A 119,953-nucleotide genomic window follows, 5' to 3' on the forward strand; every position below is an offset into this window, starting at 1 on the left:
ACTCTCTCCTGGCCGGACTCCCGGCCTCTGCGACTAAACCATTGCAGCGTATCCAGAACGCTGCAGCACGCCTTATCTTCAATCTACCCAAATTCTCCCATGTGACCCCCCTCCTCCGTGACCTCCACTGGCTTCCTGTTGCAGCACGCATCCAATTCAAGACGATGACACTGGCCTTCAGGGCCATCAATGGAACGGCACCCATCTACCTTCAAACACTGGTCAAACCTCATGCCCCGAAGCGAGCAGTTCGCTCCTCTACTTCAGCTGGCCGGCTGGTACCACCATCGCTGAAATCAATCAAATGTCGCTTAGCAAAGTCCAGACTCTTCTCTGTTCTGGCGCCTCAGTGGTGGAACGAACTCCCGACCAAACACCCTTACCTATAGCACTTTGATCATAGCACTATTGTTCTATACTACTACTTTACTCAGATGAGGATCTAACACTCTATTTTTAGCTCTTACTTGATTGGCAATGATGTGTTGTGGTTTCTTTGTTTCTTTTTTTTTGACAAATGTACTTATTGTAAGTCGCTTTGGACAAAACCGTCTGCTAAATGACCTAAATGTAAATGTAATCAATATGCTTGTAAACAATCACTTTAATATATAATTGTACTTGTAATCACTTATTTATCATGCACATAATGCTAATTGGAATATTAAATGGTTAAAACATGTATCAGGCACTAGCATTCCTGATCTAGGAGGAATACAATGGAGTAAGAGTCATTTTAAGGACCTGGCGGCCACCATTTTGAAAATGGGGCCTTGCTGGGTATCACACTTTGGTAAACTTTTAGTATGTACATCTGATACTACTATAATCCACTGAGAAACCTTTTGTTAGAATGTTTTTGGGGTCAAGTCATAGTTGCACCTGACTAATGTAGCTCTTTATAATGTGCACAAAGTAGAAAACGGTCTATAATGTAATGTGAATACATGTGTGTACATAAATGCAGAATGCTAAACTTCAGGAAAGTAGTCTGGAACACTTTGTTATCAAGTGTATTGTTACTTATTTATTATACACACAAACTAACACACACACGCACACACACACATATATATATATATATATATATATATATATATATATATATATGTAAAAATGTTGAAAAGGAGAAACAAAACCTTACCTACTCTTAAAGCTATGGTCTACGATTTGAAAGGTTTGAAAAAAGCACCCCCCCCCCCCCCCACACACACCCCTCCGAGCTTGTATCGTTCTCAACTTGGAGCCTCCCACGAAGCACAAATTACCGCGATAATTAAAAACATTTTATGTGAGAAATAAGCTATGCAGTTGCTGAATCTGTCCCCTCGACAACGGTCAATTTAAAAGATTTTCGAGAGTTTGCGGGCGGCGGCACCGTCTCGAAACTCATGCAACGCGAAGGCATTGCACGGCTTCTTACATAGACAATGAATGGGAACATTGCCTCCGGGTAAAGGTAAACTCAGACAGGACGCCGTTTAGTTTCCCGGTGTGTCCGGGACTTCCACAACATGTAGGGTAAGCAGTAATAGTGTTTATTATGGCCATGAATGATGACACATTATCGGTGTAAATGCAGCGGGTGTCGGATTTCTCTCTCACCCCGACTGCAGTAAGTCCCCGATCCCAAACTGCTCGGCGATCGCTCGCCACAATCAATCAAGACTTACACTGTTTGTAATGTCTGTGGAATTCAAATCAAATACTTCGGAAATACAACGAGTTTGCGAAGCCACATTTCGCGATACTATTTACCCCCAGTTCTCTTGTTGGAAGCCCAAGGATAAACCGGAGAACTCTTCAGTTCACAGATATATTTATTCAGGTCACAGGTAAAGTATGGCAGCGCTGGGCTCGGAATGGCAGTGCTCCCACAGGATCTCGGTCGGAGTGAACCCCGTTTGCGGGAGCTGGTTACATTTTATCTTCTTGGGCTGGGACTGCCTCGTACAGAGGTTGAACTTGCACGCAACCATGTCTTACTGGTCAGTTGTTTCTGACGTGAACTTATAGAAATGTAATATGAAACATGTGAGTGTTGTCCTTGAGGCGTGTATCTATTCTAGCAAACTTAACTGTCAGAACAAAGAGGGCCTTGAAGATCCAACGGGTTCCTGCTTATCAGGTTAACATGTCACACTAATGTACTAATGAGCACAACAAGTGATTTATATGAGTTCAGTGAAAAAGTACAAGTCTAAAGTTAACAAAGTGAAAGCCAATTCTAACAATACCATCCAGAGTTGAGAGAAAAAAAGGGACCCGTTCCTGATGGCAGCCAGAGGACAATTGAACAGGCAGTGGTACAGCTGCCACCGAGCTCGAAGAGGGCAAAACGGATTACTAAATCCATTGCTAGATTAATTGCAATGGATTTAAGGCCATACGTTGTGTGAGGGTTTTCGGGGGGATGGTGCATACGCTTGAGCCGAGGTACAAAATACCTTCTCGGCGATACTTCACCGACACAGCAATACCAACGATGTACAGTGAAACCAAATCAACGTTTTGGACACTTTGATGGAAGCGGGTAGGGTAGCTATCACATGCGATGCATTGACATCAGTTGCCACAGTGTCCTACGTTACCGTAACCGCGCATTTCATCAACAATGAGTGGCAGCTTGTGTCAGTTGTGCTCAACAAGAGCAATGTATGACAGTCACACAAATGCGGCTGACTTACTGAAGAGGGTAGCAGATGAATGGCATCTGAATGACAAAGACTTAGTTTTAGTCACAGACAATGCTGCTAACATGGTCGTTGCTGCCGAAATTGGAGGACTTGTGCATGTGAGATGTTACGCCCACACCTTAAACCGGGCTTGTCAGTGATAATTCAAGTTGCCTTCTGTGTCCATGCTCCTGGCTAGGATTAGACAAATTGTTTGATTTTTCCACCGGAGCACCGTTGGCGCATACCAGCTAGAAGAAAAGCAGAAGCTGCTGGGTCTGCTGAGCTACAAACTCATAACACATCAGCACCAGGTGGAACAGTGCATACGAGATGGTGGATCATTTTTTGGAACAGCAGCCTGCTATCTGCACCGCTTTACTCTCACTCAGGTGAGGAAATGAGAATCTGATATATGTACTCTCAATGAGACAGATGTCTCCAATGCAGAGGATTTAGTGAAGGCCCTCAAGCCAATGAAAGATGCTACTACACTCATATCAGAGGAGAGTAGCCCCACTGTGTGTTTAATCGCCAACTGCAAGCTCAACTCTGCCAGGAAACGACGGACAACATTGCAGAGTCATTGATTAACCGCAAGATAAAGAAGGCCATCAATGAGGACCTCAGCAAAAGGTACACCTCTGACCAGAGAAGAACACTTCATTCTTCTGCTCTAGACGCAAGATTTAAGGGGCAGCCTTTCGTTTCTGAGGATAAAGTGGAGACCTTTGGAAGAGTTGTTGCTGAAGCTGCATCACTTGAGGTAAATGTTATTTTATTGTATTTAACATTATTGTAAGATTTTAGGCTCATTGACTTACTTTGTTAAATTGATACATTTGACAGCAGAACACACTATTAATGCATAATACAACACAATATTGAACAGATACATAGCCTAATCTATGGTTTTATTTGTTTTATTTATTTATTTATTTTTTTATTTCTTATGTGGTTAGGATTGGAGATATTGACATTATATGGCAATGTAAAATGAGGCTACTGTCGTGATCTGTTCTTATTGTTTTTACCTACAGCAACAGGTGCGTGGAAGAAGATGAAAACCAACACAACACAGGGGACACCTACCCACAGAGGAGCAGAACCAAAACTACTCCCCTCACAAGAGAGGAGCGACATCCTCTTTGCAATGCCCCTCTCACCTACCTTTGCTGGTGCCAGATTTCAGCAGCCCATCTCTGCCTATGCTAAGCTGAGGAGGAGGTTAGCAAGTTCTGTGGTGCTCCACCAATACCCCTCCTTGAGGAAACTCAAAGCTGGTGGAGAAAAAATGAGGTGATGTATCCCCTGCTTTCCAAGTTGGGCAAGCGATACTTCTGTATTCCAGCCAGTGTCTCTACAGAAAGAGTCTTCTCTACTGCAAGGGATATTGTGACTGCCCAACGGAGCACACTCACACCAGAGCATGTCGACCAGCTCCTGTTCTTACACAAGAACTTGCATATTTCATGAGCAATGAGGATCCACGGAAATGTACATCAAAAATTGAGATGAATCGATAATCGGTTTAGAGTCAAATCATTGACCTCTGAATCGGAATCGTATCGTGAGATGCTAAGAGATTCCCACCCCTACTATTTACGCCTGGACAACATAGTGGGGAAACATACAGAGTCTCCCCACTCCAGATGAGAAAACACTCACGTCCAGATCACTGGACTGACCTGGATGGATTTTGAGGCCTCTTTATGGCCTCAAAACATGCCCGATTAGGAGATTTATGCCTAAATTGAAGCCTCAACAACATCTCCACGCATCTCCGGATGTGTGGAGGACACAGACCTTGAAAGACACCAGACTTTGAGGCACCACAAACACGGCTGGAGACTGATTTAACACCTTTGTTTTACAGAGAGCCCTGATCAGGTTAAAATATTACAACCTCCTTCTTACTCTCAGGACCCTTCCCAAGGATATGAAGTTTGTTTAGAATCTATTAGGGCGTCTGCTGTGTGTCAAATAATCCCGCGCTTAAATCACACTTGTAGATAAGGGGGCCAGATGTTATTCTCTTGAGTTAACAGCAGAAATTACCTTAAGCCAGTCAAGACCACTTTTGGAGCAAAGCTAAGAAAGTGCTCATTGATACTTCAAAATACAGTCCAGATTTGTTATCATTACGCAACACATGATAATTATGACAGTCTGTTTAAATCCTGGAAGTACGAAGTTCAGAAACTGTGATTCATCCACAAAAGTAGTAGTGGCCTGAGGTAAAATGAATCATCGCCCAGTCACCTCGAGATATCAGAAGAGAAACCAATAGATATCGAATTCCGATGTATACCAGTATACAAAAATGTGTAAACCAATTATGTTGAACTATAGTGATTTCAGTGTATTGTGTATTCCAAATCAATGAGAAAATGTTAATAGTAAACGATGTCGGATGTACTTTCGGTTTCACTGTAAATGTGCTATGTTACGTGATGATGATTCAAATGTATAGTTTTAGGATTGCATTTTTTTCAAAGTCCCAGTCGGCAAGTCTGGCAGATCGAGGGCACTCTGTCAGATTTTGAATGTTAACAACTCTTACGCTCCTCCCCCACGACCACAGAGCTCCTTCCCCTTCTTTCTTTTTTTCCTTATTTTCTACCGGTGTTTTAATTTCCTTGGTTGTTTGGACCTCCTCGTTTCGTTTTTTAACCGAGGAATTGGAAGATTGTTGCTACGTGCCTCCGCCTCCCCCCCGTGATAGTGGTACAACCCGAGGGAAGAGGGGCTCTCTGTGTGCACGAACACTGATTTTTTGCAAAACAAACAACAGCATCTACGTGCACGTAGAGGCACGCGTTTTTTGTAAAAACGGATGATATATGTTGTTCTATCGGAGCACAGCGTCAGCTTTGGTGAATATGATCAAAATAATGATGCCGACTGGGACTTTAATAGTTTAATCATATAGATTTCGGACCATAACCCGAGAGGGTCTGCCTTGGACACGCCCCTTCCGGGCAGCATAAAACGGCGTGTTACAGGCTCTCGCTCTCTTTCCCCAGCTTCATCTTCTTCCCTTTTTTTTGTTCCAAACTTTTACTACTTTACTACTCTATTAGCTAGTTCCGTTCATTGTTAGATTCTTCATTTTTGCAATTTTAGTCTTTTACTTTTTACACGCAATAATTTTTTTCAAAACTATCAATCAACCGACGGCAGCAAGATTTAGCATATTGATCGGTACTATTATACTAGTCACCCACAGATGGGACTCATGGAAAAGACAGCTCATCAACTGAGATGGATTTCAGCGAGACGACACCCGATACGAAGCTAACGCAGATCGGCGCTAACGCAGATCGGCGCTAACGCAGATCGGTGCTAACGGTTCAAACCAACCCTCGGGCCCCAGCATGGAGAATCCCTTCGTGTCTACGTAATCGGCAGAAGAGGGACCGCTTGGAGTTTCACTTGAGCTGAGAAGATTCGTCTTAAAGTAAGACCGAATCCGTATTCAACAGTAATGACCGAGTTGCAGGGTGCTTCTGTTACATCTATGTAATTATTTTATTCACTTTGTTTGATCTTTAGTTAGTTAAAGCTCATGATCTGAGGAAATGAGACTGATTTATTAAGTGATATTGATGATTTATTAATTAATTAATAAGTGGTCATTAGAGTTGTCAGAATTGGCTTTTACTTTGTTCACTTTAGACTTGTACTTTTTCACTGAACTCATATACAGTATATCACTGGTTGTGCTCATTAGTAGTGTGACATGTTAACCTGATAAACAAGAACCCGTTGAATCTTCAAGGCCTTCTTTGATCTGACAGTTAGGTTTGCTAGAATAGATACACGCCTCAAGGACAACACTCATACATATTTTCACACTACATTTCCATAAGAGATAGCTGACCAGTAAGACAGTTGCGTGCAAGTTCAACCTCTGTACAGGGCAGTCCCAGCCCGAGAAGATAAAATGTGACCAGCACCTGGAAACGGGGATCGCTCTGACTGAGTGGAAGCCTCTGAGCCCAGCGCTGCCATACTTTACCTGTGACCATTTATCTGTGAACTGAAGAGTTCTCCGGTTTATCCTTGGGTTTCCAACAAGAGAACTGGGGGTTAATAGAGTAATTAAAGTGAACTCTATAAAGTCCTGTCCAACCAACAGATGGTGCCCCTTTTTATGAGAGCAGGTACAGATATTTTAATATCGTCCTTAGTTTCCTTACATACATTCCTACACTATGAAGGACATTTCTGCTGACTGTTTTTTGCAAGGCTCCCTGAATCCCATATCATAATAAGAAAATAAAGAATTAATAATTTCCCTCAAATGCATTAAAACTTAACAGGTCTGTTTTGGAAATGGAGAAAGTCCAGATAAAGTACTATTTGTTTTACAATTAAGGGAGTAAAAGTGAAAAGTTGTCAGAAAAATAACTAAGTAAAGTAGGCCTACAGATACCTGGAAATTCTACTTTTGTACAGTAAAAAAAAGTATTTATACTTTGTTACTTCCCACCACCAATATTCAATTCTTCTGTCACCACATAAATTAAATTACTGAATAACATGGTCAGCAACTCAGCGTAATATATTCAGGTAAGTACTTTCTTCTCATTGCCTACAAATAGAAGAATATAAGTGATATTTTCACAATGAACAAGGGAAAGACATCTAAATTATCAGACATTTTCCAGAATAGCTCATTGAAGACAGTGCCCAGCTGGCCCACACAAATGTGCTGTTTCTCACAATTGAAATGGCACACTATAGAAAAACCCCATCACGGTTACTCTTGTCCAATTAGCATTGTAGCTTTATGCTCCCTGTCATGCAGAGTACAGTTGGTGAAGGAATCCCAGACAGCTGGAGGCGTCTCTAAACATACTTCAATGTTTTGAAGTAAATCTGAGCTAACACCTAACAGCAAAGACATCTGGCTTCTCTGAGTCTCTGTTGCTTTCTATGTTTCTCACTTAATCTTCCCTTCCACCTTACATCTCATTCAATAATCAGCAAAATTAGTACGTAAATGTAATGTTTCACAAAAACTGTACACATTTCTCTGCCTGTCTGTTCATATATTTTTGATTTAGAAAGTTTGTGCGTTTTGATTTAAATATTAGACATTCCAAACAGTTAGTTTAATTACTTAATTCAGGACTAATAAATGTCTCAAACCATCACTATCTCCATCTTGACCACGAGCACCAAAGGAGAAGCGCCTCAAATTGCCAGGCCAGCCTCTCATATTCTCTCTTTCACCACTTTATTCTCTTTTTCTTTCAACATTACCTTTTTGTCTTCCTGTTACTTTTTCCCATTATCCTGTTTTCCCCCGTGCTTCCCTATGTTTCTTCTTTTTTTTTCTGACAAAGAGTTTATAGATGCCTGGATGAACCCAAAACCCCAGGCAGGCAAAGCAGCTCGACCGTGGAGCAGCTCGGTGGAGGAAAGAAACTGCAAAGCTGCACTAATAACGTCCCCCTGAATATTTTAGATACAATTTATTTTTAATCCGCCGGCTGGAAATCAGAGTGATTCAGTCCCATATTGTGGCCCCTGTGGGTGTTTCGTTGCTCATGTTTTTTTAATGACCACACTTCTGTCCATCCAGAGGGAGCGAGGGAGCTGGGACTCCCGTTTACTGGCCGATAACACTCAACGTAAAGGACGTGAAAAGTCAGCATGGAGTTTGATTACACGATGAGATTTGGCCATTTGGGGAAAGAAAGTGCAAACTTTAAATAATTTGTAATTTAAACAAAGGGCATGTTTAAGCACTAAAGATACAATCTTAGGATTATTTTTTGACAAAACAGTACTATATGGGTACCACCTTCATGTATAATAAAGTGTGACAGTTTGTGCTTTTTGTCAGCTATTAGCTCATATTAAAGCTGTAGTGAGTGGTTGAAGCTGCACATATACTGCAAAGTCTCTTGCAGATTACATCACATTACATCAGGTCAGGAGTATATTGGTGGCCTCGAGGTCTAAAATGGGTCCTATGTAATGACATCATCGGGGGTTGGAGTCCAACAAGGGACATCTTGTCTATTCTCTCCTTTATTAAAGTATGAGGGAGGGAAAAAAAGAACTGTGAAGACATGCTCATAACCTATACATAAAGGTATATCAGATGTGCTGAACAAGCAGGTAGCTGCACTCTTTCTCTCTTTGAATGCATCATTCATTGCCTTCACAAAGCACATTGAATTCGTTAAAATTTAATTGAGTAAACACAAGTTTTCATGCGTGGCTGTTTTTGGCATCATACGTGACTCACGTTTCATTTAAGACTCCATACACATTTTATTATATTTCCTGTGGCCGAGCTAAGAGTTTCATAAGGGCCATTATTGAAGATTGTATTACTAAATTGCACTCGCCGGGACGTACTTCCCCCAAGGAAGCAGCTCTGATGTTTTCCCAAGGGAAATGAAGAAATATACAATAGACAGATTGACAAAAGAGACCATTGGAGCACCATTTGAGGATGGAATTAAATATTCCACTCTGCCACTGAGATCATTGTACAGTATTATGTATATATTTTTGCAATGTGCAAACATGAACATACAGTATGTATTGAACACAATGATACTAAGAACTGGGGACATTATAATTGAAGTCATTAAAGCAAACCTAGATAGAAGAGAGGTGTTGGGAGCAGTCTTCCTTGACTTTAACGATGACCTTGCAATGATGTTGAAATCATGATATATGCTGATGACACCATGCTATACACCCATAGAAAAAATATGAGAAGTCACCAAGGAATTAACTAAGGAAATGGAAAATAAAACCAGGTACATCTGTCCTTATTATACTATAAAGGGTAATGCACTTTGTGCATAGTCCCTGTTCAACTAAAGAGGGATAAAGCAACAATGAATGCAATACATTTATTTAAACACGAAAAAATAAATCTTCATTATCTACTATTATAACCTATATCTGTAACTGGAGAGGCATCTCTTAGAGAGTACATGAATATCAAGGGTGATTGGCTAGTTCCCCTCTGGGATAATGTGTGACATGACTCCCTCTGAATACAGAGAGAAGCTACTCATTGCTGACAATGATGTCAGACTAAGAATGACAATGAAACATACTGCTATAAAAAAGTGTAGGTTAGATTAATACTAAATGAATACTAGTTTTGTGTTATTTATATTGTTATACAGGCTTAACCAGGTCCCTTTGGGGTAACCCTTTCTTTAGTGCTGAAGTCCTCTTGTGAATTTTGAAACCTTTATATGTCTTAAGAAAAAGTGGTTGCTAACAAGTGGCTATATGAGACCTCAACACATCATCACTCGAACTAATCCGCCTTCACAGCCTTGGTGTATACTCGCATATGTGACCGTGGTGTAGTTAGTTTATAGATGTTCGTTTTTTCACTTTAGCCGATTACATTCACACTGCAAAAATCATAAACTAGGCATTTGTTTGTGCAGATTATCTTGCTGAACAAATATGTAAGTACGAAAAACTCTTGTTTGCAACTGAGTTTATTATTTGCAATTAAAATCCAATGGTGTTCGGTACTGCAGGTCTCCAATTGCCTTGTTTCCTTTTCCAATATTGTTGAGTGTATTCTGTTATATGCCATAAATGCTCCAGTAATAAACACTAAAAAGCTACAAGTTAAGACAAAAAATGTAATGGAAAGTCATGAGAGCTACCATGCACGTACCATGTGCATGATCTTATTGACAACCAAGTGTCTTAATCAGAAAAACAAGGTATTATATTTATCCTCACATTACCTCCCTTCTGATGTGTGAAAATAAAAAAAAAATATCCAAGCAACTTTAACTATGCAGTGATCAGGATTTCCAGATCCCATCTCCAATACCCTCGGGGATGTAGATGCAAACTGTTCACAGACCATCCCCCCTCCCTGCAACATTCTTTCTTTTATCTTTGCCATACTGTGAATGTACACGGCTACTGTAGCTGTCCTTTGAATACTATATCATGAGTATGTTTCTGCAAAGCACTCATTTAGTAATGGCACAAAGAACAGCTGTTTGCAGAACATTGCTCAGCTGATACTCTTATACAGCATGCTTTGGTACACTTAATGTGGGCATTAAATGTATGCATTTCTCAGGTCACAAACATTACATGCAATCACAAAACATGTGAGAAATTGTCCTTCATAATGTATGTTTGATGGCAATACAAGGTTAGAATCAGCAGTAACAACACATAAAAGGCAGGAAAAAGGGATTGGAAGTGTTTTTTTTTTTTATCATATGAGAAAATACTAGTTTAGTTGATACAAGATGGGGATTTGATTCATATTACAGTCCTTACATCTGGTGGAGGTTTGTGTCTGTGCGTGTGTGTGTGTGTGTGTGTGTGTGTGTGGGGGGGGGGGGGGGGGGGGGGGTACTTACTTATTGCTTGTTGATTGAATATCCTTCCATGTTTTTATTTTCATCTCTTCAAGTGTATGGGAGGCAGGATACACAATAATACTATTTAAAATAAATTGTTGTCATGTAAGAAAAGAGAACTGGTTGGCATTCTGTTGCTACAGCTTCAAGTTCCTGTAACTGCAACATCAGAAATCTCTTTTTTATTTTAAAAATACTTTTTTTCATGATACCAGGATGATTATATATGTTTGTGTGTGTGTGTGTGTGTATTTTAATTTGCTTCATAATTCCCAGCATTCATATCCTGACATTAGGAGCCCCATTATACAATAGTTCCATTAATGAAAATCAGAGTTGCCATGGGCAATATTGGAGAGGTCCAGAGAGGCCAACTGTAATACCCGTGATGCATTTGAAAGAGAAGTTACTGTCAAAGTTCACTACCAATTCTGAAAACGAATATCCTTTAACATTGGAAAACCAGAATGGATCTTTAATTAACGGCCAGTCTCCACCTTCCTGTTCTTCAAGGCTGGATGTTAATAGAGGACCTTCATTTGCTTTGGTTTCAGAATGCTCTTAGGCTATTCCTAAAAGTAGGCTGAAAATGCATTTCGTGACTTTTTCACGATCTGCCATTAGACTGGGCTGGATTATTGTACACCAACCATGCTGAAGAATGGATGAATGCTGAACATTATTTACTCAGCTCTTATTCCATCATGAAACAGGGTTTTCAATTATTAAAACAGTGACTCTCTGTGTGTTATGTGCCAGTCTCTCTCTATACACACACACACACACACACACACACACACACACACACACACACACACACATTAGTATCAGCTTTTTTCAGACACATTATTTCAACTTTGTGTTTTAATGCCAACACTGTGGAGCAAATTTGCAGCTGGAGAACAATTCTGTTTTACTGGACTAAATTATTAACACACTACTACAATGGGTATTTATAGAGTGGACCACACTTAACAATATTAATGAAATTTATCATACCTGCCCATCTTCAAAACTGTAATTGAATATAGGAAGATTGTAGCATTAAGCAGTTTGGCCTCCCATTATGCTTTAAGGATGACCAGGATGAATCTGGATTTGTGTATATATGCCAAAAGCATTGGTAACTGCAAAATGTGTAATAAGATGGCAACACTTTAGATATGTCCTCACATTAACTGTGTTTTAAAATCCCAGATTGTCCAAAACATACTTTATTATTAAAAGGTTCTTCTTCGATGTCATTGACAAGAGATGAATAATCCCAGGGATGAAGTAATTTAAAATAAAAAACTGATTGTTGATGTTATTATATCACTATAATAGCATAATTCATTTGTTTTACATTTAATTAGTCTAAAGATTTAACATGTTCAATTTACTAATTAATTGACCTTGCTGAACAGCACTTTAAATCAACATCACACAAGAGGAATTTCCGCACAGTTTTGTTAATCCCTCGCGATATGCTGTCTGCTACTTTGCCAAAAGAAGAATGAAAAAAAAAAACGTCTTGTACTTTTTCAATTTCACCAATTAAATAATGCATTAGAGTGATTCCCATCTGAAGTGTGTGGCGGGCATGTGATGTGTCTCTCTCTCTTTCTCTCTCTGAACCTCACTGAGGGTTTCAGTTGGAGTTCCATGTGAGGCCTTAAATGCTTCGGGCAATCCTTGTTCATTCAACTGTATGAGAGGTGATTGCAGAGTATACCAGGGATTTATGACAGAGGGGAAAATAACACAAAAATTCAATGATGCAAAAGATGCAAATGTCTTACCTTTCCCACGGGCTTGTTGATGCTGGGTTCAGAGACAACTAGCGGGAAGATAACAGAGAGATATTTGCTGCCAGATGTAAGGAGGTTGGAGATTGATGTGTTGTTCGTGGGTAAACTGATGCTTGGATAGTTTGTGGTCACTGCTAATAAGTAAAAATGTAATGATGGTTTATGAGGTAAATGCTTTTAGGGGCTGTGGAGGATTATTTTTCTTGCAGTACTATGGTTGACCACTGAGGCACATTACATCGCATTGGCTCACTCAAACTCTTCTGTGATGAGCCGTGCGTTGGCTACTCTCCACATTGTTTTTTTATGTTCATACAGCTTATAGATACCTTTATGGATCGCCATCATGAGGCACCAAGAGAACCTGATATTAAGATGGCAAGAGGATACCGGCAGCTTTCAAGAAGTGCTGGTACACAAGAAACTGTCCTTCACCTCTCCCTTTCCAAGACCGTTGTTGAACTACGGTGGCCTCCAGGTAATTTAAAAACTTAAAAAGACTTCCTTTGTGGATATGAACAGCTCATTCTTTGTTGTTTATTGTTTATGTATAAGTCTGTCCAAATCCGGCTACAGATCATAAATGTCTGCATGTTGGATGCTGGTTTGGTGGCAGAGAATACAGAGACATCGACACTGAGAGCATAGAGAAGTCTAATGAGATAAATCTAAGTGCTAGGCTCGATCAGGAGTAAGGCGGTGGGTGGGAGTTGGTGGGGGTTTCCACTTAGAAATGGACAACCGCTGAGGAGCACCTGTCGTCGCAATCTGTCGACCTCCACGGTGTAGCTCTGGAAGTCTACACAGGCAGCGGCTGCAACATTTCAACCAAATAGTCCTTGTGCTATTTGGTTGAAATGTTTGATGTCGATCTGTATCTCCGCTTCTCTGCGTCTCATTGCAGTTACCTCTCACACAAACGTCTTACTGTCTGCCTTTCTCTCGGATGCTCTGTCTTGCTCTGTAGCACAACATAGTTATGTCTCTTTCTTAACAATCAGTGGACTGACAGTCCAACGAAGGACAAGGACTAGTCACTACTTATTACGAGGTCAGCCATCCATTCTTTTTTCCATACCTGTGTTATCCTGTGTGTTTTGTGTCTTTCCACATTGTCTTCGAAAAATGTTGATGGATGAAGTTTTTCTGAAGCAATGAGCGTGAACATAATATTGATGGGCGTGGCCCCTGGGCCTCCTGGTTAATAGGTTCTGACACCTTGGCACGGGCTTGATGGATCAGTGGCCGAATAGATGAAGGCTGCAGGCATGGGAAGCCTTATTACAGGCTGACAGAGGAGAGTAGCAGCTGAGATCCATCACCCTCTGGGGAGCTGTGCATGTGTGTTTGTAGATTTAGAGAGGGTGGTGTGTAAAGGGGGTCGTCACCCGGCAAACAGAAATCTACAGAGTGCCAGGCTTCACCCAAGGTGGAGGGCTGTCTCACTGTCTGCTCTACCTTGAATATACAATGTGGACATCTGTATGTGTGTCACCAACAGCTTCAAAGTCGAACCTTCAGGGACACAGATCATAGATATGTCAGTGTTATCTGTATGGACAGGAGATTTGTTTGGATAGGTGTTGCAAATTAGCTCGCAAGAGATGTTAGTCAGTTAATCTGCTTATTTAAATAAATAAGGAATTAAATCAGGCTAAAATTAGTAAACAATAAAGGATTTCGAATGTCATTTTTCCACCTGGATTAATTTGTCCCAGACCAAGAGGAAAAAAGTTATATGGACATTATATATTGGTGTTATAATACGGTGTATATATGGCTGCATTTATTTATAGTGTCTTTTTTCATTTATAGTTACTTTTTTATTTAAAGATATGTTCCCAACTCTGACCACTTTTAAAACTAGACTGAAAACTGTTATGTTCACCATAGCTTTCTGCTAAATCTTTTAATGTCTGCACTGTTTTTAATTATTGCAAATATGTTTTTATTCTCTTTTCTTTCTGTAATGCATTTTTACATTTTTATTATTTTCTTTTAATTCTTCTATTTTTTTTCTTCTCACTTTGTTTTATGATGTGAAGCACTTTGAGTCTGCCTTGTGTATGAAATGTGCTATACAAATAAAGTTGCCTTGCCTTGCCTTGCCTTCTTATTCTTGACTGCAATACTTTGTTTATTCTTTGTAATTATTGTGTGCACTGAACACCAAGGCAAATTCATTGTATGGAAAATGTACTTGGCAATAAACTCCTTTCTGGTTACTGATTTGTGATTATACTACATCAACAACTCTAAGTGGTCTAAAATGTACTCTGTCTTTATTTTGGTCACTAAGAGCTCATGAAGAAATCGTCTTAATTGTACTTATTTAGAAATATTTGCATTATTAGCTATTTCCTTAATAACAACAGAAAGATAGAAACTTGTTATAATACTGTAATATCTTGGCAAACTGGCAAAAATAAACAGAGTAGGACACAAGCACACATTATTTTCACTGTCTGGTGCAGTTAAATCCCTGTACTTACTTGCTGATACAGATGTCTGTTACCATGGTTACCAAATTATCTTGCATAATGTTGTAGATTGTCTAGATAGATTGCTTCAGATTGGCAGATTGATTTAAATCAGCTAGCTAGTTCAGCTTTTGAATTCATCCTGTGGCTTTAGTGCCATTTATGCACCACAAACGAAGTGCACCAGTCACGGTGCAGCTGTTTGGCCGGCATCAGAGTTCATTTGACAGACTAAGTGAAGCAGACCAGACAAGGCAAACCCACCAGAGTGTCTTTGAACAGAGCCAAAGAAGTCAGGTGTTAAGGCACCATACGTCTGTTCCTCAGGCCTAAAATCATCGATGCCCCCAAAAATAATATAGATGTTGAAAACTAATTCATGCTCTAAACTTCCACTCACGATTCGAATCAGCAAAGTGAAACCTGATTTCCATTAAAGGATACTGCAATGCTTACTGTCCTCTGCTTTCCTTCAGCTTCACAGATGACAAAATTATGTCATCTCACAAGACCACGGATCAGCTATAAATAATTCATTCAGCTTCTCTTCCACGTTTGGTCACAATGTGCCAGGATGTTTCTATTGCTGGTGGTCACCAAATCTGCAAAAGCTCGTAGGTCACACCCATGTGTGTTTGCGTTTGTGCTTGCACCTACGCCCTGTAGACAAAGACAAGGGAACAATATAACACCGTAGCAGGATATTCCCCCTGGCGTCCCAATCAGCGATGGTGCCAAAAACCTGGCGCTGCTGACAGACTTCCCAGCATCCTCAGCTGTTGCGTTGCAGCTTATCCAATACGTGGGCAGATGAAATAACAAGACATGCAAGATTGTTGCCACCATCGCAAGGAATTTCAAGGTATAAGAACAAAGTTGGTTTCCAACATGTTTGGTTGCAGTTAATTTCCTTGTTCGCCAGTTTTTTCATAAAGCTAAGAGAACATTGCATTGCACCAATATTGTTCTCATTCTGGTACTCAATAGAACGTGCAATTTGGAAGAAAAATGGTGCTTTGACTTGTCCATGGTGGATTGGATTCATCCTGCTGAACAGCACCAGGTCACATCCTGTCCCGATCAGTCCCAATCCATGGGGGGTTTCCAGCCGGCCAGAAAACCTGTCCTTCTCAAATCCTGTGGTGTCGGGGGAAGAGAGTATGAGTATCCACCTGCATTACACCCCTCTCACAAAATTCCATGCTGACAGGTGCGAAGAGGGGGTTCCTCGGGCCAACAATTGGAGGAAAAGCATGATAATACGTTATAATTCGCTATGACTAAATAAGGGTGGAAAATCAATGAATCTAAAACGGAAAATCTAAAATCCTACAACTAATAAATCAGCCTGCCTGGCCAAGTTGATGAACATCTACATGGTGGCAGACCGTAGGGGTGCTCAAAACAGACATAGCTTTCCATTCTTAACATAATCAAAACAGGCTTCAGGAATTTTGTTTGTGTTTGGCCTGTTGGACAAGTGAGCAAGGACACTTAAAAAATGGTAGTATAACGTCTTTTTCAGCCGTTCCGCCTTTTAAAGGCAGTCAATAAGTCCTTTCAAGACTTCTTATTCATCTTTAACCTGTTCAGACATCTTCTGAAGTCCAAAAGACATTTTCATAGGTTATGGGGTATTTTTTAACGGTATTTTTTTAAGCTCTGGTTTAGAATTAAATAGGGACTAACAGACATGATGGTAAAAAACAATCAAATAATAAAACATGATATTGAAGTCTGCTGAGATTGTGTTATATTAAAATGTGTGCACATGCCCAGACTATCAAATAATTCAAATACACCTGATAGTAATGAGAAATACATGTGTTTTGGTTACAGTAAATCTTTCATTTATTTAAAACATAATATTTAAAATGAGTTGTATCACTGTGTTCTGTGGGTAAAAGAGAGCAGAAGAATCGTGATACTTGAAGCAGTAAAGAAGCCATAGACACTGCAGGACCACTGAGAAATGTACCGTCATGTAAACTTTCATTTCCTTTCATAGCAGCATCTCGTCATGGACCAACACTGAGCACTACCTTGTTACACAGATGTCCTGCTGTTTCACTGTGCGTAGAAGAAACCATTAATCCAGTTTGGAAACTCCAGGTGGTTAGTGTCGGTATATATTGCTGGAGGGGTTTTCCCAAAGGGGACGTTTTTCATCCAACGACAAGCAATTTATGAGTTTCTAGACTACAGAGCTTTGAGATTGCATCCCCAGTCTTTTAATTCCTGTTGTTTGTCCTGTCTCCTCTCTTTTGCCAAGCTGCTTGTATAGAGATGGTCAGCATAGGCTCGAGCTACGTGATTTAATGGCTGGGTCTGTGCCCATCTTTAAAGTTTACATATTGACATTGGTTTTAGTTCTATAGACTTTTGTCACTTATCTGTGTCTCCATGTTTGTTTCATCTCTGCTGGAATGGTTGTTATAGATAAAGGAGTGCAATAGTATTTCAGAGAGCTTTAATATTTTAATACTGAATACAGAATTTTCATATTAAAAGGCCTTTAGAATTGTCTTTTTGAATCTTTGTCTGATTTCACCTTGTCAATGAGTAACACAATATTTATGAAAGTGCAATGAAAAAGTATTTGGTTTACAAAAAGCTAAATTATATAACAATTGTATCCAAACACTCCATCAGAGAACATCCAGCTGGTGGTATGTTGAATGCAGGCTTCCCCCCCTAAATGAATTAGATCCTCCTGAAGGAAAATCAATGGGCCTCCTCCCGAGAAGGTGTTTATGAGAGTGAAAACAGAGATGGAATCCTGGTGAGGAGACTGTATAACCGGTCGTCCATCCATGGAGACAGTGTCAATCCACCCTCCTCTCCCCTGCCAAGTGTTGGCCTTCTGTTCTACCTTGGTACTCCAAGCCAAACCAGCCCATATGTCAATAGCTCTCCTGTGACCATCACTCCATTCCATCTGGGAAATACATAAAAAAGAAAACAATGTTAAAGAATATATAAATGTATTTAAATGATTAAATTATTACATGATGACACACAAGAATCCATCATTGTTCGAATTCCTTTGTTAGCCCATAAAGCCCTGGTATCACCAGCAGTTTAAATGGCAAAGCTCTATGGTAAAGTAGGTTAACTTTGACATGGGAATTTGTGCTGTTGACCAATAGCAAGCCGTCTTGACAGTGCTGACCTTTGAGTGAACGGAGAGCCGGAGCGTCTAAAATGGAGGAAGCCAGTGTTCCCTTTTACTTGTTGTACAAACTTTTATGTAACCCTCCTGTTACGGGTTATACACTATTCCACAAAAGGGAGAGCTTTTATTCTCTTTAGTTAAATTACTTAAATTGTGAAAAAAATTGCTAAGATGTGTGCCAGCGGTTACAATGTGCCAACTACATTAGTTTACCAACTAGCCATGTGAGTAGTCGCTACACCACCATGCTTCTATAACCGCAACAAATAAATGATCTGCGCCACTTGTTGGTGAGAGAGCCATGAATCTAACCTCAACCACACCAACGGCATTCAAAGGCTTAATTAACCCCTTAGCCACTACAGTCAGACGCACTAGAAAATGTCCTGTTTGTACGACTCATCCGCCACCCTTTCCACCAGCCCTTAGCAGACTAGCGTGCACTTTATACTACATCAGTTACTCTGATCATCTAATAATAAGAGACAGAGGTTTTTTTCACGCCCCTCTGCATCAGTGTCTAACGCTCTGGCTAGCCTATGATACTCTATCTTTGTGCATTCTACCAAAAACACTGTAACACAATAATAAATGGTAAAAACCAGCATTTATATAACCCCTTTGAAGTCTTCCAACCACTCAAATCTACTTGTCTTAAGGCTCGGTTATGCTTCCGCGTAGTGATCACGCAATGGCCACGCAGTTGCTGGGAGACCGTGATGGTTCTGCGTTGGGTTTACGTGTCGAAATGCAATTCAATGCCACACCGGTAAAGGGCGCTATGTTTTTTGTAAAGACTGACCGACCGACTGAGACTCTTGACGTATATCGTCGTTAGCCTCGTTATAGCCTATTTGTTTACTTTCCGGCTTTAAACATCCACAATTTTTCAGAACTTGGTGTTTTATTTCTTTGTGCAAAAGCGACAAGGTGCAAACAATAAAACAAGTTGCAAACAATAAAAGTAGCCTATTAAAAGTTTAAATGGCGGTGTTTATGAGTGGAAACCGGAAAAGCGGTCTCCAGCGGATGTAGTTAGTGGACCAATCACAGCCAATGCCGCTGCGTTGGTGTTGCGTTGGTGTTGCTTCTCCTCGACGCGCGTCTAGGATTTTTGGGAGGTGCACGTCAGGCCCTTGCGTTGGACGTAAGGGGGTTCCGCAAGGACGTAAGGGGTCCGCAAGCCCCCTTGCATTGTGTCGACACGGAAGCATTACTTGGGCTTTACCCTGCGAATGGGCTGGTGCGTCGCATGCATGGACTTCTGTGGCTTGGCACAGACCAAGCAGCAGTATGTGACGAGTGGGGAGTGAGATGAGATGAGAAAGTGACCATGCCTAGCACCTCATCTTAAACCTAACCTGAACCTTATCCTAACCATGACCCGGAAACAACTTTTGGAAGCAGTGAGAAATGGAACAAAGTGCCTTCGCTTTTTAAACACATCCTCACTCTTTACGTCTAAAACTCCCGATGGTCCTCGCAAAGATACAAGTACTAAAGCAAACACACACACACAAACATGCACCCAACTCATTCAGCCTTATTCCCACACACGCTCAGCTGCCGATCAGCAGCACCGTGAGCCTCTGCTCATGCATAGCTGAAAGGCAGTCCTCTCGTGAATAGCACTGCAATCTACATAGGCTACATAAATCAGTGCAAGTCAGTGTGATGAAAGATTTAATCTCAGTGGTCTTCAGTGGACATGAAAGATCCATCTTCTTAGACGAGAGGTCCATTTCCCCTACCGCCGCTGACAATGCCAGTTCCATCGGCCAACGAGACATTGGGAGGCAGATGGTGTCTGTCTGGGAGTGGAATCTTCCTTTGAAAACCAAATGACTCTCATTTCTAAACGCTCGCTGAAGCTAAAGCCTCAGGTTATCATTTCATTTATATCTGACTGAAATTAAAATTTCGTTTTTTAGGGAGAAACCTTGGCATGAATGCAGCATCATATCAAGCTGATACAATTAAAGGAATGATGCAAATGGCATGCCATTATCAGTAGAAATCAATATTTTTAATAAAGGCGGACTGGAAATAGCAGGGGTTTGACTTTTAGAGCTCAAGACTTTTTTTGAACAGATGGGAACTCACTGTGACACACCCCAAACAGCTGCTGCTTAATTTGTCCTTCGTCAGATCAGCTGCAATATTCTTTGCCACTTTCCCATCACAGTCATCATTATTTTGAAGCTTCTTTTATATTTAATTTATAGTGCATCAAGTGGCGGGGGCATTTTGCTGAATTAGGTGTCTGTTCTGACTTGTTCACTATAGTATTTCATTTTATTATAAAATGTCATGTTTGTCTGAGAACAATTGTTTGAACATACTGTATATTGTCAGAACCAAAATTAAAAGGCTGATTTTTTAAATTGATTTTAAATTGTTGCAATATGGGTAAAGTGCAAAGGAACGGTGTTTGCTGTTAACACAGAGGGGAGCCCAACATTGTTCATTTGCACACGTTACCCACATTTTAATAACACAAAGGTTACTGAAAATAGATCATATTTTCCTTAAAGGACATGTTTAAGTCCATATGTGTTTATGCACATGTATAGTAACATCTCACTCGTCTAAAAGCCAATGATCTTTAGTTGCTCAGTGGAGAAGTTGTATTCTTTCTTGGCTTCTTAAGTTGGCAGATTTACAAATATTCAAAAGGAAAACAAATTGCCCGTTCAGTGTCGAGATGGGAGGTGAATCATTTTAGCTCTCTGTACGTGTGCTGATGATTTGCCATGAAATGGTTTTAGAAAAACCTGAATTATCCTCGTTTTCAGATGATAAAAACAATCCAGTTTGGAGCAGTTTGCTGCCTTAAAACACAGCAACCTTTTATTTTCATTGGGAAACAAATACTGGTTAATTTTCTTCATTTTAGGACATTTTTAGTATTGTTTGAAAATGTATGCACAGCATTCTGGATCTGGATAATATGAATTTGTTTCTTGTAAACTCACACAAGTTGTTGGTGTTTGCATGACAGTATTAAAACCAATGATTTATTGATTTGCACAATATTGTCCCTTGGGTTTGGTAAAATAGGAAGAAATTATAGGCCTACATCCAGGGTGTAAATTCATACAGCACATTTATCCAAGCGGAATTTTATCTGTTGGTGTGATCCATTTTCACTAAGGATGACCTCCCTCTGTACATCGTTATATATGTTATGAGACAGACCATTAGTTTATTGCTCAGCCAGCATTTGCAAGCAAGTGAGTGCAAACAATGCAAAAAACTGCACAACGAGAGGGAGAATTTCTCCTACAATAAATTAGGAGAGAAGATACATTTGCTTGCTTTTGACTGTTTTTGTTTTGTTTGTGCCGCTGGCGTGCATGTCTCCAAGTCATTCTCAATCTCTAGAAAATGGAAATGAAGATGAATCTCTGGACACACAGGCAGACACATGATTGATTGCCGCACGTGTAGTACTTAACCTGTCACACCACTGAGGCAACTCGTAGATTAAACAAATGTGATCAATGTGCAAATCCTCAGTTTGCTTTATTTTGAATGTCACTGCTATTAAAACGCAGCCTCTGCGTCTCTGACATTTGCAGAAGAAAATGCCACCTCAGAGCAGCGTGCACACCTTCGATGTGCTCGAAGCATAGAAAACAACAAAACAACAGCTTGCCATGGTCCGTTACCATGGAAATGCATTCAACCTCATCCAAGAGAGGAGCTCTCGGTTCGTTTCGAATCGCCCCTCGCTGTCGCTCCATCTCGAATCACACACGATTATAGACGCGCTCCGCGGATAGAAGACACAACGGATGTATTGTTTTATTCTCATGGGGGACTTAAAATGGTGGTATGCATGGCAGCCCCCTCCCCCTCCGCCCTCGCGCACCAACGTGCAGCTACAGGGATGACAGACTGTACTGGAACATGAGAAACCCAGCTAACACTGTTGCCATGACAACCCAGCCAGGGGATAACTGTTTTACAGCATATAACACCACCCACCACCTTGGCTGCTTCAGGAATATGTTACTCTTCTTTGCTCTGCCAGTGTTGAGATGCTTTAGCAGCCACTCAGGGTTTCTAATCAGTCACTGCTGCGATTAGACGACTCCCTGCTAAAAGAGATGTCTTGTCCCTCTAGTAGAGCTAAAGACAAATGAAAGGAGTAAACATTAATGAGCCATTGTATTGTTGGCTGTACATAATACAAGCAGAAATTAATCCAAAATGCAACATTTGCATTGGAAATGTAATTGGTTTTAAGAGGTGTACTGTTATCCCTTCATCCTGTTTCTCTTTATACCACTCAAAGATCAAATGAATGGAGTCAGCGGTATAAGTTGCTTATCTCATGAAGCCATCACATTTCTTTTCTTTTTGAATGTTATATCAGTTTGCAAATGATTCTTCCTTCTCCTGTTATTAAGATATTATCAGCTATGATAGTATCACAGCTCTGTCTCCTAAAAAGTACGTTCCCACAAAGACACTGCTTTGCAAATTATGTTTTGAGGGAAACATATTTTGTCATGGATGGCTTGCTTTTTGATGCATCAGGAATGAGTTTCAAATTACTCTGCATTTGAGAGTGCTGTTTACTTGTATGGGAAAGTCATTTTGTAGGAGACAGGGTTGAGTATTAATATATGTATGACATGAATAAAATGTAAATCAGAGTTGAGATCGTGTGTGCGTGTGTGCGTGTGTGCGTGTGTGTGTGTGTGTGTGTGTGTGCGTGCGTGCATTCCGGTATTGATTAAATGGTTTTAGTCTCATTTCTTTTTTTTGTCACAACACTAATTAGTGTGCATATTCTCCCTGGCAAGATAATTGATTGGCTAGCAGGAGAAGACATTTTGGGATAATTGACTCCAAGGGTGAATCAATTATCATCTATCTCAACATGTTAATAATCCACAAGTTAAAAAATTGCAAATGCATCAATATAAAACACCGGCAGTACTCCTGCTCAATCTTGGTTCAAAGACCACAGGTCATATTATCTAGTGCAATGGGAGTTAAAGTGCAATGTAAACATTCATTGTGACAAGATCTTAATTAATAATTTCACATCTCTAGGCTTCTTTCTCACAGATTAAATTAATTCTATCGACCCCTGAGGTGAAACCAGATTCTAATTAATGAGTTGAACAATTACCTGTGACCTATTCATCAAAAATAAATTATTCCACCAAAGTAAACACTGGGCATTACATTTTGTCGTGGTAAACCTTTGCAGTTGGGGTTTGCGAGGCACTAAACAAATCCCTGTCCATGGCCATCTGAATCACTGTGATGTAAATTAATCTGATACTGCATTAGCATTGCTGTCTTCCTAGCTCAGGTGTTAAGAGGACTGGTAACTGTCACCCTCTGGCCTTAACCCCCGAAGACACCTGAACTGCCTGAGCTACCGTTGTCATTTAAATTGCACGTTTTGAAATTAAACACTTTAGAATAACAATCCTTCTTATTATAAACTTCTTGAATGGGTAAGTCAGTGTTGGTTCAGTCAGTATTGACTTGACATAAATGTTCACCGTGATAGAATTCTGGTGACATTTAGGTCAGGCGTCGGCTTCATTAAGTTGAGCTGGCTATCTGCAAAAGCCCAAATGTCACTGAAAGTGTAGCTGTATTAAAGTAGCGATAACATGGATCAGAACTGATTCTTTATTTGATACCGCATAGAAAAATACCATTCTGTCAATTCCCTGTTCAAATGTTGAAAAGTATATTTAAATATATGATGATGAGTATGACAATGAGTTGATGTAATTTGAAATCACTTGCAGCAGAAAAAAAGAAGAAGCTCCTCGCATCCTAAATCTGCACCATCATTGCTGTGTGAGCATTTCTGTTGCTGCATTTCAATGAGGCAAGGCAGCCAGTCAGGCCGTAGTTAATAAACCTGAAGATGAGGCATTGCCCTGGCTGTGCTATTGATGGCTCCTATATGAGGTGGCAGATTCAGGTCATTCCCTGTGTACCTTCTGTCATCATTAGCCTCAGCCCAGGGAGGATCCAATCAGAACAACCATTGACAAACCAGCAATGTGCGTAGAAGCGAGAGAGAGAGAGAGAGAGAGAGAGAGAGAGAGAGAGAGAGAGAGAGAGAGAGAGAGAGAAAGAAAGAGAGAGAGAGCCTCTCAGGCTGATTGCTCACATGGGTGAAGATTCATTTTGGTTAACCATCCCTCCCTGCCATGATTGGCTGAACTAATGGCCCGTAAGCACACTTGATTACACAAAGGTGGTGAGACTGATTGGTGGAATGATAGTGTCGCTCCTGGGGAATGTTACTTCAATAAGTAATTTCCCTATAGAAAAAAAACAAAATAGTATCAGTGGTTGGTTCACTTTCGTGTATATATTTTTTATAGCTAGCTACATCACTGCTGATAATATTGCTCCATCTTGCATGTACACAAAGTTCAAAAGCAATAAATGGCAAGAAACCTCAGGCTGCAGATAATATCATAAAGGAGCAAAAATGTTTGCTATGTAGCCATGGGACACTCCTGACCTTTAAGAAGTCATGGGTCTTAAAGTAAAGGCTAAAAATACAAAAAGAAAGTGGGCTGATTAAGGTTATGTAAATCTCTATATTTCGGTTGAAAGTTATACAGCAATGTAGTGCTTAAATAGCAACATTATTCAGTGGACATACGGGGAAAGGCAGTCTATACAAAGGTCAAATAAGAAGAAACAATAATTACAGTCAAAATAATTTTTTTTGTGAGAGCATGACTTTCTTTAAAACTGTAGATATCTAATTTTGCAACTTAATCCTTCCGCCGTTAAAGGAATGAGGATCAAGGAGAGGTACAATAGGAAGGCTTAATTCTTCAACACATTTAAGCTGTAGAGGGACAGTAACTCTCGCACACTTCTATCTCCCAAATTCCAAGACTTTTCTCATTTAATTTCATCGTATGAGATGGTTTCATATTCAAACTAATCATTTTTATCATGTACCTGCCAAGTTATTATGTTCTGGGGATAGCTGTGTAGCTTCTTTTTCATGCAAATAAACAGATAAACAGGTATTTATCACGAATGCATGTCAATAATAACAAACACAAAAGGAGTGTTGGAGGTGAGACCTGAATTCAAATTGTTGTCCACCTGGCTAAACCCTCAGGATACAGTATATTTGGGCTGACCAGATGTGCCCACTAACCATAAGCCATCTGATCCAGCTCAACAACAGATGGTGAGCATCCCCTCTCCTCAGCGCTAGTATTTAGATCAGGATATGTGAGCAGATTTGGAATATGTGGGGAGCAGAGTGGAATGTTTGCCTGGAGTGAAGAGCTGCTTTTAAAAATGTGTTTGTGTTCCCTCTCTCTTCAAGATACCGTCCTCCATCCCTCGAGTCCAACACATCACATGTGCACATTGTACAATATCACGTCTGTAGGTAAGAACATCACAGTTTTAAAATCTGGGATGAGCTCAAACAATGACAGGGAATCCCCTATGTATGTCCCCAAAGGAAATGGCTTTGGAATTATAGGAAGACAGGCTGTGGTCAAACAGAATAGGAAAAGTTAAGAGCGATGTATCCTTGCTGTACAGGCAAGGGCTGCGAGTACTGTCCACATGCTAAATGACGTCCAATCACCAGAGACAGCAGAGAGGGTTCCCGTGTGGCAGGTTTTTCTAGCTATGGAGCTGTGGATGAGTGCAGAAAATTCAGAACTTTGAGAGGAAAAGCCGATGGTGTAAAAGATCCGAACGGTTCTTCATCATGTATTCGGGTCAACTTGGGTCTGTCTGACTGACTGCCGAAAGTATAACCGAGGCTAACTGATTCCTGTTCAAAACACCCCTTAAGAAAAGCTGTTTTCAATGTATCCACGGTGACGGCAGATGTTATTAGCAGCCGGATTGTGCATCCCTTTAAATATTGCTGCCCCAAAGAATTATGGAATGGCATTATCTCCTTTGTTTTCTTTAAAGAATGGTCCAGTGCTCCTTATGATGGAAGAGATAAGAAAGGAAGCAATAAACATCCTTTCCTTAGCGTTTAGACAATTGGCAAAATCATTTATTATTGGCTTAAGCATTGAGAGTATTGGCCTAATCTTGTGGATTTCTTGTCTGTATTTCTATTGCACTTTAATATGACATGTTTTACCTTTACTGTATTATTTTATTGTTCTTTGAAGCACTTTGAATTATCTATCTATCTTTTTATTTAGCCAAACACGATATATGATGCAATTAACTTATAGAGCAGATGGAAGTTAACCATGTTCATGAAGATATGTGACATTCATTACCATTCAGCAGAAGGAGGGAGGGCTAAATAAGGCACCTCATCACTCTATTGCTTTAACCTATGCTCAAATTCAAAACACCATCACTAACGCCGGGTGATTTTTACCCGATATAATACACCCAATAAAAAGTACTTGTCATCAAAATATATCAAAACATGACGATACATGACAAATTTGAGTAGTGTTCTTTTATTTTAAACTGTGTAATGTCTAACAAAATGAAAAAAAAATGCATTATGAGGGGACCATATAAAAATGCTCCAAAATTACTGGAAAATTAGGAATTTGGGAACAAAAAATTCCCCCCAAAAAATAATGAAGATGGAAACTTGGTTTTTGGTCCACCCATTCCTGGGATATTTGAGACTTCCCTGGTGAAGGCTCAGTATCCTTGGCACACAAATAGTTGCAGGAGAGAGAAAAAAATGTTTTTTTTAATGGGTAAAAAAAGGCCAGCTAACTAAAATAACTTTATCATAATATGAATTCTCTTGGAAATCACCACTCTTACTTACCTTATTCCTTACATGCAATCGGTACACGCAGGGTAGTAACCTACTTTACCTTCTATCACTATTGCTGGGTGAAAATCACCCAAACGTGCCTGTAGGAAAAAGTGTGTTTTGGATTAGGAAAACACCCATGCAATCAAAGATGTCAAAGACAATGCTGAAGCTACCCAGAGACCCATGACACTATCACACTGCGATAAACGCAGCATAATGAAAATCACATGCATTTATTTGCTCGGGTGAAAACCACCCAGCAATGGTGTTCTAGGGTTTTAAACTGCTTCAAACTCATAAAGGAGATTTATTCTACTCCATGGATTGTAACACACTACAAAGGTGAGAGTTACCATGGTGTTTTTCAAGAGTGAAACAAATATTTAGAGCTGGGAATGTTTCATCAAATTTTACATTAGCATTAAATACCTTTTACATTTAAGAGGTTATTTAAAAGACGTGTTCCTGACTTCAATTAAACTTTTCTTAACATATTAGAAAAATAATCAGCAATGTATAACTTTCTGTAAACCTTTTTACTTAAACCACGACTTGATCCTTATCGTGTGAAATTGTTGTGCACACCTACACAGGTGCTTTCAGTTTTCTCAGCTCAGTGTGACGTTGGGTGGAGCTCATCAATCTGCACCACACTCAAAAAAACTATAAAAAGCCTTTGGCAAAAGCACTGACACTTCTTTGGCATCCAAAATCCTCAAAGGAAGGCTAATAGAGTTGAATACGTTCTTTAGAAGCGTTTATGCTAGTTTGTTTATGCTATTTTGTTTATGCTAGTTTAGAGGGCCGTTAAGCCCCTGCACATCAACAGTCCACTAACTCAGACATTTTAACTTCAGCCTCAACCTATGATTTCACTCACAATCAACAGTAATGTCTTTTAAATGAACTGTGAACAATTAGCGACTGAGCTTATTGCTGATGACCTTGCAAGTGTGTGATCTGACCTTTAGCATGCACTTTAGCTTAGAGAGCTTTATTTTTGCTCATCTTATCACAGAATAAAATGGTGTGTAATAGTGAACACAATGCTATAACGGACAGAACAGGACAGTAGTATCAAAATACAGAGGCTCTTTTGTGAATGATTATTGTGACTGACTAGCACTAGCTTGGCTGAGCTGGAGGGTGAGTTAAAAATAAGCTTGCCTGCCAAAGCAGCTTACCAACCTGTGAGAAGTCACTGCATTACCAAATTTCAGGCACAACCTATAGGCCTACTACATAGACGCGTGATTGTCCCAATAGTGTCCCAAGTACCCCAAAGCTTTAAGCCCTGAACCCTTTAACTGCTTTAACTAGCGTCAACTGTGCCTGAATAGGAATGAAGCAGCACTTTACGGTGGCATCACGTTGCCCTGACAACACCAAAACTCTTTCACTTATTTAGGCTACTTGTTTTTATAAAAACAGCAAGATTAAGGGAATTATGTATACAATAGGTGTGAAGTGTATTCTATGCTAGCATTTCTCTAATTCCATGCGTTTCTTATGGACCATCTTAAATCCTTGTTAACACAATGAATAAACACACATTTGCCAGACTTTTTTTGATGCTTCCAGCCTTCCCCTGGTCACCCTGTGTTTCAATGTCACAACAGGCAAAGTATGCAGAAATGTAGGCTTATGGAAAGTGTGCATAAAGGGCTCAAAGTACGTTCAACCAAGCCTTCAAGCTCTGACTATTTGAAAGCGGGACAGCCCTAAGCGCTCATGAAAGTCTGTGAGTCTGTGAGTGTGGATATTTAAATCTGGACAATGTCACTGTGGTGCGGCTTCCACCTCAGTTCATTAAGTGTGATGTAATGTAACTTCGAGTTTCACCCGGCTTCACCTGCACAGAGGGCTAATCAGCCGGGGGAAATTGAAAACACGTGTGGGTGTGCAGAGCTTTTAACAGGACAGTCAGAGTGATGTCAATCAAGTCTAACCAGGGAAAATTACTAACACATTTATGATTGGACCACATGTGTGAGCGTCAGGCCTTTAACCAAATCAATTAACATCGGCTGAATAATGTTTCACTTTAAACTACACGGCCAGTTGGCAACTTAATTCATGCTATCAAAGAATAACTTCAACAGACAATTTAATATAATGATCTTTAAAAGGTCACCTTTTCCGTAAACAATTATACTTCTACATTAGTTGATAACTGATTAACTCCTCTGCCATTAAAACTCTGGCACTCGTTGCTCCTGATTGGCTGAAAGACAGTAGTGAACATGCTCCATCTAATTTAAGACATTAAGACGCATAAAGAAAAACATTGTTCAGTGACCCTTTCAGACAGCAACTCATTTTAAATAAATGACACAAGCTGAGAAATTACAAGAGATCAGCCACTTTTATTTAGAAAGAGTCCCAAAAAATAAACAAGTTAGCACACATTCCATATACAAAATGTCAGTGAGAATAGCCTGAATATGCAATGAACTTGATAAGCGACTACGGTATATGTTTCTATTGTTGATTACAAAAACAACAGTGATAATAATTATACAGTTTACCTCCCTTTGTGTTGCAGTCACATATTCTTCATAGGTCAATTTCATAGGAGAAGATGAAATAAAACATCTTAGAATTAGAAGTGCTCGTCTGTATAAGTTTCGTAAGTAACTTATGGTAAGACTGCATAACTGAAAAATAAAAACAAAACAGAATTTTCCGAATTAGTAACTAAATTTAGTATTTTATGAGAGTAGCTTTCACACCATAATGAATAGCGGCTATCATTTTTCAAACCTTTTATACAAAATATATGTATATATGTATATTGTGTATATATATTATGTATATATATACTTTGTCTCACATTGTATTTCCAATTTCAAACAATTAACCTCACAACTTCAACAATTAAAATGAAAACGCATGTTTGGCAGTAATGAAATAAACATTTGTCGTATTTGCGGCAACAACATGCAACTGGTGCTACTTTATTGTCAGATCAATGCAAAATACATGGAGACAGGAAAACAAGGCGTTAAATGCTATTGTATTAGCACTGTCATTGCCACCAACTGTACACCTAGTTACAAAAAGTTACAGAATGTATCATTTACATTCACTGAGATGACAGTGATTGGTTATATTAAGACTATATTCATATCTACTGGCACTAGAATTTGGCACTCTTACTTATTTGGCATGTTGAACCACCACGTGAACCATGTGGATGTGGATGCCTCTTTTAGATGTCACTTCAAAATATGATGCGATAATACCAGACTGTACTATGTTTTTATGTTTGTTGTTTTGCATCGATGGCGTGTAAACAGGTCAAATTTCCTCTTCAAGGTAGAACAACCCTGGTTCTCGTCAGAAAAAATACAAAAACAAAAGCACTGAAGCAAAAAAAAGAGACAAAAGTAGAAGGCAGAATCGCTGCACCAACTAACATAGACGGATTGATTCCAAATGCCAAGCATTGACATATATTTCATATCAACACCAAATGTTAAAGAATAAAATATACAGTAAAGTTCAGAGTAGGAATTAATTACATTATTTCAACATCTCAGCCCCATATTCAATGTATTTGGCTTTAAAAATATGGAACTAGAAGCTGTTTAGTATTTTTTTCTTTAATACTCACACATTAAGATGTTTATATCCAACCAGTATGTAAGCAAGTTTATTTAAAAGCTATTTTGTGAAAATACATAAAAATATTTTTTTCTCCAATAAACTTTTTCTAGATTTTCTTAGAAAAAAGGACAATTTCACATCTTAATGCAGATGATATCAAGTGTGCTTGAAACTCCTGTTTGGCGGTGGTGGCTTCAGAAACTGTGTTTTTTGACGACATCTTCCAGTGACGCACACACACCCACGCTCTTCACACACACACACACACACACACACACACACGCTCACACAAACACAGTTGAGATGACTGAAACTCTGACTCCCAGAAGCAGCCGTTGTCATCAATCAAGCCCTCGTTTCCGTCTCAGTCCAGACAGTCAGATAGGAAAAGCGTGGTGTCATCAGTTTAGAAAAAAAAAAGAGAAAAGAGCCCCCCTTTTATATTCCAAGATGTAATTCCACCCAGGTGAGAGGTGTTTTATACGATGAGAAATCGAGACAGAGAGCAACAATACAAGTCTTTGTGAGACACAAAATGAAGCCTCCATCTCCTACCTTTCCTTTGTCACCAAACAGAGACAGAAAAAACAGAAGGAGGGAGGGAAGGACAGATAAAAAAAAAATCACTCTATTGAAACCATTGTAAGGCACTCAGAAGTTTCTCATTGATCAGGACAGATCTGTCAGGCTGACGTTAAGTCCCATGTCAGGTCTCGCGTAAGGGACAGCGTGGACAGCTTTAGGAAACTCTGGAGTCATCACCCGACCATTCTCCCCAGTACTCCCAGTGACGGAAAGTCTCGCTTTGTTCCTCATGGCATCCCCAAAGGTCATCTAAACACAAAGGTCACGTGTGCACGCAGACAATCACCCACACAAACACATTCACACGCACAAGAATCCCATACAGAAACAAGGAGGCAGCGTGTTAGGTTCGAGTATCTCCACATCTGTAAGCTTAAAAGATTTAGAAATGTTCAAAACATGAGAATGTCGATGAGAACCAAATGTGATCTCAATGGGCAACACAATGCAGGATTTAAATGATCATGTAACGGCGTATGCATGGTCATCGCAAGCATTATTGTTGAAATGTGTTACTAGGACAGAGGTATTAACAAGCATGGCCATCAACAGTCATACATGAAAATGGTTTCAAATAGCAAGGAAACTTAAATGGACGAACACAGTTTTAATCTTTAAAAAGGGGGGATAGCGCTCTCTCTCTCTCTTTCTCTCTCTTTCTCTCATTAAATCATAAATCACCAGTACATACGATCCTTTGGCCAACCTCTTCATTCACTAACACTGAGGGATGGAACGGATGGAGCCAAAAAAGCGTGCATTTGGGGGGAATTTATGAAATCCTCGTTCCCTACCCCCTAAATTTTTACACTTTCGATCCCATATACGTTGTAACCTTCCTTATAAGTTGCAAAATTCTGTGAATTCTGCGAGGAAGTTGGGTTAATATTCTGTGCATTCTTTGCCACCTTCATTCGTTTCGCCTCGGCTCGGGACTTGTAACAGAACTCAATCAAGGCCACCAGCATGGCCAAGCCGAGTCCCCCGACCAGAATGTAGAAGACCCCAGCCACGTTGCTCAGGCTGAGGGCGCTCGTCTTCTCCTGCGAAGTGCACACGGAAAGGAGGTCAGCCGGTGGGGCAAGGGAGAAAAGCTTGAAAATATATATTTTTTTAAATGAACATGAACAAAACTATCACGTCACCAAAATTAAAAATAAAAAAATGCACAAAAATGCACCACTATATCTAATCATGACAAAACACTTTTTGACAGCCAATAATATCTAAAAAGCACAGAAAATAACAAGACGTAACACACAGGTGCTTTTTTTCTTTCAATTTGGGTCAATTTAAAGCAATGTAGAGGGTAAGGTTAGTACTGTAATCATAATGAAATGCAGCAGCAGTTTGTATGCAGTGCATTCAAAGTCTATGTGTTGTGGATCTACATCCAAAATTTGTACTGTACAAGGACCATTTACATGGGTTGCCCATTACAAAGGGCTAAGCTGTTACAAACGTGCTCAAAGACCTTTACTTAGAGACAGAGACAAGAAGGAAGACAGCTTAGCAATAAACCAATTGGGGTCTGACACATACAGTACGGTGGGTTTTCTTTAGTTTATACGACACCCATGTATTCATTTAAGGTGGACGCCAAATGGATACATAGGGCTCTACCTTTTTCAAAGTGGTGCACAATTTATCTGTGTGGGAAGAGGGACAACACGACAGCCATAGACAACACAGTCACAGTAACATGTTTGAAAGTTGGGAGTAATTGTTTGACAAGACAGAGGTGCGTATCAATTATCAAGGAAAAGAAACAAGTGCCAACTGAGGAAAGAGAATCACTCAGAACAAAGTGCTTTGTTTTTTGTTTTCTTTTTGTGTGTTTTTTTTTTTCTCACATGGATCATTTCATTAATAATTGATCGTTGATTTCATGAAGTTTAACACTGGAGAAGAGATAGGTGAAGGAGCGGCTTGCTATTTCAATTATTCTTTTTTTTTCTTAAAAAAAAGGTGGATTTCTCATAATTTGTGATATAGTTCAAGTGATAGTGAGAGGTGTGTCTGTGAAATCAGCGTGAACTCTAATATTTATAACACTAATATCAACACGAGGCCACGCAAATCAAGAAAACGAACAAACCCAAATAAAACACAAGACTCACACAGTACTACACAGTGGAGGACAGTGGTACAAATACAACAGAGAGGACATTTAACACCATTGGACACCCTTTATAGATGGTCCAGAGATTAGCCAATCACTGTCAGATTTCAGTATTAGGTGCAGTGAGCGTAGTGTAGCCGAGTCCAAATTTTAAAATTCATTAATATCTTGTGAAAGTCTTTTTGTAAGAAAAAAACTCTCCATTTCATATGTCGTGGTAAATTGGGGAGCTGGAAAAAGAGGATTTAGCGGGGTCATTTTGATAAAGGAGTGCACATTTCAAGAATGACATCGCATGCATTACTGTATTATCAAATAATATAAATGGTATTAATCATTAGTAGGTCTGCAGGCATTAGTAAATTACATCTTACCAAGGCATCTCATGCTTTGTTTGTGCATTTGCTTGAAATGATTTATCATTACTTTAAACGGGGTCATTCCCACTAATAATTATGAGTGTGCTTGAATTACATAGAACCTGCAGTGACTAACCTTACTTCCAGAGTCCTTGGCTCCACATTCACCCTTATCGTACCACCATTTGTTTTTCAGCTTGTCTAAGACTCCTTGCTCACTGAGTTTCAATACTGCAAGGTTTACTGGCGTTCTTCACGTGGAAAATAACATAAATAACATTATCAATGTTATTTTATGTTATTATTACATTTACACTGATTAAACTTTTTTTTTCTCTGTCTTTGATTCTCTTTCTTACATTTCTTTCTCTTCTTTCCGTTGCAGTGGCGATGGACGTTGATGCGCCATTTGGCCTAAGCAAAAACGAGTTTTGCAGAGCCAAATGTGCATTAACGTATCGCCTGAAGTAAGCAGCAAGGGCAACAGATACACCGTACGTCCAAGTGCAGTGAGCCAATGGGGACAGGCCGAGCTGCTGAGGTCATTGCACGTGTCTCGCACTTTCTTTGGAGAGAGCCCGATTGTCAGCTACAGAATGTGTACGTGTCTGTGATTCACGTTGCTGAGCGTTGCTCGCTCGGCGGCTGATTCAGCAGGTGACTGGCCTGCTGTCAGTGCGGATCGGGACCCTGTGCTGGTTTGCTGCTTACTTTTGGGAGTTGCAATGAGTTACCCATCACTTTGCTCACTGGGGCTGACCTTGGAATCACCTCCCCCGCTGCCGCACTCTCCTTTGTCGTACCACCATTTGTTTTTCAATTTGTCCAACAGGCCTTGCTCATTCAGTTTTAGTACTGCGAGGTTAACCGCATTTCTTGAAACGATAAAACATACTTGTAAGACAGGGTGAGCCACTTATCAATTGTTTGTCTATCAACTCCCTCATTTTAGAGCTTAAAACAAATTGATCTACGTCTATTACCCTCCCTCCCCTCTAATGGTATTTGTGCAGTTTCTATCAAAATATAGCAATCTGATGTTATCAGGATCAAATGTGGGTGCAACATGAATGTTTGTCAAAGGTGGCAGAGCTTAGCCGTAACACAACAGAGAGGACAGAGTGCTAAGACTAGGGGGACTAGTGGCTACAGCAACGTACTCACATCCACAACATACATATAACAGTGTCTGGCAAGTGACTCCACTAAAAGAGAGACAGCAAAACAGCAGTAATGGGGAAAAAACGGTTAGACCTCATGGAAATATGTCAAAAACATGCAACATTTCCCAAAGAAATCACCCTCTAACCCAGCTAACCCAATAAGGAATATATATATATATATATATATACTGTATATATATATGCGTGCTATGTTTGGGGATGGAGGGAGATTTTTGTGCAACTGATCCAATTGAGGGGCACACCGAGTAAAACGCTATTACTATACATATCTAAATGGCTTCAATCATACAACATTAGAAAATGCATTTTAAATACATATTGAAACCCAAGCAGTGCCACAGTTAACAGGTGGTATAACATCTTTTTGTTATTTCCAATTTTTTTCCACAAAGGAAATGTTGATTAAGTCATTATAAAACGAGTGTACTGCAAGGGTTTAGCAAAACAGGTATGACAGTATACAATTAACTTATCATCTTATCATCTCTTATCATAAATATGCAAAGTAATCAATCATTCAAAGTTAATCAAAAGAGGGGAAAAAGGCAGAACAACAAGGCAAAAATGTTAAGCATATAGAAACATGAAAAAGGACAGACGCTAGGACAGTACTAGACAGAACGACTATAGGAGAGTGTTCTAAATTTAGATCAAATTGGTGAAGCAATGGAAAAGTTTCAAATTATGATTCAAAATTGCATTAAGAGTAATTAATTAGAATGGGCCTTAATTACCCAACTGAAATCCAGTCTGGATAGGGGAATGAGTCTCATATGCTCATAAGGCATTAATAATAATAATTTGGGAAACTATTGCAGCAAATTTGTCAGTTAGTCAAATATATTAATATATATATATATAAAAAATAGAAAACATTTTTTTTGCAATTTATCGACTTACAATAAATTGCAATGGTATTTATAGAATTTGAAGGGGAAGGGGCTTTACCTCATCTCCTGATACAAACCAGAGACAAATAAGCAAAGCTACATCAGGGTAGGTGGGATACTATAACAACATTGGACACATTGTTATACTATTCCACCCACCTTAATGAGGATCCTTTCGGCGTGGCGATCCCGTAGCCTTTGGAGTCCAGGTTGCCTCCCACCTTCATGGTGTCGCAGGGCTTTCGCTGCTCGATGTACTCGTTCATGGTGGACTCAAGCAGGTAGGCGTATTTCCCCTTGGACTTGCGGACCCTCAGAACCCCCTCGGCTGTGGTTTTCACAAACACAGAGGGCTCCGCACTGCGCATGTATGTCCACATTTTGTCAAATAGGGCAATTTTTGAGCGCTATGTTGAAAGAAAAAAAAGACAATGGAAGTAGCACTTGTTTATAATATTCAGGTTATAAGTGCTTTAAACAATACATTAAAGATTCAGCCAAAAAATGCATTCGGTGAAGAATAGAAGGAGAATATCTCTTACCCTGAAAAACTCTTTAGTAGAGCCAGAGTCCAGAGTCCCATAGGCTATCTCACTCTGTTTGGCCAGGTCCTCTGCACTTTCAATGGGAGAGACCATTCTCTCAACAGTTAGGAAAGCAGCCAGGTTGGCAGTGTAGGAGGAGATGATGATTAGAGTGAAGAACCACCACACGCCACCAACGATGCGCCCAGACAGAGATCTATTGGAAGGACATGTAAAGAAATATGAAGTTGTGTTTATAATCATTCAACAGCACTTGACACTGTCTGTTTTAACAAATCATTTGGTATCAACAAAATATTCTGCAATGGTTGTGAGAGAGTGGACTTGATTTCAGTCACAAACATGTCATAGTGGTCAGCTTTATTCAAGTTTTGTCAAAATCCTACACATTGCAATGAATCCTTTCTCAAACAAAACCTGTGATTTTCCTACCCCTGATATTATCATAGCAGGCAATGACTTGTGAATGTGCTGGACTCTTTGCAGTGTGTAATAATACTAAATCTATACCTAAAGTTATATGTAGAGGTTCTGTCTGGTTTTTAATAACATGCCTCCAAAAAACAAACAAGCTCTACAGATATTTCAAATAAGGGAAGGACAGCCTTGCGTCAGTTGGAGAAATAAACTAACAATATATAACACGGTCTGATCTGGAGTCAGGCTGACACCCCTCACATCATCCAGATGAGATGCAGAAGACATGTTGATTCATCTCTCTGGAATATGTCACTCTAGCCTTACGTACAAGTGCCCTAAATCAATATATACATTACATACATATAATTGTGAGCAATCTACAAATAGGAACAACATTATGTGTCAAAAGAATGTACTAAATAAAAGCACTAAAATAAATACACTAGTAGGCTATGCCAATATATTAAAAACAACCTGTATGCAAAATATTGTAACATGCTCAGATTTAGCATTTTAGTATCATGTGCTACTATCCTAAAATTAGGTTGTTAGCGGTAGTTTAAAATTAGATACAGTTGTGGCTGACAAACTAAAGGTTTAGAAATGTCTTTGACTAAAATGTTGGACTTTTAATTTAAAATTCTTCCTTCCCATTGTCCTTATTCTTCATTCTGGACTGAAGTGTTGGACCAATTCACCACCAACATGGCTAAAGATGCACCTTGTTGACTGTGATAAAAATAAATCAGTCACTCATAGCCTCTGTAAGCAGTTACTATGAAATGTAATAAATCACACTTCCATTCGAATTTATGAATGCATGAAGACATATTTTTGGTTAATTAAACAGAGAAAGACATGACATTCATTGATTTTCCTAACCTACCGAGGTGAGATGTCACAGCCTTGGCGCATGAACGCTCCAAGGGAGAACCACAGGCTGTTGAATATGCCAAACTCATTAGTCGACTCATTGGTCTGGATCTGTCCATCCTCATACTCTTCGGTGTGCCACTCATATGGGCTGAAGCGACTGACGAGGAACAGCACCACGCTGACACCGATGTAGGCAAAGACGATACACATCCAGATCTCGTAGGCCAGCGGGTCCAGGAAAGAAAAGACTCCCGGTTTGGATTTCTGAGGCTTCTTTATCATGATCGATATTCCAAGAGACATAAAGGGTTTGGAGAAGTCAATCACCTCCTCTCGTACCAGGGTGATGGTCAGAGGAGCCACCGCAATGTCTGCTTTCTACCAAACCAAAGGACAAGACAGAATAAGTCGCGGTGTCAATCGTAGACTTAAGAGACCTCTCGTTATAGACAACTCACCCCATACACTAACTCGCCGACCATCCCATTCCAGATTTTGGTCTCTGCATCTCTGGCTCCGTATTTTCCATCCCCCACTATTTTCAGTTGATATTTGAAGCCGCAGTGCTTTGCTATCTCCGCAGCCAGATCCACACAGTAACCCTCGTAGCGCTCATTGTCTACAAAAAGGTCAGCGTTCTTTTTCAGCATTACATATGGGGCTTCCTGAAGGACAGAGACAAAAACAGAAAACACCGCTCATCAAGAGGTTTGCAATCACAATGTTAAAAGTAGCTTCAAAAACAAGGGTTTCACATCAGGATCACAGACCAATATGAATACAAGAGGCCACTTGTCAAATAAAAAGCACATTGTGATAAATTAGTGGCCTGGTGTTATTCTGGTTGTCAAACTGAAGACAACATTCATACAGGAAAAACTATCATCCCTTTAATAGAAAATTAATGGAACATTCTTGGTCTAAATCAAATACAGTTCTATGTTAAAATAAATGGTTATAGCATTAATAATGTGGCACCATATGTTTGATTCAACTGTTCTTAATGATATATAATAATTACCAAGATGGTGGTGACAATAACTGTTTTGTTTTCCATTCCAGTCGATTCATTTGCGAAGACATCTGACTTGGTGACGGCCATTTTGTCGACTTCATTCCAGTATCCAATCTGTTCAGGGGGAAAAACAATAGAATCCATGCGTACGATTAATCTCGAAGACTACACTCAGAGTGCTGCTTTACAAAATTTGATCCTTAACTTCCAACCGAAACAATACAACCAAACACTTATTATTATATATTATACGAAATGACACATGTATTCCTTTTTATTTCTAGAGAAGATGACCATCCGGATGCCTACCTTTACGGGACCATTGGTCTTTAATTCCATTATGTTCACTGAGTAGTTGACTCGCTTGCCGTGCTGATCAAACTGGATGTTTCCCGTCAGGCCTTCCACACGCACCTTAGATGCAGAAAATCAAACTGTTACCACATGCCGTCTGCAAACTGGCTGACACAGCATGTACACTACGACTCCTCCGTCACATGAAAACAGTAACTCTGATTGAAACAAGTAGTCGGATGTGAGTTTGTGTGGAAGGAGACATCTACGTTTGGGAGAAGCCTCTAAATATTGGCCAGTAAAGCAGTTGGGTGCTCATTTATTCTCTCCTCTTCTACAAAGTTACTTCAATTAATTCAAATGGGGCTTCTCGCTGAGTTACAAACCAGGGGAAAGATATAAGGAATCTATTGCTCTTCAGATTGGAGATGAAAAATTGGGCAAAGACAGGAAGGACCAGAGGCTTTAAGGTATCCTTTGGAGTTTTCTTGGAAACTGAGTTATCTTTAAATGCAATGTTTGTATTCAAAACACATTGGGTGTATCCTTGAAGCCTAGCAAACATGCTGAATGGATTTCATTTCTGAAAAATGTGTGCATAAGTACTTATCATGTGGCATGTTGATTATGAGTCCCCTCTCTTGCCCCCCATGGGATGGCTTAAGGCAGTCACTCTTCATCTTTTAAATGCCTATCCAGACATCATGTCAAACAGAAAAAGGCATCAAAGCCATACTGACCAATTCTGGAAGAGAGATCAGAGACTTTTCCAAAGTCAGAGTGGTAGGAGTTAAGATATAAAGAAAAATCTTTGAGCATCAGTAAGGATGCATTGTAATTCCTGTTCATTTAGAAGATTCTACTACCAAGTTGCTGGTGCACGATTTATTATTTCAATAATAAATAACATTTGGGTACATTTATTCATACATATATTTTCTATTTAAAAGTTATTGTTAAAGTCAAGCCTGGTGTTGCCTTCCACAAATAGAATGATCCCAGTCACTTCCACAGAGCAAGGGCTAAAAATTTAACAATGGTGTTGGATCTCGATCACTGGCACTCGATATCTGCTGCATCCAAAGTATTGGGGGACAAGTTTTATCTGTGCATCCCTACCAGTCAGCTGGATGACTGCTCTTGGAAATCTAATATGATCACCCTTATTCTTCATCAAACATGTTCCATGTATTTGACAGGTACTTTTTCTTTGAGTTTATCCTTTGAAGGTTGCAATTTCAGATAAAGCAAATGGTTTCTGAATATGAATAGCCACACCTAAATTTCTATTGACATCTGTTATAATTTGCTCTCGGGCAAAAAGGTAGAATCGCATAAATTCTGATTTGTATTACAAGTTCAGAAGCTGTAGCTACAACCTTGAAAACACGTCGGCTTTCCTTTGACTGTCAAGCTTCATTTCTCAGCAGGAGTGAAGCTAATCTTGTCTCGATCCAAAGCTCGGAGGACTGTGGGTAAAGACCTCTGTTTCTCTTCTGAAGAATAACTGTCAGCACATGTCCACATGCGTCCTGGAAACTTCTGACTTTATATGCAAAGTACATTCTGTGGGTGTTTGGTGCTTTTCCTGAGGGAGATCTTCTGTTACCATGGCAACCCATCTTCACCAGCACATCTTTGTGTGTACTGTCTTACCTGTTTGAGTGCCCGTTCGATCTCCACTCCCTGAGCCCAGGGAACAGCGGGATTGGCCAGGCAGTCACCATTGTTGGCCCTCCTGGTGAAGTCGATGCGTTGTTTGTGCAGGTAGCGGAAGGCCTCTGTCATCACCTGCACGGCGTCGTAGGTCAACGCTGATGTGTACTAGAGCGGGACAATGAGAAACGATGTTGGGAATGTCAGAGAGGTAGGAACTCCTAACTATAATGTTAACTCTCTCTAAAATCTAAAATCCGCAAATGTTTTAGTCTTTGATCTTTTAGGATTTGTTAACAAAGGGATTTTCAGTCTTATCCTTAAATGATGTGAAACGTCTGTAGTTAAATATTTCAATTGTGAGACCAAGAAATCGCAAAATGTGGATGCCAGTAAACTGCAGATGCAATGTTTGTGTTTGCCAGTGCAGCTGGTCAAAGATGGCTCTACACCAAAGGAGACCACGGAGATAAGAAGCAAAAGATCTAACACTGGTGTGAGAATCTGGGCATTTTTTTATTACTTAATTTCCCAATAATTTTATTCCATTTGGGCAAAAAAAAAAAGAAAAAAAAAATGCAAATCTGTGGTGTCTCAATTTGTAGAAATTAGATGCTTTGCTTCACTGCTGATGGCTTTGTGACTTGTCTCAACACCATCCATGTATCTAAATATTATTCTCGATGATTTGAGGCAAACTGCATAAGAAGGGTCAGTTCTGTGTCTCAAGTAAAACCATGGATCTTGAATATAGCAATTTGTTTAGGTGGCAAAGAAGACATATTTCACCTATGCAAGTGAGGACGAACATGATCCACTTTCAAAATAAAGTATCCTCCTCTGAAGTTCCAAACACAAACACTATGTCCAATGGTCTTTCATTATTTTCTGTTGTATTTACTGGCTGTGCTGCACTAATTTGCTCTGAGTTGTAAATGTCAGAGGGATTTTTCACCCAGACTTGAACCACTTGCAGCAGCCTGGCTATGTGGCAATAAACCAGATCGTGAACTTTGACAATTTTGCAGACAGACGGTGGGAGAAATTGTTTTGCCGATGGCGGATATTTCAAATGTTAGAAGAAAAAAAATTCTAGCAATCCGCGACAAAATTACTTGCATCTTGCCTTCAATTGGAAACGCGATACCCTCAAACTCAGGAGTTTTAGAACTAGCATTAAGACCTGATATATATTTAGACTGCTTTTCTCCAATCAACCCAAACCAACTAACGTCAATGATCTCTTCTTCTAAACCTTCAACCTGTCTCCTAGACCCGATACCAACCAGGCTACTGAAAGAAGTCTTACCCTTAGTTAGCGCGTCGCTATTAGATATGATCAATGTGTCTTTATTAACAGGCTATGTGCCACAGTCATTTAAAGTAGCTGTAATTAAACCTCTTCTTAAGAAGCCTACTCTAGATCCAGGGGTTTTATCAAACTACAGACCAATATCAAATCTTCCTTTTCTCTCTAAGATCCTTGAGAAAGTAGTCGCCAATCAACTTTGTGACTTTCTCAACAATAACAGTCTACTTGAGGACTTCCAGTCAGGATTTAGAGTACATCATAGCACAGAGACAGCTCTGGTAAAAATTACAAATTACCTTCTTATTGCTTCTGACAAAGGACTGGTTTCTGTACTTGTTCTGCTAGATCTTAGTGCTGCATTTGACACCATTAACCATGAGATTCTAATATGTAGACTGGAAAAATTAATTGGCATCAAAGGAAACGCATTAAGCTGGTTTAAGTCCTATTTATCCAATCGATCTCAGTTTGTGCATGTCAATGAAAAATCCTCCAGGCACACTTAAGTTAAATACGGTGTTCCTCAAGGTTCTGTGCTCGGACCAATCCTTTTCAACTTATATATGCTTCCTTTAGGCAACATTATTAGAGGACACTCTATAAACTTCCATTGTTATGCTGATGATACTCAGTTATATCTATCGATCAAGCCTGAAGAAACCAATCAGCTAGTTAAACTCCAGGCATGTGTGGATGACATAAAATCCTGGATGACCTGCAATTTCCTGATGTTAAACTCCGATAAAACGGAAGTTATTGTACTTGGGCCTAAACTCCTCCGAAGCTCGCTGTCTAAAGATATAGCGACTATTGATGGGATTGCCATCGCCTCAAATACTACTGTAAGAAACCTTGGAGTTATCTTTGATCAGGACCTGTCCTTTGACTCGCATATTAAACAAACCACGAGGACAGCCTACTTTCACCTGCGTAACATTACTAAAATTAGGCCAATGCTGTCTCAAAAAGATGCAGAAAAACTCGTCCATGCATTTGTTACCTCAAGGCTGGACTATTGTAATTCTTTATTATCAGGCTGCTCTAATAAATCTCTTAAATCTCTCCAGCTGGTCCAGAATGCTGCAGCTCGTGTTCTGACTAAAACCAGAAGAAGGGATCACATTTCTCCTGTATTAGCTTCTCTGCACTGGCTGCCAGTAAAATCCAGAATAGAATTTAAAATCCTTCTCCTCACTTACAAGGCTCTTAATGGACTGGCACCATCATATCTTAAAGAGCTCATTAAACCCTACTGTCCTCCTAGAGCACTACGCTCTCAGAATAAAGGGTTACTTGTAGTTCCTAAAGTCTCCAAAATTAGAACAGGGGCCAGAGCTTTCAGCCATCAAGCTCCTCTTCTGTGGAACCGTCTTCCGGTTCTGGTTCGTGAGGCAGACACTGTTCCCACATTTAAGAGTAGGCTTAAAACCTTTCTCTTTGACACCGCTTATAGCTAGGGCTGGCTCAGGTTTGCCCTGAGCCAGCTCTTGGTTAAGCTGCTATAGGCCTAGACTGCTGGGGGATTATAGTGGCACACTGAGCCTCTCTCTCTCTCTCTCTCTCGCGCTCTCTCTGTGTATGTTCCCCTGGAGTCCCTGTGCTCTCTTGCCTAGCAGGTCTCCCTGGACCGTGGTGGAACCTGATCCGGACTGCACCGATGTTGTGGTCTTGTTTGCCTCTTACCGCCTGTATTTTTAATTAAAGTAATTGACTAAAATCGGCATCTCTACTGTCACTAACTTGACTACTCCCGGGATCACTCCCGGGAGTCTGGCTATGCTTTCTGGTCCAGCAGAGTCCACTGAGGTCCTTACCGATGCAGACTGCTAACTGGCCTGATGCTGGAAACACCACATTGTAGTTCCACCTGCCCGCTGTGTGACTGCTCAACTACTCCTGCTTTCTGGTCTACGGCGACGTGGTTGGGATGGATCCATCTCGGCGTGGCTGTGCCTGCTGCCATGGACTACTACTGTTGATACTATTGCTTCTGTTAATACCACCACTACTGTTAATGCTACTACTACCATACTACCAACACCAAATGCAGTTGGAACCCAAGGGCCTGGGCTGCACGAGATTTCTGCCTAAAAGCCTATTAAGGCAGTTTTTTCTCGCCACTGTCGCTGTAACGCTTGCCCCTGGGTGATGTTGGGAATTTGAAATTGTGTTGACTCTTGAAATTTTGAGCGTATTCTAGTCCTGCTCAATGTGTTAAGTGTCCTGAGATGACTTCTGTTGTGATTTGACACTATAAATAAAATTGAATTGAATTGAATTGAAATGTTAGTAATTTACAGTGTCTCTTGGAGAGACAGAGTGGGAGGCGAGAGAGAGAGAGAGAGAGAGAAAGAGAGAGAGAGAGAGAGAGAGAGCTGGTATTAGCTCCATCAAAGAAAGACGTAGTAGGCCTATAGGTGGTAAATATTTTTTTAATATCATAATATCCTTATTCAATCTACATTGCATGCATATGAAATACTATAATTTCTATTAAATATGCTAGCACACACTTATTTGTAAGCTTAAGTGCAATAAATAATATGGGCTACCTTGACTTCCGTGTAGAGGGAGTAAGGACATACCTGATAGCATAAAGCACCTACGAATGGAAACTTCTGTAAATTGTATGTGTTTAATAATGCACACAGTGTGAACATGTGGATGGAATGTTGGAGTAGAGACGGCATCATATACTTTAAATCAAATTAGAACAACTGAGCCACATTAACATTCTTACCAACCAACATTTCCAGCCTGGAAATAAAGGGAAAAAAAGGAACTCACCCTTATTTTACTGTCCGCACCAGGATATTCCTTTTCTTCCAGGGCCTCCCATCTCTGGTCAAACTTGGACACCAACGGATCATCAAAATCAACAATCTGAAAGCCTGACACGTTGGCACCGCCATACTGGATTTTGGTAAGATCCCCATCAATGAAACCCTGAAAACAATAATTTCAGACTCAGATGTCATCTCTCTCCATAGGAAGCATTGAATGAAACATATAAAGGGATAATAAAAATCCTTGAACCAATGTAGAAGTTGCATAAACTTACCAGATTGGCTATGATGTAGTGGTAGCCTTTAACATGTCTGCCAATTGTGATGACCTGCAGGGTTATGAAACACACAGAGTATAAGCTCCCACTGGAATATGTATGATAAAAGTCTCTTATAAAATACAATTTTGACTTTTGTAATAACCCTAGCTCTTTCAAGCATTGTTTGTGATCATTATTATATTTGGGAAATGTTCATTGTAATTCCTTACGGAACGTGTGACAGACATAAGGCAATCATAAATGTAATAGTGGTTATATCCAAACTACACACATCTACCACTGTATTCAAGCGTGATATGTCACTACCAACGCAAAAATGGCTGTCAGTCTGGCCATTATCACTGAATGAAAAAGAAAAACATGGCGTTCACGGTCACAAATACTGCAAGACAGAGATGTCCAATTGCAAATACACTTCCGTTATCAGCAGAGCAGAAAAGCAGGAAATAACAGAAATATCTCAGCTGTACCATTTCTGTACCTCTTATAAATGACACACCTGAAACTAATCCCACTGCTTGACTGGCACCTCCGTTTGTCAGGGCGCTACTTGAAGAAGATTTGAATAATACGGTTGTGTATTTCCTACGTTAAATGTCTTTGACGTGAAGCCAGAAACTTCCACCTCAACGGATTCTGTTTTCCCCAGATAAACAGGCTCCGAGGCTGCAGGCATTGATTTCATTCAGCATTCGCTTAAACAGACGTTGGCATGCTTTAAATGATAATCGATAAGCCTCTCTCCTGGGTAAAAGGTGGAGTGAATATAACCTGTTTATGTGCATCTGTTTTGCCTTTAATTGCACTTTTGTTTACAGCCTAAATGAAAAATTAGTGTAATTGTTATGCCTTTCTACATCTGCTGGGTTACTGAGTCCATGTGACAATGGTGTTTTTTCCAAGTGCTGCATGAATGTAAGTGTATTTTGGGTGAATATAAATGTTGTCCTAGTAGTAATTAAAGGACAATAGGGTTGTTAGCATTACCCACATAAAACGGAATAGAAATACTGCCAATTATTTCTTATTTTCATTAACACTTCCCAAATATATTCGCACATAATGACATGGGATTTTTGATTTTGTTTCCCCACCTTCCTCTTGACTGTTTTTTAAAATAAATGGCATAACTCGGTACAATGATAACAATAATTGGAGTGTACCAATTCTGTGATTTAATTGTTGACTGCAGTAAAAGTGTCTTGTTTTTTTATGGACTTGACTCAGTTGTCTTTTAGGTAGTGTACTGGTTTTTATATGATCAGCAACTTACAGTGGCTAATTGCAGCTAACTTTAGGTAAATAATGCTGTGTAACTTATGAGTCATCACTATTCTCTATCTACCTGTACAATTCCACTGTGACCACTTTTCAACAATAATTACATCGTGTCAATTCCAGGTGAATCCTAATTTAACCACATTATTGAGAACCAGTTAACCCAATCGGTGGATTGTCTTGCCCAATATTAATGTTCTGAAAACACAAATCAAAAATGATGGAAAATGCAAAAAGGAAGCATACTACAAACTGTAGTTATATCTTTAAATATAATATATTAGTCAGTTACAAAAAAAAGCTGTAAAGTTTCAGATTGATTAAATAATCAATCCCACATGGAGGAGTCAGACCTGTCATGCAGTTTGCAACATCAAGGGGGAAATAAAACTAAAACTAAAACAAAAATATACTCTATACAATGCCAATAAATTGCATTCTGACAGCTTTTGGAAAAGCAATATCACCTCTCATTACATCTCACCCCCTACCAGAGGCTTGTTTCATCAATGGTGTGAGTGGAACCTAAACCATATTTTCAAAATAATATACAAATAAATAATGACTTGTGTGTTGTGTGTAGGAAACAGAGGCAACCTGTAAGATGCTGAAGATGTGAACTGTTATTGCTTTCATTGTTCCCCTCCATGTCCCTGGTAGGAAAAACAGGATCATAATCTAAACTTTACCTGCTCCATGATGTCTCTGACTTTGTCTTGTTCACAGTCCAGGATCACCCTCCTTTCTTTCTTGTTCTCCAAATCTTGGAACAGAGAGCGATAGGCCTCGTCTTTCTTCTCATCTTTCAGGTTTCCCACATTGATTGCTGTCACCTGCCACTTCCTTTCTGCTGCCGTGTCCAGAACGACCTGCAGTGTTGTCAGGCCTGAGGACAGAAGTAGAAATAAAACATTATCCGTACTCTCCGTCTGGCTGATTTATCCATTGTATTATTTGGTCATGGAGACTGTTTTTTAGATATCCTGCTGACAAATGGGACCAACACATTTCATCACCTTGGGAAGGTTTAAAGATGTTACATGTTGTGTTTTTATGTGCTCTCTGCTCAAGTTATGCATTGAATTCCTGATTTCTCTGAAACCACGTTCATGGTAATGGACATATGTTTGGGTCCTTATATACATAAAAAAAACATACCCACTTTAAGAATAGTAAAGAAGGAAAGTCATGATATCAGAGCAAAAAACATCAATATAGGAAGTCTGAAAACAAAAAACAATTATTTGTCAGAAAAAAATATTGTCTTTCAATGTAGGCTTTTGACTCTGCTTATTAAAACCCTGTGGATGTTTTACATTTTTATGACATTAACGTGTCCAACATGTGAGCGAAAAGTGGGTCTAACAATACACTTAACTACGAGTGGCAAATTTGCTAGTTTATTACGATGCTAACAACCGACATTTATGCTAGCTAACTTCCCATGAATGTTGTATTTATTCTTCTAATTAAAAAATCACAACGTGTGACAACGCTTTGCTAAGGTCCTTAGGGTGATGGCTGTTGATGGTTAATTTTATATGGGCCAAATTGTCATCTTATGGCTGTTTATTGATCGGGTAGTTTGGCTAAGCTAGTGGTAGCTTTCACTTGTTGCCATAGCAACGGCAAACATCTGGGTTGAGCAACGTGTTTACTTCCTCTATGACCTACCGCTGTTAGCTAGCATAAATGCCGGTTGTTAGCATAGTAATAAACTAGCAACTTTGCTAGTTTTAAAGTCGCAAATTTGCCACTTTTTTTCTCAGAATATTGCCCACCTCTCTCGGCTCCCTTCAGTGGCCCTAACACGCCATCATACTTAATAGCATCAACACCAAAAATGTAATATTGCTGATTCATGTTTGAAACAATTTAGTTCTTGATGAAACAATTTCTACTCAAGGTCCATTTAAGCTTTTCACCAAATCACACTGTCTTCACCAGCAGGTGAAGTATTCTTAGCTATGTTCAAGCCTTCCACTGTGTCATCACTTCTCACTATTCAGAGGACGTTCACTGTTTAGTTAACTCAATGTTCAAACCAATAGAGGAGAAGGCCCTTAAAGTTCAAGATCACCCGCTTTGAATGTTCAGCCAATTGAATAGCCATCAGCGGTTATCAGCCTCATAGATATGGGTTGGATGGGTTTTACCACACCTACTAGTAGCTCAAAGGCTGTTAGCATCTATTGACCACTGTTGTTTACTCACACTAACACAAAAAGTCAACATCTAGTGGCCATCGAATTATGACAGAAACAAAGGAGGAAGTCTGGGGACGTAGTATAAAGAGCGACAAAGCCTGTTTTGGGTGGTGGTTGATGTTTTCCTGAACCTAAGTGAATGGTTTTAAGAGTTGTCTGGTCTGAATTCATAATATTGAATTTGACTTCCTCTATTTGGGAGGTTGGCCCATCTTAGAATGAACACCATGATGATACCGCCGTTTCAGTCGGCTGAAGACACACAAAATGCGTGTCCGGAAAATGGAATGTTTGAACATCTACAGATGACAATGGGGCAAACTTCCTCTGCTCATGAAGAGTGTATGATATTGTCGAAAGCTCTGGAACAACTGGGTAAACAGGCCTTGAATGGGGATTGTTTTGATAACTGCTGTTTCCAAAGTCAATAATGAACTGCCAAGAGTCGATTCCCTTTCCACACCCTCCCTTGACCTTTATCAAAGGTGCCGAAAACCATGTGGCTTCCTCGATCCCTCCCCGACTTCCCGCCAGTGACAATTACTAAAGGAGTACGGCGCCTTACTGGAGTCACTTTGCATCTATTCTTTGTCAAAGTTTGTGAGTGATGACACACAGATTTACCATCAATAGCATGTGCTCACCTGTCTTTCTTTACTCTAAAACCAATCAGATAAAAATGATCCAGAAAGGACACACACACATGGTGCCATATGCAATTCGATTGCGGTAGCACCTTTCCATCAATATGAAGCAAAGTCTGTTAAAGGCATAGACTACAGTCTCCAATCAAACTTATGTTCCTATCAGCCACTCTATGTGGTTTCCCAGCTGAATCTCTCTCTCTGATATTGATCCGAGGTCTGCAGAGGGCCGTTTGAGAGCGGCTTGATAAAAAGGTCGACTGTTGCCTCAGCGAGGTGAATTACAGATGTAATCAATTTCATGCGACACGGTGGTGGTTTTATGATGGTATGGAGGAAAATGGAGGCTTGCAGTTTAATCTGAATGAACCATACATCATAATTACAGTAAGGTCATTATGGTGTGGTTAAATTTGACTGTTTCATCAATGCTTATTAAATAAGATAATTAGAATTTAGAGTGATCTACAGAGAAGATAAAATGAGGATAAAACCAAAATGTTAGTGTAAAGGTTGATTCTGTATTAACGGTGATGAAGGTTAAATGTTTGATTAGTGTCTTTGAACAGGGTGGGGATGCCCTTGAATCATGCATTTCAGTGGCTCATTATACTGGGTTATTTTATATATTCTTATGTGTTTAATGGCTTCTGCATTGCTTTTAGATGGGCTCTGTCATGATCTGTGTTTTCTTGGGTTAATTTCCTGTTTTATTTTGTCATTTTGTCCCATGTGTGGTTTCCTGTCTTGTACTTCTTGGTCCTTGTTGTTTCTGCTGTCTTGACTCCCCACCCTCTCGTGTTGATTACCCTTCCTGCCCTAATGTGTTTCACCTGCTCCTCGTAAGCTCCCTGCCTCCCTGTGTATATACTCTGTGGCTGTGGCTGTGTCCGAAATCATTCCCTCCTCCGTACTCCCTACATAGAGGAGTTCTATGTAGAGCCCTATATAGTGGACTCAAAGGCAAAATTAAAAAACACTTTCGGACACTACTCGGGGGATTTCTTTCGGCGCCGTAGATGACGTTGTTCCTGACGCATGATTAATACGTGTCAGATTCCGCCGAAGGCTCTCGAGTCCCACACGCAGGGAAATTACCAGGATCATTATTTTTTAATACATATTTGTTGCAAAAATGTACAAGAACGAGTCCTCCAGCAAGGAGGAGATTCTGTGACCGTCTCATTACTTGAAAAAAAACAAAAAAAACAGCCAACAGTTTTCATCTTTTTCTTCTTTTTTTTCAATAATGAGACGATCACTACATCGTCCTGCGCTACACTGCTGTATTTATTTTCAACGATCCTGGTCGGGTCCAGGTGGATTTCAGGACCAGTTTGCAGCAGTACTGGGACCCCACATCTCTGCGATCCACCAGACCCTGAACAGGTTGCAGTACGTCCCCCTCGACAGGCTCTCATGTTGTAGCCTCATTACTGTTCTAAATGAATACTTATAGATGCTCATTTTAGTTGTTACAGAGCTACAGCTTCTGAGAGCAATGTTTACCCGAACGTTGAAAAAGATGGTACCAGTCCCGTTTTATGAAAAACTATGCATTGAACAACATATAAATGTACTTCGATTTTGTTTATTATTGTTACATATCTGCATCTGCACTCATCTGCTCATATCATGCAAAAATATATTTGAATTACTAATAATGCAAGCCAGAGAGGCAAATTCCCCACAGATTCATCTCAGTGGGGTTACTGTTACCTTTGTATTGTGTGCTATTTTTTAATAACCACCTCACTATGATCAATGTTAATTCCTGTTTGGCTGGCAGGTGTTCATTAAAACTGGGTAACTAGCCTAGACAAGACTCTAATACATTGTGGATAGTGTAACCAGCACACGGTAACCTTAGCCACTCTGTTAAATCCCACTGTTGAAATGGATCTAACCATGAGTGAAAAGAACACAAGCACACTATAAAATATAGATAAAGCTTTGCACATAGTTTGTCATTTTACCTTTGGTTAGAGGCCCCTTGTGTTAGTTAAGTCACTTGAAAAGTGTAAACAGTTACTTTTTGTTTTATTGCTCACTGAAAAACTAATTATTTCAGTCATTATTGTGGCTAAATTAATTATACATTCTTTGTTACATTACTTGCTTAGCTGCGTTACATGGGCTTTCCAAAAAGCCTTCAGACCCACATGGACATTTTGCTTACATACAGTTTGTAAAATATACTTTGAGACAGTTGGGTTTAACAAGCAGCCATCAACAATTTGGGGGAAAATGTTACTAGACCATTCCCTTTACAATTCTTTGTTTTGGCTTTCTTCTCCTCAGTTTACTCTAGATAGTATCTTCTTGTACAATGAACCTCATAATATAATAATAAATAATGAAAATCCTCTTTTTTTTTAATCTAAATCCAGAACTTGTGCAGAGACTTGGCCCTGCTGGTTTCCACTGCAGGCCAAAGACTGCTATATGATGCATATTGCTCTTCCAGGGATGGGTTGTTTTTGCTGCTCTTTAGGATGAAACATATGTTGTCTTGGCTTGCAGCCAACATTATGCCATCCATTTGAACAGACTAGTGCTACCATTGCACTGGGGAGTAAAGCTGTTGTGTGACCTCACATTTACCACTAAGTTGCCCTGGATTTGAAAGGTCAGTGGTTAATAAGGATCCATGAACTAGTGTGCAAAGAAACATTGTGTTACACATTGATTAAATAATGCACAGAGTTAATCAAATCTATGTGCAGCAGTAAACCAAAACCAAGAAGTGATCACAAAATGCAGACTTTGCTTTCCTGTAAAAGCTCAGCTTCATGCTCATTGATCAACAACATCTCAATGAGTTAATGTATGTGACTGTATAATCATATGCATATTATGATGGAAAACTATTCAAATAAGGCAAGAAAAGGCTCATAAATGATGCATAGGGGAAAGCAGTTCAATACCAGCAATTGTGGCTTCATGTCAGCTATAATTCTCTTTTGCTTCAAGCAATTGTTTTCCTCACTCATCCACCATGGTAAAGGTCCTACATCCTTCCCGAAATATATATAGTGTCCACTTTCTGCATTATACCAATCTAAGCACACTTAAATCAAGTTAAGTGATTATCGTCTCTGCTGTGATGTAATTAGAGTACAAGGGTTAGGGTTGTCTAAACCTAACCCCCTAACCCTTCACCCAGCCAAGTTGGTGGGTTGCAAAAAGTATTCTTGGCTTCTGACACCTGGGCGATAATAGCATCTGCCTTAAGTAAAAGCATTGATTATAGCAGCTTTAAGGTTAGAGCCTGACTAGGCAACTAATCACTTAGATAAGGCTCTGGAAACATTGATGTTATGGTTAAGAGAAAAGGCTTTGAATTGTAGGTCTTGCAGGTTTCTCCCGCTCACTACGTAAAGGACATTTAACACTGACATGGCATAAATTGGGAGGTGCAGAATCGAACATAACTCCTAAGGATACTGGGATACTTTTCTCTGAATTAATCAAAGATCCAGGCTGTAAACAACAAAAAAGTTCACATCCTGTTCATCTAAGCGACATTGCATAAATATAAAAGATTTATAGAGAAAATGCTATTCTAAAAAGACTGACTGAGAACATGTCTGCATTCAGCGAGCCAAAGGAATGCAAAACATAACGCTTGGAGTGCCTACCCGCCCACATACAGCACATCCATTATCTAAACTGACTTACTGACAAGAGCTTACAATGTTGGTGTTGGTTCATCCATTAGTCTCAATGTGCTAATAGAATTCATCATAACCAGTGGCAACTCTATTGCCTCATCGTCTTCTTTGACCCGCTCAGTCACTTACAATCTCTCTCTCTCTCTCTCTCTCTCTCTCTCTTTCTCTCTCTCCTCATCTCTCCCCGCCCTCCGGTTGCCATGGGAATGAGTGGATCACACTGACCTAATTAGACAGCCATGCAATGATGAAATATGCACAACAGGCCCTTAAGTGTCACCACGGACGTACAGTAGAGGCAGCAGGTCAGAGCTAGCGTTAGCATGAGGAAAATTTAAAACAGCTGGTTGGAACCTCCCATCTTATTTTGGAGAGGATGGTAAATGTTTCTACCGTCAGTCACGGCAAGGATGACTGGAGAGATTAACAATGGATTCTGGGAGAAGAGGAAAAAGCACATGTGGAAAGATGAGAGGGAGGATGCAGTATGGGGGGGGGATATACTGTAGATCCAGCAAGTGAAGACCGAGCATATGTGTGAATGTGGGGGTGTGAAGGGAAAAGGCGGAGTGGGAGATGTTAAGTGGTAAGTTAAAGGTATACAGAGCAGAAATGCACTAAATCCCTCTCAAGCCACCATCAGTACACCGTAATCAGACGAAACACTAGGGTATAGAAAGTAGTGATACCATTTCCCAATCCATATATTAGTTTAATGTTCTGGAAATCCATATTTTGGCATTCATCAAGTATCATTAAATTGCCTTCAAAGTGCTTTTTGAAAGTGATCCCATTACACCTCCTTTTAGTGTGCTGGAAATAAATTAAAAAAAAAGATGAATGATTTTCTTTCTGTCACTGAGAAGTAAAAACAGGTGGGGGGGAGGCTTAGGAAGTGTAACCTGAAAGCTGAACATCCTTATTAGACTGAGAAGAGAGAAAAAAAGAACTTGATAGTGTAATTCCACTGTAACTGGATACTATTGAGGTCTTAATCCCCTTCTTTCATTGAAGTAAGTATTAAACTACAATGGAACTCTATCTTTGGAAGAGATTTCCTTTTCAGAGCTGGATGGTCCCTGTGTGCTGCATGAGGCTGCATTGTTCTCCACTGGTGGTAAGTCACTGAATCACAATCATAAGCAGATGAAACAACAAAATGAGTTCCATGACACAGCAAGGTGAGATAAGATAGTTAGCGTGTGTTATTTAGCTTCTTTGCCGTTATTGTCTTTACACTTTACTCATCTCGTGGGTTTTGCAGACAATATCAGCCAAAAAAATGCCAAAATGCAAATATTTGAAGATAAAGATGTGAAGGACCATTCATGTAGCAGAGAATAATGTCTGTTTAATAGAGATTTCCAGACTAATATTAGTGGCGAAATTGAAAAAAAGGTAACTGAAGAAAGGAGAAGAGATAGATATGGATGGTAAAGTTGTAAAGGGGATACATTTTATTTTGACATAAAATCTTATTTAGGATATTCACTATTCCAGGTGCACAGGCTGAGCATAGAGACAGTTACTTCTGACTGCAAAAAATATGATTTTTCTTTCATTTAAGGTCAGGACTGATACATGATTGGTGTTATAATTATATAAAGTGAGACCAGGAGGTTGAACTTGCTTGGTGTTCAGTGACTTTATTATTGGAAATCTTGGAACTGTAAGGCTCACCAGACTGTTATATTATCTCAAAGAAAATTCAATAAATAAAAACATTATAATACCAGAACAGTTTTTTTTTTTTTGCTACCAAGTGTCTCCTCAATTCCAAATTTGAACTTCATAATACTGCCTCCCATACCCAAAAGTATTTTTTTGGGTGTGCTCTATTGCTCCTTCTGAATGCACAACCAAGGCATCTTTATAAATCACGCTGCTTTGAGTGCAGACATTTATATTGGCAGGGCACATCACCTTAACTGTAAGTCAAAGATATGGTGACTGCCTGCCCTCCCCTTGCTATTATGTAAAACTGCCTCCCAAACACAGCAGGTGCTTTGGTTGATTGTATGTGAAAAGCTCTTTGTCAGGAAAGGAGATGGCCTTTACATGGATTTACCTGTGCTGTGTTATGCATACACTGTGTTTAGAATATAACTGTGGTTTGTATAGAAATAAGCAGTTTTAACACAATCATTGCATTGCATGAGGTCAAACATTGCCCTGCCCTGTTTTTGAAAGAGACATAATCATATGTCGATGTCAAGTTAAAATGAGAAATATGTTGTTTTCAATTAAGGTAGAAATCATTGCCAACTATGGCAACTATTGGGGAATCGGATATGGAAAAATCCAAACGTAACAGTGTCCATGACTTACCACGATCACTGTCGTAAAGGTAGGCAAACTTGTCCCACTTGTAGTACTCGATAAGGCTGAGGAGCGGCCCCTTGATGTCTGGTCTCATCTGGATGATAAACTGCTGATTCCCATCCAGAGGGAAGCTGGGCGTAATGAAGGAGACATGGAGCGTCCCGCAAAATGACGTGATGGTGTTGACAGACTTCTTGTCGTAGAATCCGAAAATGGCGTACACTCCTCTCGAGAACTGTGAACAGACTGAAGCAGAGGGAAGAGGTTTGTTAAAGTGTGTTGCTTGATATTTAGCGCACAACTCTAACATCAGAACAATTGCAATTTTTCCTTTTTGTAACAAAATCTTCTGAAATGTATTTGTGATGCTTTTACAGCTCTAACTCAGGACAAGGTGTACATCCAAGACCTTTATCACAGTCCTTTAGAGCACATTAGGGCCACACACAATGGTAAAGGATTGCCTCTTTCTGTTTCTGATTAATGGATAGCTTTCCATAAGCTCTGCCAGGGGAGTGATTGTATTCAACAGAAAACGATGCACTGGACGCCAGTCACTCTGTGAAACTTTTATGAGTTGCCTTATGACTTTTTGATACAGTGGGAATAAGCGATGTTGAGTATATCAAGCATTCACCAAAACTGTGCATTAAATCTTCATACGGGATATCTTTCACCATGATGTACTGTAATGGTGCTGTCTTCTGTAGACTGGCAGGGCAGATGTTCTACGGTGCACAGCTTTATCACCACCTATAAGCAGTATATGTAAAAAAGGTAGATACTGGACTTCATGCATCTTCTTTGGCGGCCTTTCGATCTTAATGATCACCTGCGTTAGGATCCAATTAGGGTATGCAACCAGCATTTATAATGACACTGTGGTTGTATCAGATCATTTGTATTACAACCTCATTTGTTGACTGCAAAATCAATAATTCATGACCCATGTGCAGGTCCATACAGTGCAGTTCCTTTGCTGGCCTCTATCACCCATTATGCACCAACTAGAAAAGGGCAGTGTGCACTCAACATAAACATGAATACTAAATGTCTATGTTATCTTGAGGCTGCAGGCTGTTTCTCAAATATTCTACGAGGGTCAGCAGATTGCCGTGTTCCCTGTTAACGTGTATTGATCAAATGTAAGTCAATCAGGCTCATTGACTTGGACATATGTGTCCTCTGATGTAATTAATGTAATGAAACAGTTTCTTCTCCGCAATATAACTGGGATGACTTGCTGACAAATGGGATCCACTGGTCATATAACTACAGGAATTGGCAGCATTGGAATTGGTAGCTCCCATGAATATGCTACATTTTTGTTTTTTCAAAGTTCATTACTGGAGCACTGAATGGCGTATAACAGAATACACTCATCAACATCAGAAAAGGAAGCATGGTGATTAGATTAAGACCTTGAGATGATCACACCCCACGACTGATCACCCAGCCAGACCTGCTGGACCAAACGCCTCTGAAAGCAAAGTCGACTGTCCCAGGAAGGGAGGGAAGAGAGGGAGGTGGAAGCTAAGCTAACCCGGCTAGGCCCAGGGAATTGTTTTTGTTGCTGTTTACATTCCTTCTGATGCAAAATCAAAAAATAGACTACAGGAATGGACACAAATATATTGTGTCACAAATATATTACAACTGGAGCCCATTTCATTCTGTGACAATGACAAAACCTGATCCTTGAACCCTGCCACTTCATCACTGGCTGGGGCAGCATTATTGATGAGTAATGAATTGAAATATTCTGTGTAGCTGAAAGAGTGACTACAGTGGTTTTAGCGACATAGGAAAGAGATATAATCAATAGATTCACTTAGAAGCGGGTTTTGTTTTAAAAGTTTATGCAATTCCTTGCTTTAATGTTTCACACACACACAGTGAGAACTCTTTATAGCCACTTTCTTGTAAAGTTAATCACAGAGAAGTGTCATTAGTAAAGTTTTGGTCGAAATGAACTGCAGCTCATTATAAGCAAGTCTTTTTCTATTCTCAACTGTTCCTGCTGAACAAGACAGATTCAGTTTCACCATGAAGAAGTTAAATTAAAAAAACCTTCTGTTTCCACAAGGGTTGGTGGAGTTATTTCAGGCACCCAGAGTTTGCTGAAGTAACAGTCATATGTATTCCCTGCATAGACAATGGTGGTTTCATTGAATTTAATTGAATTTGTTTAATAATCAAACACAATGTTCAATAATTCAAAGGACAGAAAGTTGAATGTCCAGGCCTTTGTGTGTAAATATGTGAAAGGTTTACTATTTACAGTTATTAGGAAATGGAAAAAAGCATCTCAAAACTTTCAGATTGGCAAATGGGTCAATAGATGAATTCTGTTTGGTTCCTGTTACAATGTCAAGACATTTTGAATTTGCTGGACCACTGATTCACACCTCTTTTTTTGTAAAAATGGTGGCTGAGGCTTCTGGGTATTGTGGTATTTAAAGCCATGTGCCAAATTGATGTAAAAAAACATTATTCCTAAAAAAAAAAAAAAAAAAAGTATAATTGTGGACAAAAACAAGTAACATTATTCAGGAGACTGTTTCTATTTTGAGGGGCACTGAAAATATTTGAAGATGAAATGCTAATTAAAAGTGTGAAAAATAGTTCTGTAACCAGCAAGTACCCACTTCACAATTCACAGCAGTAAAGTTCTGATTGGTTGTGCAAAAATGAATCAATAATAGGCCAAATGAAATGAGAGCAAGGCCAGCATTCGTGCTTTCTGCCAGTAGTCATGTGATGCCAAAATCCTTACCGATCAGTCGACTTTAGCAATTAAATGTTCATCACAGTGGTCCAGGACAAACAGCTCATGGCGGTCCCATCACCTCTATCAGTCTGGAGCACCGTTCTTGTCTTTTTAGCAGAGGACAGTGTGGCCACAGAGAGATTAGAACTCACTAATCTAATTTCACTTTTGTCCAACTGGCTAATAGAACCCAAACTGTGTCGTCTGTTTATCTGTCGCAATCTAATTGGAAATAATTCTGTACATTCAGTGAAGAGGATGAAACATTCCTCAGAGGGGAGTTTAGGTTACATGTTAAACAAATCATGGCACTCTGTTCTTGGGTAATGGATGAGAACAATGCAATGTTTTCATTTTAATTTGGTTTCAGGAATTACATTTTTATAGATTCCAGGACATTTGCCTTTAAATGTACTTTAAAAAAAAATGAGGTTTGAGTGAGGAAGGGAACATCTCCATTGCTTTCTAATTCTTATTATGATTTTGTAATGCAAGACATTAGGTAAGATAAATTATATAATACATTAATGGTAACAGTACTCTTCATTTAGCCGCAGTGGTTATCCCTGGGCTCATTCTAAATAAGCACCTGTGCAATTATACGTATAATCAAACACACAGTAAAACATTTAATCTATAGTTATTATTCTATGTATATATTTATAAATGATCCCTCTGCTATTTGTCTTACAGTTTTACTCACTAGTTTCATGCAGATAATAATGATAATAATGTTACACACAATCCCTTTTAATGAACATAAACGAAAATACTCTATATTGTCTTAATCAGACTACAACATACATTAGACAGAATCATTATCATCGAATGACATAATGTAATAAAACATGAACAAGAGCTATTTAGCCCCTTAATGCTAATTTGGTAAATTTGTCTGATAACACTGTAATGTCACTTTACATTGTATTACTATTATGACTAGAAAGTGCTATTTCATCGGTTTAAATCAGTTGTTATAAATTGATTTACAGACAGATTTGATGCCTGTGTTAGGGGCTGAGCCCAAACATTGGGGGGTCTAGGTGCATTTTCCTCATTTACAGCATTTATATCCCTTTTAAGCCATTTGATAATAGAATGCCTAAAAATATGATAGTTGCCAAGGAAAAATAAATCATCCCCCATCCCATTTTGTATCAAAATGTTCTCCAACTGTTTTTACTCTGAACACATAACAAAACACATGTCGAGGATGACTCATTTTCCCTCCTGCCACCTAAAAAGAGAAAAATAAAACCTATGCTGTTACTACTTTTAAGTTACATAGTGTATGTAGGGGTGGGATTTGTCATAAACAGCATCATTACAAAATCACTACTCTACTGAAACCTATTTTTGATATACTATGTTGGAGTAGAGATCACAGACTGGATGTCTAGCTGACAAATCTGCTACCTTTGAATCCATGCCATAATAATCTGGGCTGCTCCAATTGCAAATCAAGGATCCCCCACAATGCAAAATGAATGTGGTCTTCAGCACTTTGATTTGAATATTAGGCTTAAAGAAGAGCATTAACTCACCTTTATTAGATTTCTTTAGAGAAAAAGTAGTAGCATAAAATAACCACTCATGACAATGTTAGGGGGCACATATTGTAGATGGCAATATTTTAACAGTAATAGAACTTTTGCTCCATTGATTTGCTAGTCTAGTTGGACATTCCGAGGGGAAATATTTTAAAAACTTTAAAGATTCAGGGCTTTTGAGAAACATTTGTGGCTTTAGCCCCTGTAGCCACCCTTCTGATTTGCTCCCCTTTTCTAATATTATAAATACAATTTTAACTTGGAAAAGAAAAGGTAAAACGACTGATGATACTGTATGGTGCTCTGTCTAGACAAAGCTGTTTGACACTCTCAAAACTCTGTGCCTACTTCTCACCAAGAGATAGCTATCCATATCATCCTTTATTCTGCAGCATTGCATTGGCTTTATTACTTCAGATTATCTACTGTAGCAGATACAATAGAAGGTCATGTTAGTTCATGTCATATTCTGTGTTAATAATGATGGGAGTTGCATGCCTTGGCTATACAAAGCTCACATCTGTTATTAAAGTAAAAAGAAGCACATTTTATCATGAATTTGTAGAACAGAATCAATGTATTCTAGCATCTCTCATTGCTGCCCACTGAAGCTAATAGAGCTGTAGAGTTGCTCTCTGTCTCTGTGTGACGACTGTCCATTGTCATGTTTCTAAAGCTTTCGTTGCTGGCACTTGCGCTTGCTGAGTTTGCCCAGGATTAAAACTCTCTGAGCTCAGGCTTGAAGACTGGATATCCCCCCATGACTCTGCTGCAGCTTATGCCAGAGTGAACAGTTTGACAACATGTTACGTTATAACCAAATATGGTAATTCACATCCAGAAGCCAATGCCCTCCCCATTTCTCCATGCAGCGGCTGTTCAGAGAGGATTTTTGCTGGCTTTGAAAGCCAAAAAAAAAAAAAAATAACAGATAGCAAGATGTTTTTAATGGACCAGACATCTACATCTGTGCCTCTCAAATAAGGAATTTAGAATTTTTTAGTTAAGAAAGAAACGCCAGCCGAAAAAAGCAACAGTGGGGATTATTGAAAAAGCCATTAAGTCTCAGTCACATCTGACCGCTTTTCAATGAAACCGGGGAGGTTTTGCTCAGAAATCCTCCTCCAAACACAGTCTGTTAAAGAACTTACTGGGTAAGTCTTTTTTGTTCCTAGTGTTGATGAGGTCACCATAATTAGTCACCATGAGCAACATGTTGAAACAAATCGTATAATTGCTCACTGCTGGGTCTGTATAGACCCAATTTTCCCTCTCCATCTTTCTGTTGGAAGATACAATGAAAAATAATGTAGTTCTCACTTAATCTGGGAATGTTTAAGCAAGATAAACACACTATGGCCTTGGAGACTTGTAATATTGACATTGTAGTTAACAGTAGTATAACACACTGCATGTCCACTTGTTTATCTGTGTTTGTCTGTTGGTGTGAGCTGGTTGGTCTAAAAATCCTCTTGCAAGTTTTTAATTCTTTCATATGTGAACCAATAAATTTGTCAACTGTGAAACATAAAGTGTATTCATAAGATATAGCTGTACACACACACACACACACACACATGACAGGTTAAATGTCTGTCTGATTGAAAGTGGAGAAACCAATTTGCCATCCAAGGTTTTGGACTTTTATTAAGTTATCTGTGAGGTTGCTTGGGCTTTTAGTTGATTGGATCATCCGAGGTAGCTTTAAAAGCCACATTTAAAGTAAACATATCCCACAGTTGATTAAATACCTGGTGGTATTAGACAGTAGAATAAGAGATTTACATCTCAAAAGCATTGTTAATTTTGCTGATTCATTCATATATTTTGTAAAATACATTCTTAATTAAATTAGTATGTTGAGAATGGCATACATTCAACAGAGTAATGTTTTCTAAATCACTGACTTCACTGGAATTTTCCATGGATGTACTGTATACAGTATTGTAATTGTAGAGAGTCCTGCAGCAAACAAAGTCATAAAATGTTCCTGTAGTAGGTCCTGTACATTATTTGCACCATAGATGTATATGCACTCTGGACAGAGTCTATGGTCAATCAAAAGGTCCTAATCACCTCATTATCACCAGCATGTTAAATTTGTCCCAGCAGTGACTCTGACTCTGTGTTTCACCTTCCAAAGAGAAGGTGCACCCAGTGCAATATATTTAGCTGTCCCAGTTAGCTGACCTCATTTTCACCACCATAGCACTGAAGGCATCTCCATCACTGTTTACATTACTGCTCTGTCACTGATCAAAGATTAAATTTGCATAAATCAACTGCTAATAAACCCCCCCGAATTTAGCTCACATCCAATATGCCTTGCATCGGTGTGAAGTTTTATGGCAGATTCTTGTAGTTTACTCTTTTGGCAAACTTTTTTATTGCTGTGTTCACATCTTTGTAAATTAATTTAGTTTGATCATCTCTAATGAGATCCTACAATCTACACGTGTACACCAATGTTTGATTATCACATCATTATTTAATTAATATTATTTGTATGTTTAAATGTGATTGCTACCATATTTAAGCTTTAAGACAGTGTGATTTAATTATCATATAACCATCTGAACCAACATTTATACCATAGTATAAAGTATATAGTCACTTAAAGCCACCGGAATGAGTTTGAAACATGACTGTAAACATTTTTATACAACAGGCATTGAATCACCAGTGGACAACACTATCTGATATTTAAGGAAGATCAACAAAGGCCCAGAGCATTAAAATGATGAGTCAGTTTAACACTCTCTAACTCACACACACACACACACACGCACACACACACAGACCACGTCACTGTGGTGATGATCAGCAGCAGTCGAGTCACAACGAGCAGAACTGACTGTTAGATATCTCACCCTCTCCAGCACCCCTGTTCTCACCATAGAGAAAAGGCCTCTGGGCTTTGGGACTTTTATGTAAAACTGATTTGTCACCAGTTGGAGAGGCGACTTAAAACCACCACCCCGTTTGTCAGAGCAACCTGAGCAAGTTTGTCACTGATATAGTTGCTGCATGGCTAGATTTTGATCTTATATACCTGAAAAAAAAACTGGATAAACTAGGTGGTTTGCCAGTACCCTCCAGAACAACCCACGTGGCCGGTGCAAAAGCAACCTGTGTGGGATTTCTAAATTGGCTGGCACCAGATGTTAAAATTAGATTAAGATTAGGAATGTGTCACTTTCAGGCTTCAAGGAAATACTATGTTGACCACCTCCAACATGCCACCAGATCTTACACAGTAGACCTTTAAAGATGTTTATTGTCAAGCCTCTTCCTTTGATATTAAATGTTGTTTTCTTAATTGCAAAAGTTGTTGTTGGTCTTTGGGTACGTTCATCATCCATGAGTGTAGACTTTAATATTCTAGAGGCAACCTTATCAACCTATCTAAAAAAAATCATAGCAATGTACGAGGCATTGTCATCAGCAAATCGTTTTGTATTAAACATAAGGCTGATTACGCTTTGAACAATATCTGCTCCCGATAACTAAATGATGACTAATGTTTTCACAGTTATGTTAAGCCAACTCAAACCTTGTGAATAAATAGAAGTTTTGACATTTTGGGAAATACACATTTTCCTTGATTGAAATAACTCCCATGTCTGTATGATAAGTATGCAGCTACATGTAGCAGAAAGAGTGAAAGACAGCTAGTCCGGCTCAGCCCAAAGGTGACAAAATCTGCCTGCCAGCACCACCATTTACATGAGCAAGAGAACTATTCCTTGTCATTGTAGAACATATTTCATCTAAATGCCATACTTTCCTGATAAAATACTATAAAAATGTGTTTAACGCATCCTATACAGCAGATACCTTTCATGCATTTAGAAAGGACAGCATGTTATGGCTCAACAAGGCCTTTCAGAGTCCTTCTGTCTGTCTAACAATGAAGCAAAGACAACTCAAATATGCTTTTTCAAATCAAAATTACTGCTGTCTTCCTCTTGTTGTACCAGACTTTCTTTATTAAGTATATGCGTCCTTATCTTTACACCTCAGACAGATATGTTCCTGACTTCAGGCTCTGACACAAGAACAATTTTGACTTTCATCTTCTATTCTCGTCTCAATTAATACATTGTTTAGCTCTCAGCTGAATTCCTATTCGCAAAATTCCCAAAGGATTTCTTCAGGTTAAATGATTATAAAAGACTGTATGTACTTCAATGAGCTGGGACCTGCAAAACTTAAGGCTAAATATGTGTCAATAACTTGTCAAATTTATGGAGTGTAGGCAGTGTTTTATAACTTCTAAGCGCTTTGTCTGCAGCCCATAACAACATGATTTCATTTAATTCCCTCTGTAGTCTGTTGCCAGGGTAACATATTTCAGCCATGCTCCTTCTAGTCTACACTGCAAAAGATATTAACCACAACATGTCATTTCATGTAGCGTTGAGGCTTTAAATGGCATTTTTCTGAAAGCTACTGAAGAACTGAGACAAATGATTGAGGTGTTCAGTTATTCAAGAAAATGATTTCTCAAAATTGACAAACTCATGTGTTTGAAAACTCATCTCCGATATGACACAACAAACTCACGACTAAAAATCTTAATTATGAAATTATTTCATTGATGATAGAGCAATTGATGTACTGTAGCTCGGCAAGCTGTTGCCTTGGGTGACAGGTCTCAGTCACGCTCTTGAGTGGCCGATAGGAAGACTTCTGGAAGGTGTCACTGTGGACCAGCGAGGTGCAATGGGAGTTTTTTTTCTGCTCTCGGGCAGCTCTTCAGACAGCTGGTCTCTAGAAGAACAGTAAAGCTTGGTTCTTATCAATTTCTTACTCCCCCTCCTCCCATCCTATTCCTCTCTGTCTTTTCTCTTTCTCCCAAACTCCCTTTGTTCACTGACCTGGTTCCTGGAGCCTTTTTGACTGAGGCTGTGGATTGAGGATATAGGTTTCACAAGAACAGTCTGATGAATGTTCTCTATACTAAAAGACTTGTGTGTGTGTTTCTAGCATATAGCAGCTAGCTTACTTGGTATCTTGTAAGGAAGCAAGGGAAATTCTTTGTGAAAGTGGGTTTTAGGGTTAACCATCTTTAAATTAAGTTTCATTCAGTGACTAAATCTGATTAAGTAACACCAAACCAAGTAAAATTTGAAGCTTATTTTCAATAATTACACAGTGCTTTTGTTGGATATATGTGTGTGTGTGTGTGTGTGTGTGTGTGTGTGTGTGTGTGTGTGTGTGTGTGGAAAGAGAGTGTTGCTTTGCACGAGCCCACCGATCCATCCCACTATGCACAATAGAGAATTCTGCAGCCTTATTGATTCTGTGAAGTCGGCCCATACATCACACACAGCTACTTTGTTCGCATTCCATCTGCCTCCTGTAATAAAACATATCGTGTGTCCTCTGACCTTTAGCGGAAAAACCAAAGTAGACTTTAGATCTGCTGCTATGTTCTAATGATCTTGGAACCTGCCTGAGCAAAATTAGTTACGTCTATAAAAACACGCCTTCATCCAGCATCTGAGGGAGCAGCTGCCATAGCAACCAGACACCGAGGGTTTGCTGAAGATGCATGAGTACAAACTCAGAGAGCTGGAGCAGAGCAAAGACAGAATAATGGCTCCTGTTCAGATTATTTTCTATATCAAAGGTGAAGTGAATCTTAATATTTTCAGGAACATCGTAAAAAATTGATAAGATGTTGGGTGTACCAAACCCTTTTTCTCTTGTGTGTCTCACATTTCCTTTCTATAGGGTGACTATTGCCTCACTGGCTTAGCTAAACATGACCCCAAGCCTCTCATCAGCTCAGATTCTCCATTTGACTCCTTTTCCATGGCCCTTAGCTCCTCCTTCTGTTGCTGACCTTAACACAACCATCTATCCAGCAAACATTCATTTTAATACTTTCATTGTACAGTAATGTACAATACAGTAAATGTGACATTTTTTTGTGTTTTTTTTTTTAATTTAAAAAATGGCATTCAATTTGGTGAATAATGCTAAAATAGTAATTTTAGAATACACATGCGGTGAGGTGTGGATATTTCATTACCATATTAGGATAAAGAAATTATCCTAATATTTATGAGAAAGGGCAGAATTCTCTTACTCTTAATAGCTCACGATACATTCAGAATAATTTTCAATTACACAGCAGAAATTACATTAGTACAACAATAGTGTCACGCTAATCGTTTGCTCTGAGTTTAATTTTTTACCAAAAATACTATTACTCATTATATTTACATTTACAAATGTATCAAATAATTTGTTTTGTTGCTTTTGTGGTCATATGACTGAATCTCAAATAGTCACCAGTGAGTTTACCTCTGTGAAAGATGGCAAAATGGAAATTATTATAAATAGTAAATATAAAGGCTGATTCAAATACAGTACTACCATGTAAAAAATATATAATACACTGTAATTACTGGCCAAAAGTTGAAAACTGTAGGGTAACAGAGGATATGGCATAATTAATAATTTATTAATGTCAAAAGTGAGATTCACACTGATTGTTATCTGCATTACAAATCAGACTGAGTTTAAGATATCATCGCCTGAGAATCATGGCTTTGTTTACAACACACAGTCCTACCTTGTCGAGTGGTTCTCAGTCCCAACTTGGCAAATAACCCAACTTGATCAGTGCCTCTCATCGTTTGATACGGACTCACAGAGATACCCTTTAGCGTCTTTTAGCGTTTGTGCCACTGACCTAGTATGAAATTCACAAAAGTCAACTTTTGTGTTGTTAAACAAACACAGGACTTTCACCCAGGAGACTACTATTCCTTTTCTTTGTGAAAGTTTTAACCTACTTTTTCACGGAATTCCTTAGTTACATAACCCATTAGTCATTTGTTACCTGAGTCGCTCATCATGAGTCACTCTGTAGTCACTTGAGTTGTTAGTCAGTCAAGTTAACAACAAACCACAATATTTTCCTCAGCTAACGAAGTTGATTTGTTGCCAAACCCTTACTTCCTGTGAAGACAGAAGTTTATTTTAAAAAGACACCATTCACATAAGAAACATAAGTGTCATAGTTTGAAGTAGAGGGCCAATGACCGACCCTCAGTATTTGATGAGTTTGTAATGAAAATATATTGCCCTTGTACAACTTAAAACACTTTTGACATTGTCAGAGCTTTGAATAAGTACCAGTGAAATCTCCTGTTGAAAAAAATGGAGATTACACCACTACTTCAAAAGGAAGTAGTGAGGAGAAGAGTTGTGACCTTCCAGAGGTGGTTTTTCAACAATAAAGGAAGCATTAAAAAGTAAGCTTGAGGTTGCAGTTTCATTTGATGTCTTCCTTACTGGGAGGAATTTTCATACAAATATGAAAGAGGCTGCTTTGTTGTGCACGAGACAACACATAATTTGTTATGTTAAGAAAACAATGGACCATGACACATATTTTCTCATTTTGTGGATTGTAGATGTTTTTTCTCTCAATATGTACTTTGCTGTTTAAACTCTATTTAGTCTCACTTTCCTCAATTGAGCAGTTTAATGTGGCTGAGTTGATGATAAACCGAGCCAATAATCTCTAATGATGTCTGGATAATGAATCAACAATAAATGAGCATTGTGATGGCTATAAAGTCCTCTTGTTCCATTTCCAAAATCTTTGTCAGAAATATCTTCAATTTCCTTCTATTGAGATTATTTTTGGACTCGTCAGAAAGTAAAATCTACTTAACATGCCTATTATTATCTGGTTTATCTGCTTGGTTATCAGACTGGTGATAGCCCTTTGGTCAGCTGTTTCAACACTTTGGTCCAGACTGAAATATCTAAACCAGATAGATCATGGAGACATTCAAGGAAACTTAATGTCTTGATTTTCTGACTCTAGCGCTACAATGACATTGTGATGTGTTTGTTGGTGACATTTCTTGACAGCTATTGGCAAGATTGCCATGACATCTAATTAAGACTGGGAATGCATCCATATGCCATCCTACAATTATTGTGGCCTGAATTTCCATGGTAAACCAAATTATCACACTATCACTGAAGGTTCCTGAAATACTAGTTTATTTAAATACATATTGCTTAAATGCCGTCTAATTAATTCACATCATCGAACTTAACTAAACCTAACAAGATAAACAATGAACTGTGTCCTGATGGGCTGAAATAGGATTCAGAAGTTATTAATCTTTCTTTGAGTTTTTTCTGACTGTTCATGAACTGTATTTGTAAAAGTGCCATAAATGTGATCAGCTTGCAAGTAGAAACAATGTTAAACAACTCTGAAAATCCATGTTTTGTATTAAATCTGAAATCCAATAGTGCTAAGAGAGAACAAAAGGTCAACATTTGGATGTATATTATTGGATGAAATGCTATTAGTCAGTTTTCTTTCCGGCTAGAAAATGGTAAAATCAGAAAATGTCAGATAATTCATGCAGCTGCCCTCTCTTCCCACCATTTCCCCTGCTGTTTTATCACAACAGGGGAGATGTGGAGCTGTTTTTTTCAGCTTTTGTCATTTTTGAATGCTTGTGCTGGACTTGACAGCAGCATCATAGGCCCAACACCCATCCTGTTCCTGACTGAGAGCCATGAGGAACCTTACTTTTATTCAAGTTTCACCGGGTTTAAATAAGAGCCGACAGTTGGTAGTCAGTCCGGACTCCTGCCTGCTGAAACATAACACTTTCTGCCTGGCTGCTGAACGCGGGTGAATAAGCTCTGAAAGTGTGTCTGTTTGTGTGCTCTCTCTTTCAGACACCTGTAATATACAATGATCTCACCTGCCGCTGGCCGAAGTCCTACCTCACTCTGCCTCATCATGTTTCACTCGTATTTGCTTTGTTGTCTCCTTCTAACCGTCAATGTCATCGTCCAGCTAATGATTTTGTCCAAACACCTTTTAACATTCTTGTCTTTCCTTATGGTTGAATTGGTTATACTGTTCAGACTTTAACCCTATCTGAGCATGTGAGGGTGACAGTGATGAATACACACTACATTCAGGTAGACAATATGGACATTTTCACTATAACTACATTTATAGAGGTAGTAGTCCATTCTGATAGATAGGTATGCTGCCCTATATTTTGCTCAAATCTACACAAATATGAAGTGCTTTCCAAATAGCATTGTTACCATTTCTGCTGAATACAACTACCACCATCACAAAGAAGAAGAGCATCTTTACTGTTAATATATATATATTCAATTATTGCTGTTTTTGAAAGAGGAAGCCTCCAGCATTTACCCTTGAAGCCTCTTTGAGCCACTTTATGATTGACAGGGGTCTGGCAGGGACAACGAGACACAATGTAACTGTAGTTTACAAGCCAGTATTTTCTTGTATAAAAATAAAAGATCATACCATTTAAATTCTAAAATGGCCAGTCAGGTTTGTTGTTGCACGATAAAACAATGTCCCTGCTTGTAGTTAAGGACACATTAGCTAAAAAGTTAATGCAATTTACAGTTCAAAGTCTGTGGCGTCTTGGCTCAGGCTGCTGCCACCGTAGCCATCACTCAATAATTGAATGGGGATGCTACCGTTGCAAATGGAATTATTTAATCGACAAGATGCAGAGAAGTCATCTGTGACAATCAATGCTACTCCAAATCACTTTTTCTGCACAGAAAGGATTTGCCAAGATTACACTGATTATATGAAATAAATATGCTGAAACCAAAACAGATTTGAAACAGAGAACGCGGTTTAATTTTAGAGCATTTTAACCAGCAAATCTTGTAATCTTATTCTTGGACACCTTTTTGACACCAGCTGTTATTGCTAGGTGTATCTGATTTTGAAATGCCATAATAATAACCTTACAAGTTGGAACAGACTGTTCTCTTTTCCTTTTTTTTTCTTATCTCTGACAGCAGCAGGGTAATGGACCAAAACCACACGAAAAAACAGAAACACAGAAGAGCATCAAAACATCCCCCGCACAAACCATCCTGACATGAAGACACAATGAAACATCTGCTGCATAGCCACCATAAAAAAAACTGTAAAAACTACACTAAAACTTTTTTTAAAAAATGAAGATAAACGATCCTGTTTCATCCCTGTTCAAAGAAAGTGCACACAGACTATGGCCTCGGTCAAACACCCATAGTTCCTTTAACAAACATCCTCAGAGCCAGGTAGTCGAGGCGCATGTGTACGTTAGCTGAAAAAACAATGGGGAATTTGCCCAGCAGCCAGGTTAAACACACATTACTTAAATATAAAGCACCAAACAAGCTTTCAGGGTGCAGACTCTACATTTGATGGCATATGAATTCCTCATCTTTCCAGAATGGTATTCTCTCGTTGTGGCGTGCTTTGTATCATGCTGTGCCAAAAAAGAAATGAGAATTTAGCATGTTTGCATTGGATGGTTTGAAGCGAATACAGCAGAAACAAATAATCACTTGTGTGAGTTAAACGTTAGCTCCATCAGAATTTATTTTGGCATTCAAAATCCACCTCAAGTGAAAAAACTAATGCTTGAATGTGACATATGGCTTTTGTCAAGTTATTATCTTATTCATAGTAGGTTTGAATCTCTGACTAATAGTTGGCACTAATGTATTGCTTTCAAATGAATGTCCAGCAATAATATATGAGAGTAAATTGAGGTGTTAAATATTAAATTATGGAGTAGATCCTTACACATCAAAAATAAGAAAAATTCAGATACCTATTGTAAAAGACTAGGACATCACTTTAGCTGCAATAGACTAGAATGCAAAGCAGCCATGGGACATGCCACATATTAATATATATTTTCTTGTTAACATTTTAGGTTTTTGCTTTGAAATTGCCATGACTTTCCATCCACATGCATATTACCTCAGTAACCATAAAAGTAGACAACCCCTAAAATGCAACATCACATCCTTGTAATGTGAAGAAATCGATTGATTCCTTTTTATTGCTGGATGACCAGAGGAAGTAGACGGTGTTATAAATGTTGTATTTTTAAAAAAAGGCTCTGTGCAACGGAAGAAAATGGTACTGACAAGCCAACATCTGCTGAGATGTCTTGGCTGGATGAGACCTTTTGTTTGAGCAGGCAGACCATCAGGGGACAAGCTCTTACTGGAGCACAAAAGCACTGTCTGCGAAACAGACAATGCTTAGCAGCACTGCTGACAACATTAAGAGATGCTTCAAGTGGATCAAAGCTCCAAATTAAGTGCACAAAGTGAAGAGACAGGGCTGAAAAAAATGAGGAAATGTAGGCCTATTCATCAGCCCTCCATGTTTATGTACTGGGTCCTTTGGAGGCATGACACTGTAGGTTTGTAACGCACGCAGTTTAAAGAAAGGTTACGCAGGTCAGAACACGGTAGATGCCGGACAGCGCTACATGAGGAAACGTTATACTTCATCATTACGTAGAACAAACATGTCATTTTTTCCAAGTACTAATAGATTAATGTCCTTATTATTGGGTTACCACTCTACACACTGCTAGGCTTTTCCCCCATAGTCGTATTTGTAAACACCGCCAGCCTAAAGGCAATACTCTACATTTATAGACACAGAACATTAGAACAACACGGAGAACGCAGGCACGTCTGTCTGTTCACTGCACTTTTGCTCCGTTGATCACACTGTAAAGTAATTCTGTCATGTCTTATTTATTCATCATTTCCTATTTCTTCCTTTTCCCTTTCTCTTCTCTCTCCCCCCCCCCCACCACCACACACACACACACACACACACACACACACACACACCCTAATAGGTTTGACAAGAAAACCCTGTTAGACCAGACAAGGCTACCGGATCAAATCTTAATCACCAGGATGATGGAAGGACATATTCTCCTCTGTGCATATTAATGAGCGTCTCTCTTCAGCAGAAAAGGTTATTCTATGAATTAAAGGAAATGTCTTTGTTGATTTGACACCAACACTCAGTGTCAGATTCATATCAACCTAAATACTTGTGATATTGTTTGTGAAAAGCTAGCCATGTTTTAATGTTGTGTTATTTCTGAAAAATATTTTAACATAGAAATCATCTCCTTTGCTAACTAGTATTTCAATGAGTTTTAGTTAAGTTATGTTTGTTGTTTGTTCAAACAAACAAATTGTTAAAATTGTATTCCATCTGCTGATGATAGCCATGAAAAAAGGCTAGACATTTTTTTAGTGAACTTTATTCAGGTGTTTTATCCCATTAATTGTCAGCTACAGTTATGTTAACTGCTGGTTAAGGAAATGTGTATATATATTTCCCTACGGTGATGTCCAAATGACTTAAATGTTTTAAATATGACAAGCTGCTTATGTTTTTATGCATCTTTAAGCTGCTACTGAATATCCAACCACAAGCTTAATGGATGCAGTTGTGAAAGGATGCTCTTCATCATATCAATGATGCCTCCTAGATGACAGCTGATCTATAATCATTCTTGCCAGCCTGCCTCTCGGTGACACAGTGTCTGACTCTGATGATGGATTTAACGTCTGCATCCATCGACATCCCTCCTCTGAAACCTCACTTATCCACACGCTGAAACACTGAGAGTAAATGGTTGTTGCTGTTGACGCTGCTGTCGCTGTACACGCTTTTAGAGCTTGATAAAAGGCTGCAGGAGAATGAACGAGTTGTTCTTGTTTTTCAAATGAAAGATATGGGTGGGGACATCTCGATAAAGGGCCAAGGATAAACTTTTGGTTGTATCGCTTTAGGATAAGGATCTGTGTTATGACAAGACAATCTCTGGATCTCTGCCAACCAAAGAAATGCAAATAAATCAGTCTTGTGGCTGGAGGAGACATGTAGTGCTGCTACCGCATATAAGATGCCAATTCTACACTGTGACACTGTAAATGAATGAATCTAACCCATTTCCTGGTGAATGAATCAGTTTTCTGTGCTGCATGCTAGCTCAGCTGCAAGATGGGACCCTCCATCTGGCAATGAAAGCCTGTTAGGTGACTCCATATTGCATCAATTGTGCATCCAGTAGTGAATTATAACCTGCTGCTGTTAAATGGAATGAAAAATATCATATAATGAAATGGAAAAATGTTGCAAAAATATTTGCAATGATACTATTTTAACGAGTAGAGATGCAGAAACGATTGTACTATTAACAGTAAGTTTCATGCCTGAAAACAGAGTCAACTTCATGACAAGTTATTTACGTAAAATTGTCTTTTAGATTGTGTTATTGACACTTTTGGTGATTCGGTGCATTTTTTAAGTGAGACATAAAACCCCTAGTGACTCTCTTAAAGCCAGGGGGGAAACAAAGTTTACCCTTGTTTCGACAGTCCATCTCCTAAATGAATCATCATTTTAAGGTCCTACTCTAGCTTAAAACAAGTTTTCTACCTGCCTAGCTTTGGGCAAAGAGTGCTTTGAGCCACCTTCCTCAAAGACACCGAGCAAAGTAAGTCATTGGATACGAAACAGGAGGAGACTTCCTGCCGAGAGCCTGTGAATCACGCTGTAACCGATGCTATCTCAGTCTTGTGTTTTTTGAGGACAGAGTGATAAGGGCTCGGTTCGGGGCTGTATTCAGGGCAAGGAAAAGATCCACAGAGGGTTCTTTAGCCTCATTTTCTGACCGGCCAGCTCCCAGGCCTATTTAATATTTCACAGCTCCCTCTGCAATGGAGGAGAATGCTCTTAATTAAGTGTGACCAACAAATTGGCGATAACCAATGCTCCGCTACGCATATATGGTCGTTTTTAAGCTTTTGATCATTCAGCAAAGACCCTGAATGTGTGCGTCCGTGAGATGCTATGTGCATGTAGATGCATGAAATTACAGTATGACGTGATTCAACCGTGACAAACTAGAACTTTGAAGTGTTAAATCGCCGGCCGGCTGTCGGTGACCTCAAACTGCATGCAGCTCTCAATGGAGGACGAGTGTTTTCCTTTGAAAAAGGTGGGCAGGAAGACATAAAGCATGGGAGTATGCTATAGCAGAATCTAAAGTTGAATCTGGCACATGGCCAGGTGCACAGTGTAATATAAATGCTTATCACTGCATTAAAGGACAAGTTCATCCCTACTGTAGATCAGCTACTGCTTGCTAGCATTAATCAGTGGTTGGTCCATTTTGGTGGATATTATCTAGTGATTTATGAACTTATTTCACAAATCCTGTGGTGCAGTTTTTCGGGGTGGTATGACTAATTAGAAAATAAAGATTATGAGAATGATGCACGCAAAAGTTTTCAGAAAAGGTGTCATGCTTTGCAATGACAATCTTGTCTCATTTGAATCTATGAAATAAGCATAGTATTTTTCTTCTATGTACGTGGGAGATATGCAAAAGGCACACAAAAAAATGGTCAAAATATCTAGCAGATATATTATTGTTCCAAATAATATATAAGAGTTCTTAAAAATGCTAATTCCTGCATTTCACATAATGCAACTTCATAGTGTCTTTCATTAGACCCTCGCTGCAAATGCCACCATATTTCTTCATCTTCTAGTGAAATGTCCCGAATGCAAAGGGTTTTATGTCATAAGTGTTGGATGTCCAAGCCAAGCTGAGACAACCCTGATGACTTCATCAAGGGTACTTTTCTCCAGCTTCACTTCAGAGCTGTTTACCCGGGGCTGTGTCCGTCTTTAGGTTGCAGCTTTTAAACCATAACAGAGAAGACACCGCACCACCTTTCACCGGCTGAATCAGACGCCTCATGTCTAAATGGCTGTACAATACAGCTGACCAGGGAATACTCCACTATTAACCATAATGTCTACATTGGCATGTCTCCCATATAAATATAGAAAATACCACTTTCTGACATGGAATGCCAAAAATGGTTGTATTTAATGGATTTATTAATGGTAAGATGTAATAACCTGGCAACCAAAAAGTATGTCTTGATTCATGGATAATTGCTGTCCTGTATGAAGCACTATTAAACTATTAGTCAGGGCTTATAAACCCTTCGTAAAATGCTCTATTTGAAAGTCGAAAAATGCAACAGCAAACACTAACAGGACCCCATAAATTCAACATGCACCATATATATGATTTTTTTAATTTTAAACAGCAGTGTCATGTTTGATGTGGATTAGTCATGGAGTCTCAGAGGACATCTATTCTAGGAAGTCTGAAGAAAGAATATTTTCGATGTATTCCTCTGGGTGCAACTGTGGACAACCTAGCAATACAACTGTGTGCTGTTATATCACACTTTACATGCACACACACACAGTTCAAATGACTCCCCTGGTCTTGGCAGCAGATGCTCGCCCGTCCAGATGAACTGTTATTGATGGAGGAATGTATCATCCTACCTCCCACCGACTCTGACGCACTCCATTGATTAAGTATGCTGCTGTGCAGGCCAAGTACAGCCAGAGTGTGATCTGACTGTGGGTCACAGATCCATGTCATCTGAGTCCTATTTAATGATCTTAAACAACGACTTTTGCTGAATTATATTGTAGCGCCAAGAAAATAAAAGATTAATACACAAAGTAATTCAGGAAATAAAAAATAAGAGAGTTCTGCATCGATGTTTTGTTCTGAGACGCTTCCAATACATTGTCCTCCAGACACAGTTTGGTCAGGACTGGTATTAAGATTAAGTGCTCCAAAAAAGATCTGTTCTGTCTCTATTTAAGGAGGCGACAATGTGAGGGCAAATCTGCCACTCAGCCCCCCGTAGTCCAATTCAATAACATGTATTTTAGTTTCACATTCTCCCTCACGTCTCCCTATTCGTTTAGGACAAAAGTGCTTTTGTTGGGTCCGAAATGAAGGCCCCCACCTGAAACAGCCTCGGTGTGCAGCAGCTCCTCACTAATGGAGTGTGTGAGCATCGCAACAGGAAGCTTACAAGAACGTAGCATGTTTTAGCTTCCAATGTGCCATGTCAGCTTCAATACGTCCCCGGCTCATTCTCCACAGCATGCTGCCTCATGAAGTACATTTTAACAAAAGGCAAAGTGGTGGCGTGAATGCACTATGATTACACATAGAAGGTGGGTTGCGATGCAGACTGCCATCTACCGGCTTAAAGCACCCCCCCCCCCCCCCCCACCCCGTCTCACCCTCCCTACTTCTAACTCCCACTCTAGTAGTCGACTAGAGTATGTAGAGTTCAAGCACACCTTTTTTTTTAGCAGCCTTTTCAACATTGAATGTGACATTATTCACAGATCTAATCTGCATTCATTTGTTCATTTTCAATGTGTGTCTTTGTCCATTGAGGGTCACTGGTGACTGAGTGCAGGCTTTAGTCATTAAATGTTAGCCCATCAGCAAGTGAAGTGGAGCCGCGTTGAAGTCGAAGTGGGAGTGAAATATCACAAGTGTCAGCTGCTTAGCATAAACCACCGTGCAGGAGCTTCAGGGAAATATGTGCACACTTAATAAGCCGAATGCCAAAGTAAGAGCTCAAAGAATTGCCGGTGTGGATTTGTATTTTCTGCAAGAAGTGCTTCATGCTGTGGCGTGTGTTTACTTTATGAAAAGCAGCATCGGGTTCACCCCTGACCTTTCTGGAGCCTGTGGGCTACAGACTGCTGTCAACCGTAAATAAGAAAACACTACGTCTTCCAACAAATGCTCAAGTCTCAGCAAAGACCCCTCTTTTTCAGAATGTTTGCAAACGGGGGACAAAGACATTCGCATGTGACGTCGACGAGCCTCTGTGATCTACCGGATGCAACGAGGCTCTCCGAGCAGGAAGCTTTTATATGGTAATGAAATCGATTGGACCGACGCGCGCACCAATCAGAAGCATTTGATTTATGTTTAAGGGACTGTTGAGAGGAGTAGTCGCCTGGCAACCGCCTAATGAAATGTGGAGCCGGCTATTAAAAACAGCGACCTTAGAACCCGTTTGGCTGCCTTTATGTTGAAAGGAAATTAAATTGCCAGCATCTTTGTTCTTTTGATGCATTAAACGCGTTATTAAAACCATTCTCTTAGGAAACTCAGGGGGAAAAAAGCCGTGTCGTTAAGGTGTTGGGTGTCTTTTGAGTCGTGATCTGGTCTTTCATCCTCTGCGTTTTCCCAAAGCGCCATGGCGTTCATTTGAGGGCCTGTTAATTATTATGATAGACTTAATACGTGTTGAAGCGTCTCTCAGCGTAAATCTGTGCGTCTTATAGGCGCCAAGAAAAGACGTGATATCGCTTCACGCCGCAAAAAAAAATGTCCATCTCAGCAAGTCATATGTCGCCCTTTTAAACTCGAGAAACGAGAGTAAAAAATAATTCATATGGAGAGCTCTTTGTTTCAAGTGTGGGTTTTCATTTCCCCTGGACTAAAGATGGGGGGACGTCTGATCGCGACATCGATAGCCAATTAGAAACGGCATTCGGTTCAAGAAACAGGTTGGTGTACATCAAGTACAATCTCCCGTCTCTCCACTTAAATGAGAGTCATTCGGTGTAAAAGGCGCTCGGATGAAAAGAGTGGGATCGATATGTTTGCAGCGTAGTTTGATCTCGGAATCTGAAGGAATGAAAACGGGATGGATGTGACTGACTGGAGCGTTACTGTGGAAACCAACTTTCCCCCTGCCTACGCGATGCTCGTCGCTCCTCGGCTCAAAACGCCTCGACGCGTTCACTGACAGCTCAGAAGATTCCCCATCTAACGCATCGCATAAACACGCACAATATGGGCACAAACACACTTCATGGAGAACACGAACAGGGGCGAGTGTTTTGTCACTTACAGCAGTTGGTTACGGCAAAACTGTTCGCCACTTCCAGATTGTCAATGTGGGGCGTCAGTCTGAATTCCGAGGTGCCAAACTGAACCATCCCTATCCGAAATGCGCTGTACTCTTGATCCGCGCCCCTCGGAAAGAGTCCCCCTGAAACCGAAATGCAAATATCAGCTACAAGAGTAAGACAGGTGTTCTCACCATTTTACGCATAAAATCGTTTCTTTATTATTATTGTTTTTTTAATCCAAGTCTAGTGTGTTCTAACTCGTGGATACGTACCAATTTGAACACTGGGCGAGCCTCCAAGCGCGCATCCCCATAAAACCAGCAGAACTGACAGGGATAAATTCACTATCTTTTCCATGTCCAGAGTTTAAGTGTCCACATCCACCGGGCGGAGTTTGATAATCCTCGGCGTCTCCTGAGATGTTAGATCCGACACATATCGACACCTTTGGGGAGAAAACAATTTAAATCTGCAGCAAAGCACTGTGCGTTTTTTTTTTCTGCTGTGAAAGGAAGCCAGCAGTGAAGGAATGGTCGTCTGCAATGTAGGTCTGCTGTCTCTGCTCCCCTCCTGCCGGCAGATGATACCTCCTCCAAACGCACAGGGACACTGCGCGTCTCCGCTCGGCGCGCCGGAGATCCTTTCAGCATCACACCCACAAGTGAGGAATCTTAATGAGAAGGCGGACAGAGACGGAAAAAACCGAGCGCCAACCACTAGGTGTCAAGGGTGCACACTGCACGTCCAGCTATAGTGCGAAGTAGACCTCTTCCTCACCTAGGCTGTGTTCACCCAACCTTCCGTCCTCACTAACCCAATGGAGTCCATGTCAAAGTCAAAACAGATAAACAGACTTGAATGTATTTGCATCACACTGCAGCAGTAGCACATCTTTTACTGTGATAATTACTTGTCGAAGCCCACTCTATGGAAGCCAGTCATTGTAGTCAGTATGACAAACTATATAATCATGCGTTTGCTTCTCAACATAATTAGTTACTATCTTTAAATAATGACTCGTTTTTTGTCAGATGATGGTTGCTGTAATGCAGAATATGGCAGAAGCAAAAACAACAACAAACAGTAGCATAGCATAGCAACAAAATACTCATAATAATACTATTTGATCATGTCCTTAGGATATTTGCCCCTCTTCCACTGAGATTGGAGCTGGGTAACAAGTGACAGCATTTGGTGAACATCACCAAGGTGAACATTTTCCAACTTTTGGTGACCAGAAAAAAAAAAGTCTAATGTGTAGCGCAGACGCTCAGCTCCTATTGCAAATCAAATTTAAAAAGCTGATAAAATGTTCTCTACATCACTTCATGCAGGTATCAGACATTAGAAGTATAATTTCCCCCAGTAACACTAAAAATGTATAGATGCCTTCATGTGTTGCATATTTATAGTTTACAGATTTTAACCACGCAAATGTGTCTCCTCTAACAGTCCCTGAACGCTTCATGGAAGATAGTTGAAGATATCTGCAATCTTAACATCTATTGTGAATACTTGACGAAAACATTTCATGGGCAATTTGAATCAGACTTGCTTTCTGGTCAGCTGGAAAACAAGTCTCCTCTAAAACACCTTAAAGGCCAACATTTCATACTGAGAATCCTCATCAAGTGCATCAGCTGGAGGCCATCACTCACCGCCTCCAGGAATGCATCTCCTCTTTAACTTTGATCTAGTGCTTATTTCTACCCTCTGCATACAAATCCGGTGCAAATCTATAGCTGGTTATAACTGCCATTGAGGACAGGGTTAAATGGATGAGAGCAGCCTCATGGCTTACAGGAAATAAATGCCATTCCTGTCCCATTGTTTTATGATATGCATATCTCAGACAGCCGGCTAGATGTATATTAATCGTTGGACAGTGTGAGATAACAGCATGCGGGCAAGCTAACGAGGCGGAGAGGCAGCGAGAGCTCAGTTAGGAGCAACAGTGTGTGTCGGATTTCAGCACCACGGACAGCACATCACATGTTACGCTGGCTTCATTTAACTCTGTATGTAGGGGGGGATTTTAGAGGACGATGTGGTTTTGTCAATTGTTTTGGCCATCAATTTATGTGGATACAAGACGAGAAACAAGCAGACGATCATAAAAGTTGCAAACAAGTCAGCAGTTTAGATTCTCTAAACTAGTTCAAATACATAAATAATTTAAAAATTAAACTGAATAAAAAGAGAGAGAGAGAGCCTCAAATATCACAAATTCATCACTGAAAACAGTCTGTGTTCACAACAATGATCCAGTTGGTTAAAATTGAACTACAAAATCAGATTAATTCTTTATTGTACAAGTGTGTATATTCCAAATAATCCCATAACAATGATGTCAGACGTTCCATTTAAAGCTCCCTGGACGTTCCTTGTGCTTATTTAACAATGTGGCATCACTTTGTTTCCATGGTCACCTCAAAGAAAAATAACAGAAAAGAATGTTTCTGTTAGAGTCACGTATAAGATGCTGATTGAGAAAAGAGTTTCACAGATATTCGGAATCTGTACCTTTCATGTTGAATTTTGTGCTTGTCAGAAGGCAAATTTAACTTCTTCAGTGGAACTGCTTTTTTCTCAAGGTTGTATTAGCAATTAGTTGGAATTAATTAACTGGACTCTATTTTCCCTATACTTAGGATAAATGCAGAGGTCTTTCCTGGATCCTTCTTGGAATTTAATGGGACATTATTCAGAAACTCCCGACGCAAGCTTTCAGCAGCCTGCAACCTCCGGTTCTGAAAAATGAAGCCCTTGGAAATAAAATAGAATTTAAACAGAACTTCCCATTCAAATCAACATAGCAGGACGGTCAGAGCAACAGGCCTTTTTTTGCCACGGCACCCTATGTAGTGGGTTACTAACGTATAAACCAACCTACAGCAAGGATCGGATGTAGGTGTGGTTTTGCTCTAGCGACAGTAATGAGAGTCCAAACCTTTGCTGCCTGGTGCCAGTTTCAATGTTAACACTCCTCGTGGCAGAATACACAGCACGCTCAGCTGCCACCGCGTCACATACCCACACATGTTCATCAGGTTGACCTTGTCTGAAGGCCCTGTCATGCATGGATTCACTCTGCTGCTGCTGCTGCTGCTAGATTGAAATGCAATTTCAGTTTGATTATCTCGCAGCACATACCGTATTCACTGAACATGAAGCCTGCGAGATAATTTGACTGTCGCGACGCTGAGGAGCGTTCTAATGAGTTTTCAGGAATGGAAATGAGAGCAACTCATAATCAAATCATGTGACTGCTGGCTGTGTGACAATGTTTACCTTTGACTTCATTTACACAAATAAACTTCAAGATTAAAATGGACATTTTACGTGTGCTAATGAATACAGCTGCTCCAATCCAAGTCAGTGACCTTTCAGACACTACAGACGTTATTCTGTCTCAGGAATCCTGTGCTGCCTCCTAGAAAGCATTTACATTTCTGGCATTTAGTTGCTCTCATCTAGAGAGGCTTACGGTGGGTAGCATTATAGTGTCTCTCTCAAGTGCACGGGCTCTTAGCTTGTGATGGACAAACACCAGTTGTTACTGTGGGGAGCTGACACATGACCTTTTGCAAACAGCGTTTAATGATTGTAATGAATCCTTTGCCGTCATTAGCTGCAGTACACAGAAATAATGGATGCTTGGGTCTGCAAAAGATTTCTGGAAGTCCATTAGAAGCCTAAAAGGACTCCTGTTTTCTAAATGACTCTTTTTGCTCCTAACAAGCGACATGCAGAGCAAAGGGTGTAGTATATAGAGTGGCTGTTAATTGAGTGTCATGTGGTATGATAACAAACATAACGAGTGAGAAAATCCACAGTGTGTGAGTGCGGTGGTGGACGGGTCAAACAAACACAGGACTTTCACCCTGGAGGCAGCTGTTCATGTGCTGTGTGAAACAAAAACTGTCGTTTTATTGCCTTAACCTGAACAATCAGACAGCGCGGCATTGTGCGAAGCTGTGAGCTTGATACAAGACTAAAAAGTATTTATGAAACATATGTTTGGTTCAGCAACCTTGACCATCAAAATACCATGGATCAAAACATCCAATACCAGCATTCTTTGGCTACTTAGCTGAGACAAAAGAACACCTAGTACGAACAAAATGCAGTTAAAATAGCATGTTATGTCTGGATTATGTATTGTCAATGTTTTTTTTGTATAAAGCAGTAGGAATATCAATAATCATCCATTTTATTTTGACAAGGTTTTGGTGATTCTTTATGATGAAACCAGCAGTGCCTCTCTGACTTATAGTATGGTCGCTGCTGACGTGACAATGACTTAAAGAGAAGAGGTGATGTGAATACATAACAAGGACTTTGGAAACACAGAAGTTGCTAAGCCAAGCATTTATTGCCAATAGAACAGTTCTGGGGGGGGGGGGGGGGGGGGGTAGACCTGCAGGGATCCGTCCCAAGGTCAGAAAGAGTGCTGAGATTGGACACTTTGACTGAATAGCTTACGTCAATAACATTCAATCTGCACCAATGTTGCACAGAGCTCACCTTTTAATCTGACCTCTAAAAACACTGCTTCAGCCTCGGTTCAGGGGGTCCAAAAAGGGGTCCAAAACTAAAACCCCTTCAATCCTCATATAAGTAATATTAAAAGTAATACCTTTAGAGGGTACTTTTAAAGGGAGATATTTGTGTTCGTGTGAACAGAATTTTAAGAATGTTATTCTAAACATGAAGCCGGCATTGGAAGTTGGTTGTATAATGGGTTCCTGTTTCATATTTGCTCACAAAAAAAACAGACTTAATCACTGAAACATGAACCACAAGAACATTTGAGGTCAAACTGAGCTTCGTATGAAAGCGTTACTGTGAAAATATGAAGAGGTGTGATGCTAATAAACAACCTTCATTTGCTCATCAACAAACATAATCGTTTCCAGTTGCCTGCATTGTGTATTTCATCCCTCTTTCCCTCTGCCTCTTACTAATGATGCGTCCTCCTGAACCTCATGCTGCTTGATGGTTGTCAGGTTTCCAGCTGAGCAGTTGTAATTTTCACGACCCCATGGTCATTAAAGCCCATTCAAAATATCTGTTTTTGGGCAGCCTCTATTTCCTTCACTCTCAGGCTGTTCAAACTTGTGTAGTGTAATGACGGGACACACAGTCGTGGCTTTTGTACAGATTGGTTGAATCTGGCTGGAAGAGCAGACAACAAATGGCATCGTCCACACTTTCTCAACCTCCACTTTCAAGCTCTGCCGAAAGTCTTCCACCAAACAGCCACCGTGCCCGTGAGGGAATCGCAAAACTGTGGTGAACCTGACATCCACTGTGGCATTCAGAAAATTAGATAAAACCATGGCAACTCCCTCATGACATATGACAATGACTAAACAGAAACCTTCTAAAAGAAGTGAAATTAAATCACTATACTTGTAAAGAAATGTCATTCTATGGTATTTTGAAAGAAACTGAAGCTAACATTGGATCCTGATACTAAAGCTACCTCTTTTGAATAGAAAGTCAATGTTTACTCTGTAGCTTTGTATTTTGTGGGGTTGTAAAAGCACAACACCGATGTGTGAAAGCCTTGTTCACAGTATAGGAGCCTCCAGTTGGCCCTGTGTCCTCTCCTCCCCCACTAATCATTGCCTGACTGTCATGGCGGGTTTCTTGGTGGCCTGGGTGGCAGCCTGGTGAGAGGTCGTGTTGGATTAGAAAGCACCCTGTGTGATATAGGTTACTGCACTGTGCAGCTAGCAGGGTGCTGGTTTGCGGGGGTTGGAGCACGCGCACACACACACACACACACACACACACACACACACACACACACACACACACACACACAAGGACACACATGAGTCACAAGGACTGTGTTTGATACATCGATGCATTCCTAGTGTTGCAGTCTTGATCATTAAAATGGTTTCCTTGCACCTGCATCTGTTAGCTGATCAATTGTCATATTGTATATACAATAGTTATGTTTGTTGCAGATAACAGCCTCTACGAATGACCAGAGAGCAGAGCTTTCTTTTTAAAAAGAGCCTTTCCTAACATGCAAAACATCAATTCAGCTCTTCTAAAGCTGTTTCACGTTAATAATGTAATTCATCTAAATATCATATGATGCTGGTCTGTACCAAACTGAAACAAATGTCACCTGTATTTTATCATGAAGTGGAAATAAACCTCCATTTTTTCTTGGCAGTGCCGTTTTCATGCTTTTCACACAACCTTGCACTACATTCGTTTGTTTTGTTTTTTTCTCCCAGGAGAGCATTTTTATCATATTATATCAAACACATATAGATCCGGCCATCGGAGGGCACTGCAATGCAGAAACTTTCCCATTTGAGATTCTGACAGCGAAAATAAGTCCTCAGATGACTCGAAACTAACTGCAAATAAATATGTTTCATTAATCTGTGAAAAAAAAAAAATGCGTTTCTTGACGATTAATGTTTCATTTGGGATTTTAGAGGCTTTCCCCCACTGGTTTGACTCCTCCGCTGTGGCTCAGGGAGGGTTTTTTTTTGTAGTGACAAAAATCCTTTCCCATGTCTGTAACCATGGCAGCCATAGAGAGAGAGAGAGAGACAGAGAGAGAGAGAGAGAGAGAGAGAGAGAGAGAGAGAGAGAGAGAGAGAGAGAGAGAGAGAACCCTGTTTTCTGATTTTGTGAGAACAAAAAGAAAAGAAAAAAAGAAGATCCCAGCAATGACAGTTTCTCTCTCCTGTACCCGAGCATTTCTCGTCCGATTTGCCTGAAACTTCATTAATATGACCCTGTTGCCGTGATAAAAGGGCAGCATCTATCTTGCTTCATTAAGCCAGAGACAGACTTCATATGAGAGGACTCCCAAATGATAGTCGGGGGTGATTTTCCAAGCAGGTTTGCATGAATAATAGATGGCTGGTGATGGTTGATTAGGAGGGGTCAAGCCTCGCCGGAAGAAAAAGCTGTGTTGTGTGATGTCGACAGAACAAAGGGGGACATGCTGGAGATGAAGGCTTTGTCCACCTATTGCATGTCCAGGGTTAACATACAGATAAGAATAAATAACAACCAAGTATATAGTGTTTAAGAATTCAAAAGCGTGTGTTTATTTTAATCACATCACATGGTGAAAAGTATTTTGGTCGTTTATTGGTCCTTCTTGGTTCTTCACGAACACATGGTCACAGCTCATTAGTGACCCATTTACACACACTACAAGTGGGTGATGTCAAACATTACATTGGAAAGGTGGCAGTGTCATATAACCATCTGAACAGGAACAGGGTGTTTCACATATCCATATATCTCCTCAAGAGCAAATCATAAGAATCATAAAAATGTAATAAATACTTTAATATATATATATTTGGATTTTATCTTCATAAACATGCATTTTCTTTTTTTTTAAACATGCAATGTAATTACAATGTTACACTTTGCATTGAAGCGTAAATGAAAAGGATGTTCAACTCATTAAACTTGCAGGCTGACTCCCACTTTGCAAAGGCTGAAAAAATCATAGGACTATTTACAAATGCTCTTTTATAGATATCTTCGCCTCTGACGCAATCAAATCTGTGTGGATTACACAACAGTTACATCTGCAATCCTGTCTTAGCCTCTCAAGTACCATTATCAATAAATTAAGAATTTCAATACAAGATGCTTTATATATCTATTTTAGGTAAAGAAATATTATTAGAATCATTGTTTAATACACAAATAATAATAGTTGTCTCTTTTTTATGTAAATATAAATGTAATAATACATAGAAGTTAGATTTCTCCTCAACAGTCACTCTGTATGGGTAAGACATTTCTCTGAGAGTGTGTTTATATGCGCACTCATTCGCATCCTGGTTAAGATCAGGTTTGTTTTTTTTAATTATCCCTGTTGTCCGTTGCACATGTAAACATCATATCCTGGTTTCAGAAACGTGGATACGCTGGCTGGAGTACTCCCACAGAAACCAGGACGCCTCGGCATGGAAAGTGTTCTTTGTGAGTACACAACATAGTGGATGGTGAGAAGATCCCGAAATATGATCAAAAACAGGAATAAGAGTGAAAACCAGGATACAAGTGTGCATGTAAACGCATTCACTTTGTAGTAAACTTGCAGTGTAATGTTTTAATGTATAAAGAGTGAGGGGCAATAAAGTGTGTGAGGGTGGGGGGACGATACAAGGTACTGTCGAAATAATCACAAGTATACGGACCAGTAAACCACATTGAAGAAGAGGAAGGAGAAAGGGAAGAGGGCTCGGGCGTACAGGTCGACTCGCTTGGCAGCGGAGGGGATGACTGGTTTCGGGGGAGGAGGTTTCTTGTTGTTCTTGGCCTGGGATTTGCCGAGGGCAGCGGCGATATCGATGGGCTTCCCGTAGCAGTCAAAGTTTGACAGCTCAAAGTCCCGAGGGAGCGAGCCCACGATGCTGAAGTCGTTGGTCCGCAGGTCGGATTTTGAGGTGCACACCTTCTTGCAGCGAGTCTCCGCCACCTGGGTGCAGGAAAATGGGAATTGATTATTAAATTCTGTTTCCTCTGAAGCATATAAACCAAAATACGGTTAGACGACTGCTGGCAGCACCTGATACGTTGTGACCGGACCAAAGGGCTTTAGAGCCGACTGGCTCAACAGGAGAACCAGATTACTGTGCAGTCGGACTTAAAAATAGTGATTAAATATAGTGGCGCTTCACTTCATTGCAACTATTACTTCAGTTAAACACTGATCGCAACTCTGTCTCCTACAAAATAACAATTCAATTATATTTTGAAGGAAACATATTTTCTCCTGTATTACCGTTGAGGTTTTAAACACATAATTAATGTTGTAAATATATATTTTTTTAAATGCAATAAAACAGCTTGGTTACATTTAGTAAAACATCATGGTTTGGCTTGAAATATGTATGATATTCATGTTAAGTAAGTTATGGACGTAAACTCAAATAAGTGAATGTTGACCTTTGGTTACACACACGGTCACATAGTGGTCTCCTGGGTTAAAGTCCTGTGTTTGACCCACTGACCCACTGATCCACCCCAAGCAGAATCATTAGGAAGGCATCCAGGCACACCATAATCTTGTGGAAGGTTAATTAAAAAATGCCCAATTGGGCTTGTATTGTAAAACTGAATCCTCCACTCTCTCTGACTGCTGTTAGACACAACGGCAACGATGGCTCCGAGACATCACATCCACTCAGCGGGCCGGTTCCATCTAAACTGTGAGAAACATTTAAATGAGGCTGTTGAGGAGCGCTGGACTCGGTTGAAAACAGACTACACTTAAAAAAACCCAATAAAGGAGCTGTTTGATCCTCGAGCTTGGACAGAACGCATGCTAATAAATCACAACTGCTGGTATTTTTAGAGAAAAAAGGAAGGATTTTGGAGCCAAGATTAGATTTACTTTGTGCTCTACAATGTTGCCCTAATATGGTTGCTGTCACATCTGGAGTTTCATAAGTCCTCTCCACCTCCCATGTGCTACCGTAGCGCACAAACAATGCTTATGTGAGGCATCGGCAAAAAGGATGTAGTTTATTGTCGTCCAAAAATTCCCTTTTATCAACTTCCATGAAGGTCTGCAATTAGAACAGGATCTAATCAGATGCTTACTCGCTGAAGTCATTAAGCTCATTAGAGCTTCATTATTTTGATTTGGTTTTGACAAGAAAACCCATTAAACCTCGATGGAATAGTGTAATCCCCTCAGACCAAATGCTACCCCGACTAACGTAGACTCTGAGGTAAATTAATTCCAATTAGGCGTTCTACTGAAAGACTCCTATGGCATAGTGCATGCCTGGACTGAGGTCCTGACTGAGTTGCGTGCATGAGTGTATGAGAGACAATGTCGGTTTTAATGATGGGATTTCCATGTTTTGCATTTAGATAAGATCTCTGTGCCTCACTTGTACAAACCTGCCTGAGGATGTTTGATGTGGAATATGCATTTTGTCATTTTACCGTGTTTTGCTGTAGGTGAGGTTACTTTCAATCGTATGCATAAACACAAACACACACACACACACACACACACACCAAGCAACAAAAAAGCAACCTCACTGAATTGTTTCGGTGATTAACTACAGCCTCAATCCCCGAGGGGATGTTCTTTATACGTAATGCATTCCATATTTAAACCCTATACATGTTTATAGGACTGTACGTTCCCACTAGGAAAAATGCTGTCAAAGTCAAGCCAGAATCTCAAGTAGGAATCTGAGGCATGCTTTCACGTTACCAAGGTCGATGAAAAACAGGAGCAACCAGCCTTTCATCCCCAAGCTGTTTTTGTTTTTGCTTGGTTTTAATTTGATGTCATTTCAAATATTTTTTGGGTGTGTGTGTGTGTGTGTGTGTGTGTGTGTGTGTGTGTGTGTGTGTGTGTGTGTGTGTGTGTGTGTGTGTGTGTGTGTGTGTGTCTAAGGTCTAACACAAAAATTGGTATATGAATGGAAAAAGAGAATGCCAGTGTTAAAAGGACAGTTTAGGTTCATTCTATGTCAAAATAAAATATTTAGTTTTCCTCTTATTTCTATTTGGGATTGATGTGTTTCAACATTTTTAAAACTAAAAAAGAAAAAGTCTAAATGTTTCTTTTATTTTGGATATTACTGTTAACCATTAACTTAGTTTTAAAGATAGTGAAAGCGTGGATACATACAGAGGGGTATTATATGCAACAATAGTCCCTATAGTTACAATTTCACCAGGGATGTTGTAATAATATGGTGCCTCATTAATTGTTGATGATCATGAGGCATTCTCTATAAGCAATAGACATTACTTCTTGTAATCCATGAATGGTAACACACACACACACACACACACACACACACACACACACACACACACACACACAGAAACACGATCAAATAGCAAACGGGATCCACTGACGTGCAAGGTGCTGACATGAAGAGGCGTCCCTCCGGTCCCGTTGACCGTGTTGTTCTTGGCAGCGGGGCTCTTTCCCGCAGCCTTCTCCTTGGCTGCCATCTTGGCCTTCTCGGCCTCGATGCGCTTCGGGCTGTTGAGCATCACTTGAACCACGGCGTACTCCACCAGCGAGGCGAAACCAAACAGCAGGCAAGCGATGAGCCAGATGTCGATGGCCTTGACGTAGGACACTTTGGGCAACTCCGAAGCCAGGGAGGTGCACTCGGAGGACAAAGAGAGCACCGAGAGGATGCCTACAAAGAGGGGGAACAATTAACCTTATCAGTCAGCAAAGTCAAAAAGAGTGTGAAAAAAACTAAAAATATTCCTGTTCCACCTTTTATGATTAATACATATGCTTCTATGCTTCCTGTAATGTACCACAAGACAGTTAATCTGACTGGGCAGGCAACAGCCATGTTTCCATTGAAGTCTCAAACAAATCTTTTGAAATGTTAGAAAGAATGCGAATTAGGCAAGTTTACATCAGCTGGTGAAGCGAAGCGAAGAAACTTGGCTGCAGTGTAGTTTTGTCAGAAGTAGCTGTAATCCGCCAGTAAACGGAGAAGAAGGAATGTTACAACAGGAAATAAATCAAGATGCCATGGCCAGCTAACCGTATGAAAATAAAACAAGGAAGTCCTCGGAATTTTGTACCAATGAGGCAAGTTTTAACTGTCATTTTGAAAAATGAATGTCATACTAATCATGTCAGCCAGTATTGGCCATGTTTAATACTGTATACCAAGTATTTGTGTGTTATAGGTAAATGTTTTTGATAATATGAGGATCGATACCCAGATGAATCATATGTAATCATATGGTCAAGTAACCACGATGATATAAGACAGTCCTTCATGTGTAGCCTAAATGTTTGTTAACACTGAGGCGAAGCATTTGATGAAGGCGTGTGCAACACACACTATTAAAAAAACTAAAAAAAACAGGTGCATTTCCTCTTCAAAGCAAAAACTACTGAACAAACATCTCCCAATATGCACAAAAGCTGTCAAAAACTCTCAGCCACACATGGTTTCTGACAAGACTGCAATTAGAAATCCCTCTCTCTGCTAGAAATGCACTCTCTCTGTTAAGATGTCTCCAAGAGACAGACAGCCTTTAATGGCAGTCATTCAAAATCATTTTTCTCTGATCGCTAACAGGATTACAGGTTAGAGATTCCCCCTGCCCAGCAGCAATTATTTCAGGAGAAATAATTACAAACACTGTTTTCGTTTTCCTTCCTGTGAACAGAATAGCCGATGGGTTTCGCCTCCAGGCCTCATTATGGTGACCAGGTCATGGTTGAGGTCGTACAGGGTTCAGGATTTCTAATCAAAAACTTCCTTCCGATGAAAAAAAATGTTAAAGAGAGCATCCTCATCCTGGGAGCCCTATTATCCACGATGAGAAAAAAAATGAAGGGTGTTAATACTAAAATAGCTCTGTTTACCTTGTTCCCCAATGACACACTCAGCTGTGTGTACAAAGTAAACTTTGTGTCAAACAGAAAGGCTCGTAAAAACATATTTCCGCACAATAAAAGGCCCATCCCTGGTTAAATGAACCCGTGGGCACCTATACACGCATACATGGACACACACTTACAGGCTAACACACACAGAGGAGCAATAAATGAGCGCGGTGCCACACCTAAATGTTGACTGACCTGCACTGATCCCATTTAGAGAGATGTCAGAGGAGGCTTCCAGGAGGAGTTGGAGTGATGATGGGATGAAAGTGGTGATAAGCAACTGGAGGGAGAAAGGGAGGCATGTGGACGGCTGGAGCGGGATAACAAAGGATTATCTTATCCATGCAGCCCTGTGCACACACGATGGTGCCCCGCGAGGGACTCTTTGTGGGCGACACTGACATATTACACACAGGTTAACTTATGGAGGAGTGAAGAAGTGGAACTTTTTTCTCTCTACCATTTTCAGAACCTCAGTCTGAACTATATATATAATATAATATTTATAATTCTACCACGTGCAGTATTAGCCTACATGGACGGGATGTTTCTCAATATGTCTAAAGCATAGACATAATTCATTTATTTGGTAACTTACTAACTGTAATAACAAATGGAAATATTCAGGGCTGCAGAAAGAAATCAAGAACATGGTGATGAATGAGGATGTGATGAGAGGAGCATGCTTGAATAAGGGGAGGTTATCACGTCTATATCACAGTGTAAGAACCACGTTTAAGAATCCCTTCCCCCTTTCCCATCATGCAGGTGGACCCAAGACTGTGCCAACAACCAGGAGTCAGGGAAGGGGCCCCTGGGGGGATAGCTCGTCTGTGATTTGTTCAGTGCATACACAAAAACACAACATAAATTGAGCACAAGATGTACGGGACCAGTCCTGCATCCCCTCGGGGCGTTCAGCCTAACAGTCTGGTAATGGAGCCGGTCCTTCTTCAAGTCAGACAGATTGGGTCCTCCTCCGGTTCGGACAAACAGCACTGCTCCTCATGCGCCTGAGCACCCGCCTTCATTAATTTGGGTTAATAGGGATCAGGTGTGCTTCGTTGGCCGGCTCAGGGTTCTGGTTCTCTCTGTCTCCTTACAAACTCACACTGATTAACAAAGATTTACCACGAACACAAGAGCCTGGGCTCATTTCCTGCCATTAGCTGAGCTCAGTACTTGCATATTTTAAAAGTTAAAGTTAAAGTTAGAGTAGATAAAATGTACTAAATGTTGTTACATTTGCAAGTGCAAATCTGTCTATGTTAACAGATATTTTAGGTTTTAGACATTTAGGTAATGTCAGATGACTAAAACCATATCACTTTTACAGCAAAATGTGCAGTTATTGCACTCAAACAGAAGCTCACATCACCCTGTATTTGAGGTTAGTGCTACTTAAAAGCACTGACTTAACCTAAAGCACCACTGATGTGGGTCCCATCTGTCCATTACCACTACATTCAGTGATTTATAAGCATGCAGCATGGTAGATAGATAAAGTCCTTCATGGTGTCAAAGTGATTTATGTTGTCATGATAGACACGATCAAGGGTCACGATGTCTGCAATCCCCAAAAATAAATACATTTAGTTTTATTTGATCAACCTGTAATCGCTTGGATTTTTCACACCTCATTAACTCAACGACACCCGCAATCTCACCCACCCCTCTTTTGGGTCTAACGTCCAACCAGCCCCGGTCAACACGAGGAATATTTACACACCATGTGTATCGGTAAATGTCAGCGGAAGGTGGTGGAATTGATCAAACAGTCCGTACCCAAAGGCACCCTGGCAGCACTCGCGTCAGGGTTGATCCAGAAGGACAGCCAGGAAAGGACCACGATGAGCAGCGTGGGGGCGTAAACACCCATCATGTAGAAGCCAACCTGTCGCCTTAAGGTGAAGATAACCTCCACACAAGTGTAGTACCCTGCACGAGGAAGGACATTATTGTTAGATATGATTGAAAGAACTTCAGTTAAAGAACACACTTTGAATTTCAAATAGCAGACAGGGTATATAAGATACTGGCTTCAAACTCCAGGTTACTGTGTTCCAACAAGATCCAAGGACACCAGCCTTGGGTGATATGACCGGATTTTCATTCAACTTTGGCTGCGATAACAGTCCTCACGTGTCCATGATAACAGAGTTATTCAATTATGCAAAGCCTGTTATGAATTTTGCACAATAATCAGTCTTTCTGTTCACCTGAATGTTGTAGCGCATCGGAAAAGCAAAAACATTCTAGGATACACTTGGCGCCGTATGTCAGGCTGACCTGAATGCCTGAGTTATTCTCGAGATCATCTTTCATTTAATATGTTAATATAAAATTCATAATTGTTTTCCTTTTGTGACAATTTCTGTAACTAATATAGTGTGAAATAGCATTTACTGCTTATATATTGTGGACACAGTGTGGTCGGCTTCTCTCTCTCTTTTCAGCATTTTTGGACAAAAATATTCTATATCGTGTTTCTATAAATATGAACTTCTTTACTCTGAACTCAAAAACAGCAGGAGAGAGAAAAGGCCTTAAACTGACTATTAAATCCGTATAGGGCATTTAGAAGAAAGGCAGCAGCCAGGTTAACTCCTGTATCTGATTTGCCTCCTTTCGCTCCAGCATAAAGCAAAGCACAGCTGTGCTCACCGTTGGAAATAGAGACAACACAAGAGGAGGCAAAGAAAAAGGTCAATGGGCAGACGAACTTTAAAAATCATTCCAGCTTAACTTAGTTAAAGCTGAGACCTGTTTGAGCAGTCAGGGCAGCACCCCAAAAAGCAATCCAATTCATAACTATTTTTAGTGGACGGGAACATGTTCCGGTTTCAGAAGATTATCTGTCTTCACAGTGCGGCACTCATTTCCATTCATAAATGATCAATTGTCAACGATCCGTCTACTGGAAATGTGGTCTTCATCAGCCGGGCTCAAAGCAGTATGGGATAGGCATCAATACACTTCAGACCTCCTGCAGCAGCGTTGTGTTCCTGCTCTTTGAGGTTTGCCCGGCGGCTCTGATGGGATGGCAGAGTGGATGGGATGAAGTAATATTTAACTAGCCCGGGGATCTCTGGGTGAGCTTTATAAAGCATATAAGGGCTGCCTGTGTCTCAGAGCAGGCTCGAACCGGTCGTACACAGAGGTGATCTTTGTGTCTAGCCAGGTTGCCGTGGCAACCCGTTAAAAGGCTGACTCACTGCCAGCAGTGTGCCTCCCGAGTGCGAGAGCACTGAGGTCATACCGGCTCTGTTGGCTGATAGAGATTTTCCATTTCATTGTGAATGTTGTTTCGTACTCACATTAGTGGAATACAAGTATCGCACAGTACCGGGATGTTTTGTCCTCTTTCATCTATTTTATTGTACGTTCAGTCAAGAGGCCAGAGTTGTACATTAGCCGAGTGTGTTAGTTCATTGTAGCGACCTCCACCCAACATCTTGGAAATATCTACGTACACACACATCAAACGATGCACTTTCCTATGCAAAGTGTGACTTGTTCTTGGTGACAATACAATCCTAAAGAAGTAACCAAAGGGTTGAGCTAGACAGGTGGATACAGTTGACATTTTACATTCAACACGTTTGTTCCACATCAAAGAACCACGTGATGCATTTTGGTGAGAAACGCTGTAAGAGCTTTCTCACAGCAAGCAGCTTGAACTTGTCTGGGAGGAGGAACTAATGACTTTATCAATACGTCTTTTCATTCGTTTGGATTTGGCAGAGCAGGAAAACCACAGGTGTCACTGATCATTGATTCGGTTACTATTCCATTCAGTTGCACACCTGAATAGAATACAAACATGATCAATGAGCAGTGACACCTGGGGTTTTCCTGCTCTGCCAAATCCAACGTCTGCCATGATAATAGTCTATAACAAGGTGGGCTTTTGTTCTGACAAAATTAAGGTAAAGTGAAGTTGACTGTGATTTTATATGATCACACAATAAAAGACATCACACAGTTCATCTTGGCAATATTATAAATTGGCCGAAGCAGGGTGATTGAGGTGTAAGAATCCTTTGGCCGTTGTCAAAAAAAGAAATAAACAAAAAGCCCAAATGCATCACCTTTACTCAGATAAGAGCATGCAATCAAACTTGCTCGCTGCGGCTGAGGATCTGATCTGCTAAGATTTCATCTTTCAGAGAACAGCATGCAACTAATCTTCCCTGAACAAAATATGCTCTCCTGATTGAGTAGGAACCTTTAACACAGCTTGTATGATCACTACAGCCCACTGCTACACAACCCAAAGACAAAGTTTAACTGACAACAAACTTTGGAGATTGTGCCAATAATTTACAGGGCATGCAAACCGGCTGCCAGAATACAATGTTGGCATTGTATATTTTCTTAATATCCACATTTCTGAATATGTGTAGGGGAGACCGGGGATGATAGTAACACCTTTTGTTTGAGCAAGTGTAACTCAGTGGTTGTTGGTGCTAGAGATCTCAAATTTTGACATGTGGTACCCATATTTGTCTGCTGTGAATGACATATACTTGGACTTCTACTACACCATCACAGATTATGTAAATTAATGTCAAACACAAAGAGGTATGTTGTTACAACCTACCCCAATACCGGGGTGAATTGTAACACTACTTGAGGATGGATGTAACAATTAAATTATTATACTTAAAAAAAGATCTACACTTAAAATGTATGCAAGAACTTTAATGAATAATAAAGAAGGAACCATAAACTTGGCAGAATACAAAAATAATGATAAAAAATAAATAAAAAGTACAAGTTAAATACAATTAAAATAAATACAATAAAATAAATACATATATATAACATAAAATAAAGAATAATAAAGTATAAACTGGTGTCTGTTGTTTGTGTGTTTTGTAGCCTGAAACACGTTAATGTGAAAAAGTATTTGAACTCTTGAATTTCTGTGGAACAAACCACTTTTGAACAGTGTGGTGCAAAGCTGCACTAAATACTTAGTTAGTACTAAAAGTTGTTTGAATAGTTGAACTGCCTCTTTTGAACAGTGTGTTTTTAAGGTGCAGAAGATAGCAAACTGCCTAAGGCACATATGTTTAATTAGATAGGCAGTTGTGGCAAATGTAGTTGTCCTTGCCTGGGGTGCAGGCTTCATGGGCCCAAAATCTACAATGCTGACATCTGATCCACACTTCCCTTGGCCGTGAGTTATCAAAGTGCTCCAAGCACACAATGCAGACATTTTCATTGTCTGAGGCGTTGGCATCTTCAGTGTCATCAGGCTTGGGCCTTTTCTTTGCCGCTTTCTTCTTGCTTGTCACAAAATGTCAACATATGGGGAAGGTTGTAACACTTTTTAAGAACAGTTACAACCATCCCCATGCCAGGCAGCCATTAAAAAGCTAACCATTTTTAGCATTTAGCTTCAAAGCTAGCACTAATGCAACACATCAAATTAAACTAGAGAAACTACTACTTGAGCTTACGTAAGTGAAACAACTGTATCAACAACACAATGGACACTATGCAAAAAGTAGTTGTGATGGACATTTTTACTTTCTTACCTGAAAAATAGTTTTTTGGCTCCAGAACAGACAGTTTTCAACTCAGAGACATGAGGCTTCACGAGTGAGGTCAATTTGTCAGTGGGCATGGACTGTATTGATGACATCACCACAGCTCGTTTCTGATTGGTCAAACTGAGAATGTTACAACTATCCCTTTGTTTCAACCATCCCCGGTCTCCCCTATCTAACTTATAGATATAAAGCCCAACAGGGATACCTAGCTACTTTTGGCTACTGCTGGCTAAAAGGAGTATTTTGAATGCTTAACATCTACTTTCCTTACTAATAACAATTTTTGTAACTTCCTGTTTAAAACATGGACAGTACCTGTTCCTGAATAGAATTTGGTGCAGTTCCCATAATCAATGTCTTCTTGTCTGATATCAAACTGTGGCAGAGCGATGGCGTCCATTTGCACGGGGTCTCCTGTCTGCCACATGAACTGCAGGTCGTCTGTGGTGTAGCCGACTGGATGGAAGAGGTACACAATACAGTTGAAACCACACTGGTGTTTGCACAAAAGCATATGTACACATACAGTCTATATATGTATACATACACAGCATATCTGCCTGCATGTTTAGCATCCTCAGAAACAGAAACACACAATCAGAGTACAAAAATATGATATGAACGCACACAGACAAGCGGAACATTTTATGTCTCAGCAGTCCAGTTAGCCTTTAAAGGGAAATGGCTTGAAGTTGTTTTACTTATTCAAGTCGAAACTGCTTTGTAAACAAGATGCAATAACCACAGTCAGGCTCAATTAGCTGTGAGACTTTCATAACAACCTTAAAATATGATGATTTATTCCACTTCTCTAAGTGTTCGCTACTGAAATTGGCTCCTAAACACAAGCAAAAAGCTTTCATTTACCCCAAAACAACTATTTAATAAAAATATTCCCAACTTATGAATATTGTATCACCCAAATACCAACAAGAAGATGAGTCGAAGTCTTCCTGAAATCACATTTACATAGCAAGTGTGTGGTTTATGATTGTTGGTTTAAGGTGATATTATTTCAGGAAAACTCACAGCTTTCCAGTTGCATCTTACACCGCTGTGTGTCCATAGGGAACAATGTCAGGTCCAGGGGACAGGAGAGGGTGACGGACAACCTGGCGGAGGAGGAAGAACATTCAGATTTTGACGATACACCACTCACAGAAAAGCCTTGTTTGCATGACACTAGTATTACCTTGGGATTAGGATTACATTGTGTATCATTATAATGTGTTTGCATGGGATAAAAAAAAATGAGCTACACTCAAATTCAAAAGGATTCTCTTTGGAAGATAAAACAGTTTCCACCAAATTCTCTGCATGTCAACACTCTCATTATCTTTTTTGAAACGTTTCTCCAGCCCACAGCCTCACTGATTCTTGACCCAGAAAGAAAAGTAAATGAGGAGAAGCCAGGGAATTCTAACCAATAAGGAAAACAAGCCAAACAAATTTGCAAGGCATTAACAACAAAAAAGATGAAATTATTACATAATCACATCAGGGTCTCCAGGTAATAGTCAACTACGCATTAAATCATCTGATCTGTTTGTTTAGTGTTGTGTTCATGCATATTAAAACTACATTAGGCAGTGAGCCTGATGAGGACATTGCACTTCATTTTGTTTTGCCTTGAATCATACTGCTGCATTCATCTCACACATCATCTTCATACCATTTTTCTTGCATTATTTTTAATATAGCTAACTAGCTATACTATATAGATACAATTCTTGATTGCACCAAGCTCTGATTGGCAAATAGTTATCAATGTGTACAACACAATACTTGTTTATAGACTAGTGCTGGAACATTTAATGGCTTCAAACAGAACAAATATCTGAAAATAGGAAGTTCAATTCAAAGACATTCCGTAATATGACACCAGTAAAAGTTACACACTGAAAGAAAGTTTATATTCAATATATATATATATAATGAAAATAGCCACATGAAGGCAATGAAGTGAGATTTGATCGGTGGAAGTGTGTTAGACGTTTTTTAAGTCTATCAGTCGCACCTCTCGGGCAGTTCCATTGTATTAATTACACGTATCACTAAAGTTAGAGGAGCCAGAGGAGTATTATTATTAAGGGGGCACTGGACCCCTATGTGCTCATTGGAACTGCTATTAAAATCACACAGACACACCAGCATTTTATGTTCTTAACCTTCAAGTTTGTTTTGTTGAGTTTAGTCAAGCGATTTCTGTATTAATCACAAAAACATCCTGCTGTATGTGTTTTGAACGTATTATCTACAAAGAACACAAATGTGAAGCAATAGTTTTGTTTTTGCTCCCATTTTCACTACTTTATATGAAAGAGCTGAAAGATTGCTTCTTTTGCACACAAAAGACACATTTCTCGAAAATGTTTCATCACAAATGAATTCAAATGAATTCCAAGTGAGCACTTCTCCTTTTCCAAGATAAGCCATTGACCTGACAGGTGTGGCATATCAAGACACTGATTAAACAGCGTGATTACTACACAGGTGGCCTTAGGCTAGTCACAGTGAAAAGGCGCCTCGCTGTGCAGATTCATCACACAACATGATGCCCCAGATCGTCTGAGACCAGCCACCCGGCCGGCTGACGCAACAGTTGGTTTGCAGAACTACATTTCTGCACAAACTGTGAAACATGGCATCTGGCACTTTGGAGAAGTGTTCTCTTCATGGGTGCATCCATGTGACAAAAAAATGCATCACAATGCCACCCCAGTCATGGGATTTACACAGTTAAGAGTGGGGTTTGACTTTGATCAACCCAAGATACCTCTTGAGTAGCAGTAGTAGTAATGCTGTGGTGGTTATCTCAATGGCATCAGGTGCAAGGAAAGTCACGCTGCTGCACACAAAACATGAACTCACTTGTCATAATTATGAATGAAACTGCTAATCAGATTTATTTACTCATGAATGAACGGTGATGGAATGCTGCTCTAGATCCTTCCCATGCACTTTCACTGTGTGGATGATTTTCAAATATCAACTGGAGAATCAATTGGAGAATGTTTAATTAAGCTTTTACGTATTTAATGTTAGCTGGAAAAATGATTTTGCACAGTTAAAGAATTGATAAGGTCCGTCACCTCATACTGATGAGAACGTCTCCGTTTCTGAAAATGAAGAGGAGAATGTTGTCCTGGGTAACGTCGTGAAAGTTGGCGCTCTTCTCGTTGGCGAAGAACAGGTCGGGTTTCCAGAGACATTTGAACATCCCGGGATCCACCGTGAGAGAATCCGACTTGAAGTCCTGCGGTAGCTTCAGCCTGGGGTCGTTCCAGCGCTGCCGCAGGAAGATGTTGACCCTGTAATCCTGGTTGGTGCAACAGACAAGCGCATACATGGTTAATGTCTGTATCATTTTAGTACTGTTTTAAAGCAATTAATGACCTTTCTTTGCTTTTTATTTTCATGACCTTTGGGGAAATCCCTCTCTGTAACACTGGAAGATGTCTCTCATAAAGCATTTTAGATGCATCTCTATAAGGCTTTGATATACAGTGAAGACACACTATGCTATACCCCCTTTGACAACATGTGTAACTCTTCTAGGATAGAAGTTCCGCCTTCTTGATGACACTACACGTTCTACTTCTTTTAAGTCGCTGTCAAGCAGTATTTTCTCACAGCAAAGGACAACAACTTCAACGTGCCGAGTGACATCCTGCAGCTGCAGTAAAAACACTCGTGACATCTTCTTTTACAACTAGAGAAAACACCGTCCGAAGGGTCAAATGTCATCAATACAGCAACATGTGATACAGCAAAAGCCTCATTAGAGTGCTTATTAGTGAGGTTTCCACATTCCTGTTGGTGGGAAAGTATCACTCAGTGAGGCTTTGGGACGTTTGTTTTTGTGCCCGCTTTGATGGCGTGCCTCAAGCTGCTCTGGGACCAGGTGTTGGGAAGGACTATTAATGCTGAGTGTGAAGATGGATGACATGTCAAATAAAGCCAAAATACCAGCTGTGTGACTGCATCCGTGTGTGTGTGTGTGTGTGTGTGTGTGTGTGTGTGTGTGTGTGTGTGTGTGTGTGTGTGTGTGTGTGTGTTCCTGTGTTAGAAATTAATTTCCACCTTCCATCCCTTCATTGTTCCCCATTTTTATAAAATTGGTTGCCTGTTTTTAATTTTTTTTTTGGCAGCATCTGCAGCCAACTTTCATCTTTGTTGTGCTCAGTTATGCTTCTCGCTAACATGTTTACAAATTACAAATTGAAATTTAATTATTTCGAATTTCTCATGCGAACAGTGGATGGTAAGCGTCCATAAAATCAGCAGCAGGACCAATAATAGAAGTTAACATTGAAGTGAAGTTTTTTTACAACCGAAAAACAATTTCACCAGAATGAAATGAGAAAAAGGTTGTCATGTTCAACTACTTCAATAGAAATAATGGAACAAGATGCAACATAATTAAGGTTTTTCATTTGGCAAATCATTCACAAGTGGAATTCAAGTCCATTACTGCAAATGAATTCATCCCTTTGAAGCACACATGTATTTCATATTGGCTAAGCTGTTTTATTCCAATGTAACTCTGTCTCCTAAATGTTTGTTTCCATACAACATTGGACTTTCAATTATGTTTAGAAACAAATACAAAACCTGGCTAGGTTCAATAAAAGATCATGATTTGACAAAAAAAAAAAGTATATTTTTGGCGAAACTGCAAACTGCATTTAAATAAGTCATTAAAAAAACCCATTAAAGTAAGTCAAGATTTCATCATCTCTGTGTGTCCCATGGGGACTTCTGTGGACTTTGATTAGAAACATATTTCTGATGTAGAAAACGAACGTAATCTAAATGAAAATATGTTTTTTAGGCGAGCAGACTCTCTAATAACATCTGTTCACGCAGCTCATTGCCTCCGACCTCCATGCCCGTTACACATGAGTGTAATTGTAATGTCTGGTTGAGTCTGACTAACTGCTGGCCCAGGGGAATGACACACAAAATAATGTATCACTACATTACCGGACTGAATGGTTCAAATGTTAAGTAGTTTGTCAGTACATGTAGAAACTCTGACTGGTCCACATGTCCTACAATTGCTTTGGCCACGACAACACAAACCCTTCTCTGCTTTAAACTCAGTGATCCACTTCCTCTCTTACATCACCGACCGCTGTGGGACACAACAACTGGCTGTAGTCCCTGCCAACACGATGAGCCTCACACCGAGTTTAATTTATCTTGGCTTCAGTTCTTCGACACATCATTTTTGCTCTTCCAGGTGGTCTTCCCTCTTTTCTTCTGAATCGAGTCCGTCGCAGCCAAACTTCTCGGATTTGCCACCTGCCTCCGTTCACAACACGCAGCTCACAGTTGCTACAGTGATTCTCACTTTACAGCTTTCATTTAGTCACTGCATGAGCTAATCTTTGTGATAAAGATAATGTGCAATATTGTGGATTGAGCAGTGCAGAATTCTCTGATCTGATCTTTTTAAAAGGTTCTCCTGCTTTTCTAAATGCATGTAAATTGATTCCTGGCAACAATATTCTCCTTCATTAAACTACTTAGGTTTGACGGTGAGAGACAGCTATCCTGAATGCGGTTTCATACTCTTTATACTGTCTGTTCTTCATGTTATGAAGTACTATGGTATTTTCTCTTGTCAGGGATGTGTAAATCGAGTCCTTTTAAAGACCATAATAGCTAATAGTTTAATTTCAATGCAAATGTATGAATTCAAAAGTAAAATGACGACACTGAATAGAAAGAGAGAGAGAGAGACGTGATAGACTTCACGTCTTCAGTGGCGCTGATGTTAGATGCATAGAGGGGAAACAGTTGATCCCAAATCAACAGCCAGGAACAACTTGGCCAGTTCTCAAAGCACTTTTCACTTTAAAAGGCATTTGGACGTTGTGACTGATATGGTCAAAAGTGACATGGGGGGGAACGTAGTTTGAAGTTTGAAGAATTTTAGCACCGAGCAAGCTTATTTGATGGGGGTGAGAACGTGTTGCTATGAGAAAAGAAACCAAATAAAAGGTTTCTTTCTTCTCTGTTGTTTATACGTGATAAACAGGCACACACACTATTATACTAGCACCAGAGGTCTTAGAATGGTTTATAAATTCAGTGTCCCAACACAGAATGTGCTTGATTTTCTTGCCAGTAAACATTTTTGTCAGAAGGAGCGGTGTTCAAATTGTTGATATCTCAGTTTGGAAAGCCAGCTGTCATTTCTATACAACCTAATTTTAGAGCTGAATTAGTCCTCGAGCCACAGCACAAACAGCTACTGCTGTCTCTTCACTGCTCGACAGAGACACTGGCCAATTCCCACACCTTCGCCTTTCTGACAACCAGACAAGGAAATATATCTTCCCCTCTGGCTCACTCTCAAGCTTCCTGTACTGAAGTCGATTCCGGAGAGATTTAACACAAACCGCTCGCTGTAATCAACAAGACGAACTGGAGAAGCAGTAAAACAACAAACAGACACAATTTATTTCACCTCACAACATCAAATTAGACGTCCTCTCCTGATGAATACAAGCATAGAGTAAAAATAGATAGTTAACTACAGCGTAGGCTAGGTGGTGTTTGGCCTAGGGAGGTGTAAATGATGAGAGAGGCTTTCCTGGGATCAGATACCCCACAGAGTGATATATTGGGGGGGAACGGTCACCAGCTGTCTCGTCTTTCGTTTCCTGGATTAGTTTTGAACCTTCTTCACTTTCATTTTCTTTCTGTCTCGTCGGACGTCCAAAGGGAAGTGGGAAGACAGGTTTCCCATCAGGGAGTCTCTCATCTTTCTTTCTGTGTCTCATCCGTGTTTCTTCTCCATCCATCTATACTCCAGGCTTCTCTTTCCTTCAGTTCTTCCCTCTTCACTTTTTCTCTGCCTCTCCCTCACTTCATCCCTTCCACTCGGTATCATTTCATGGTCCTTGATCTTTCTTTCCCCTGCTACATTTCTTCATTTTCTTCTTTTTCAACTTTAGCCTCCTACTCTCAGGTTTTGTTCTCTGTTCTCTCTTTACTTTGTCTACCCCCCTCTGTCTTCCTTTGCCCTTCTTTCGGTCAGTATTTCTGTCTACTGCCCCACCTTCATCATTCCTGTCTCATAAACTTGATTCATTCTTTTCTTTCAATCTCTTTTTTGGTTTCCTTCTTTTGTTCTAGTGTTCCACAGTCCCTGCACCCCCACTTCTACATACTTTGAGCTTTAAGGATCAGCATTGATCTGTAATTGGTCCTGGTGTGAAACTCTCCACGGGAGGATTTTTCGAAGCCGACACACTCTACTGATCTGCAGCCAACAGAAATATTTCCAGAGTACATTTTCATGCAGCTCCAATTCCAGTATAAGATCTAAGGCTCTGTCCAGAGAGTCCCGAAATGAAGTAGGAGTACACTGATCACTGCTTTGGCCTGAGACACTGTCCAGACCTGCAACAGGACTCTGGGATCTAAGATCTATTTCTTTATCTGAGGTTGGCAGTACAGCCCATAACTAACATTGGATTTGAAGGTAATAGGCATGCAAGAGAATACATTGTGGCTATGATTTTGTTGGTTCTCTTCACAACATTGGGAACATATTAGGTTGGTATAAAGCTATTTCTTATACCTGCCTAGTGACCGTGCAACTTAATGATTAGCTTGCATGCTATCCTGCTTGCGCTAGCCCCCTAAAACATCAACATACAATATGCTTTAGGCAGCTAGCTAGCCAGTTTGATGGTTTCAATCGAATGTTTAAGACTGGCAAACATTTTTATGAATGTGTTTTCTTTGGACTATGTGGAAGATCGACTTCATCTGAACACTGTGTGATCTGCCGTCTCACATTTACAATACTGTGTGGTAAGTCATGTCTTCTTATGAAGGAGGTTACCTGGTGGTGGCATGTAAGGTGTTAAAATTACATGATGGTGCCATGAAAACAATGCAAATTGGAGTCAATTAAGATCATTTTTCTTGGGGCACAGGCTGAACTCCACTGAAGGGGGAGGTTATGTTGGATGGGCGGGTCAAACAGGGGACATGGTGGTCGTGTCTCATCATGTGAAACCAAAAGTCAATAATGAGTTACGTTAAACAATGTAGGCTAAGAAGAAGAAGAGGTAAATAGTCTTTTCTTTCCTAAACCTAACATGACTTTGGTTGCGCTAACATGCATGACCAGCTCGGCTCCCAAAACTAAGACAAGCTCAGATTACAACACACACAGAGGGTGTATTAATTCTCTGCTCAGGATGCCATTACCCCACTGTGTCTTGACAAAGCAAAAAACAGTTTGCTGCTATATTAATGTTCAAACATAGCTTCTTGAAGCGTTTTGGTATTACTTTGACATTAAAACCAACCAACCAAACAACAATTAAAAATGTGTTTTTTTTTGTTTTTTTTTAATTTATCAGATTTGACTTGATAGCCCATGTTGTTTCTCAAGAAGTGCCTGCATGACACACATGTCAAAGGGGAGTATTATTATTTTGACTTTTAATCATTCTGTAAGAACGTGGTTCTTCTGTTGGAAAAGAAACTCCTGGATTGCAACCTGTAAAACTGCATCAGATGAGACAGAATCAAGTTAAACTGTGGATACTGTCACACTGCACTGCATTAATTCCAATTACCATGTCACACTATTGAACATATTTACTGATAGAGAGACACTAATGTCTAGCAGCTTTAAAACACACCGTGAGCTGGGCTCATTAGAAACCTCCAGGAATGTTCCCTTTGTTGTTTCCAAAGTGATCGAGAGTCGACCCAGCGCCGTCCTTGAGATAATCAGTTCACTCTTGTTCAAGCTGCACTTCTTTATCAGCAATTAAGCCATCAGATAAATGAGGCACAGAACCCCCCCAGCCTCCATAATGATTTACTGCTAAATGGTCTGAAACATGCTCATGCATCCTTCTCAAAACTTAAAGGGGTAAAGCAGTTTTCTGCTCTGATCCGCTGCATCTGATTGGCAGAAGTATTGATTGTCAATACTGTCAGGCCGAAGTGGAATTGACATCAATTCTTACCATGGTCGTTTCCTGGATGGAGCCAAAACTGTTGATGAAAATGTTCACTCTGTCTTCCACGGGAATTCCTGGTTTCAGAAGAGGAAAGAAAAGTTTGTGATATCGAGCCCTCTGCGGCTTCGCAATGACAGCGAGGTATCACTTTGGGTGTAGCTTACAATAACTGTCAGTGTGCTTTGTAAAAAACCCTTGTAAGTCTTTATTTCTGCATATTGTACCTAATAATTCAATTCATTGTTTCACTGATCAGGATTTGTGAAAGACTTTATAGACATTACAAAGTAGCCTAATATATATCCTCTCTCATCCAAGCTAACGCTGTAAACATGTATACGGGCATCTCTCTGCACTCAGCCTTTAACATGAACTAATAAACTTCTTGATGAATGCAGACTGTTCAGCCGCCTTTGAATAAATGATGTCCTTCGAGGTGTTTACTGGAGCCTCTGGGCTTTCACAGACTACATTTGGGATTCACAAAAATTAATGTGCATCATGGATGTGGCACATATGGCATCCCCGCATTAATGCGACCACGTGAGCTAATACACATTCAACAACACTCGTGCTTTCTATAGGGTGTATTAAAGTAGCTCTCCATTTTATAGGCCTGGGCACAGTGATGCACAAGGCACAGTTTAGGATGTAATTTGAGAGATTATGACATGGATGTTAATGGAAGAGGAGCCCTCAGCCCACCCTGAAATCAAGAGCAGATGTTTGGCTGCTGGAGAGAGGGAGCTGATTCTGCTCACAATACATCAAACGGCAAGTTCCAGATATAGCTTCTGCTGCCAAGTGCCAGAGGGTGGAAACTACCTGAAGACTGGCAAAGTCCATCAGTCAGACGCAGAGGTCGTCAATCACCTCTTCTATTATTTTTATGGCCGTCTCCGTGAGACTGAAGGCCAGTACGGTGTGACAGTGTTTACAATGCAAACACTGACAAGATGGATACTTGGTGGACGGTAGAGAATGAAAACAGTGGGATATTCTAGAGAGATAGATCTGAGATAACAGTAATGACATAATATACAAGCTTCGAACTGGATGTTGTTAGGGGATGTTTTTTTACTGTCTTATGTCACAGGTTTCACTCCTACAACAGCTTTTGTATGTCAATCAACACCGTGTTGAACTGTCAGAGGGTAGACAGCCGACCCGAGAATATGTAATATGTAACGCGGTCGTAGAACATGTTAAATATGCAAGTGTACGTATGACAGGAAACTCATTTTCATGAATGTTTCATGCACCATTTATGCAGATACCTGGCCCGCGCACTAAGGAGAAATCTGGAGGCACATATTCATAGTAAACTCGTTATTTTTAATTAGCATGACAGCACTGCAGCAAAAAAATGTAAATTAGGAAGAGACAGATGAAGAGGATAAGAGACTTGCCTTTGAAGTTGGGCCTAATTCTGGGATCATAGGTGAGCAGTAACCTGTTCAAGATGTTGCTGGTTGAATTCTCAGGGACTCGGGCCAGATCCTCAGATGACAGCTGTCTGCAAACAAATAAGACGGAGACTGAACTGTGGGCACGATCATATTAGCAGGTCAAATTAGTGACATGCACAGCACATGCACTAGTACTAGTTTAATTATTGATTTAAATATGACTAAACAGACCAGTTAGAGAAATATTTGGACAATGCGGGGAAAGTAGCCTATGCATGATCACTCAGGTGCCAATTTTCAACCTTCTAGGATAATTCCGATAAATTACAGACAAAAATGTGTGTAAATTTAACAAACATCAGCATGGTAACATGAGGTTTTTTATATCAGGAAATGGTTTTTGGTTTGTTTTTGGAAATTTGAATATGCAGTACGGATGCTTGATACATACAACAACATTATAAAGGAAATTGTGGATATTTCTGGTAACTGAATGGTTACGCCAAGAGTCTTTTAACCACAACATCCCATGTTCAAATCAATCTTTGGGAACTGTGTTGCTCTCTCTGTACTCCCGTTTCACACCTTCTATGCCGTCATCCATCCAATAAAGGTGAAAATTGTCTTGGAACAAGTTAAATTGCAAAGCAAAAAACTGAAAAAACATTTCTCCCATTTTTCTAGATTAAGTTTTTGATGCCTTTCCAATCTTATTCCAATAATAGCATAGATGCCGGTTGTTAGCATCGTGATAAAGTAGCAAATCTGCAACTTTATAAAGCAGCAAATTTGCTAATATTGCCCACTTCTCTCGGCTCCGTTTTTTTGTTTGTTTTCCTAGAGTAGCCCTAATACACCGTCGTACATGTATACTTGTTGTCATAGCAATGGCAAATATCCGGTCAAGCAACTTGTTTACTTCCTCTATGACAAGTGAAAGCTACCGCTAGCATCTTAGCCGATCAATAAACATAGCTATAAGCTATAAGATGACAATTTGGCCCATACAAAAACAACAACAACAATCACCATCAACAGCCATCACCCTAAAGACCTTAACCTTGTGATGTAGTAATGAGAAAAATAAATGCGTACATGTGTGGGAAGTTAGCTAGCATATATGTTAGTTGTTAGCATCGTAATAAAGTAGCAAATCTGCAACTTTATAAAGTAGCAAACTTTTTTTCTCTGAATAATCCCCACCTCTCTCGGATCCATTCTTTTTTTCCTATAGTGCCCCTAATATCGTATACATGTCTTGTCGAGACAAATAGTATAATTTATAGTGTATTTCCACTTTTTAGCCAAAACGAAAGTTTCCATTTGAACCGTCCTGCAAAAAATAGCAAACAAAGCAAAACAGCTGTAAATGACTGCCATAACAAAGTGGTGGGGGGGAAACATGATCTGGCAGGAGAGAAAGGAGAACAAGAAAGCCTCCTTGTGGGTGGCAATGATTCTCCTGCCAAAGAATTCCCCCCTTCTCAAAGCACTTTACATATCATTATGTAAACCTTATCATGCACCGAGGATGAGTTAAAGTGCTCCACAGGAATGCGCGTGCAGCGTGTGTATGTTCTGCGGTTCCTCTGATCAAAGTGAAACACATAATTCCTATCCACTAAACCCCTTTTCTTCCTCCCTCCTCTCTTTTAACAGACCCCTCTGACAACCTCGAGCACAACAGCTAAACTGGAACCAAGTGGTTCTCTTGATCCACAAAGGCATCCGCAGCACTAAACTCGAAATATGTCATCCGGCTTACACTTGCCAATACTGGGACTACATCAAACGCTTTCTCCCTCATTTCAAGAACTTTCATTGTCGAGCCATTTGTTACCATTTATGGAAGTAGCCGTAGCGCTCCATGGCGGAGAGACAGTGGACGGTCAGAGAGGCTTTGTCAGGACATATTGATGTTCCTTAAGACATAGTATTTTCGTTTATCCATGACCTGAAACCTTCCCTATTTATTTAACACTTTCTTAAACACCAGATCGCTGCAGAAGGTCAGCAAAGAGTAAATAAGGAAGCGATAATGCAGTGGCCACAGCAGCATCGCTGCTTTACAAATGTGTCACACTGCAGGTATTCAGTATTTTAAACGCCACATGCTTTTTTTTGGTGGATTTGGGGTTGTTTTCTGGGACGCTCATTGTTCCTAGTTGACTGTGTATCCGTTTCATATCATACTTGAATAGCTGTCATTGAAGCAGCTGATGACATCCGGTCAAACGTGACCAGTGGATAAAGAATGGAAAGTAAGATCCATCAGGTGTAAAATACACAAATGGCTTAGAGACCCACAAAGACCTATTTTCTTTTTGGGGGCAGGTGGGGTATCTTTGGGGGGAGCAGGGTATATGCCACAAATAAGTAGCTATCATCTGAAAGCTGTTAGCCCAAGGATTAGTTTGATGCAGCTTGAATCTGTAATGCATGTGATAATAATAATAAATAATAAATGTGTTTATTGTGTCTATTCAAATGTTGAAAGTGTACAGCGTATAAGGGCTTAGAACCGTATAGTGGAAATGCATTGCATTGCTCATGCCTCATGTGTTGTTGCAGCGGGTTCTGGGTTGATACGCTTATTCCACGGATTTGGTGCAAAAAGTAACCTCATTTGATGACAATGGCCAATTGGCCAATGGCCATTTGTATGGCGAGCACTTCTGTTCTGGAAACTGTTGAGAAACCCCCTTATTGTCATTATACCTACAGGAAATAAATCCTCTTGTGGTTGTAAAGTTTCATGAGGCTTTGAGAAACATATCATTACACATGATATAATACTATCGGGGTCACTTAATCCACACAAGCCTCAGCTTTCCAGTGAAAATGGCTGTGCCAGGGTTTCCCTCGACAAAATTCAGCCTAACTTTGGAGCTTTATTTAGCCTCTGTCCCAAAACACCAGCACGACGTCCTCTAGTTTCATATGATATGTGGCTTTAAAACCAAGCCAATAATGTCAAGGTCACTGGGTCTCAGTGCTTAACTACCAACGTGGGCACCTCGAAAAGGTCATTAAAGGAGAACAATTTCACACATAAAGGTCAATTTATTCGTCACTGGGGTACCGCCCAGCCAAACAGCACATTGTGTCATCATTTGGGCTGTACGACAGCCTGTCTTGTTGTTTATTTAATACTTACGATGGACAGTAGACCTGCTTCCCTTTCCTCTTTCCCTTCTTTGTTCCTTTTTCTTTGGCAGAGCCTCCCTCTAGACAAAGAGAGAGGACCAGCAGAAAGATGGCAAACTTCTTAATGCCCATTCTGCTGCAAGGTGAGCCTGTGGAGTTAAAAACAAAGAGGTCAATGTCTCTTTAATTGTACGTGTGACTTGGCGTGGGTGGAACGATTCAAAGTGAACACTGTGATTTTTCTCTTTTTGCTTTCCTGACACGATGCATGCCCACTTACTCGGGATGCATATCACATTATTGTTAACGTCTGAAATGTAAATGAATCAATCTGACACGGTTTAATCAAGTGGCGCAAGTTCAAGCATAAATCCAATCAGTGGAGTAATGCACCTGAATAACGATGGTCACTCAGGACTCGGCAGGTGACCCTGAAATATCCTCTATACAGGAAAAAAGGCTTAATAATGCTGTTTCTGCACGCAGCTGTAGATTGTCTGTTCCGTCGCCACAGTTGTTTATCACAATCTTTATAAGCGATGTAAATTGGTCAATCCTTTCTCACACACATACTAAAATGTAGGAGATAATACGGTACTGTGTATTTGCCATAAATCTCTTTGTTAGAAAGGTAACAGCACGGTACTATACGCACACTTCCTTGCATTGGTTGATAGGGGCCATTAATCAGCTAGCAGCTATAGTACCTGTGTGATTCATCCCCCATCTAGGAAACCAGTGCCCTTTCATTGCTCAGGGACACTGAGACCAACAGCTAAGCCAGCAGACTAAACCTCCCGCCAGCAGACTGTATATTAACTGAAGCAGTTTATTGTCTAGACAGAGACACTCTCCTTCACTGCCTCGGCCCAGTAACTCCTTGAATGTTCCTCGCCTCGCACATTGATCATCACCTTCTCCGGGGGAAGTCGCTTCCAGCGCTCCATTCAGCGCCTTTTTTGTCCGTGCGAACACCTTGCCTCGCCTGAGCGAACCCTACATAGTTATTGAGAGATTTCTGTTGAATGTGGGGTTGGTCAGTGTTCCCATCGTTGAGGAGAAAGTGGAAATGCTGACCCGCACATATCATATGACAGCAGCTGGAGTGAGGGGGAATGTACCACTTGGCAACCGAGCACGTTTCTTAGAAACCACTTTCTTATATGACCGACAACTCCTACGCCCCATCTTCATTCTAGCATTTCTCCACATGAGAACTCTTGTAACTCTGGTACTTACAGCACATTGTGGCACTAATTTTCACAACTTCTTTTAGCTTGTAGCCCGTTCTTTAAATTTTAACCCTTTGTCACAGGTTTCACGTGTCTTTAAGTGTTGAATGTTCCTTTCTCTGTTTGTTTTTAGTAATTTTATAGAGTTCTAAAAAACTAAAACTCTTCAGTACTTCATGGAAAAATATATTTAAAAATAAAAATATTTTCTGTCTTCTGCTTTCCTATTTCGTGAATTATGTCACAATGAATTATCTCATGACCCTTAAAGATTTCTCTTGTGATGCAACTTGAGAGATCCGACTTTAATATGTTTTACAGTTATCGTTTCTGCTTCATCTTCTTATCTTGGATCAACTCGTGACCATTTAGCCTTAACTTTTGCCTTAAAGGAAAAGTTCGGAATTTTGGACATAGGACCTCATTTCCAACTTACCCGAGTTGATATAGGTCGGTGGAGACCGTTTTCAGCACAATTGGTCCAGTCCTTATAGTTGCACAAGTCAGTGTTGCTAAGCTGGTGTTGAGCTAGCGCACGTCAACGGTAACATCCAGCCTGTCTCTAAAAACAGCTTTAACTGCTCCGCAGAACACCCGAGACAAATGTATTATAACGTCGGACTATCGATGTACATGTCAGTGTTGGTAGTCTTGGGTTTTTGCAACCAGAAGTAACATGAGAGTACAGCTGAATGCTGAATAAGATATTTGTTGACCAAAAACTTTTATGAACAGAAAACTCTGAAATGGTCAAAGTTAAGAAACAAAAAACATGGACTTTGTGGTGGTAATGACCTTTCAATCCCAAGGTAGCCACGCCATAAAGTATACGCTGGGCTGGGTAACAAACCTCAAATTTTACTGTTTAGTACAGAAAATGTGTTTCTGAAAATAGTTGGTGAGAAATAAGTAACGAGGCAACAGAATATTGATTCATATTTGAACAACACTGTTTTTTGTCAGCTTGATCTGAGTGAGAAATACAGAAACAATTCAGGTTTGACCAGCATTTCCTAGTTCGACAGCTTGATCTGACTTTCTTGAGCCTGCTGCCTTCTGATGGACCTTGTTTACTTTATTAAGTGCAGGTGAGTCATGATGATGAATATTCAGATTTTGCACATGGAACGTGGACTCGCCAAGTCGTATCCATCATGTGATTCGATCTCATGCTCTCCATAGAGAAATGAAAAGGATCCTATGGGTTTACACGCATCAACACATTTGGTGTATGTCCACCATTAGCTCCACTGACCAACCACGATACCTGAAGCACTGGTTATGAGAATGTGATCATGTGTTTTCTGTTTTGAGGGTGACTAATGCACCGTATAAGCAGATTTGAGTGACTTGTTTGGTTTTGGTGATCTTGTGCACGTTGCTGTGTGTACAATTGCATACATTTTAGAGGGAGGCCATGATGTGCTTCCATACTAAACTGATACCTGTGCAGAGAAAAGTGGGGTCAGCAGAAATGGAGTCCAGAAATTGACCTTGTCCCTGCCCGAGTCAACTGTGCCACCACTGAAGAATAGTACCCTCGCTCTGTTTTCCGACTCGCAATGATAAAACTGCTGAGGCTCTGTCCTACGTAAAGTGTCTAACAGTGACTCCAGCAGGCTCATGAAGTCTGCCTCCTTGGGTCCAAGGTCAGTATGCAATTCTGCTCTGCCCACATGATTTCCACTGGATGTGCTTTTTTGTAGATTCTGAACTATAATCAAGTCAATTCATGAAAAATAATTCATGTTAAGAAATATTTAGGTAAATGAGTGATTGTTATTTATAAGATGCTGATGTTAATAATGCAATAAAACTATGAACTTATGAATTGAATATTGGTGTAAAAATGTAAAATTGTTATACTTCAACGGGCTAGCTGGTGTTCCTTCAATGCAAATGCTTTAACCCACGATGAAAGGCCTGTGCTTCGCTCATCGAAATTCTGAAATACAAAACAGCCAGAGCTATAGGCGGACTACAGGCTCTCACAACCTGTGGCTTCTCGACGCATCCGCTCTCCTAAAAACACGAGCAAAGTAAGTAACAGACTGACGCTGGACCAGATCCTGGATCAGCGGAGGAGCGAAGGGGGGACGCGCGTGAGAACACAGCACACAGCGACCACCATGACAGAAGGGGGAGGATGCGGGAAGAAGATGCCAGCACATATGAGCGCGAGCATGCGGTTACACATCACACGAGCGCACGTCACGAAACGTAAATAACACGAAAGCTGCTTCATGATAAATCAAGCCGCCACTTACCGTTCGGCTTCGTCACCCGTCAATTTCCTTTAGAAAACTCGACCCAGTAAAGCTGACAGCGCAAACAGTCGTTAACCGAGCCTCCCAGACCAGTCGCCGTATTTCTCTCCCATCATGTCCTCCGCGCTCTCCGCTGAAGCGATTTGTTGAATAATTTTGTTCGAAAAGTTACATCTCGGCAAACTGCCAATTTTTCTTTTGTTATTGCCTCGCCCGGTTTGTTGTTATTTTGGAATCGGTGTGTGTATGGCTGCTGCCCTTTCGCCTCGGCTCGGGAAGCCCAAGATGGAGGCTTTTTTTTTTTGCGTGGTACCTGTCATGCAACATGCGCAGTAGCGGCTGCACGGAGCGCGAGAGCATCAGTCCCGCCGTCAGCACCATGGACAGCCGCTCTCCGCGCCCACTTCATCCACAGCCGCCGCTCCACGTCACGTCGGAGCGTGAATGCTCTCGTGTACGTGATGGGAGCGAACGCCTCACTCTTTATGGCGGTGTGGTATTTAGCAGCAGATGGACGGAGAGCTCCACCATAAAGCAGAAGACTGACGGCAAATTATGGATGCAATATAGTTCAGGCCGGCGCGATAGACTCGGGGCTTCCCCTGATTTTTATGATTATGAATGCTGTGATATTCAAAGACCACTTTAGCTTTACATGGACTCATTTAATATTTTTGAATTATAGTGGTCATTATATTATTTAAATGTAAAAGTGAATGATAAAATAAAAAAGGAAAGACCATATTTTTGAACGTACATGTATATGTATATAATGCATTATAATATTTGTAAAAAAATAAATAAATATTGCAGAAATCTATATCACCACGAGGCCTATTTATTAGCTCAATGTCACATGATCTTCATCATGGAGAAAAACATCCTTCAAGTGACAAGCTGCAGCTGCTGATGAGGATAATGAGATATTGGACCCATCAGCTAAATACACCTTGTGAGTGGTGCCGAGACAGAACTGCTGTTGCCAAGGTCAATAACTCAGTTTTAGCTGTCAGCTATAGTGCGAGTCAGACCGGAGTCATGGTAATGTGTCGATGTGTTTCCCATCTTGGTGGGTGAGTGACCCTTTTGTGCTCGCTAATGAATTGAAGAGCAGATAACAGGCAGAGTGAGTGTGATACATGAATGGATGGATTATATCAGAAGCTTGAAAACTATTTGGAAAAGGACCAAACAGTTACAAGCTCCCCAAATATTATCACTTATTATGGCCTCATAATCGATTTTATATAAAGCCTACGAGTTAAAGGAGTTTTATGAAGCATGTAAAGGACTTTTTTATGCGACACGTGATTGATGTTCCTCTTAAGTACCAAGTGGGAGCTGGTGGGGAGTAAAATCTCAGGATTTCTTTCTGCTCTAGAAATTGGAGGCTGAGAGGCTCACCCAACTAAAACAGTTGACTATAGCTCACTCTTGTCAGAGTGCTGTGTGTATGAGGCTTAGATAAGCTGAACGTAATGTTGACAATAGCTAATATGATGGAGTTTCCTCTCCAAGAGCAGCCACATAGATTCAATCCTGAAAAACTCATTTAGGTGGATTACTCGGCCTGTTACCTCACCTTAAGGAATTACATTTTCAAAATAGAGTTTGTGTCAACATGCTATTGGTACAATTGATATATAACAGCTATCAGCCACTCACTATCAGTATTTATTGTCAAGCCTTAGCTTTCCCGTTTTAACTTTGGATGTCCATATGGCCCAAATAAAAACGTCTGCCTTTTTCAAAATTGGACCCATGAAGTTGATTATCGTGGGAATGCTAGAAATTATGATATTTTGTATGCTACAAACAGAATTCCCTCAACAGATTTGACATTTTGTTAATGCGAACCACAGCATGCGCCTGGATTTGGTTGTGGTTGTCCAACGTTTCCACATAAAGAACCTTTTTCCAAACGTCAGAACTGTTTGTGTCATTTTTCATTCATTTTTTTTGCGTGTTGAGTTGAAAAACGTTTAAAGAACCGAGCAGGAGGCCGGAGCTTTAGTTCTCTCGGTGAAAATAAAATCCATCACAGAACCCAACTGGGCAATTTTCCCCCCCACAATTTTCGATCCGTATCTCATTCATTCATCACTTTGTGTCAAACAACTTGGGCGGGCTTTCCACGTCGCTCCCCGTAGTACGATTCTGATTGACAAGGCATTCCATTGGCGTACACAAATTAATCAGCAACACATGCTGGAGATTAATGATTTATGTCACTGAGAGTGGTTCTGGTGTTACAATCAAGAGGCTCGCAACGGAGCACAAGGATCCTTTTGTGTTGTCTACAAAAAAATTTTGGCTGGCTGGCTACGAGCCACGCGTCTGATGGACAACCGTGGGCCGTTCCAGCAATGTGTCAGGCCCGATTGAGCCGGTCTATTGTGGTATTATACCTGGCATGCGGAGCACATTTCTACTACTACTGTAGCTCGGAAGAGTTATACGTGTTGTCACATTCTTATTCAAGTGAAAATAAAACTTCTGACAGAGGGAGACTCATGCGAGTTTTGCTGCTAAACATTAAACACTGTTGCATGCAAAGGAATAAAAGAGAAACTAAATAGTAAACAAAAGTTGTAGATAGTGCTGTAAAAATATTGTTTATAGGATCTGTTGTTGATCCTCAAGGGGAGTTGGAGAATAAACCGCTTTTCCTCACCAGCACATCCATCATATTAATTATAGATGAGGATTTCTTTCTCAACAAGCACCCCATACCCAGAATAAATGGTTACTGTTCTTGAACTTTTTTTTTATTAACAAAGTAAAACAAGCTTTCTCCTATTTTCTTTGTATTTTACTGTTTTGTTTTCACTCTGATTACATAAACCCAGCTGTTGTTGCAGTGATAAGGCGGTATTCAAATGCTTTACAATAATATAAATGAGAGGACTTTCATAAAACTGTATGTTTAGTTTGTTAAAGCTGAGTGAAGCGACAACTGGATGCCGTTCCAAATATGAGGATAAGACAAACACCCCTTTTAGTGGTTTGGGTCACTGTTAATTAAGGGGTTTTTAGTTTTCTTTTTATATTCCAAAATGTGCAAATAAAGAAATGATATAGATAATTTGTAAAAGAATAAACTCCATTATTGGATCAACATCCTCATTACAGCAGCACAGTAAAACATGCAGCTTCACAGAACATTACATTGGTGAGGCATCTTCTTAATTGCTGACTGTTCCCTTTAGTTATTGATCGAGGTATTAACCCTCTGCACGGGGCTTCCTCTATCTGACCTGTAAACCAAACACGTATGACTCTAGAATATGCTGCAGCTGAAGCATTTTAACATGAGGCAAGTTTGCAACATTTTTCAAAAATGAGAATAATAAGAAAACTGTGCATACTATCCAAACATAAGTATGCATACTGTTTTGAATAATAAGTAAGAGTAGACAGGCACCAGACTTGCAGATGGTCAACCTCAGACAAGTCATCATCTCCCCACACTGGGCTCCAATAACGCACGGTATTGCTGAAGTTTGGCAGTTGAGATTTGACCCCTGGATTATTAAGAAAGCAGATTGGCTTAATGCAGACTGACTCTTCCTCGTCAGCAGATGTTTAGTGAGTAATACTAACCAAGACTGTGGTGGAAGCATCGAGCCAGCGAGCTGTTCAGCAGGAGAGCTTCTTCACAGCAGTTTCCTGACATGAGATGTCCAATTTTCTATAATTTTTTACACTGAATTAATATGTGATATAAAGAATTGTAAACAAACAGTGATTGGCTTGCAACATAATACCTCCTATATAAATAAATATTATACACCTCTTCAGATTAGTCCTTTCAACACTATTTATATTATTCCAACCTCACATATCTCCCATCACACTGAAGACAGAGAATATCCGTGTTTTCGTGTAATTAATGGGAGCAGAGCAGTGACGTGCTGATGCAGTGTGAACTGGCCCCCGGGGGCCACATGTACAAGTGCTCCTGAGCAAGAGCTGTGCTGTGTTAACAGCATGGTGCTTTAGATAACCTGCTCTATCACATGACGTGTTATATCTTCAATGTTTTGATTTATAATGATAACTTTGGGGTTTCATATCTTGTAGCAAACGATTAGAAGAGACAATGTGGTGGTTTAATTTAACTTTGATTGAGGATGTGAACAAAAAGCTTTACCATGTAATACTACTTCATATGTTGTGTTTTTAAACACTACATTATTGTGACAGCTGTAGTTACTTTGCAGATTGTGATTTACATTCAAAAAGACATATGACCAGGTGATAATGCAATACTCCTAGTAATAATAATAGATAACTCGTAAAAATAGATTAAACACACCAACAAACAAGCTAAAACAACTTATTACATGTTAATTATTATACCAATACATATATTCACTCATTTTACGTATTTAAGTATATTTTGCTAATAATAATTAACTTAACTTAACTTAATTAAATGCAACTTATAATTTGAGTGTTTTTATATTGTATATTGTACTTAAAAATGAAATATGTTCACATTTCATGTCATCATTGGACCGAGACAAATATCAGTGACAGCAGGAACAATGTAGCATCAGGTTTATCCTTACAGAATAAATCAACTTACTGGGTGCAACCAAGGCCACAGCAGAATCAATCTAAATGTCCAGATTATCAGCAGGCAATAAAAAAAAAAACACTTGCAAGATTGTTATATTAAACTAGATGAAGCCCTTAGTGTCCAGACCAATTTCAGGAGCAGCACTTTGTCATCCTGATGATTGTCTGGGGGTTCTGAGTCATAGTCAACTGATTTTCTATAAATGGCAACTACAACCCAGGGACTGAAAAAAACAATATTATACCTTCTATACTGTCGCCTACTAATGATGGATGTTCTTGAAGAGGAAATGCTTGGGGGTGAAGGCTCCAGTTCTGCAACACTGAACAGGATCAGCAGATTAAAGAACGCATGGATGGATGATTCCATTAGAAGACAGCGTGTTAGCGCTTTACCATTGAATATATTTGAATCACATGATGACGTGTTTCTCTTCAGGGGAGACTGCAGTCAAGACACACTTTGTTTTGTCCCTAACTGAGATATTTTCCATGGTACTTATCGTGGCATCGATAGTGTTTAAGGGGCAAATGCCTGACTGACTGCAGCTCTGAGGGGCACCACCAGGGGGCTCTGGTTTCAAAGCCAAGTGCAGCCAGGGGCAAATACAGAACATCCCAAAAAGTTAAGCACAAGACTTTAATATTCATACTCAGGACTCACTGACACAGAAGAGCGTCCACACGCTGAAGGACACGGCGTCCTTAAAGCATTAGCACAACCTTGTAGCTGTGAGTCAATGATGAGAACTCATCAGGCATAACAATGACTGTAACAGACTTCCATTTGTTGTAAATTCGGAGAAAATGTGAGTCATTTCTTTCTAAATTCCTCTGCTGGCACCTTTCCATCGACTAGTCGACCACAGGACCACACAGAAAACACTCCCGCTGCTGCGACGGGAGGTTTTTAACAAATAAATTAAGTCATCTCCGAGGCCTGTTTTTATTCAAGCTGCAATTAGGAGCTGGATGAAGCAAACACGCCTGCTCCCTTGTGTTTCACTCCATGTCACCTGGAGACACAAAAAAAAAAGGTGTTTTGCAGACACCGTGACAGATGCGTCGTGTAACACAGACCGATTTGGAAAGGGCATTTGTTCGTTTGACAATTGAGTGTCTCGAAAAAGTCAAGCAGGCTCTAATGGGATTTAGCTGTGAATTCTCTCTTGTATACATTCTCCAGTCTCGCTCGCCGGACTCAGAGCCCTCCTGGCTGGCACGCCTCCGTGTGTTTGCCGTGACCCAAAAGGTCTGCCTTGTTTCTAATTTCCTCTGTTTATTATATTCCTTTTGTATCAAAGCCTCCACGTTTCCCAAGACCACCGGGGAAGCGGCAATCAAACGTGGACAACGAGACAAAATACCCAGCTTTTACAGACAAAACCTCAAGGGGGTGAGCGAGCGTGTGTGAGTGTGTGCGCGTGCGAAAAGGGAGAGAGGGATTCCACAATGTGAAGTGCTGACATCTGCTGCAGGCCCTCGCAGGGCTGGAATGTGATACTCTCCTTTACACAAAGGGCCTTGGCCCTCGCGGCAGGCACAAGAAGACCCCTTCATGCCCCCTCTCCACGGGGGCAAAACACGTATGAAATGACTGTATCGATGCCCCGTGCCTTCATTTCCCAGCCATTAACGCTGATTAAAACCACAAACCCTTCCTTCATACCTTGATGCCGGGGAAACGCCGGCGCTGCGCTCTCTTTGAGGTGGTGGTTTCCGAGCTATGTGAGACTGGGGGGTAAATTGCTGCAGCATTGCATCATATGTCTGGCTCAATGAGTTCAATATGTCTCCAGATCTCCTTTGATTGTTGTGTCTGTGCTGCAGCAGACTTACTATCCACTGGGGGGGATACACTGGTGGGTTTTTTTTCTCTTGCCGTACAATAGAATGGGAGGAACCACATGAAACGCAGTTGATGAGGTACAACAGTGTGCCGGGGAGAAAGGGAAATTGGGAACAGGAGGAAGTATTGTTCCAAGCGGTGTCTCTGCTTTGATATGACAAATTGAGAGGCTCTTAAACATTTCCTTCCACAGAAACATGCAGGCAGGATTCACAACAGCGTATTGAAGAGTCTGGTGTGCGGGTAAACATTTGTCTTTCATCTCTCCGCGGGGAAAATGAACCGAGGCTTTAAACAATCACTCCGTGGTCACGGCGGGCTTACTCAGGCATATTTTCTTATGGAAAGTTTCCTTTCGAATGGTGACGCTTCCCGGTGTGGATGTGCACTGTGGGCTACATGGTTTGGCCGTGTATATGTTATGAATTTGATGATGCACTGGGCAAAAAATGTAAGTGGGCCACAATGATGGAGCCCAATAGAAAGAGTGGAATGTAATGTGAAAGGTATTCACAAACACTCACACAGAAGGACAGCGAGTGCTTTTCTTATTATTTCCTCGTCTTTTCATTTATATACATATATTTACATCATATATCATTTTGTATTGTATGTGGAGTGAATTGTTCTACATGGGGAACTAAACACAATACTTCTCATCTGTTCTCTGTTTCTGTGAGACATGCAGCCACTGATTGATGATAATTATCTCTCTGATTAGAATGACGTCAGCAGAACAAATAATTCAAACACCAGGTCTATGTGACTTGTATTTATTTGTTTTCTGTCCCAAAGAGTGTTAAAGTTACTTTTCTATTGCGGAAGGAACAGTCTGCATACTTTGTATCAAGACTAGACTCACTGCTTGATGACTGTGCTGAGCTGCTTTACTCAGATGTCTGGACACTTTTTTTTTTCTTTCCTGGAAACTACTTGGAAACATGTGAAACTGTTCGCAACAAGTGGAACTCCATTCGACAATGTGTTACTGAAAGTGGCTGAAACACCTCATTGGAGCAGCAGCGGAACAGTTAACACGCCGGGGAGTTTCCTCGGCTGGGAAGTTGTACTTTATGTACAGCACCTGTTGTGCCGTCAGTTGGCAGTCTCCAAAAAAGACCCAACCCCAGACGCACAGCGATATTTTATCTCAGCCTCCACCACCAAGTTATGACTCGAGA

General features: G+C 40.0%; 2 protein-coding genes across 8 annotated transcripts; both read right to left on the minus strand.

Annotated features, from left to right (window-relative positions):
- Positions 1–29,637: 29,637 nt before the first annotated feature.
- gria2b (glutamate receptor, ionotropic, AMPA 2b) lies at positions 29,638–77,778 on the minus strand. Of its 6 annotated transcripts, none has more exons than XM_084010150.1 (16): positions 77,585–77,778; positions 77,312–77,452; positions 55,355–55,594; positions 47,191–47,387; positions 45,218–45,271; positions 44,944–45,102; positions 40,845–41,012; positions 39,204–39,308; positions 38,901–39,008; positions 38,338–38,544; positions 37,890–38,257; positions 36,581–36,779; positions 36,198–36,445; positions 34,725–34,839; positions 32,392–32,526; positions 29,638–31,732 (listed from the first exon to the last, which is right to left on the minus strand). In XM_084010150.1, exons 1-16 carry the CDS (start codon positions 77,667–77,669, stop codon positions 31,568–31,570), a joined length of 2,694 nt encoding a protein of 897 aa, XP_083866276.1. In that variant the 5' UTR covers positions 77,670–77,778; the 3' UTR covers positions 29,638–31,567. The 6 variants fall into 6 exon arrangements, 5 of the variants coding, with proteins under 5 accessions (XP_083866276.1, XP_083866275.1, XP_083866277.1 ...); XM_084010149.1 differs by lacking the exon at positions 34,725–34,839 and adding an exon at positions 34,101–34,215 and having other exon boundaries at positions 77,585–77,777; XM_084010151.1 differs by lacking the exon at positions 34,725–34,839 and adding an exon at positions 34,101–34,215 and having other exon boundaries at positions 31,592–31,732; positions 32,278–32,526.
- Positions 77,779–84,405: 6,627 nt separating this feature from the next.
- Positions 84,406–112,631, minus strand: glrbb (glycine receptor, beta b). 2 transcript variants are annotated; one of them, XM_084009733.1, is made up of 10 exons: positions 112,340–112,623; positions 108,851–108,989; positions 105,694–105,800; positions 104,291–104,358; positions 98,375–98,601; positions 96,312–96,394; positions 95,598–95,738; positions 91,507–91,659; positions 88,209–88,501; positions 84,406–85,797 (listed from the first exon to the last, which is right to left on the minus strand). In XM_084009733.1, exons 2-10 carry the CDS (start codon positions 108,970–108,972, stop codon positions 85,501–85,503), a joined length of 1,491 nt encoding a protein of 496 aa, XP_083865859.1. In that variant the 5' UTR covers positions 108,973–108,989; positions 112,340–112,623; the 3' UTR covers positions 84,406–85,500. The 2 variants fall into 2 exon arrangements, with proteins under 2 accessions (XP_083865859.1, XP_083865860.1); XM_084009734.1 differs by lacking the exon at positions 84,406–85,797 and adding an exon at positions 89,917–90,001 and having other exon boundaries at positions 88,363–88,501; positions 112,340–112,631.
- Between the last annotated feature and the right edge of the window lie 7,322 nt (positions 112,632–119,953).

This window comes from Eutrigla gurnardus (assembly GCF_963514095.1).
Source record: "Eutrigla gurnardus genome assembly, chromosome: 5".
NCBI lineage: Eukaryota > Metazoa > Chordata > Actinopteri > Perciformes > Triglidae > Eutrigla > Eutrigla gurnardus.

What these genes read in the sequence shown, in the direction of transcription:
- gria2b (XM_084010150.1), bottom strand. Translation starts at nt 77,669, where the DNA reads ATGGAAAAGATAGTGAATTTATCCCTGTCAGTTCTGCTGGTTTTATGG. An exon ending in CCTTTACGACAGTGATCGTG is followed by an intron (nt 47,388 to 55,354) that starts GTAAGTCATGGA and finishes TTCTGTCCTCAG; the next exon opens with GCCTGACAACACTGCAGGTC. An exon ending in TCGGCGAGTTAGTGTATGGG is followed by an intron (nt 38,258 to 38,337) that starts GTGAGTTGTCTA and finishes TTGGTTTGGTAG; the next exon opens with AAAGCAGACATTGCGGTGGC.
- glrbb (XM_084009733.1), bottom strand. Translation starts at nt 108,972, where the DNA reads ATGGGCATTAAGAAGTTTGCCATCTTTCTGCTGGTCCTCTCTCTTTGT. An exon ending in CAAATTCTATTCAGGAACAG is followed by an intron (nt 91,660 to 95,597) that starts GTACTGTCCATG and finishes TTCCTCGTGCAG; the next exon opens with GGTACTACACTTGTGTGGAG. An exon ending in TTCATGTCAGCACCTTGCAC is followed by an intron (nt 85,798 to 88,208) that starts GTCAGTGGATCC and finishes TCCTGCACCCAG; the next exon opens with GTGGCGGAGACTCGCTGCAA.